This window comes from Schistocerca serialis, chromosome 8 (genome assembly GCF_023864345.2).
Source record: "Schistocerca serialis cubense isolate TAMUIC-IGC-003099 chromosome 8, iqSchSeri2.2, whole genome shotgun sequence".
Lineage (NCBI taxonomy): Eukaryota > Metazoa > Arthropoda > Insecta > Orthoptera > Acrididae > Schistocerca > Schistocerca serialis.
Window position 1 is genome coordinate 442368954 of NC_064645.1, and position 109819 is coordinate 442478772.

At 41.1% G+C, this 109819-nt stretch overlaps 2 protein-coding genes across 5 annotated transcripts; one reads left to right on the forward strand and one right to left on the reverse strand.

Moving 5' to 3' along the window:
• Positions 1-382: 382 nt before the first annotated feature.
• LOC126416793 (uncharacterized) lies at positions 383-53422 on the reverse strand. 4 transcript variants are annotated; one of them, XM_050084662.1, is made up of 9 exons: positions 53287-53422; positions 51483-51635; positions 33364-33489; positions 25527-25652; positions 23581-23772; positions 17283-17405; positions 16570-16749; positions 13467-13565; positions 383-1041 (listed from the first exon to the last, which is right to left on the reverse strand). In XM_050084662.1, the coding sequence occupies exons 2-8, from the start codon at positions 51582-51584 to the stop codon at positions 13470-13472; spliced, it is 945 nt and encodes a 314-aa protein (XP_049940619.1). In that variant the 5' UTR covers positions 51585-51635; positions 53287-53422; the 3' UTR covers positions 383-1041; positions 13467-13469. The 4 variants fall into 4 exon arrangements, with proteins under 4 accessions (XP_049940619.1, XP_049940617.1, XP_049940618.1 ...); XM_050084660.1 differs by lacking the exon at positions 53287-53422 and adding an exon at positions 52965-53154; XM_050084661.1 differs by lacking the exon at positions 53287-53422 and adding an exon at positions 52904-52962.
• Positions 53423-53554: 132 nt separating this feature from the next.
• On the forward strand, positions 53555-102390 carry LOC126416794 (endonuclease G, mitochondrial). Its single transcript, XM_050084664.1, has 6 exons — positions 53555-54557; positions 54653-54846; positions 78631-78867; positions 87235-87415; positions 87493-87642; positions 99712-102390. The coding sequence occupies exons 1-5, from the start codon at positions 54330-54332 to the stop codon at positions 87595-87597; spliced, it is 945 nt and encodes a 314-aa protein (XP_049940621.1). The 5' UTR covers positions 53555-54329; the 3' UTR covers positions 87598-87642; positions 99712-102390.
• The last annotated feature ends 7429 nt before the right edge of the window (positions 102391-109819 follow it).

Sequence of the window (109819 nt, forward strand, 5' to 3'; positions counted from 1 at the left end):
TGTACTATTGCTGCTGCTTGTTTAGTAGATTTTTTTATCGATAAAATTATATTATAGCTATAATATTAGGCACATACTTTTTCCTTAACGTCACATTTGAGTCTACTTATTCAAAAAGGAAAGCCCATTAGTTTTATCATTTTTCCTTGCCTCAATTACATTACCAATTGTACATCACTTTAGATAAATATCGCTAGATGACTGGAATGGTTAAATTAAGTAATGTGTGTTGACTATCATTTGGAATGTGATTTAGGAGAGGTTTATTAATATGAGTAATTGTATCAGGTTGCAACCCATTATGAATTAGACACGACATTAGCTCAGGAACTAGCCTTGAAGTACCAAATTCCAAATGCCAGAAATAAATTTTAAGAAAATATGAAATTGTCACCAGTTTTTATTTAGCATATATCTTAAAAAGTAATCACAAATGCTTTAAGATCATATAAAAATAATTACAGCATCCGAGACAAATTTAAATGCTTATTTAAAAATTACTGTCTGTATATTACATCTGTTACATAAATTAGCAAATGGGGAAGGTTCACTAACAATATGTAGTGTATGTGCTGTCTAGGAACAATTGTATAACACAAGTAGCAAAAATAAAGAAAAGAACAATGACAGCAAATAGTCTTTCAGTTTATTTCATTCAGTTCTTATCTTAAATGAGCCAACAACATTTCTTCAGCTACAGAAAGCAAATGAATCTCAGCAGACAATGCAACAAGTAACTGCTGCTTCTACTTTATGACTGAGGTACTTTCATGGAATAAACGAATCAATCAGTTGTCCATGGCCTTCAGCAAAACTAGTGTAATTTTCACTCGCAGAAGTATGCATGTAGCTCACATTATCGTCCCTTATACTCACCAACCTAACTTTTAGAATACAAATTTGAGACAGTCTTTATAATGCAGTTGATATGCACTATGTACTAGCTTTTCATTTTTGATGAATACTCCCAACACAACATTGACACTTCTTCTTTGTGAACTTTTCTCATGACAGGTCTTAATGTAATACTGATGCATAAGCCTGTAAGGGAGAAACAGGAATAATTTTAACTAAAATAGCAATAAACAAGCTATATAATTTACACCTAACTTACAAGGTAACAGTAACAAAATCAGAAAGGACAACTTAAATGACATTAGAATACATAAAAGCACCTGCATCTATGCTAATAATGGGCAGATGAAGCAGACATTAATATTTAAAAATCATTAGAGGACCACGAACATTTAAAGCAGAGGACTGATTGCTGCAATAATGATTCCGAATCTAATGATCTTAACACTGTAACACCTTTCTCCCTTAACAAATAGAACTTTCAGTATACTAAATCCAGAGAATTGCCTGGAAGCATTTGTAGAATACTATGCAAACCTAGAAAGAAAACAGGATGTTCATGAATGACACACACACACACACACACACACACACACACACACACACACACACACACACACACACACAGAGAGAGAGAGAGAGAGAGAGAGAGAGAGAGAGAGAGAGAGAGAGTTGTTTGCTTTTTATATTTTTATTCCTGCCAATCAGTATTGAGATACAAGCTGTTAGTGGGCCTGTAGAAGACACATAGTAATATAATCTCTATACATGAAAGACTCATCATTGCCCAGCCCAAACCACCAAGGATAGAAACTTGAAATTTGGAAATGGTGTTTATCTTATACTGTAAGCATTGTCTAAGAAGTGATTTTTTGAAATTCCACCCCTAAGTGGGTGAAATAAGAGGGCCAAACGATTTTTGGAAATATGTTGAAGCTAGAACTAAAATTGGCATTTGGTTTCTCAGTAAAAAATAAAAAATTCGAGTTACAGCATTTTTGGAAATTTGATCCCCAAGGGCTTTTAATATGAAAATTGTACTTGACTCATCAGTTCAAAACAAAAAGATATGTGTTTCAGTTTTTGGAAATTCAACCTCTAAAATGAAAGTTTTTGTGGAAATGTTTCACCACAAAAGCATTTTTGAAGCTAAATCTACAAAAATTTGTATTTGGCTTCTCAATTAGAATAATAATAATTGTCTGCTTAAGTGTTTTTCCCCCCCTCTAAGTTCACATTCTAAGGGGGTGAAATACAAGATTAAAAGTTTTATGAAAATATTTCATTACAAAAGTGGAATCACTTGTTGGCCAGAAGTATGTTTAGGAAAGACCATGTGTCTATGGCATTACTTAGAATGAAAAATTTAGAAGGTGCTATAAGTCCTGGTTGAGAATAACGAATTATTTAGGAATGAAGACGATGACTCACCTAAAGGCAGAAGCACTGCCTTGTTGACAGATACACACCCTTACAGAGCTTTACTGTGCTAACTTTCAGAATGGAATTCCCTCCTGAAGTTGTAGGAGAAACATGCGCGTGTGCGCGCCCGTACACACGCACGTGCGCGCGCCAATATCCTTACATTGTGCTCATTCAACTGTCAGCCTTTTCCTGGCCCATGGTGAGTGTACTCGGGTGAGGTGGGGTGCAGTGTGGGATGGGTGAGGGATAGAGAGAGGCAGGAGGCAGGAAGGGGATTGGACACACACACACACACACACACACACACACACACACACACACACACACCTCTCTCTCTCTATTTGGTGGGGGGGCAACAATTTACCTTAGATTTTGGCCAAGGAGGTAACCTCACTGGCCTAAACCCAAGGTCACTCACTGTCTTCCTATTTCCCACCAAATGTGTGTGTGTGTGTGTGTGTGTGTGTGTGTGTGTGTGTGTGTGTGAGAGAGAGAGAGAGAGAGAGAGAGAGAGAGAGAGAGATGAAATACGAAATAAAACCGCCAGATCCAGGATTCGGGATCCAAACATACCAAGATAAAAAGCTGGACAAAGAAGAGAGAGAGAGAGAGAGAGAAGAGAGAGAGAGAGAGAGAGAGAGAGATGAAATACGAAATAAAACCGCCAGATCCAGGATTCGGGATCCAAACATACCAAGATAAAAAGCTGGACAAAGAACTGGAAGTGAACTAATTGCTGTGGCAGTTTGGCAATGGCAAACAGTTTGGGCACAGCAATGACCACTCTGATTGGAGGAAATCAGCTAGAATGCCTGAAATGTCATCTATCCAGTGATTTTAACCTGACTACAGTATATAATATTATATGCCATGAGCTGTAAGTTATGGGATGTATTTATAATTTTGCATATTTGGTATTAAGACTGTATAGTACTTGTGTTCTGCTTTTAAGCAGTCATATAAATTTTCAACTGTTTATGGGATTGTTCTATTAATTTTATCTGTTTCCAAAATGTCCTTGTATTGGTATGAATGACACTAATATGGTGATTACCAGTGAATATTTTGTCAAAGATATTGCCTCACATGTATCGATTTCTGCAGTTTAGGTAATGCGTGCAATCAGTCCATTTATTTTGCCCAATGACATAAATTTACATAAAAGTAAAATGTATAAATATCAAACAATGGAAAATCCAGGAAAGTTGCTACTCACCATATAGCGGAGATGCTGAGTCGCAGATAGGAACAACAAAAAGACTTTCACATTTAAAGATTTTGGCCAACTGCCTTCATCAACAATAGACACGCGTGCACACACACACACACACACACACACACACACACACACACACACGCGCGCGCGCAAATAACTCGTGTGTGTGTGTGTGTGTGTGTGTGTGTGTGTAGGCCACTGGCCGAAAGCTTTAAGTGTGAAAGTCTCTTTGTTGTGCCTATCTGTGACTCGGCATCTCCACCATATGGTGGGAAGCAACTTTCATTCAAATAATATTGTTAAATGTATAAATACAATTAGTATAAAATATTATGTTTCATTGAAGAGATTCCTCCATCATCAGACAAGGATTTTTGATAAAATTTGTATTTTTAGATCAGTTTTTTCATTTAGAACACAACCCTGATCCTCTTCATGAGCAAAAATTTCTAATTCATCAATAATGTTCAGGTATTTGCCTCTATAAGCCATGTGTAGAAGTAACGTGCATCGTGCTGTCTGCCATTTCATGATTTTGCTCTCTCAAATGTGCACTGAATGCTGATTGTTTTCACTATTATTCATATGTTCTCCGAATCGCATTTTAAAATTTCTCCCCATTTGATCAACATATATATTTTCACAGTCTCACATTATAATTTATAAATACCAGATCTGTAAAATTTCGTTGACTGTTCTAGTGAATGGTATATGTATGTTCTTACTATGTCCTGATCTGAATCCGACTTTTGGATTTTTTTTTTATTTTTGCAAGGATATGGTGGACTTTGTGTCCAATGTATGTTTCTAATATGGCACAACAATTGTTCAACTTTATTTTGCCTACTTTTAAATGTGATTTCATCTTTTAATATACTTTTATTAGTTTTATTTATTTTGAAAAGAATTTTGTCAATAACGGTTGTATTATATCAATTATCTGCTAGTTTTAAGTACGTCAACTTCTGATTTAATATTATCTTGACTTAGTGGATATTTGTATACTCTGTTAATGCCAGGTGGAAAATAGGCTTCTCTGTGACCTCTATGATTGCTAGAGTTGCTGTATATCACTGTACCTGTAGTGGTAGGCTTTCTGAAAACGTTAAAGCCCCGAAAATTTATTTTGTTTTTCTCATGTTCAATTGTGAATGTGATGCTGGGGTGTAGTTTATTGAACTGTGAATGAAATGTTCTAATCAACTATACTAAACAAAAAAACAGATACAAGGGTTCCTTCAACATACATTTGGTAACATTGTATTTTATTGTTCCACCCTGTGTGCTTAATGAGGAAGTGATTTTCAGTTTTGTCAAGGAATATATTTGCTAGATTTCCAGCAAGATAGTTTTCCCCATTGCAAGGCCTTTGACTCGTCTGTAATATTGGTTATTAAAAATAAAATACTTCATTGTTTTGTGATTTTTCCATTTTTTATTTGATGTACAAGGTCTGCTGACCAACAAACACTGTCTGCCTGTGTCCATTCATGCGAATGGACAGTTTGTTGCTGGTCATTCCCACATAGAATGCATCACAGTGTAGGCAGGTCAGTTGGTAATCACGTGGGTGCTTTCACATGTGGCTCTGCCTTTGATCGTGTACACCTTCCGGGTTACAGGACTGGAGTAGGTGGTGGTGGGAGGGTGCAAGGGACAGGTTTTGCATCGGGGGCGGTTACAAGGATAGGAGCCAGAGGGTAGGGAAGGTGGTTTGGGGATTTCATAGGGATGAACTAAGAGGTTACGAAGGTTAGGTGGACGGCGGAAAGACACTCTTGATGGAGTGGGGAGGATTTCGTGAAGGATGGATCTCATTTCAGGGCAGGATTTGAGGAAGTCGTATCCCTGCTGGAGAGCCACATTCAGAGTCTGGTCCAGTCCCGGAAAGTATCCTGTCACAAGTGGGGCACTTTTGTGGTTCTTCTGTGGGGGATTCTGGGTTTGAGGGGACGAGGAAGTGGCTCTGGTTATTTGCTTCTGTACCAGGTCGGGAGGGTAGTTGCGGGATGCGAAAGCTGTTTTCAGGTTGTTGGTGTAATGATTCAGGGATTCCGGACTGGAGCAGATTTGTTTGCCACGAAGACCTAGGCTGTAGGGAAGGGACTGGTATGGTCTCCTCTCTCTTCCACCTTCTCTGCCTTTCTGCTGCCCTCTTTCAGCAACAAAGTACAAATATGTTTGCACGCCAAAATTTTTGGCGAGGAAGGTGGAATGAGGACTGAGGCAGCTGGTTCCCCACTTTTCTGCTAGAGTCTTTTAAAATGAATTCCACAGGCCAGTAAAGTTACTTTTACACACACACACACACACACACACACACACACACACACACACACACACACACACACACACTCTTTGACACAAGTAAACAAAAAGTAAGTTCATTTATTTATACATTGACACATATAAACAGAAAATATGTATGCATAATATAAAAGTTAACACAAAATCAGCTGCTTTACATTTTTTCTGGATACATGGCTCATCGATTGCCACTTGTTGAAAATCCCGGCTTATGATTTGTAAAAGAGTAAAAATGTTATTAGAAATATTTTACTGAAGTTGCAGTCTTTCTACTATACCAAAAAAATGTGGTGCTTCATTTGCAAAAACAAAGAATTTCACATGATGATTATTTTTTCCACACAAGTTAAAACTACATTTACGTTCCAGATAAAATATTACGTGTGGAAGTAAGGTAACTGTGATGATATCAAAAAAAGTTACAAGGTTCCCCTGTGACCATCACCTTAAGAACAAATTGTAAAAATTTTGATTGTTTACCACGAATAGAAATTATAAAAGTTGCCACCCCCACAACTGGTACTTTTGGTACCAAGTAATTAGTTTTTCGGGTGCATCTTGATAATGCATACAGATTTTTTGCAGGTGGGAAAAGATCATTTCTAGATGAACATCTAAAGAGTACAATTAAAAACTGAACAACTTGCTAAGGTTAGTTATTTAAATACTTATGACCCCACGGAGCTAAAAACCAGTTTCTGCTGTTTCCTTACGAACCACCCATGTTAGACCACACCTAACGCAAAAGTCAACCGATTTGCTCAACTTGCCTGAGCTGGAGGAACTTTCTCGATACTTTAGAAATACTTTGGTTTTAGCAGTTGCCAGAGAGCACCAGAAAACACATTATTACACATGCGCAGCTGCAGTGATGTAGGAAGCCCGCATTCTCGTATTATAAAGCATTAAGAGATCTTACATTAAGTAATAAAAGGAACAGGACATCATCAGGAGGATACTCCAAGAGAATCGGAATTTCGTAAAACCATACTAAAACACACAATTCGGCTTGAAGTGCACATTGATTTGTCTAGATTCACAATGAAGTAGGTCCCACCTGATATTAAGATTTTCAGTGTGGTCTTTGGGATGTAAATTTTCTTGGAGTATCAGTACTGTACTATCTCATGTTTGGTTCTTTATTATGGCATAATGCCATACATGGTAGAAGACAAAAACGTGCACCTGAAATTCAGCGAACAATTGGAACTAGCCAATACTGTGGAATGAAATACTTTGTTTCAAATAAATTGATTGGCTTAGTGGAAAAGATTAATAAAGCCAAATTTCTTTAGCAGACTGACAAAAATAACTTCGTTGTTCCGCAAGGCGATTAACGCTTGACTGCTAAAAACTTGGAAATAAAATAAACTCCAAAAACTAAAAGCAATAATATATTTTTGCCTTCTGTAATTATGTAAATGTATTTTAATTCACTTGATAGCTTCAGACTGCAGAAATCCATTCTGTTTTCATTTGACGAGGGAGCTGTAAATGATGAAGAAACAGTGAAATCAGTTAACACAAACACGGGTCACATGGAGACTAACCCCCCCCCCCAACAACAACTCAGACAACCCTGCACATGTGCGAAAAATTTTTCTCGTTAGCATATGGCTGCTACTGCCGATACAGCTAACAGTCACAATTCAAGTAGCCAAAAGCGGGAGAAGGTATTGCTCATATGCGAGTCGGCTGCGCATGTGCATTAGGCTGCTGGCAACTGCTCAAATGAACCTAACATAAACAGTTGAGATGCCGCGCTCATAGAAAGCAGTTTATTGTTAGAAGTATTACATAGTCTTCACCTTAAGGCCTTTGACATATTTTTGCTGTTTGAAGACACTTGTGCGTGCACAGTGTTCTGTTGTCATAAATGGCGCATTTCCTTTGAAACTAAAGTTTTATTTTTTTCTCTTGTTTATGTTTTATTTCTGCAGTATTATTCTCCAGTAGCAGGTTACAGTAACATTCTCTGGTAGAGCATCAATTCTTACCACTCAAAATTGCAAAAATTTAACAGAAAACTAAATCAATGAAAAATTCTTGGGTTTTTCCTGACAAATGACTTTTTTTCTCCCTTTTATTAAACTGGCAGACTTCCAGTACTTACACTGTTATTGTCATCCCTTCCTTTGTACACTTTCTTTATATTCTTGCAACAGAAATAATTAGAGTGACTGTGGCAGCCAAACTGAGGAAGACAGATCTATATGCAAAACTTTATTAATAGAAGGTATGGGTTGATAGAACACATCCAAGGCCTCAACAAATAATTCTTTGATGACTTAGGGGAACATGAGTGGTAAATGCTGTACAGGAAGCCAAAGGTTGAATATAATAAACAGGGTCAAGTGGATTTGGATATGCAGCAATGAAGAGACTTGCACAGGACAGGTTAGCACGGAGAGCTACTTCACACGAATCTTCAGACAGAAGACTGAATCAGAACTGCCTCAATAATATAGAAACTGCACTGTCAATTCATGCAGTTCGTGCTGTAAAAAGTTAAATTTTAAGCCTTTACAATCTTTATCTCTTACATCCACCAAGTGCTCTTCAATTAAATGTTAATTTGCTCTCTTTCCTGCTTCAAACAAGTGTTACTTATTTGTCCTTGGTCAATGAAAGTTTTTTTCTTTTTTTTTTGTATTTTTTATTTCATAGCAATCACAGTAAATTCTAACATCTCGACTCTCCACAAGTTTTTCTTACATACCATTTTTGGATTGCATTGCTATGTGGCTTTGACAGGTAAAAATTTTGTCCAAGAAGTTTACATTTTTTTTCCATTTTAGTGGAATAATAGGCCATTAAAAACTCTTATAAAATAGCTCGCTATTAAGGGAATTACTTTATGTTTATTGAAAGCTGTTTCTCACCAAAGCAATTTTTTAAACTTAGGAAATAGAAATAAGTCATCTGTGACTATATCTAAAGAACAACATAGAAGAGAAACCAATTCTATTATATCCCAAGATATCATTCTGAAAATCACTTAAAACCATGCTAATCACCTTTCCAGGCAACATCTTCATCTTCACAGGAAGAAAGAAGATCTAGCAATAGTGCACTCATTTACACACACACACACACACACACACACACACACACACACACAGGGCAAGACTCTTGCCATGGCCATGTGAGTGTGCATTTAGCTGTCTGTGTGACTGTACTGCAGCAAAAGAGCTAGTGATTGAAAGTTCTAGCCCACGAGATGAGTGACATATTGACAGTTCAGGTGGGCAGATGGCAATGTTGGCCGAACGTGGTACTCTGTGCCCAGTTGCTACTTACATGTGTTCTCTAGTAGCAGAAACAAAAGTGACAACAACATGCAGGTTGCATTTGTATGCGTTAATTTCTTTACAGTTGTCTCTTTATTAAATCTTGAAACATTAAAAAAGAGCTATTTAGTACCTAATATGGTGAAATATCAAAGTTATTTGTCAAACTTCTCAATAGAAATGAAAACTTTTCCACAAGTTGTTGAACATTCACAGTTTTTGTTTCCATTAATAAATATTAGCAATATTAATTACTTCTACAATGAGTGACACAATAATTCACCAGTATATTAACAGTTATAATCTGAGGATGGTATGGTACTCACAGTATAGTGATAGGTCTACAGCATTCTCCCTCCTTACATTCTTGAGTGTGTGATAATTATGCTAATGGGAAAAGACCACTCCCATTACTGTCAGAGTCCAATTTAAAATAGTCTTCTTCAGCACTGCTTGAATTATCACTGTTCCCTCTCAGATGTGTAATTAAATTCTCTATGCATTCTTCCACAATGTCTTCATTTTTGGCTGCCTCTCTGACGACACTTGCAGAGCTGTTCACAACTTTCATTTCTGTACAGGTCTCACTTCGTCCCTTAATTGACAGATGCTACAAGGCAACTTTCAGTTTCAGAGATCATGAATTTTTTACTGTTTGCAGCAATGTATTCTTTTATTTGTGCCAATACCTCTTTAATGGCATGGGAGAATCTTTCGAGTAATTTCACCTTCTCCAACTCTTCTCCGAAATCCACTTTTCATTTCAGCCACTGAATATTACAGGTTTTTTTTGGTCACAGCTGGTGTCTTATTATGAACAACGGAGTGATAAGGGGCACTCTTCATGATGATCACCACTGATGGACTTGTCCGATTCATCATAAGCGATGTGTCGAACCACTTTTGAAAAGCCACAGTTTATCTCAGCATGGTAATGATCCGTCCTTTTCTGAACGAAACATTAACAAGCAGTTTGGCACAAAACTTCCCAGTGTACCTGCATGTGAAACAATAATTCGCACTTCCTTTTCCAACAGGCACTGCCCTGCTCCCTCAGGTGTTCCATCACTACATCCCCTACGTATTGAATGGCTGGCATTACCCCAAGTTTCATCTAGCCACATTATATTGTTCAATCTCACACTTGCGAACCTGTGCAAAAATCTGCACTGCATCACAACTATATCTGTTCTTTCCATCAATAATTTGCATCCGTTAAACACTGAATGCATGAAGCCAATATCTTTCAGCAATTTACGTAATGAAAATTTTCTTTCTATAAAAAGATCATCTTTCTGAAACGACACATAATTTAGATGGAGTGGGATGTTCGAACCTCTTTATTAGCTATATACACTGAAGAGCCAAAGAAACTGGTACATCTGCCTAATATTGTGTAGGGCCCCCGGGAGCATGCAGAAGTGCCGCAACATGACATGGCATGGACTCAACTGATGTCTGCAGTAGTACTGGAGGGACACCATGAATCCTCCAGGGCTGTCCATAAATTCATAAGAGTCTGAGGGGGTGGAGATCTCTTCCAAAGAGCATGTTGCAACGCATTCCAGATATGCTCAATAATGTTCATGTCAGGGGAGTCTGGTGGCCAGTGATACTATCTGAACTCAGAAGAGTGTCCTGCTGGAATTGCTCAAGTCCGTCAAAATGCACAATGGACATGAATGGTTGCAGGTAATCAGACAGGATGCTTACATACATGTCACCTGTGAGTCATATCTAGACGTATCGGTAGTCCCATATCATCCCAATCTGCATGTACTCCACACCATTACAGAGCCTCTACCAGCTTGAACAGTTCCCTGCTTACATGCAAGGTCCATGGATTCATGAGGTTGTCTCCATACCCGTACACGTCCATCCGCTCAATACAATTTGGAATGAGACTCGTCCGTCAAGGTAACATGTTTCCAGTCATCAACGGTCCAATGTCGGTGTTGATGAGTCCAGACGAGGTGTAAAGCTTTGTGTCATGCGATATCAAGGGTACACGAGTGGGCCTTTGGCTCCGAAAGCCCATATCGTTTTTCATTGAATGGTTCGCACCATTACATTGTAATCTGCAGCAATTTGTGGAAGGGTTGCACTTCTATTATGTTGAATGATTCTCCTCAGTCGCCGTTGGCCCTATTCCTGCAGGATATTTTTCCGGCTGCAGTGATGTTGGAGATTCGATGTTTTACCAGATTCCTGATATTCATGGTACACTTGTGAAATGGCCATACAGGAAAATCCCCACTTCATCGCTATGTTGGAGATACTGTGTCCCATCACTCATGGGCCGACTATAACACCACGTTCAAACCCACTTAAATCTTGATAGCCTGTCACTGCAGCAGCAGTAACCAATCTAACAACTGTGCCAAACACTTGTCATCTTATATAGGTATTGCCAACCGCAGTGCCGTATACTGCCTGTTTGTATATCTCAGTATTTGAGTATGCATGCCTACTGTAGTGCCCCAGAATTTTACGAAAGCCTGGAGACACTTGTGTTCCAGCCATTTTGAACACGTGTTATTTTAAAGCAGGGCATAAGGATGAGCATGGGATACTGCACCCATTTATTGGTTGTGTAGGCGAAACTGGAAGGGAGATAATTCGTCAGCGCTGGCAAGTGTTCAGCGCGACCTGCCAACAATAAGCAAATACGGCCCGGAAGCTTCGTGGCCAGCTGCAAAGAGTAATGTAGCATTGTATTGCTAAAAAACAAATGGAGAGACTCGAAATAGTGACTGTTTATTAGACGTTGGTCTGCTGTTGAGAGTGGACTGGACATGGAAGCTTATGTATTAATTGTGTTCAAAAATGTGTAATTAACTGATTCTGGGTGCCCCGGTAATGTGTGGGCTTACGTCATAAAGTTTAGTTGTTTTTTGTACAAAGTGGAAATAAATATGCTCTGGTGCATTGAATGATATTCCAAGAGTAGCGTATTTTTAAATAAGAAGAGAGAGAGAGTGGGAGAGTGAAAATTTCCCCTTCCTAGCAGTGAAATCTTCGGAGAAGCGTCTGGTGCTAGCAGAAGACATCGGCGCTGCAAGAAAGCACAACCAGCATTCTTCAACAAGTAAGTTCACGAAAACACTTAAGCTGTATAGAGAGCGCTTAACATTACACTGGGCCACCGCACTATGCCAGTTTCTTTGCTGCTGCAGTGTAATATGGAAATGTCGTGTGTCTAGGGCCTCCCGTCGGGTAGACCGTTTGCTGGGTGCAAGTCTTCCAATTTGACACCACTCTGGCGACTTGTGTGTTGAGCTGCAGTGTATATGATGACAGATAGTCTTCCTCGGAATCATCCAAAGCTGTTACCTGCTTCCTTCTTGGCCACTTCTTTCCTGGTGCCTTCAGTCTTGCTGTGGCACTCTTACCACGTCTATACTGTACATCCTTTGCCTATTGTTACAACAGTGTTCTTGCTCATTTTCAATGCTGCCGCAGTCCTGTTAATCTGAGAAACAGGAAAGATGTCTCAGTTTTTTCTTTTTCAAAGTAGTCCCTCACCAAACACAATACTATATGGGCCTAGCTGTGTAGCACAAATTTCTTCCTCTGTTTCACTTTACACGTTTGGCTAGCACTAATCATTGCACTGGACACTGTTTAAAAACAAAACAGGAACAAATAAATACTAAAAACAACAAAAATGAAAAACTACAACTCCAACAACGAAACGACAGCACACGTTGCATGTCAGACACTCACTGGTAAGTTTCAGATGCGTATGTGTCAAGTTTGCAGAGCAGCAATGTGTCTCCTGCTACCTGCTTGAGTGCAGTCCATCGCTGGCTGGCTACCTGCAGTCACTAGGCAAGGAAACGCTACTGAGCTGTCAGTACCATAAACTCGTCTCCCAGGCTATAGCATGAATGCCGTTTTCTGTTAGACGTTACTGTGCTCCCAAGTATCAATGTGGTTGCCTTTCCGTACTTCACATATTGCTCCATTCTGGAGTATCCAGTTTTTTTTGTGCCATACCATGAACCTTTTCAATTATTAACTGAGTGATAATCTTGAATGGATGACTTTAGTATGCTTCAGCTTTTCTGGTTATGTGACCATCTTGCAATTCTTTAACTTTGTCAAATTCACACCTTTGTGTTGTATTCATGTTTACCAACACTAAAAATCAAATGACTTTGCACTCTTTCACAGAAATTTACTTAATTTACCAAAATTCCTTTATAGCTTGTAAAGCAACAATACCAATACTTCCGTAACAAACTTAAGAAATACGGGCCTTCTATTCCCCACAAAGACTTTTTGAACAGTAAAAATACTGGCTGATAACTTTCCAACTCAGTTCACTGGAGTGAATATTTCAGTAGGAACATACTGATGTGAAACCTTACCATTCACAGGTGAACAGCTGAGGCTGAATGAGATATGTCAGCAGCAGACTGAGATTTAGATTCCGAGGTTGCCCATCTAGCAATTAGTGAACTATTTTTCTGAAATATAAGAGATGCACGATTAAAAAAATAAAAAGAACATTTAAAATACTTACAATAAAGCAGAAAACTGTGTTTCAATAGAGCAACATATCTGTCGAAGATTCAAATTTCAATGTGTAAGTTTAAATTAATGGCCATCAATTGAATGCATGGCATATGGTATCATATTTAACCATTCTGAGAACAATTTCATCTCATAATAAGGGCTTCTATCATGAAAACATTTTTTCTTACTTTTATATTTCAGATGCTGTTAATGATAAAGATCTTTATTTCTTTAAAGCTCCCACACAAACCCTCAAAAGAACATCACCAAATCCACATTGCTCTCAAATGTACTCGAAGACTTAACAGCAAAATAAAAATACACTGATTTCAAAAGCAGTTCATATACTAATCACAGTAAGATATGAAGACAGTTAACAGCTCATATTTTTCAATTTCAGCCATAATGCAAAGGAATCAGCATCAAGCTCAGTTCAAAAGTACCTTTTCACTGCTCTTGCTCCAAATGCCCTAAAATTAACAATCTGGATACCTACCAAATTATTCATCCTACATTTACATTACAAACTGTTGTCATGAAGAAATATGACTATAAATTAACAAGTAATTTGGGACAATAAATAAAAGAACACAGTTTCATTATAACAGTACATGAAGTACCACTTAATTCAACAAGTTCAGTTACTTTCATGTTACATTTAAATTTTGTTCAAAAGATCTGATTTATTTAGAAGTAAATGTCTATTACAAATATGTTGAGTAAGAAAGCATAAATCAAATTTGAGAGAAAGGGGAGGAGGGCGGGCAAGAGGTAGGAACAAATTTTTAACCGATGTTATTCCCAGAAATCAGAGAATAGTGGACTTTGCAGACAATACATACGCAAGTTATCAAAAGATGTTCACCGAACAGCTACAACTACTTGTTCAATATGTAACCAACAAAATACTGATGTTATAGTAACCAACAGCATAAACCCACTTTTTACGAAATTTATCAGACCCTTGAAATTCTCTATATTCAGAATGTCAATTTACACCCAGTTTTGTGTTACTATAATACATGTTTCCCACCACTTACACTTTGAGAAACAATGTTAATGGAGGTAAAGTAAGTGTAATTGAGATGATAATGCTAGTAAGGCACTGTTTACAAACATTACACAATAACCCTTCTTTCTATTTTTGAATTTATATCTGCTAATATTTCATCTCCTAACACTTCCATGCCAGTCGACCAATAACTATACTTTGTAACGATGCTTGTAGTTGCATTATTAAATGAAGTTTTGCTTTGGGCTAAGGCATCAGTACTAGGCTAAATGGGGAATGTTTGGAACTATAAAAAAGATATCTGGTAGCATCTCTCCCAGTTAATTTACAAACTTCCTTTGAACTGTCACAGACGTGGCACATTTGCCAAAACCATTCAACAGCCAAGATAACACTAAATATTTTTTATTTAAGACAACAGGTTCCAACATGTCTTAAAATCTTTTGTTGTAAAACACATCCATTTTACACTGACTTCACACCCAAGATGTCAAGTGGATAAGAATAGCGCATTAAGAAAGGTTTGTCACCAGTAAAATATTTAAAAACAAAGCACCTTTTGCAATCAGCTATGCCCATACACATATTGCTCACATTGCTTGTTGCATCCTACAAACGTGGTACACAACAGCGCAACTGTTTACATATGCTGGACATGTTCTTTTCTTTTTCTCCAAGCTAAAATTTAGTTGTTCATTCTGCCTATATAATTTCCTATAGAATTATGTTTCATTATTCCACTGCATATGCAATAACTTCATTTATCTGGACTATGTGAGACCTGGTGTAATCTGCATTACTGAAAATATTCTACTAAATGCAAAAACTCTAATATGTACTACAATTTACAGATTTTTACTTTGGCTTAACAAGAAACACTTTTTTGGCACTAAAATCCTACGTTTTTGCTGTAGCCTACTTGTGTTTGATTACTGAAAAGTTGCGAAAGTTTCTTTTGGTTCAAACTTGTGTGGTATTTGATAGCAGCATGATTGCATAGACATTTCACTAACATCAGGATTAATGAGGACTGTATAAATTAAGTTCTTGTGTGCATTTAACTTCACGACGACACTTGCAGAATGTAATTATCTCACTGGGTTCATTGTCATACATAATCACTCAACATTAGCCATTGTCAACTGCTGTCCTGAAGAAGACTTTAAATGAACTATTATTCTGGATTTTTTCACCAAAAAGTATGAACTGCAATGTATCCAGGAAATGCAAAACTTATTACGTAAGAAATTATTTCCCTCTTCCTACACCTTCGGCCAATTTACACCACTTTTTCAAGTCACCTGAACAGTGTAAGAGGGAAGTTTCAGTGTATTTTCAATCTTACGAACAGAAATATCACAATGACATTGACATGCTGCTGCAATATTTTGGATGCTACAGTGGAAGAAATAACTCTGCTGCCCCTCGCCCGCTATAACATCAATGATACCTCTCTGCCTGATTACAGTCCTTGCAGTGAGGATATTTCAGATCATTTTTCGAAGCAGTTCATGAGCAGTATATCAGTCATTAAAATATACTGCATACAACTATCTGCTCATTACGCAAAGTTACATACTGCTTGAGTTTGTATGTCCTAATCATGTATTATGTAAGGTAGTAAGGAGATACAACATCTGTCTCGCCCCCCTTCTTCTGGGTTCAGGTCAGAGATATAGCACTAGTTATACTTGCAATGTGAGGCTGTATTTCTTGCTAATACAGCACTAAGATACTTCATACAATCATAGACAACACTACTGCATTAGAGTATCGAAGAAGAGTTACAATAATCAAATATCAAAGATTAGCCTCATTAGTTATGTGAGCTAGCCACTGAATAACAGTTCTGAAAAAAAGCATCTCACTTTTCTTGCAGTTATAACACGCAGAAGACTTGTATTAATTATAGGTAATTATTGTGACTGTTCTTAAATAACAACCTGTGTCACTGATTCAATTTCTAGATCCATAGTACGGAAGCGTCTCCAATGCCGCATGAGGAACCAGAAACGCTGTTTGGCACCCATGGATGTTGGTGCATACAGACGCAGCATCATGGCATGTAGAACAGGATCTCTATCGAGTGGCGGCCGTCGTGCAATTATCTCAAATTCATAGAGCTAAACGAAAAAAAGAAAATATACATTTCTTAACATAACATTTCTGAGAAATATTAACAACACTTCAAACTGTGGCCATATAGGATCTTGTTAGAATAATTAGAATTTGAGGTGGGGAGGATAGGAACAGTAAATTTACAGCCACTGAATTTTTGACAGTACTCTGCAAATGCTTTCATATACTACATGCAAAATTGGAAATACCAAACTTCATACTCTAGGTATGTGAGAGAGAACTTATTCAGCCGTCCTCATGTCAATTCTCAGCACAAATACTGATATTAGCGTATTAGCTGGAAACAAATAATACTGAAAATACATTGCTGAATATAAGTATAATACAAAAAGAATGCAGAGAATGAGAAGAGAGTATGTGAGACTGGTGGAGTGAGGGAAAGCAATAGGGATTAAGGAGAAATAATGAAGATGGGGAAAAGGAAGAAAAGCACAATGAAAGTGCTGTGACAGAAAGAACGGTTGTGACAACTGGGGATATGTGAATACTGGACAAAGAGTTATCACTGTCATTTTACCTTTTGCACTTTTGGCCTGTCTATTACAGGAAATGCACAATACTGCTCCAAGTTCAGGATACCATCATCATGAGCAACTGCCTCCGATTCAAGAAGGTAGTACCTTGTTGATTGGCCTCCTCCCTGAAAGAAGACATGAATACATTATTCACAATAATAAAAAAAAAAAAAAAAAAAAAAAAAAAAAAAAAAAAAAAAAAAAAAAAAAAAAAAAAAAACACTGGTCGAACATCAGAAGGCATGACTTAAAAAGGAGAGATTCAAATGTTCATTCATGATAGAATGATATTCATATTATAGCAGTTATGAATATGTATAACTGATTGTTAAATTATGTGTGGCGAGTGTCAGTTGTATGCCTCCAAAGAGGAAATCAAATTGCACGCAGAATTAACCGAAACTACAGCCTTATGTGTTAAGTTATCTGAAGATCTCCTGTCTCCTTGACTGTGGTAGCATCGGAGATTGAACCTACAGCAGGTGTTTCAGCCACATGTGGCTAATGAATAAGGGACTGAGCGAAGGCCACAAAAACGTGACGGGAAAGCAGAAAATCAACTGACTTTATATATACTCACCAATGAAAACACAACAACAGAACACATGGTAGTCCTTACAGAATGTGACAACAACAATCCATCACTACAGATTACCTGCCATATTGTAAGTCCTCCACAAAAATCAGAAGTTACAAGAGAAAAACTATCAAACAAGAAATAAATGTTCCTCCAGTCCCAAGAGAGTCCTAACCAGTAAAATGTGGAAAACCATCTTGAGAGCAAAATTGGAGATCTCGCTATCTAAAATTCTAATGCAAAGGACAGCAACTGTTTTCCAAGCAGCAAGGATGGGTGATGTGCAGTCAGCTCGCAGAGCAAACACATGCAAGCAATATTATGGCAATCGCAGTAGGCACATGTGTAGTTTTGTTATGTGACCAGATTCTTACCAAAGCGATTCTAGACACAACTGACTTCAAAGTAATGGAGGCCAGTACATAGTAAAGAAAGATGGCAGCAACGTAAGCACTAAATCCTTTCTAGTGATTTAACAGCCAAATGGCACTATCAAGAACCTGTATTGAATGGGCCTGGACTGCGTGTCTCTGTGGGTTTACTGCCTTGGTGGTGACAAAACTGTCTGCAATTTTCACACCCAACAACTACTGTAACTTTTTAAGCAGAATGGCAGAGGAGACTCCTTGGTGCTTAGGTTGGCCACACAATGGTGTTGCCAGACAGACACTCATCCAAGAAAAGATAAGTGTTCCTCCACAGTAGCAAGAATTTAAATTAAATGGCTTTTTTCTTTAATGATATGAGACAGACACATTGTTACTTTCTTAAATGATACGTTCTGTGGATATTAAAATTACTTTGACTTCATCATTCAATAGGCCTGTACTGATGCAATGCGTTGGTGGGTCCAGATTATCAAAGAAAAACTGATATTTTATTAGATATTTGCATACTAAGTTTTGTGGCTTTTTAAACATTCCCATGATAGTGGTCACTACATTTGTAATTTTCCCTCTTTCATGAATGTGGGACTGGAATCATTAATCTAAAAATTAGGTACACTTTCTTCATCAGGAGTGAAGAACGCAATCACTGGGGTCTCTCCACATTTGTGTGGAACATCGTGGAGAAGTCTCAGATTTACAACATTATTTCCTTATTACTTTACCTTTGTACAAATGATACACAATCATGAGCATTTCATAACCATGCAACTGACAACACCATTAAAGAGACTGGGAGAAACCCAAAACAATAAAATGCCATGATGAAAACAACACTGAAAATATAAACAACAATGACACACTATAATAATTTACAACAACTTACAAATCTTAAGAATATGCAAGTGGCAGTCAATAGTTTTTCAGCAAAACCACCTTGGCATTGGACTGCAAACATAATAAATAAAACTGCATAAATGATCAAGCCTCCCCCCATGAACCATGGACTTTAGGTGGGGAGGCTTGCGTGCCTCAACGATACAGATAGCCGTACCGTAGGTGCAACCACAACGGAGGGGTATCTGTTGAGAGGCCAGACAAACGTGTGGTTCCTGAAGAGGGGCAGCAGCCTTTTCAGTAGTTGCAGGGGCAACAGTCTGGATGATTGACTGATCTGGCCTTGTAACACTAACCAAAATGGCCTTGCTGTTCCGGTACTGCGAATGGCCGAAAGCAAGGGGAAACTACAGCCGTAATTTTTCCCGAGGGCATGCAGCTTTACTGTATGATTAAATGATGATGCCCTCCTCTTGGGTAAAATATTCCGGAGGTAAAATAGTCCCCCATTCGGATCTCCGGGCGGGGGCTACTCAAGAGGACATTGTTATCAGGAGAAAGAAAACTGGCGTTCTACGGATCGGAGCGTGGAATGTCAGATCCCTTAATCGGGCAGGTAGTTTAGAAAATTTAAAAATGGAAATGGATAGGTTAAAGTTAGATGTGGTGTCACTGCCAGACACCACACTTGCTAGGTGGTAGCCTTTAAATCGGCCGCGGTCTGTTAGTATAGGTCGGACCCGCGTGTCGCCACTGTCAGTGATTGCAGACCGAGCGCCGCCACACGGCAGGTCTAGAGAGACTTCCTAGCACTCGCCCCAGTTGTAGAGCCGACTTTGCTAGCGATGGTTCACTGACAAATTACGCTCTCATTTGCCGAGACGATAGTTAGCATAGCCTTCAGCTACGTCATTTGCTACGACCTAGCAAGGCGCCATTATCATTTGCTATTTATCTTGTGATGCATGTACCGTCAGACTGATGCTCACCAATTATGGATTAAAGTTAAGTATTCCAGCAGCTATGTACCTTTTTTGCTAGACTCAATTCCTTTAACTGTTCCAGACCTCACGCCAGCCTGTGTGAGCTTAAATGCATGCCTTTCGGCTACCTGTCACAGTGGATTGGCTGTCTTGCCAGTCCACAACATTAGATATAGTGGGAATTAGTGAAGTTCGGTGGCAGAAGAAACAAGTCTTTTGGTCAGGTGAATACAGGGTTATAAATACAAAATCAAATAGGGGTAGGTTTAATAATGAATTAAAAAATAGGATTGCGGGTAAGCTACTACAAACAGCATAGTGAACGCATTATTGTGGCCAAGATAGATACGAAGCCCCTGCCTACTACAGTAGTACAAGTTTATATGCCAACTAGCTCTGCAGATGACGAAGAAATTGATGAAATGTATGATGAGATAAAAGAAATTATTCAGATAGTGAAGGGAGACGAAAATTTAACAGTCATGGGTGACTGGAATTCAAGAGTAGGAAAAGGGAGAAAAGGAAACATAGTAGGTGAATATGGATTGGGGCTAAGAAATGAAAGAGGAAGCCGCCTGGTAGAATTTTGTGCAGAGCGTAACTTAATCATAGCTAACACTTGGTTTAAGAATCATGAAAGAAGGTTGTATATATGGAAGAACCCTGGAGATACTAAAAGGTATCAGATAGATTATATAATGGTAAGACAGAGATTTAGGAACCAGGTTAATTGTAAGACATTTCCAGGGGCAGATGTGGACTCTGACCACAATCTATTGGTTATGAACGGTAGATTAAAACCGAAGAAACTGCAAAAAGGTGGGAATTTGAGGAGATTGAACCTGGATAAACAGAAAGAACCAGAGGTTGTAGACAGCTTCAGGGAGAGCATTAGGGAACAATTGACAAGAATGGGGGAAAGAAATACAGTAGAAGAAGAATGGGTAGCTTTAAGAGATGAAATAGTGAAGGTGGCAGAGGATGAAGTAGGTAAAAAGACGAGGGCTAATAGAAACTCTCAGGTAACAGAAGAAATATTGAATTTAATTGATGAAAGGAGAAAATATAAAAATGCAGTAAATGAAGCAGGCAAAAAAGGAATACAAACGTCTCAAAAATGATATCGACAGGCAGTGCAAAATGCCTAAGCAGGGATGGCTAGAGGACAAATGTAAGGATGTAGAGGCTTATCTCATGAGGGGTAAGATAGATACTGCCTACAGGAAAATTAGAGAGACCTTTGGAGAAAGGAGAACCACTTGCATGAATATCAAGAGCTTTGATGGAAACCCAGTTCTAAGCAAAGAAGGGCAAGCAGAAAGATGGAAGGAGTATATAGAGGGTCTATACAAGGGCGATGATCTTGAGGACAATGTTACGGAAATGGAAGAGAATGTAGATGAAAATGAAGTGGGAGATATGATACTGTGTGAAGAGTTTGACAGAGCACTGAAAGACCTGAGTCGAAACAAGGCCCCGGGAGTAGATAACATCCCATTAGAACTACTGACAGCCTTGGGAGAGCCAGTCCTGACAAAACTCTACCATTTGGTGAGCAAGATGTATGAGACAGGTGAAAGACCCTCAGACTTCAAGAAGAATATAATAATTCCAATCCCAAAGAAAGCAGGTGTTGACAGATGTGAAAATTACCGAACTATCAGTTTAATAAGTCACAGCTGCAAAATACTAACGCGAATTCTTTACAGACGAATGGAAAAACGGATCGAAGCGGACCTCGGGGAAGATCAGTTTGGATTCCGTAGAAATGTTGGAATACATGAGGCAATACTGACCCTACAACTTATCTTAGAAGAAAGATTAAGGAAAGGCAAACCTACGTTTCTAGCATTTGTTGACTTGGAGAAAGCTTCTGACAATGTTGATTGGAATACTCTCTTTCAAATTCTGAAGGTGGCAGGGGTAAAATACAGGGAGCGAAAGGCTATTTACAATTTGTAGAGAAACCAGATGGCAGTTATAAGAGTTGAGGGGTATGAAAGGGAAGCAGTGGTTGGGAAGGGAGTGAGACAGGGTTGTAGCCTATCCCCGATGTTATTCAATCTGTATATTGAGCAAGCAGTGAAGGAAACAAAAGAAAAATTCGGAGTAGGTATTAAAATCCATGGAGAAGAAACAAAAATTTTGAGATTCGCCGATGACATTGTAATTCTGTCAGAGACAGAAAAGGACTTGGAAGAGCAGTTGAACGGAATGGTCAGTGTCTTGAAAGGAGGGTACAAGATGAACATCAACAAAAGCAAAACAAGGATAATGGAATGTAGTCGAATTAAATCGGGTGATGCTGAGGGAATTAGATTAGGAAATGAGACACTTAAAAAATTAAAGGAGTTTTGCTATTTGGGGGAGCAAAATAACTGATGATGGCCGAAGTACAGAGGATATAAAATGTCGACTGGCAATGACAAGGAAAGCGTTTCTGAAGAAGAGAAATTTGTTAACGTCGAGTATAGATGTAATTGTCAGGAAGTAGTTTCTGAATGTATTTGTATAGAGTGTAGCCATGTATGGAAGTGAAACATGGACAATAAATAGTTTGGACAAGAAGAGAATAGAAGCTTTCGAAATGTGGTGCTACAGAAGAATGCTGAAGATTAGATGGGCATATCACATAACTAATGAGGAGGTATTGAATAGAATTAGGGAGGAGTTTGTGGCACAACTTGACTAGAAGAAGGGATTGGTCGGTAGGACATGTTCTGAGACATCCAGGGATCACCAATTTAGTATTGGAGGGCAGCGTGGAGGGTAAAAATTGTAGAGGGAGACCAAGAGATGAATACACCAAGCAGATTCAGAAGGATGTAGGCTGCAGTAGGTACTGGGAGATGAAGAAGCTTGCACAGGATAGAATAGCATGGAGAGCTGCATCAAACCAGTCTCAGGACTGAAGACAACAACAACAACAACAACAACAACAACAACAAATGATGAAGCATGGCCTTTTCGAGCAAATTTCTCATTTTGGCCCCACCAGACGATTTGAGAATAATATACATTTATGGCCCTCTCTACAACAAACTGGAGCAGCACAAGATATCTCGAGAGAACATGTATCTGAAGCTGCCTCTACTGCAGTAAGATTTTCATTTTGGTTTGTGGCATACTTTAGTTATTGCACTTTCTCAAACAAAACATCAACTTAATTGAGACCTTGGAGTGTAGGTAAATGATTTATTTTTACTACACAGGCCACAAACACCACAAGTATTGTTATTAGAAGCCACCTAGACAACACCATATCCAGGGATTAATAGAGAGATGACACATGCAAAAGCAACTCTCAAACCACATGAGAACTATGAATAACTTTATACAACTGAAATTACGATCTTACAAAATTCTCTAGCCAAGACTTAATCCAACAACACATTAGAATGACACGTCATAAAAAGAACTGTTTAACGCAACACCTTACCATGATTTAGAGTGGAAAAGCAGTATGTTAAATACATTACTGTCCAATTAGAAACTATAGCTTATTTGTAGCCATTACCTTTGGTAGAGCAAACTCTGGAGGTGGTTCTTTACTCTTTCTCACAATGCATTTCTCTCCATGGCCATAGGTAAATGACAGTGTTTCACTTTCTGGAGAACCTGGGGTGTTATATCCATGTGACCCGTAAGAGGCTGAACCGATGGCAGCTGGATCTGGGACTCCATATGTTACTACAGCATTATTTGGAACCTGCAGAATCACAGTAACATTAGTGCAACAGATACATGTATCAATATAAATAGACTATGCTAGAACCTTCATTCAAATAGGACCATGTAGTAAGCATGCATTATTCATATCTACATCTATGTGATTACTCTGCTATTCACAATGAAGTGCCTGGCAGAGGGTTCAATGAACCACCTTCAAGCTGTCTCTCTACTGTTCCACTCTTGAAAGGTGCGTGGGAAAAATAAGCACTTAAATTTTTTTGTGCGAGCCCTGAATTCTCTTATTTTATCATGATGATCATTTCTCCGTATGTAGGTGGGTGCCAACAGTATGTTTTCGCAATTGGAGGAGAAAATGTGATTGAAATTTAATGAGAAGATCCCATCACAATGAAAAACACCTTTGTTTCAATGATTGTCACTACAATTTACGTATCATGTCTGTGGCACTATAATTTACATGATTAATGGAAAATCTCATATAAAGATGTGAAACAAATATTAACAAAGAGATAGAGGGGCTGGCCAGTACTTACCTCAGCTCAGTACAGCCGACAGATACACAAAAAACAGAACCGAAAATTTACGTTCCTAGCTTTCGGAACAAATGTTCCTTCATCAGGGAGGAGAGAGGGGAAAGAAAGGGAAGAAGGGAAAGTGGATTCAGTTACTCACAACCCAGGTTATGAAGCAACAGGGAAAGGAAAACAGGGAGGCTAGCAAGGGTGGAGGCATGGTTGTCAGAGGGAAGCCAAAGATATTCTACTGTAAGTACTGTGCCAGCTTCATACCAAAGAGGATGCATACAGAAGTAAAGAGGTGTACAGTATAAAGATAAACACAACTATGTAGGAAGAATAGATGTGTGAATGGCTAAAGAGGAAAGGGAAACAGGAGAAGACTGAAGAGTAAATGGGAGTGAGGTTGTTTAATGTAGGTTCAGTCCTGGGGGATGGCGGGACGAAAGGATGTGTTGGAGTGCAAGTTCCCATCTCCGCAGTTCAGAGGGACTGGTGTTGGGTGGGAGAAGCCAAATTTAAGATAACTACTGAGATTGTCTCCTATGTCATTAATATAGATCAGGAACAATAGAGGGCCTATAACACTTCCTTGGGAAACACCGGATATAACTTCTCTTTTACTCTATGACTTTCCGTCTATTACAACAAACTGTGATCTTTCTGACAGGAAATCATGAATCCAGTCGCACAACTGAGGCGATATTCCATAGGCCCGCAGTTTGGTCAGAAGACTGCTTTTGAGGAATGTTGTTGAAAGCCTTCTTCATCAGCTGGAATTTTAAACATATCGTAATATTATTTACATGGAAGAGCAGAATCCAGAGGAGTGAATTATAATCTTGAGACTTTCAGCTTCTTCTGTTCCTCATCTACCACTTAATGTGTACCATCACTAAGAAATTGTTATAATGATCCTGTTCTTTTTTGGCACACAGAAATAATAATAATAATAATAATAATAATAATAATAATATTAGACCATACATAAAGTCTGAGAAAGGAAAGAAATAATAATAGTAATAAGCATCACTTGCTCCTTCTCCAGACATCAAATGAATTTCAACAATATTTCTGTAACAAGAAAGGGGATACAGGACATAAGATAGGTTGCAAGACAGGTGTGATGTAAATTAATAGATATGTAAGGTAGCTAGTCATTGAAAAGAGGTATTAAGTTAATGCTTATGTGGTTTCCATGAAATCCTAAATCAGTGACAAAAACTCATTACAGGAAACACATGATTTGACTGACCTGTGAGCCCCCAATGCTGTACTCCACAGCAACAGGACCTTGTTTTGCAGCCCCAACAGCATACTCAACTGGTGTACCATTCAGATTTGCAGGATCGCCCACCACAAACTGGTAGCCAACATTAGCCTGAGAAAGCATTACTGTGTGAACAAAAACATGTTGTATGCAAAGAAAAAAATATAATAATGCAAACACCTCCCCTCCCCCCATTTGTATTTTGCAAATATTCGAATATTCCTAAGAAGCAACTCCAGGGCACAATTACTAATCTAAAGGTTTAGCATATACATGTTTCATTACTTACAGTATATAAAAATGAGGAAAAACAACTGTCTGTAGTAGATTGATGTGGCGAGCGAGAGTGTGTGTGTGTGTGTGTGTGTGTGTGTGTGTGTGTGTGTGTGTGTGTGTGTGTGTTGTTGGGGGATGGGGGGGGGGGGAGGGGGGGGGGGGTGGGCAGGCCAAGGGGGCACTATTTCAGGAGGACTTTTTTGTCTGAAAGCATAAATGTTTAGCATTCTTTTCATTGTGACTGTCTGCAACTCAGTGGAGCCTCTATGTGGTGAGTAGCAATCTACCCTTTTCACATTGTTATTCCATCCTTGACTTTCCTCTGTTCCACACAAAATCTTCATTTATCAGTAACTGTAAATCTCATTCAAAGACTGAAGTATTGGCAGACGATATTAAATTGCCGTAATTCTTTGTATGGCTCTGTGTGATTTTCAGTTATTGCCTTTCCTTGATCTTCTAGAAGGTTGCTTTTGCAAATTAAAACCTCAGTTCTTGCTCTCAACTAAGTCTTGGGGGGGGGGGGGGGGGGGGGGGGGGAGAGAGAGAGAGAGAGACACTAGACACTATGCAGTCTGCCCTTGGCAGAGCGGAACATACTGCGAGTGCAATTCATATGCTGTGTTCAGGTTAGGTCTCCACTAAAGCAATTTTATACTTTATATTTGAACTCATTGTCACTGGGAGGGGGGGGGGGGGGGGGGGAGAAGTGAACAGTCCTTAGGTTTACACCATACACTTTGTTAGGTTGACAACACTTCTGTAAACAAATTGGAAGAGAGACATCAGTTGAGCCGACAGTTACAACAGAAATCACTCAGAGTTCTCATAAGAAAATCTGCAAGTTATTGTAGGCCTAGTAGTGGTGTTCCACAACAGTTAATCTACAAAAAACAAAAACTAGAAAAAAAAATTACTGCGACATGAAAATGTATGTTTTATAAGTTGCATTACACTGACCATCAGTGTGAACAAGTAAGTAGTACAACACCAAGCTTCATCATGCAAGCTAACTACCATCACTTAACATGAAATGAGTGTTCCAATGCCTGAATAATCTCTCTCTCTACCACATTACAATTGTGCACAACAGGACAAAGTCATGTACACAACAGTTTCTTTTGAACTGTTTAAGCATACCATATCTACCAAGGCCAAGTCCTTTGGTAATCAAGCACACAGAACTGAAGTGTTGGCAATGCGTGGTTTTCAACTGAATGACATGAAAAATGCTACACTTCTATTTCAAGCAAGCGCACCTCAATCACATGACCAACTCCAGCTGCTCGGGCCAGAATGCTCTTTTTCTGACGAAGTCTGTGGTCGACATTTGTAAGTGTTAACTGTGCCTGTCTGAAACTTAATGTGTCATTTTACAATAAGTAGCAATCTATCTTTTCCCGTGTTGTTGATATTCCTGTCTGGAGTTTCCATTGTTTATTATTCTGAAATGGATAGATTGCTACTAACGAGGATTTTCTCCACATACTAATACAATGTAAACTACTGCGTCCCATAAAGACCAAACTATCCTTGCAGTCAACTAGTTCCTACAAACATCATCAGAGAACCACCTTGAAAAGGTGTTAAATGAGACTATGCAAGTGGAAAAAACTTTCCTCAGGTCTTCCCCTGATTCATTCTCTCCTGCTAGGTGCTTGTAGGCAAAATCACAACTTTTTGACAAATGACACTTTCTCCCATTGTTGTGCTCTCCAGTCGCAACACTGCTTTGCGAAATGTAATTGAGCTGTGCAATGCCTTTGACGAGTTCTGTGCCTGTAGCAGGTCTTCTGGATTGAATCCTGTCCTCTTTGATTGGTTCTCTCGTTAACACTGACCCCTCAAACTCGACAGAGTTGATTTTGTCCTTCAACAGTGGTGGTGTGACAGTTATGGAAAATTAGAATGGTCATTTCTTGCCGACAGCGCTCTTCTCAGACCTTATCCAGGTTCCTAGCCTAGCTTCCAGTTTCCGTCCAACTTCTTATGGTTCTGGAATTCGTGGAAGTAGTAGTTCTCAATATTTTTAAAATGCAATGCATGCTGCAAGCATCTGCCACCAAAACAATAGCTTTGGCAGCACTGTCAGGGCTTAATGGCATGTATACTCCAGAATGCTGATGGTAATCACAGGAAGATTTAACAAACATGTATGATTGAAAGGGGAACAACATAAAGCACAGTTAATTGTTACAAGAGCAGTAAAAAATTATTGTCTCGCATCCAGTGGTCTGGTTTTCAGGTTACGTACGAGGGGGGGGGGAGAAGAAATCAAAATTAACGCTGGTGCAATAAATAATCAACACTTCATTGTTTGCTCACAAAGTAACATAGCCCGCCTAAAAACATAGGATAAACTGCTACACTGTGATTAAATAGATAATTACAGATAATTCATTCATTACATGCAACGTCTTTCACACTGGTCACTGTAGTTGTCCAGTCATTTGACTGCAGAGAAGCCAGTCACATTTCCAAGTTTGTTCATGATCCACATGAAGCCACTCCAACCAAAATGAATGGGAAATTCATGGATACTATGAGCAAGGCCTGGATAGCATTGTAAGAAAAGACTGTAAATTGAAAGTTATTAAAGATACAATGTTCTGATTAAAAGAAGTTAACTAATGTGTAAATAATAAGAAACAGTAATCAGCGCAAAAGATGTTTCAACAAAAGTGTCATGGTTATCATTATGAATGATCCACATTGTCAATAACCACAGTGACAATAGTATTGTAACTGTCGGGATTGAGATGCTTGTCAAATGAAGAGTGACTTTTTTAGTATTTTTCCTCTTTCTGAACTATTCAATACTGACTATTCTCATACTGAAACTTCCTGGCAGATTAAAACTGTGTGCCCGACTGAGACTCGAACTCGGGACCTTTGCCTTTCGCGGGCAAGTGCTCTACCATCTGAGCTACCGAAGCACGACTCACGCCCGGTACTCACAGCTTTACTTCTGCCAGTATCTTGTCTCCTACCTTCCAAACTTTACAGAAGCTCTCTCTTACTACTGACTATTTGAGTTAAAAATTAATAATGATCAAACAGTATTTAAATCGAAACAGGAACATGGGTATCAGTCACAAATTTGCAATTCTTAAGCCCCTTTTACACGACCGACTTGTCAGTTGACTACCCAAGACAATCGAGTCTGTTGCAGCGCCTATGGCATTTTATTCCTGTACTTAGCCTCATCTGTTTGGCAGGGTCATTTCTGTTTACATGTCAGTGCAAAATTGCATGTGTTGTGAAAGCTACCTGCTTTGCAGTTTGGCATCTGAACAATGTATGCATTAACAAGAGCTAGGAACAAGCAATTATGATAGGGTTTATGAAAGACCGAATCGGAATTCATAGTGGAAGTTCTTGTCAAAAGCCAAGTAGTGAATTCTTTACACTCCTGAGAACTGAAAGACTACGAAAAGTATCATCCAAACATTTCAGAAGATATACATTTACTCACTTGAGAAATATAACTTGCAAACATATCAAACAACATCTAGAATGCAGTAAATAGCACTGTTTTGCTTTTTCTTTGTCTCTTGTTTTCTTGCTAAGTGCTAAATAACACTGAAAATTATTTTTCTTGTTGAATAAGTCAGACATTTTAACTGTTGAAATAATTTTCATTAAAACTTGTTTAGCTATTTATATACTTATTTATGCACAGTGCATAAAAAAAAATCTTTTCGCTTTCAGATATTTCATCTCCTGTAGCAAACTAGTAGGAAAATATACCACAAACTTGTGTAACTTTTCAGTCATAAAATAAAGCAAAAACCACAATAAAAAGTAAGAAGCCACAAAAGCACGAAATCTGATTCTATAATAGGAGTCACCTTGGGCAGACTGGGTTAACTTGTGATGCCAGTAGACGACACCAGTCTCCTGTTCCTGCACATCCACTGTGTGCAGTGTACTTGGGAATATAAAACCCCACACTCGGCACATCTATAGATCATTGACAACATACAGATTAGTGTTGTGGTCAGTTGCTGATTACTTCGAGTAGTCAATCTGGACCAGAAAGTTACTCGTGAAACATGGTTTAACAATACCATGTTTTCCTGTATATAAGGCATCCCATCCCCTTCAACAAAGTAAATTTCGACTGCTGAAATTAAACTTGTGCTTCATAAAATCCTGGAATTACATGATAAGACTGGTGATCAAAGCTTACAACTGCCTATGGTGTTTGTATTCTACACCAGGGTTAAATCAAAAAATCTTTTAATGATGTTCTGAAGAGGATAGTTGCTACTCCCCACACAGTGGTGGTGATGAGTTGCACATAAGCACAACGAAAGGACTGTTGGAAAGTGAGCTTTCGGCCAACATTGCATCCAATATTTGCCATTGTTCACTCTTATTTGTAAGATTCACATAATAAAAACTCCATGAGGATTCATGCTGGGCAAAAACCTTAGGCTGAGCTTTAAGTTTTTCTTTGCAAGAATCTTTTTTCCCCAAGTGTCAATTAGGAAAAATGTGCAGGAGACTTTCTGGGGATTTCAGAAGCTAGCTGCAGAGCTGGTTATGCACTGTACCTGGTAACTCGCTAGGTAGACATATTGACTTTGAAAGGCAAGATTCCGAGTTCCAACCAAGAACAAAGCACACTACAGAGTTCATCTTATTGCTGAGTAAGAGTGTCATTCTAGAGATTTATAAACTGTTCTCGTAGCACTCGGAAAACTTATTTTTGATCTCAAATTGGTCCAACTGAAACCTGTCTGGAAATTTATCGCACAGGTAGAATACACTGAAAGAAATGCAATGTCAAAATTTTAACAGCTAAGTTGTGTTGCAAGTATTTGTAAAATACTCCTTTTGATGCACAAGGAACTACTTATAACAGCCCTTCCTGTCTAGCACTCATCGGCGAATAACTGGATGTAGCAGTGATGAGAACATAGTGCCGAGCACCGCGACTTCAAAAGTGCACACACTTTAATTTTAAACACTTTAACCATGGCAAAAATGTCTTCCATCATTAATTTTTTGAATAACTTACAGTTCATATTGACAACTGACCTGTTGTTGATGTGACTGTTATACAAGTGACTAGGATAGGGAACAAAATCAAGACTGTGTATAATGTTACATTACAGAAGACATCCTTCAAATAATTCCTACAGTACAATTCTTATGATAATTTCTGAATAATCTATTTTTGCTAACATGAAAAAGTTCCTTGTTTATTCCCTGCAGTAACTATAAAAAATGAGAAGTGTCTATTGGATGACAAAAACATTTTCCTTCAAGGCACATCTGATAAAAGAAAAATAATGCAATCATGTATTCCACAGTAATTACTAGTTTTATTTACACAAAACTGAAATGAAGTGGCTGCTGTTCTGAATATTGCACTGCATACCAGGCACACTTGATCAAATTCGTAAATTGTGGTGATGCAAATTGAACTGAAGTTTAACACTACTTTTCCGTTGATAAACATGTAATAAGAAAAAGCTATCGGAAATTATGTTGTCCAACAATTGCCTGAAAAATGCTCTATATTGTTAGAACATTTTTTTATTGAGAGTGAATGATACTATTAGTACCAGGTGGAATTCGAATTATATTAACAGCCTATTCATCGTTATTCTAAAGGAAGGGTTGATGTTATGTCCACCTCACGAGTCCAGCACAAGCAATGAATCATTCTCTGCAAATGGTAAGATGTTTTGGATGTAATATTGAAAATTATTCCCTCCCATTTTTCCAGATTTTGCTAAGTTGATTACAAGACTTTTGCAGTAAATAGACCTTTTTTTAAATTTTTGGTCCTAATTTACCTGGGTTTCCTGAATGCAGAGATAAAGTTGTGGAAACAGTAAACCACTGATACTTCAACACTGGTATTGTTGTTTATGAATGTCTCATAGTATCCATGGTCTGCACAAGCGACTGTTTCTGCCTGCACCCCCACCCCACTTGAAATGATGAACTGCAGTTTGCACAAAATCTGTCTGGCTTTATATAGACAGCTTTTACGGGATAACGAGAAGCTTTGTCTTACCTATTAATGACATCTCGTCTAGACATTTGCTGGAGGTAAACTTCATAATTTAGCGACTTCCTTCTCTAAATAACTTTGTGTATCTGTTTAACCAGGTCAAAGTAAACTGAACATCACTTTCATTTCAGAGTACCCAGTCTTGTAAATCTCCCTTGGTAAGAGTGCATTGACTCTCCTGAGTCATTTTAAATCTTTCAAACTGTTTTTCTTTCACACTTTTGCGGGTTTCGTTCTGGTGGACATTGTGCATTTCTTGTAAATCTTTCTTTCATTTATACAATTAATGTTCAGATTTTACTAAACAAAAACAGCCTTGCACACTGCTCGAATTTACATGTTTCCTCTATCTCCGTTGTTTAACCAAATAATTTGCAGCCTCTTCTTTGTTAATGTATTTTAAGAAGAGATTTACCAAACAAAAGCGCTGGCAGGTCGATAGACACACAAACACAAAAATACACACAAAATTCTAGCTTTCGCAACCAACGGTTGCTTCATCAGGAAAGAGGGAAGGAGAGGGAAAGACGAAAGGATGTGGGTTTTAAGGGAGAGGGTAAGGAGTCATTCCAATCCCGGGAGTGGAAAGACTTACCTTGGGGGGAAAAAAGGACAGCGCGCGCGCGCGCGCGCACATGTATACCCGTCCTTTTTCCCCCCTAAGGTAAGTCTTCCCGCTCCCGGGATTGGAATGACTCCTTACCCTCTCCCTTAAAACCCACATCCTTTCGTCTTTCCCTCTCCTTCCCTCTTTCCTGATGAGGCAACAGTTTGTTGCGAAAACTTGAATTTTGTGTGTATGTTTGTGTGCCTTTCGACCTGCCAGCGCTTTCGTTCGGTAAGTCACATCATCTTTGTTTTTTGATATATATTTGAACTCAGAATGTACTCTATTTTGGTTACTGACTTTAATGGCACAACAATCATTGTACAAATCAAAATTCTTGGAAGTGTCAGTTATTTCCTGTTTCTTCTAATGTTTCCAAAATTTCTAATGAATTGTTAACATCATTGGAATGAATGTCTATGAAGTTAACTAATAAATAAAACATATATGGGTTTTCAGGAGAAGCAGGTGATTTTGACTGCAGACCAAGTTGTTCTTATTTTGTCTTTGCAAGGTTGAAAACATAACTGGATACCACATTACCGTGAAACTCTAGGACCAGCACAAAGACAGATGCAGTCAGCAACTATATGCCAAGAAACCACAAAGATATATATCTGGCATGTCGGATTGGAAACCTTAACTATTTACCACTAACGTGGAGAACAAAACTCACAAAATTTAATACCGCGAGAGCACAATATGTCACGTACATCATCTTTTGCATACACTTTTTGGTTCAGTATGAGAAGGTCTGTCCCGGTTCACTGAAAAAGAGAAGTTTCTATGGCTACGCACAGTCTACATTTAATGAAAAGTATGTTGAACATATATAATCCTGCTGCATTCTACTAAGATATAAGCTGTTTCACATTACAGAGTATACTGAGAACATAACTCATACGTACGGCATTCTGAGTAGCACCTGATGGGCAATAGACTGCACCTCCTGTGGCACCAACCTGAGGTGCAAGTGTGTAACTGACTGGTGCGCCATCTTGAGAGTACACAACATAGTACTGCAAACCACCATCCTGCAACAACAAATTTGATCACTTCATTCATAAGTACATTCTAATGTTACAGCAATACTACTACTACGGGAAACTGCCATCAGCCAGCATTGCACGAACAAACAGGAAGTCATAATACACAGGTGTTTAGTGCTTTGGTTTTAAAGTTTAGGTTTCCTGTTAAAAGTTGTGTGTGTCCCAATAAAATCCAAAGACTACCAGTGACCATAAGCCAGCCACTTGTTCCAACAAAGTTTTTGCCGCTAAAAAGAAGACAGTTACAGAAAGGAGAGTGTAGGGGGGGGCGGGAGAGAGAGTGTAGGGGGGGGGGGGCGGGAGAGAGTGTAGGGGGGGGGGGCCGGAGAGAGAGTGTAGGGGGGGGAGAGTGAGTGTAGGGGGGGGCGGGAGAGAGAGTGGAGGGGGGGGGCGGGAGAGAGAGTGTAGGGGGGGGGGCGGGAGAGAGAGTGGAGGGGGGGGGCGGGAGAGAGAGTGGAGGGGGGGGGGCGGGAGAGAGAGTGGAGGGGGGGGGGGCGGGAGAGAGAGTGGAGGGGGGGGGGGGCGGGAGAGAGAGTGGAGGGGGGGGGCGGGAGAGAGAGTGTAGGGGGGGCGGGGGGCGGGAGAGAGAGTGTAGGGGGGGCGGGGCGGGAGAGAGAGTGTAGGGGGGGCGGGGCAGGAGAGAGAGAGAGTGTAGGGGGGGCGGGGCAGGAGAGAGAGAGAGTGTAGGGGGGGCGGGGCAGGAGAGAGAGAGAGTGGAGGGGGGGTGGGCAGGAGAGAGAGAGAGTGGAGGGGGGGTGGGCAGGAGAGAGAGTGGAGGGGGGGTGGGCAGGAGAGAGAGAGAGTGGAGGGGGGTGGGCAGGAGAGAGAGAGAGAGTGGAGGGGGGGGTGGGCAGGAGAGAGAGAGAGAGTGGAGGGGGGGGTGGGCAGGAGAGAGAGAGAGAGTGGAGGGGGGGGTGGGCAGGAGAGAGAGAGAGAGTGGAGGGGGGGGTGGGCAGGAGAGAGAGAGAGAGTGGAGGGGGGGGTGGGCAGGAGAGAGAGAGAGTGGAGGGGGGGTGGGCAGGAGAGAGAGAGAGTGGAGGGGGGGTGGGCAGGAGAGAGAGAGAGTGGAGGGGGGGTGGGCAGGAGAGAGAGAGAGTGGAGGGGGGGTGGGCAGGAGAGAGAGAGAGTGGAGGGGGGGTGGGCAGGAGAGAGAGAGAGTGGAGGGGGGGTGGGCAGGAGAGAGAGAGAGTGGAGGGGGGGTGGGCAGGAGAGAGAGAGAGTGGAGGGGGGGTGGGCAGGAGAGAGAGAGAGTGGAGGGGGGGTGGGCAGGAGAGAGAGAGAGTGGAGGGGGGGTGGGCAGGAGAGAGAGAGAGTGGAGGGGGGGTGGGCAGGAGAGAGAGAGAGTGGAGGGGGGGTGGGCAGGAGAGAGAGAGAGTGGAGGGGGGGTGGGCAGGAGAGAGAGAGAGTGGAGGGGGGGTGGGCAGGAGAGAGAGAGAGAGTGGAGGGGGGGTGGGCAGGAGAGAGAGAGAGAGTGGAGGGGGGGTGGGCAGGAGAGAGAGAGAGAGTGGAGGGGGGGTGGGCAGGAGAGAGAGAGAGAGTGGAGGGGGGGTGGGCAGGAGAGAGAGAGAGAGTGGAGGGGGGGTGGGCAGGAGAGAGAGAGAGTGGAGGGGGGGTGGGCAGGAGAGAGAGAGAGTGGAGGGGGGGTGGGCAGGAGAGAGAGAGAGTGGAGGGGGGGTGGGCAGGAGAGAGAGAGAGTGGAGGGGGGGTGGGCAGGAGAGAGAGAGAGTGGAGGGGGGGTGGGCAGGAGAGAGAGAGAGTGGAGGGGGGGTGGGCAGGAGAGAGAGAGAGTGGAGGGGGGGTGGGCAGGAGAGAGAGAGAGTGGAGGGGGGGTGGGCAGGAGAGAGAGAGAGTGGAGGGGGGGTGGGCAGGAGAGAGAGAGAGTGGAGGGGGGGTGGGCAGGAGAGAGAGAGAGTGGAGGGGGGGTGGGCAGGAGAGAGAGAGAGTGGAGGGGGGGTGGGCAGGAGAGAGAGAGAGTGGAGGGGGGGTGGGCAGGAGAGAGAGAGAGTGGAGGGGGGGTGGGCAGGAGAGAGAGAGAGTGGAGGGGGGGTGGGCAGGAGAGAGAGAGAGTGGAGGGGGGGTGGGCAGGAGAGAGAGAGAGTGGAGGGGGGGTGGGCAGGAGAGAGAGAGAGTGGAGGGGGGGTGGGCAGGAGAGAGAGAGAGTGGAGGGGGGGTGGGCAGGAGAGAGAGAGAGTGGAGGGGGGGTGGGCAGGAGAGAGAGAGAGTGGAGGGGGGGTGGGCAGGAGAGAGAGAGAGTGGAGGGGGGGTGGGCAGGAGAGAGAGAGAGTGGAGGGGGGGTGGGCAGGAGAGAGAGAGAGTGGAGGGGGGGTGGGCAGGAGAGAGAGAGAGTGGAGGGGGGGTGGGCAGGAGAGAGAGAGAGTGGAGGGGGGGGTGGGCAGGAGAGAGAGAGAGTGGAGGGGGGGTGGGCAGGAGAGAGAGAGAGTGGAGGGGGGGTGGGCAGGAGAGAGAGAGAGTGGAGGGGGGGTGGGCAGGAGAGAGAGAGAGTGGAGGGGGGGTGGGCAGGAGAGAGAGAGAGTGGAGGGGGGGTGGGCAGGAGAGAGAGAGAGTGGAGGGGGGGTGGGCAGGAGAGAGAGAGAGTGGAGGGGGGGTGGGCAGGAGAGAGAGAGAGTGGAGGGGGGGTGGGCAGGAGAGAGAGAGAGTGGAGGGGGGGTGGGCAGGAGAGAGAGAGAGTGGAGGGGGGGGTGGGCAGGAGAGAGAGAGAGTGGAGGGGGGGTGGGCAGGAGAGAGAGAGAGTGGAGGGGGGGTGGGCAGGAGAGAGAGAGAGTGGAGGGGGGGTGGGCAGGAGAGAGAGAGAGTGGAGGGGGGGTGGGCAGGAGAGAGAGAGAGTGGAGGGGGGGTGGGCAGGAGAGAGAGAGAGTGGAGGGGGGGTGGGCAGGAGAGAGAGAGAGTGGAGGGGGGGTGGGCAGGAGAGAGAGAGAGTGGAGGGGGGGTGGGCAGGAGAGAGAGAGAGTGGAGGGGGGGGTGGGCAGGAGAGAGAGAGAGTGGAGGGGGGGTGGGCAGGAGAGAGAGAGAGTGGAGGGGGGGTGGGCAGGAGAGAGAGAGAGTGGAGGGGGGGTGGGCAGGAGAGAGAGAGAGTGGAGGGGGGGTGGGCAGGAGAGAGAGAGAGTGGAGGGGGGGTGGGCAGGAGAGAGAGAGAGTGGAGGGGGGGTGGGCAGGAGAGAGAGAGAGTGGAGGGGGGGTGGGCAGGAGAGAGAGTGGAGGGGGGGGGTGGGCAGGAGAGAGAGTGGAGGGGGGGGGGTGGGCAGGAGAGAGAGTGGAGGGGGGGGGTGGGCAGGAGAGAGAGTGGAGGGGGGGGGTGGGCAGGAGAGAGAGTGGAGGGGGGGGTGGGCAGGAAAGAGAGTGGAGGGGGGGGGGGTGGGCAGGAGAGAGAGTGGAGGGGGGGGGTGGGCAGGAGAGAGAGTGGAGGGGGGGGGTGGGCAGGAGAGAGAGTGGAGGGGGGGGGGGTGGGCAGGAGAGAGAGTGGAGGGGGGGGTGGGCAGGAGAGAGAGTGGAGGGGGGGGGGTGGGCAGGAGAGAGAGTGGAGGGGGGGGGGTGGGCAGGAGAGAGAGTGGAGGGGGGGGGTGGGCAGGAGAGAGAGTGGAGGGGGGGGGTGGGCAGGAGAGAGAGTGGAGGGGGGGGTGGGCAGGAGAGAGAGTGGAGGGGGGGGGTGGGCAGGAGAGAGAGTGGAGGGGGGGGGTGGGCAGGAGAGAGAGTGGAGGGGGGGGTGGGCAGGAGAGAGAGTGGAGGGGGGGGGGTGGGCAGGAGAGAGAGTGGAGGGGGGGGGGTGGGCAGGAGAGAGAGTGGAGGGGGGGGGTGGGCAGGAGAGAGAGTGGAGGGGGGGGTGGGCAGGAGAGAGAGTGGAGGGGGGGGTGGGCAGGAGAGAGAGTGGAGGGGGGGGTGGGCAGGAGAGAGAGTGGAGGGGGGGGTGGGCAGGAGAGAGAGTGGAGGGGGGGGTGGGCAGGAGAGAGAGTGGAGGGGGGGGTGGGCAGGAGAGAGAGTGGAGGGGGGGTGGGCAGGAGAGAGAGTGGAGGGGGGGGTGGGCAGGAGAGAGAGTGGAGGGGGGGGTGGGCAGGAGAGAGAGTGGAGGGGGGGGTGGGCAGGAGAGAGAGTGGAGGGGGGGGTGGGCAGGAGAGAGAGTGGAGGGGGGGGTGGGCAGGAGAGAGAGTGGAGGGGGGGGTGGGCAGGAGAGAGAGTGGAGGGGGGGGTGGGCAGGAGAGAGAGTGGAGGGGGGGGTGGGCAGGAGAGAGAGTGGAGGGGGGGGTGGGCAGGAGAGAGAGTGGAGGGGGGGTGGGCAGGAGAGAGAGTGGAGGGGGGGTGGGCAGGAGAGAGAGTGGAGGGGGGGTGGGCAGGAGAGAGAGTGGAGGGGGGGGGGTGGGCAGGAGAGAGAGTGGAGGGGGGGGGGGTGGGCAGGAGAGAGAGTGGAGGGGGGGGGGGTGGGCAGGAGAGAGAGTGGAGGGTGGGGGGGGGTGGGCAGGAGAGAGAGTGGAGGGGGGGGGGTGGGCAGGAGAGAGAGTGGAGGGGGGGGTGGGCAGGAGAGAGAGGGGGGGGAGCAGGAGAGAGAGAGGGGGGAGCAGGAGAGAGAGGGGGAGCAGGAGAGAGAGGGGGAGCAGGAGAGAGAGGGGGAGCAGGAGAGAGAGGGGGAGCAGGAGAGAGAGGGGGAGCAGGAGAGAGAGGGGGAGCAGGAGAGAGAGGGGGAGCAGGAGAGAGAGGGGGAGCAGGAGAGAGAGGGGGAGCAGGAGAGAGAGGGGGAGCAGGAGAGAGAGGGGGAGCAGGAGAGAGAGGGGGAGCAGGAGAGAGAGGGGGAGCAGGAGAGAGAGGGGGAGCAGGAGAGAGAGGGGGAGCAGGAGAGAGAGGGGGAGCAGGAGAGAGAGGGGGAGCAGGAGAGAGAGGGGGAGCAGGAGAGAGAGGGGGAGCAGGAGAGAGAGGGGGAGCAGGAGAGAGAGGGGGAGCAGGAGAGAGAGGGGGAGCAGGAGAGAGAGGGGGAGCAGGAGAGAGAGGGGGAGCAGGAGAGAGAGGGGGAGCAGGAGAGGGGGAGCAGGAGAGGGGGAGCAGGAGAGGGGGAGCAGGAGAGGGGGAGCAGGAGAGGGGGAGCAGGAGAGGGGGAGCAGGAGAGGGGGAGCAGGAGAGGGGGAGCAGGAGAGGGGGAGCAGGAGAGGGGGAGTATGTGGCAAGGTGGCTCATAAGTAGAAGTAAAATCCAACTGAGCACAAATTAATTTATGATTTCTACACAATGGTAACATTTTACAATGATGAATACACTGCAAGAAAGGCAATGTAAAAAAAGAAAATGCACATTGAGAGACTTGTTCATGAAGGAAAGAGGCCCATATATTGATTGTGGAAGCCACTTGCAATTACTACAATTTGTGGAAATATGGGATCATGTGTTAAAGTAAATAAGAATAACATAGCAAAACCAGAAACTCATGGGAACAATCCCACAAAAAAATAACTACATTTTTGCGCAAGAAAAAGTGTTCCACTAAGTACGGTCTTTCAATTACATATGGAATACACATGAGCTGTAGAATTAATAAGTATGAAAACTGCAAGTAGAATCAGCGTTAGATAAACAACAACAACTTACAATGTTATTGCAATGTTTGTAGCAGGAAGAAGAGAATTAACTGAAATGCAAGCTGGGACAACATAGGAAGTGAAAACAAAACTTTAACAACTTTAATGAAGGTAATTTGGAGACGTAATCAAAGCAGTGTCATACATATTTAACGAATCTTTGATACCAGAAAGCGGCCCGTGGAATAAGAAAATACGACAGTGTTGTGGAAATGCTAGACTAGTCCCCAGGCTATACTAGTAATTCAACCAATATAGTTTGGTGATATAATTCTGACAGTGGAGAAATCACTATTGGGGTACCCTATGGCTCAATCTTAGGTCTACTATCATTCCTCATATATGTAAATGATCTCCCGTCTAATACACAACAAGCAGAATTAGTTCCTTTTGCAGATGACACTAGTTTTGCAATAAATTCAAGCATACATACAGAAACAAAAGGTACGGTAGAGAAAGTTCTTAAAAGTATCACTGACTGGTTTTCTGTGAATGGTCTCGCCCTCAATTCTGAAAGGACACAACATACTCAGTTCTGCACATCTACTGGTAATACACCAGTGATAAGTGTAGCACACGGCAAGAAAATAATAAATAGGGTGGACACTTCGAAATTCTTTGGTGTCCATATTGAGGAGAATTTAAATTGGAAATAGCGTATTTTGGAACTTCTAAAAAAACTTCGTTCAGCTATATTTGGACTCAGAATCATTGGAAATCTTGGGGGGAGGGAAATCAGAAAGTTGACATATTTTGCATACTTTCATTAAATAATATCACATGGGACAATGTTCAGGGGTAACTCACTTTTAAGAAAGAAAGTCTTAATTTGCAAAGATGTACTGTAAGAAAAATATGTGGTGGTCACCCACAAACACCTTGATGTCTCAGAATGTGTCCTGTTAACCAAACCCTTCCTTAGGCAAATTATGCCACAAATTTCTTTTCGCCCTGATTCTATGATGGTTGGAACTTAAATAGTGGCAACTATTTATTCACGACCGATGCAAAAGAGTTACATGTTTGCGCCTGTTACTGTCCTTCAAAGTAGTCGCCAGCAATGCGTAGAATCCATTGCCAGCGATGTGGAAGGTACAGTACACCATTAGCAGAGCCTGTCCAGTCGATGGTGCGAATGATGGAGCAGTCTACTGCCTGTCGAATCTTTGGAACAGTTCTGAAGCAAATGCCATGAAGTGGTTCCTTCATCTTCAGAATCAAATCAAAGTCACAAGGACTTAAGTTCAGGGAGTATGGTGGATGGTATAGTACTTTCCAGTCCCATCGACCAAAGAGCAGCTTGCGCTGTATGTGCTTGTGCATTGTCATGCAAAATGATGGGTGGGTTGCGCAGAAAGTGTCGCTGCTTCTTTCGAAAAGCTGATTGCAGGTGATGCTCCAAAAACAAACAGTATTACTGTGCATCGATGGTCTGCCGTGGAGGAATGTAATGCGTTAGGGTAACACTATCACAATCGTACATGAGGATCACCAAAATTTTAGACCGCTCCATTCACACCATCAACACAAAAGGCTCTGCTAATGGTACACTATGCCTTCCACATTGCTGGCAACGGGTTCTACACAACGCTGTTGACTACTTTGAAGAACAGTAACAGGTGTACACATGTAACTCTTTTGTATCGGTTGTGAATAAATAGTTGCCACTATTAAGTTCCAACCCTCATATTAATATCTCTTCATTAGTTGCATGCTCTACCTATCTAATCTTCAGCATTCTTCACTTCCATAAATTTAAAGTCACTGTTACCAACTTTCTCTTCTTCAGAAATGCTTTTCTTGCAATAGCCTGTCTACATTTTATTTCCTTCCTACTTCAGCCATCATCAGTCATTCCAATGGCAAAATAGCAAAACTCATCTACTACTTTTAGTGTCTCGTCAACATCACCTGATTTAACCTGATTACACTTCAGACCCTCATTCTGCTTCTGTTGGTGTTCCTCTTGTATCCTCCTTTCAAGACACTGTCCACTCCATTCAACTGCTCTTACAAGTCCTTTGCTGTTTCTGACAGAACTTCAGTGTCACAAACCTCAAAATTTTTATTTTTTTCTCCCTGACCTTTAATTATTTTACCAAATATTTCTTTGGTTTCCTTTACTGCTTGCTCAATGCAGATTGATGATAGGCTCCCCCACTCACTTCCTTCTCAACCACTGCTTCTCTTTCACGCCCTCCGAGTCATATAACTGCCGTCTTGTTTCTGTGCAAGTGGTATGTACCTCTTCACACCCTGTATTTCACCCTTCCACCTTCAGAATTTCTGAACATATTCCTGTCAACATTGTCAAAAGCTTTCTCCAAATCTACAAAAGCTATAAACACAGTTATGTCTTTCCTTATCTTCTATGAGAAGTCATTGGGTCAGTATTGTCTCACATTTGTAACACTTCTCTGGAAGCCAAACTGTTCTCTCTGAGGTTGGCTTCTATCAGTTTTTCCATTCTTTTGTAAATAATTTATGTCAGTGTTTTTCAGCCTTGACTTATGAAACTGGTAGTTCGGTAATATTCACACCTGTCAGCACTTACTGTCTTTGGAATTGGAATTATTACAAGTTTGAGGGTATTTCGCCTGTCTCATATCTTGCACACCTAGTGGAATAGTTTTGTCATGACTGGCTGTCCCAAGAATATCAGTAGTTCAGATGGAATGTCATCTACTCCAGCAATATTGTTTCAACTTAGGTCTTTCATTAAACGGTTAAATTATTCTTGCAGTATCGTCTCCTATCTCATCTTCATCTACGCCCTTTACCTGTTCCTGCTTAACCCTCGTATTTTTAGACTTTTGTATTCCATTCACCTGCCTCATTTGCTGTATTTTTATATTTTCTCCTTTCATCAATCCAATACGCCCTGTGATATACAAGGACTTCTGCTAGGCATTGTGTTTTTACCTATTTGATCCTTTCCTGTCTTCACTATTTCTTCTCTCAAAGCTACTCATTGATTGTCTACTGTATTGCTTTCCCCCCATTTCAGTCTACTGTTGACTAATGCTCCTTCCGAAACTTTCTACAACCTCTGGTTCTTTCAACTTACCCTGAACCCACCTCCGTAATTTATGACCTTTTTGCAATTTATTCCATCTTGACCTACAGTTCATAACCAATAAAACTGCTCAGAAATTTAAAATCTGGTTTTGAAATCTCTATCTTACCATTATACAACCAATCTGAAATCTTCCAGTGTTTCCTGGTCTCTTCATGTAAACAACCTTTTTTCAAGATTCTTAAACCAAGTGTTAGTAGTGATTAAATTATGCCACATGTAAAGTTCAACCAGGCGACTTCCTCTTTCGTTTCTTTCCCTCAGTCCATGTTCACATACTATTATCCTTCTCTTCCTTCTACTATCAAATGCCGGACCCTCACAAAATTAAATTTTCAACCCCCTTAACTATCTAAACAATTTCTTTTCTCTCATCACTGTACACTGGAGCCATATTAAAAAAAAAGTATGGACATTGCTGACTGCTGAAAAATGTGATACACAAGTCCTTCATGGTTGTCATCTTTTTCTTTCTTTCACATTAATTGGGGGGGGGGGGTGGTGGCGGTGAGGGAGAGAGACCATTCATTGTGTTTTGATCTACACAGCAGGTTAGGGTATCATTATGTTGCGTTATCTTCGGTCCAAGCTGACATGTTGTAAACCTACTGTATACTTTGCCATATTTAAAAAACCTTGAGGTATAAAATGTTACCAATTAGAGTAGTTAATGTAGGAGTACATGAAGATTAAAGCATCATGTGAAATTTGTTATTTAGGCATTTTATTGTCATTTGTTTAAATAAACATATTTGCTAATTTGCATGGAACTGCTCTGCCCATTACCTAGACTAGATTAATATCAACTGTTTTCTGTTTACTATTTATTTTTTACTGTCACTGTGGTTATTCAAGTAAATGTGTAGTGCATGTATTGCTAATTCATTTACTAAAACAAAACTTTTACAAAGTTTTCATGTTATTTATACCAAAAATGCTCAACAAAATGTTTATGTGCCCAGGTGTAAAGTAACATTTTATATATGTTAAAAACTGTAGTTGTGCATGGAAATCCAGTCTCTTTGAAAAAATTTATAAGAATGTCATCTACTGCTCAAATACGGGTAAAATGTAACAATGCTACAACACAAAAAGAAGTTAACTTCTATGGCATTGCAGCTTAGGACATACAAGTAGTGTGAGTATGCTGAAGTTGGCAAAAGTTTAACATGACTATGTGGTCAAAGATCCCAGCGAGTTGCGCATAATGGGAAACAGTCATATCTTCCACTCAAAGCTACCAAAAGGTATTCTAAACACACCTTGGAATTAATACATCCAGATTCATGGTGGCCAATAGAAACAACGCCTATTGCTGGAAATAATTATTGTTGCTGAGAGACCCAATTCAACTTGTTGAAGAGGCTATCCCAGCAGCTACTGAGGGAACAGGGTGCAACCAACTGCAGATTGTGGTGCATATTGGAACAAATGATGCCTGTTGTCTGGGCTCCGAGGTCGTACTTGGACCATCCCAGCGACTGGCAGAGATGGTTGACAAGACCAGCCTTGCGCAAGGAGTTGGGACGAAGCTCACAATTTGCAGTATTGTCTCCAGAACTGATCGTAGCCCATTGCTTTGGAGTCGAGTGAAGGACCGAACCAGAGACTTTGAAGGTTCTGTGACAAGCTAAGCTGCAACTTCCTGGACCAGCGCCATAGGGTTGAGAGATGTACAGTCCCCCCTCGTTGGGTCAGGTGTGCAGTACTGCTACTCAGGCAGCTGACTATGTGTAGAGTGCAAGTTTTTTTAAGATTATGCAGCTCTCCATCCAATCCAGATACCAACAGCTATAGGACACCCTGATGTATCAGTGTAAGAATGAAGAAGAGGCCTCCCATATGCGAGAGTATTGAGATCATAATGGTTACCTGCTAAACCATTTGCAACAAAGTGCCACAGTTTGAACGGCTCTTGAAAAGCATTGAAGCTCACAAAATACTAGGTACAGAAAGCAGGTTGAAACCTGAAACTGACAGTTGAGAGATGTTTGGGGAAAATTTAAGTGTATATTGCAAGGTTAGGCTAATGAGAAATAGCAGTGGCGTATGTCACAGTAGACAAGAAACTCAGATCCACCAAGATAGAAATTGAAGCTCCATGTGAGATTGTTTTGGCAAGACGCAATATCAGGGGTGGGCATAAAATAATTGGCTCTTTCTATCGTCCACAATATGTAATTCTATCTCCTCATGTAACTGAAAACTATAGTGAAAACCTCAGTTCGCTTGTACATAAGTTCCCCAATCCTAAAGTAATCATTAATAGAGACTTTAATCACACAAAAATCAACTGGGAAAATTGCAGTTTTGTTGGTGGTGGGTGTGATAAGACATCCTGTGAAACATTATATTAAATGCCTTCTCTGAAAACTACCTAGAACAATTAGTTCAGAAACCCACTCACAACACAAATGTATTGGATCTAATGGCGACAAACAGACCTCAACCACGGTGTACAGTCACTGTAAAGAAACAGACTATGGCGTAATAGGTATAAAGAGTAATGTGTGATGCCTTCAATGACTACCGTAGTAGAATATTGTCAAATGATCTTTCACGAATCCCAAGGAAATTCTGGTCATATTTAAAGGCTACTAGTGGCACCTAAGTTAGTATCCTGTCCCTAGTGAATGACACAGGAACTGAAACTGAGGGTAGCAAAGCAAAAGCTGAAATGCTTAACTCTGTTTTCAAATATTTCTTTATAAAGAAAAACCCAGGAGAACTGTCCCAATTTAATCCTCATACCACTGAAAAGATGAATGAAGTGTCAGTGGTGTTGAGAAACAGCTGAAATCGTTAAATTGACAACTCTCCAGGGCACGATGAAATCTCAACCAGATCCTACACCGAATTTGTGGCTGTTAGCCCCTCTTCTACCTACATCTATCCTAGATAACTAAAACTAAAAACTGTTCCCAGTTCTTCGAAGAAAACACAGGTCACACCAGTCTATAAGAAGGGTAGTGGAAGTGATCCACTAAACTATTGTAAAATATCCTTGACATAATTTACTGTAGAATCTTGGAACATATTCTGAGCGCAAGTATAATGAGGTATCTCTAACAGAATAATGTGCTAAATGCCAACTTGCATGCGTTCCAAAAACATCAATTATGTGAAACTCAACTTACTTTTCTCACATGACATACTGAAAGTTTTGGATCAAGGCAACCAGGTAGATGCAGAGTTTCTTGATTTCTGAATAGCATTTGACCCATTGCTGCACCTATGCTTATTGTCAAAAGTATGACCATATAGGGTATCAAGTGAAATTTCAGACTGGTTGAGGACTTTTTGGTAGGGAGATGTTATCTTGGATGGAGAGTCATCATCAGATGTAGAAGCAACTTCAGGTGTGCCCCAGGGAAGTGTGTTGAGAACCTTGCTGTTCATGTTGTATATTAATGATCTTGCGTACAACATTGACACTAAATCACACATTTTGCAGAAGATGCAGTTATCTATAATGAAACACTATCACAGAGACGCTGCATAAACAATCAGATCTTGATAAGATTTAAATTTTCAGAAAAGTTAAATTGTGCACTTCACCAAATGAATAATGTAGTATCCTATGACTATAAATCAATGAGTCGCTGTTGGACTCAACCTACTTAGACAAATTCCCGGATGTAACACTTTTTAGGGAAATGAAATGGAATGGAATGATCACATATATTCAGTCATGGGTAGAGCAGGTGGTAGACTTTGGTTAACTGGCAGAATACTGGGGAAGTGCAATCAGTTTACTAAGGATCCCTTGTGCAACCCATTCCAGAATATTGCTCAAGTGTAGGGGGCCAATACCAAATAGAACCAACAAGGGATACTGAACATATACAGAGAAGGTCAGCAAGAATGGTCACAGGTTTGTTTGACCCATGGTAGTGTGGCAGAGAAATACTGAAGAAACTGAATTGTCAGCCTCTTGAAGATAGATGTAAACCATTAAGTCTACAAACTAAGTTTCAAGAAACAGTTTTAAATGATTACTCAATGAATACACAAACTCTTACATATCAATGACATAGAGATCGTGACTATAAGATTAGATTACTTACATCATGCAAAGAGGCATTCAAACAATTATTCTTCCCTTGCTGCATATGTGAATGGAATGGGGAGAAACTCTCATAACAAGATACAATGGGGCGTACTCTCTGCCATGCATTTCCTGGAGATTTGCAGAGTATAGATGTAAATGTAGATGGTTGAAAAAACCACAAACCATGAGGTTCGATGTCAACTTACCGAAGGAGTATTGGCTTACTTCATTTAAAGTCACCCAAAATAAAGAAATCTCGTTGCCATCATGTCACAGATAAAATAATTTTTTTTCAGATTTTTTTAGATCAAAACTGTAGTCAGGGGGCTATTTCGAAATGTCTAGCATTTTCTCCTTCTGGCGTCAGTACAAAAGGTAGGTTGAAAGTTTTTAACTACTATAACTCCCTTATTTATATATCAATTTTATTCAATTTGGTGTCATTTGAAAGATAAAAGGACCAACTATATCACTAAACTATAAAAATGGTGCAACTTTGCATATAAATATGTGAAAATCTGTAATTAATGTCGTTTTCCAATTTTTTTAATGAACTTCATGAATTTTTTTCATCAAAATCACAAGTGTCACCATTTTAAATTTTGTCTCAAAGAATTCCTATTGTACCACATTAAAATAAAACTGAAGGGTGTTTGTTCTGTTTAATCATTTAAAACAGAAAAAACATAAATAATAATATAGATGTTTCATTTTGTGACTCTTACCTAGGTCACAAATGATGATCAGTTCTCATAAAACACATTCATAAAATTCAAAAAAAGCATTGATTCTGTCAAACAAGTTTTCAATGGACAATATTATGTCTGATTCAAAAGTATATAAAGAGCAGTACTTGTGCTTGCACTAAGAGCAGGCGAAGTCATTAAAATGTTTTCATAAGATATCCAGCAAACATCAGTGTGAAGTGGCCATGAATAGCTTGCGGAAGGGCCACTTCGACTTATGAACTTGAGTTTTGCATCTCTGTGTTCTTCACTTATCACTAGAATTTTTCCAAGCCACCACTGGTTATCGTAGATAGCTGCGACAAATGTTTCTTCTTAAATTGCGTTAGAGGTCATTGTTTTGAGTTCCATGAGGAACTTGAATGAATTTAGTAGATGATGAAACACGCTTTATCAGCAACTTGTTTTCATTCAGTGGTTTGAAAAAATGATTCACTCCTGTCTCAGGAAAGGTAGAACCAGTCTCATATCGTTTTTGTAACACATTTGTGAACTTTATCTTCTCTGTTGTAACATAAAAGGTTTCTATTCCTGGAACATAAGTTTTGGCAAATATAAACAGATCTTTTGGACTTAAAATGTGACTGTCATATGGATGCTGAAAACTTGCTCTTGTTGCTAAACATTTAATAGTACCACCAACTCCACCACATGCATTTTTGCCAAGACTAGTGGCAAAATAATTCCGTTCTGCAGTTACTCCATGATCTTGCTTGTGATGGCACAAATTAAAAAAGTTATTAAAGTTTTTACATTGTGCAGAACTGCTATCACTGAAGTACATAACATGCTGGATGTGTGGTAATTGTTCCAATACATAAGTGAGAGCAGTTTTCTGGAAAACACAGAATGTGTTCGTATCATGCTGCAAACAGTCACTTATACAACACAATGACATTGACTTAATGCAATCATCTGTTTTAAAATACACCACAGAAGGATCAAGGGTGACTTGAATGCCCTGCCAGTAAAATCCTTGGGCAGCAACCTGAAGCAAACAGGTATAGTTCTCTGCAAAATCCACTATGATGATGCATGTAGTATCAGAGAGGGTTTCTTTGCTTGATTTGAAGTAGTTACTCAGATTTTGATACATAATGATGTTGTGTTAGGTTTTGAAGTTCTTGCATGAGATACTCAACAAATTCATCGGTTGTCTTCATTAATGTCTCCAGTGTAGGTAAATCAGTTTGCATCCATTGTTTGGATACAACATTTTCACAATCTTGTAAGGACTCCAGATCCATTAAAAAATTGCACAGTTCATATTCGCCACGACACCAAGATCAGTGATACAGCATGCCCTCCTAGTTTTACAGATTGCAAACAAGTTTCTGTAGAAGTTCAGTGTACGGTTCTTTCACATGTGCAGCATGTTTAAACAGTTTTATGTTTTGGTGATACATGCATACACATACGTTATGCATTCCAGGACTGTTTACAGTAACCCATTCTTTTGGCCTAAGTTCACAAAATTTAGTAAAACCAATTTTATCTTCAGGGTATTTTTCTCTGAAAGCTAAGTATACATCTTTCAGCTTATGTAAAATTAGTCTTTTTGTCTTATACACTCTTTTGCCATTTTCTGAAGGGACAGACAGACCGTTCTTTTTATTAGCAGAAATGCGACTTATATCATCTTCACAGTAAAAATTCTGGACACGTTTTTCTACATCCTTACATATTCTGTTTCCCAATTTATAACTCCCTTTTGACAAAATACCATCTTCTTTTAGCAATACCCTCGATTTCTTTACCATGTATTCGGTAGTGTTAAAAAACATTCGGATTTTTTTCTTTACTCCATGAAGCTGGTGTTAAGGTAAGTATTTGTAGTTTATCTTTAAAAGAACTTCTGCTGAATTTCTCTTTAAGTTTTCACATTAAAATATTACAGTCTGTACATTCAGCACTGCCAGTTTCTTCAGACACATTTTTCACTGGAACATGTAGCACTTCTGATGCTGTTTGCTGGAATTTTAAAGCTAAGCGGCGAGACTTGGATCAAATGTATTCTGGATGCCTGTCTTGTGCTCTCTTGGTAACCTTAAGCAGTTCACAACTTTCATTAAGTTTTTGAAAAGCTGTAGATGGATCTGATGTATATTCTTGATCTTTAACTTTACATTCATCCATCCCTGGAATGTTATCCCCCATAGGAGATAATGTCCTTATGGCATGTTACGCACAGCTTGGTACCTGGGATAAGTCCAAGGGTTTTATATTTCCTTGCCATGGTTAAAGAAATGGGTTTCAAAGATTTCTTAGCAGTCTTTTTACCATGCTTCTTAAAAGGGTCACAGAAAAATCTTTGTCTTCAAATGTTCCTAAATAGAGCCTTTTGTGAGAAGAACAAACACACTCAATATTTTCACAGGTGCTTCTTAGCTTCAATAATTCAATATCAGTTTGATTCAGGCTTGACATATCTATTAATCAAGCTCTTCACTGCTACCGCTTTTCTTCTGACACACATCTGCTGACATAAAACCCAAAGAACATTTGTTTTCCATTGTGATTTTTAATCAACTGTGTATGTTGCAGAAAATAACTCGATGGTTTGAAACTTTCTTGTTCTCTAATTACCACACAGAATGGCTGCTTATGTAAGAAGAACAAAATCAAGACAAAAAGTCTTTCAGATATATAAAGTGCACAGACATACAAAAACCTAACACACACAGCTTGTGAGTGTTGCTGCTCGACTGAATTTTTCCATTGTAATGTATTACAGCATTATTGAAAAAGAATGGCAGTAGGAATTATTTGAAACAAAAATTCAGATGGTGGAATTTGTGATTCTGGTGAAAAACAATTTGCAAAAAAAAGTGAGAAATTACAAATTTTCAAACATTTGTTGCTTAGACACAGCACTATTCTTTTACTTTCCAATGACACCAAATTGATAAAATTGATTCATAAATAAAAAAGTTATAGTGTTTACAAATTTACAAGGCCTTTGTGTTTCTCAACGCCAGATGGTAGAAGGGGTCCACATTTCAAAATGGTCTCCTAATTACAATTTTGGTCAAAAAATTCTAGAAAAAATATTTTAACCGTCACTCATTATGCACATTTTTACATCAAATTTTCTGAAAAATCTGTGACATAAGGGCAACGGCCACTGGGTGATTTCACATGAAATTACCCTATTAGGTTTCTGTGTCTACAGCTGCATACCTACCAAATAGTTTTCATCCACCACACTCAGAAGTAAAATGCAATATGAATTTTGGTACAGGAGAAAGCTAGCTTTGTCACGCCTAAGGATTTTTGCTTGCAGTGCTACGGGCCACATTCTGAAACGCCATCGCATTAAGTAGTAAACAAGAACTCGCAGAAATTAACATTTGTAGATTACTGCCAGGCAACCAAAGGCTATCGATTCATCAATAGGGAGGCTTACTAGATAACTGTCAGTAGCAATGTCCATCTCTTAGAGAATGACATTTTCTAAATTCAAAGGTAGACGAACCTAACACCACAAGTACTTTACATTTGAGGTGGATGTAAATATTGCTGTCACAACAGATTGAATGTGAAGTTTAGTTAAGCCTGATGTGGAAGTTACTGGCTATAGATCCTATGTTCCAGTTACGTGTGTGTGTGTGTGTGTGTGTGTGTGTGTGTGTGTGTGTGTGTCAGACTTTGGTTGGTAAGTTTTCGAGATTTTGTTTGTTTTTTATTGTAGTACATATGATGGGTCTTGTGTATCAAAAATGGCACTGATGCAGTTTTTTATGAATTTTTGGTTTGTGTTGTAAGGTACTGGAAATCGTGCTGATTTGTGACTGGTAAGCATCATGGAGTTTGTTTTATCTATATGGATGATTTTTGGTTTTCAGTATAAGTTACGTGCACTACTTTTGTTTTAGCTATTAGTGTAAATGAAGTGTTCCATACCAGAGTTATGAGGTTTTGTAGATGTCGTTTAAGCTAAATGGGTCAAGCAACATTTCTGGTACTGTGTTTTGGAGGTATACCTGGGTTCTGCTACTGTGGACTTCGTTTGAGCCATGTATATCAGGTGAAATTTCCAATGCCAGTTTTTTTGTTTCCCAGAATTAATAACAATAATGTCCCCCACTAAAAACACTACCTTCATGTGGTGTGTTGATAGTTAAAGACATACAATTTTATATCTGACAGTCTACTGAGAAGTTATGTTGCACAAGCAAATAGCTGCCTTGTTGATAATTCCCTGGGTGAAAACTGATGGTTGTACTGTTTTCTTCACTTCTTCCTATGTATTTCCTATCATACAGCAACAAATGATTTATTCTTATTGTCTTCATCTCAGCATTACTTATGGCAAAAAATAAAGAAAACAAACAGCAATTTCTATGCAGACTTAGAAAATAAGCTAATGAAACACGCGAGAAATGTATATATGGGACGTAATAAACCAACTCTCTACTATTTTTATAACAATTTTCTACTCTACATACCACAAAATGAACTAAAACTTTAGTTGCTGCAACTGGGAAACAGCCCCACACAAAATATGTGAGGAAACTAATTACACTTACCACTGCTGCAGGTGTCGCAACTTCTACTTCTTGCACATCTCTTCCTCCTTCAGCAGCTGACCGAACTTGGCCATCCGGCACTATTCTGTATGCCGGATCCATCAAGTCTCTTTATGTAATGTCACTGGCTTGTCTCCATCTGAGCTGGCGCTACTGAAAATCGTAAATGCCACGTGCTAACAACTAAGCTAGGTATCAAAACGCTTTCAAAGTATGATGTATTGTTACTAATTTCAGAGAAAAGGAAAGCTATTTCTTACATGGTTACTTCATTGGCATGTGTAATAAGCTAAGGTAAACTGAACATTTTAAAAAGTTTCCTTTGTCCCTTATCAAGCATATCACCTACTGATGTTCAATATATTAACCTCATATGGATTACTGCACTACAACTCTCACAGCAATGAGTATTATGTACAGTGGGCAACTTTCACGGGTAGGTATGTGACAAAGTGGCACAGAAAAAGATTGTTTCAGCTATATTTAACTAATGACTATACAGTTTACAGTGGTTCACTTGTAGACATCTGTTGCTATCTTCAATGTGGGAATTCTATAGTGTGTACACTTTCAGTCTCACTTTTGTACATGCTTATATTACAGATAAATTGCAGAGTTGTTACAGATAAATTACAGCGTTGTTACACTGAGGGTAAAGTTTTAGGAGTTATGCTGACAGAATAAATCAACTGACAAATTTAATTTACACAAATCTGTGCATAGCGATTGATAATAATGGCATAAAGAACAGCAGTACAGCTGCTCTTCTTTTGAATTTATGTAGTTGCCACATGGCATATAGGCATCTGGTGCATATAAATTTCTAAGAATTGTACGTCTGTCAAATCCGATGTGTGTGTTAACAAAGCTAGATAAATATATACGCGAAATTCGAATGTATAAAGTAACATATATCAAAATAAAATAAAATATCAAACTGTATCGCCCGCAAAGAGGCAGCTACATTTCAGCCACTTACGTCATGACGTGATCAGTCGCAACATTATCACAATACGTAGAAAACACTACAATGTGACATAGCAATTACTGCATCACATGAAAGGACTGAAAAGAAACGATCAATTTGGCTATTGTTCTTTACGTCGCTTGTTAAGATCCGTACTATGCCGTTCACTTCAATTCTCATTCTACATGTTAATTAAGGGCAGCGAAACATGGGAGACAACGAAGAAAGTCTGATTCAAAAGATTATCCTGTTAGTCGTTCCAACTTTCAAAACTCGTGAGACGTTTCCAAGTACACAAGACACCAAGAGTTAAGTTGCAGAACGAACAAGTCTGCTTTAATAACGTCCTAGGGGCCATTTCACAAAAGGCAGTTTGTGCAGCCATGGGAAGCACTAAAAATTTCTCCTTAAAATCTTCATAGTTTATTATGTAGTATCGCTTTATTTTCAATACCTTTCACATCACTGTTGACTAAAACACAATGGTTTAGCGTGCTGGTTAATGCTGTACTTACCAATGACATGAAAATATAAAGACTGTTCTATCCCCCTGCGAACTACAAAATACGTGCAAGCATGTTTACATTACACTAATGTAGTTGCTCTTTCCTTCTTTCTAATGTTTTTGGCCGCAGAAGTTATTTCAGTTGTCAACTAGCCTGATGTTATTAGTAAAGCTAATATGCTGCAAAGAATCTGTTCGGCAAGAATCTACGGCGACATTACGACTACGTGTTCACTTTAAATTTTTTTGTAAAGTGCTACTGAACGGAAACAGCAGGTTTCAGATGAATGTCCTAAGCAAATTACAGAAAAATATCCCATAAAGGTTCTTACGTAAATAAATGAAGAACTGCTACTACTGCAACGACGAATATATATGAAGGGAAGGAATATAAGAATTTCGTGAGACAGTTGGGTGGCTTGTCAACCAATCAGAATGCTTTTACATCCGAGAGAGGCGTGGACGGACTGTGTGCCGGGAAATATTTACATGTTGCCACATCGTGGTATAAGAATTTTATGTCCGAAAATATCTGCTCAGCTGAAGTCGAAGAACAATGTTTTTGAGACTGGTGCATGCCGTTTACACCCCTCAATCTGTAATATTCCCTGTTATTTTAAATCTTTGTGACGTCACGTGATTCATCGACATGATGTTCGAAACGTGCGCAACTTTTGTGTGTACGTAGGAGGTATGCAGCTGTATCAGGATTGTAAATAAATGTCGGACAAATCCCACACTTTGTAGGTGCATTTGAGAGAATTTAACGGCATGTTATAAAAATTGGACACTAAGAAAACCATAATGAATTGTGCTATTGCAGATCCAACTTCGCTACACATTTTCCCGTGAAATTTTGAGGTCAGTACTTTGAAAGCTCTGTGGATCAAGAGGAATGTTAGATACGACACATCAGCTTTGGCCAGTGTCGTAATGTGTGCTGTCGCGTCACCTTTAGGTGCATATATTTACCGTTTTTTATTTGGCGAAACCAACCCCCAACGAATGTTAGAGCATTAAAAATTATTTGTGGGTGACAGACTGAACTGCAGTTCAGTGCGAGGTTGGAATGTGACAGGCTGGTTGTGATTTAGCGAAGTCAGCAAACGTGATATTAAAAAAAAAAAAAAAAAAGCCTGGTTGTAGTGGCCGACTGATCTGCAGCTTAGCCCGTTTGAAAAAATCGCCAAGAGCATCACTTTTTATGGTAGTGGCCATATTGTTTACTGCGTTTGTCGCGTTTTTCTTATGTCACTGGTCACAACCAAGAAGCTGAAGTGCTTATCGATCGTGTGTCGCTTTGGAAGCAACAAGCAACAGTTGTGTATTTTCCCTGTTGACAAACGTATCAACAGTTTACCTTAAGAGTGCTAAAATGAGAAATATAGCAGTAGAGGTCATTCTGTTATCGGGCGCCGGATTAGCTGGCTGGTATGGGGGTAAATGGTCAGAACGTAAACGTTTAAGCATCGCCCATCCAGTGCTACCTGGTGTGCCTTTGTTTGGAACCGTATCTGCTGCTGCTCCCATAACTCCTAAGGAAATCACGGTAGTTGATGAAAATACGACGAACATGCCAGTACCAAAAAGTAGAGTTTCACAGGTAAATGTTTGTTTTTTCTGTCCTGTACTTATGACACGTATTTGTAATTTTTAGAAGTGTTACACACGTGAAAAAATAATTTTCTCTTATTACAGATCATGAGGTTTGGCTTTCCAGGGCTTGACAATGTGAGATCGTTTGACGATTTCATTTTGTCTTATGATCGAAGAAATCGTGTAGCCCATTGGGTGTTTGAACACTTAAAACGCGAATCAGTGAGGCATAACGATGCAATAGATCGTTCCAAGTGCGAATTCAAGGAGGATGACTCTATTCATAAATTCTTTAGGTACTGTAAGTAGATTTCACACAACTTGTAATTCATACCTGGAAACCTTTACCATCACACAACCATTAATTTTTCCTCTTTCATGTTTCCATTAAGTACTCGTAATAAATAGCAATTTTGAAGGAACAAACCACGTTTTCAGTAAGTTGTTGTTGTTGTCTTCAGTCCAGAGACTGGTTTGATCCAGCTCTCCATGCTACTCCATCCTGTGTAAGCTTCTTCATCTCCCAGTACCTACTGCAACATACATCCTTCTGAATCTGTTTAGCATATTCATCCCTTGGTCTGCCTTTACGATGTTTACCCTCCATACTGTCCTCCAATACTAAATGGGTGCTCCCTTGATACCTCAGAACATGTCCTACCAACCGATCCCTTCTTCTAGTCAAGGTGTGCCACAAATTTCTCTTTTCCCAGATTCTATTCAATACCTCCACATTAGTTATGTGATCTACCCATCTAATCCTCAGCATTCTTCTGCAGCACCACATTTCGAAAGCTTCTATTCTCTTGTCCAAACTATTTATCGTCCATATTTCACTTCCATACATGGCTACACTCCATACAAATACTTTCAGAAACTACTTCCTGACACTTAAAAGAATCTATACTTAATGTTAACAAATTTCTCCAGAAACGCTTTCCTTGCCTTTGCCAGTCTACATTTCAGTAAGTATCCGTAATAAATAGTAGTTTTCAAGAAGGAGCAATTGTGTATGCGTGTCAGTTGTACAAAATTGATCAAATAACATCACCAATTGTAAAACATGGGTTAAAATAATTAATGGAAGAAGCATCTCTATGGCCTATACTCTTTATTTATTCATCTCAACATTGGAGAGAAATTCCAACTCGTGCAAAACCCAATTTGGAAATACGGAAGCGTCCGATCCCGCCCGTCTGCTTTGACCCATGACGTCACTAATATGGCAGAAACAACCGTACACCACGATTCCAATATGGCGCATATAAGGTCGCTACGTACACATAATGAGGACGAAAATACATCGAAAAACAAACACACACACACTTTCCACAAAAAGCCTAATGACACTAACGGGACAAGTGCGGGAAATGAGGTGTTTTGGGTGGGGGGGGGGGGGGGGGCAAACTAAATACAAACAAATTTAGACACCCACCCCCATACAAAACCACGAAAAAAACCGACATCACATAACTCCCCAAATACCACTAAACACAATTATCATCTGGAATCAGACACCTCCCTTCACCTATATAGCTCAACAGCAGCACCCGATCCCATAAATTAGGAGCAAACACTTCCCTTAGCCTATATAGCTCAAAAACATCTCCCGATACCAATAGCAACACACACAGCCACACATTTGGATCGAACACTTCCCTTGACCAGCGCACTGTTAATTTTATCCGTCATATCCATTCCTGAACAAAAACTACAACCGATTAATTTTACTAAAATTACCACACGACGTACAGCGAACAACACTAAATTAACCTTCACACAAAATCGTTAACTCACTGAAACGAATTCCACTACAAACACAGCCGACACTCTAACAATTCTGGATAATGAGCAAAAGCAAACTGAGCCCATTACACCACACAAGCGAAAACCCTGAACATACCACCAGAGAGCACAACAAACCACAACATGACGACATCTACAAACACGCCACACTCACAAACCAAAGTCCGCGCCTTCATAACGTCACACACGACAACACCCTTACGTCATGGGTCGAAGCCTACGCGTGGGATTGGACACTTCTGTCAAACCCCCCAATTTTTACCATCAATACATACACTTCACGTGATAGCTTCAGTTTTTAAAAACATATTATGCTTAAAGTACACAATTCTAAAACTGTTATTTAGTGCTAGTAATGTCGTATGTAACATACTTTCTACAGCTTTCCATATTTTTCTGGTGCTGTTATCCTGTTGCCCATTGTGTTAGTGGTGTTAATGCCATTATTTTGTTCCCTGTTGTTTTTTATTTGCACATTTTATTTTAATTTAACCATGAAAATTCAAAGTATGAACAACAAATGAGCCAATGGCAGTAGCTTCGTATTCTATGTTAAATAAAATAATTTGGTCCACTTCTGGCCCAAACACTTAACTGTTTCAGTTAGTTTCCGTGAATCATTTGTGTGATTAATCGTAGCCAAAAATGTGGAATGAGCCCTTTTATTTTCACGTTACACATTCTTTATGTGTAAATATGGCTACATCTGATAATAATCTAACTTTTTTCTTTTTTTTCTGTTGCCAGTTAGTAATTCCTAACCATCATCTTTTATGCATTACAAAATTAGAAATTTTTCTATGGAATACAAGGAGTTATCAAGGAGAAACTTTTTCTGTTTGTTTCCAAATTTAACTTTGTTGTCTGCCAGACATTTTACATTATTGGGCAATAGGTTAAAATTTTGATGGTAGCATTGTGAACCGATTTTTATGCTAAAGACACCCTTAATGTGGAGTAATGGAAGTCATTTTTTTTCTTTTGGTATTTGTAATTATGTATATCATTGTTACATTTGAACTGCAGTGGACTGTTTACAAGGACCTTCATGAGAGAATAAATATAGGGTGAGGCAGAAGTCAGAATGCGAAACTCTGTTAACAGATCCCTACAAGATGATGATGGGTGAGCATCACACATTATTCTTACAGCACATTTTTTAGCAATAAACACTACATTTCTTAAAGTTGAGTTACCCCATAACATTGCAGTTCAAAATTGTTGCGCATTTGTTGAGGTGGTCCCCCAATTGTCATAGCAACGAAGTTGCAGTCTGAGTTTCTTTATGGTGGTGGTGTATAGACTGAAGTGAAAAACAAAGAAATTAGACTTCAAAAGATATTATAAAAGTGTCATAGTAGTATTCCAGAAACAAATTAGTAATTTATCCTAGGAATCTGTAACCTACACAAGAAATCAAAAATACAGGTAACAGAAGGGTTGTGCTGTTAACGAAACTAAATTTTTTGGGATTCAGATTCAAGAAAATCTGTTGTGAAGATCTCACATCATCCCCAAACTCAAAACTTGCAAAGCTGAGCTGTGTAGTAAGGAATCTCCTCAAGAACATTGGTGCTGAAACAGCTGTATACTTTCACATACATTCACGACTGTGACACTACATCATATGCTGGGAAAATGTACACCAAACCAAAACAGTCTTTTTTTGGGGGGGAGGGGGTTATAAGAATAATTATGAAACATACAAGAAACAGTACAAACCTTGCTTTAAAGTTGCCTACCCTTATAGCACAGCTCACATGGTGCTGACTATGAGAACATTCAAAGTTGCTCCGAACATATGTAACATACCCAAGTAAAGCAAAATCAGCTGTCACAGAACTCTGTCTCATATATAATCATAAAATGAATGATGATGAGATCAGTATTGTGATGCAGATGCCAAGGGTTCCTGGGACAGTATAATTAAGAAGTCTGTTGACATAAAGATGTTGGAAAATGGAATAAACCGGGATGAAAGTTTTAATTTCAACAAGTCTTGTTTATTCAGATTTCGTGTGCATCACAGTCACAAGAACTGGAAAATGCTGAGAGAATGTGCATCACGTAATGACAGTGCAGGTTTTGAAAAACAAGAATATTGAAGGAAATTGTGAGTGTCATCTAAAAATAGTGGCACAAGACCGACCAAATTTAAATTTGGGTGGACTCAGACAGTGAATACACGTAACAGCATAATATGTCATGCGTGATGGTCCTGACTGGATCGCTTGCCTAAACATTGTGCGTAACCCTCGGACACATCCAGCTGATCTTGTCCTTCCCTACATTAATATGCAGTACTAATAAACAATTGATTTGGATAATAAAGGCATTACATTGTGAGGTGTGTGGCAGGGCAAGTCCCACTGTACAAGTTATTAAAGTTTCTTTCTGTTCCATTCACGTGAGGAGCGCAGGAAGAATGACTGATGGAATGCTTCTGTGCATGCAGTAATCATTCTTACGTTATCCTCGTGATCCTTCAGTGAGCGATATGTAAGGGTTGTAGTATGTTCGTAGAGCCACCATTTAAAGCTGGTTCTTGAAACTTTTGTTAATAGTCTTTCTTGGGATGGTTTACATCCATCTTCAAGACTCATCCAGTTCAGTTCCTTCAGAATCTCTGTGACACACTCCCACGGATTAAACAGACCTGTGACCATCCGTGCTGCCCCCCATTTTTTTTTTTTTTTTTTTTTTATCGTTCAGTATCCTCTGTTCGTCCCATCTCGTATGTGTCCCACAACTGGAGCAGTATTCTAGAACCAGTTGCACAAGCAATTTGTAAGCAATCTCCTTTGTAGATTGAGTGCACATCTCCAGTATTCTACCTGTACACCAAAGTCACTTACTTCTTTATCCATGACTGAACCTGTGTGATCATTCTGTTCCATATCCTCACAAAATGTTACACCTAAGTATTTGTATGAGTTGGCCGATTTCAACAGTGACTCATCGGATTTTATAGTCATATGATACTATGGTTTTTTTAAATGAAGTACAATGTTTTACATTTTTGAATGTTTAAAGCAAGTTGCCAATATCTACACCGTGTTGGAATCTTATTGAGATCTGACTGAATATTTATGCAGCTACTTTCATACAGTACTTCATTATAGATAACTGCAAAATGTGCAAAAAGCCTGGTGTAACTATTACTATTGTGTGCAAGGTAATTAAAATACACTAGGGACAACAAGGGTCCCAATGCACATCCCTGGGGCCTACCCGAAGTTACTTCTACATCTGACGACGACTCTCCATCTAAGGTAAAATGCTGTGTCTTCTATACCACAAAGTCCTTAATCCGGTCACAAATTTTGCTTGACACCCCATATGGCCATACTTTTGACAAATAGCATAGGTGGGGTACTGAGTCAAATTATTTTCAGAAATCGAGAAATACTTCGTCCACCCAATTGCCTTGACCCGAAGCTTTCAGTTTGTTATGTGAGAAAGGTGCGAATTAGGTTTCACATGATTAATGTTTTCAAAATGCACGCTGGGTGGCATTGAGGAGATCATTCTGTTCAAGATACCTCATTACATTTGCGCTCAGAAAATGTTCTAAGATTCTGCAACAAACTGATGTCAGGGATATTTTACGATAGTTTTGTAGATGGCTTCTATTACCCTTTTCACAGGTCGGTGTGATCTCCGCCTTTTTTCCAAGAACTGGGCATGGTTTTCATTAGAGGTATTTACAATAGATTACAGTTAGAAGAAGGGCTAATGCAGCTGCAAATTCAGTATAGAATCTGACAGGGATTACATTGGGCCCTGGAGCTTTGTTCAATTTTAATGACTTCAGCTGTTGTTTCATTCGTCTTTTCAGTGGTACAAGGGTTAAATTGTGGCAATTGTTCTGGATTTTACTTTGTAAAGGAAAATTTGAAAATAGAGTTAAGCATTTCAGCTTTTGCTTTGCTACACTCAATTCCAGTTCCTGTCCCATTTGCTAGGGACTGGACACTAACTTAGGTGCCACTAACAGCCTGTACACAGGAGCAGAAATTCCTTGGGATTTGTGAAAGATCATTTGACAATATTCTGCTGCTGTAGTCACTGAAGGCATCACAAATTGCTCTCTTGACAGCCAAATGTGTTTCATTCAGCATCTCTCTGTCTATAGCCTTATGCTTTAATGCCTATTATGGAGTAATCTTCATTTCTTTAGAAGTTTCTTCACAATGACTGTATAACATGGAGGTTCCCTCCCATTATGAACTGTTCTGCTGGATACATATCCATCCAGTGAATGGTCAACTATTCTTTTAAACTTGTGCCGTAGTTCCTCTACATGCTCCTGTCCTTTGCTGAAAGTTTCATGTTCCATACTGAGTTATGACACTACAGTTTTTTTTTTATCTAGTTCACTGAACATATCTCTCTCTCTCTCTCTCTCTCTCTCTCTCTCTCTCTCTCTCTCTCTCTCTTTTTTGTTGCCACAACTGGTTCATGGTTATAGAGACCACTTTCAATGTGCACATTCTTAACGAGGTCATGTCTGTTTGTTACCATTAGATCCAGTAAGTTTCCATGATGAGGAATGTTCATATCTATCTGTTCTAGGTAGTTTTCAGAGAAGGCATTTACTACTGTTTCACAGGATGTCTTATCAATCCCACTGCCAACAAAACTATAATTTTACCAATTAATTGTCGGATGAATGTCTCCATCAATGATTACAGTATGATTTGGGAACTTACATACATGTGGAGAGAGGTGTTTTCCAAATTTTTTTGTTACTACATGAGGAGATGACTGTGGTGGGCAATAGAAGGATCCAATTATTTTATGCCTATCCCTGATATTAAGTCTTGCCCAAACAATCTCTCATGGACCTTCAATTTCGATCTTGGTGGATTTGGGTTTCCTGTCTGCTGCAACAAATACACCACCTCCATTCCCCATTTGCCTGTTCTTTCAATGTACAATTAAATTTTCTCCAGAAGTCTCACTGCTCTAACTTTCAGGTTTCAAGCAAATTTCTTTATCTAGTATTATGTGAGCTTCATTGCTTTTCATGAGCACTGCACACTGTTGGCACTTTGTTGCAAGTGCTTTGGCAGTCACCATTAGGGTTTTAATACTCCCACTGTGGGGGGCATTTCTTTTGATCTCACACTGATACCTCTGGGTCACAGCTATCATTATCTGGATTGAATGGAGAGTTGCTAATCTAAAAACCGTTGTGTGCAGCCAACACGTCGGCTACCTGAGTAGCAGTCTTTGATGTGTAGTGCACACCTGACCCATTTAGGAGGCTCCTAGAGTTCTCAACCGTATGGAGCAAGTCCAGAAAGTCACAGAAACTTCTAAGTCTCTGATTCAGTCCTTCCACTTGACTCGGAACTAAAGGGCCACGATCAGTTCTGGGGACAATACTGCAAATCGTGAGCTTCATTGAAACTTCATGCGCAAGACCTTTCTTCTCAACCTCCTCTGCAAGTGACTGGAATGACCCAAACCTTGGAGCCCAGACAACAGGCATCATTTGTTCCAACGTGCGCACAGTCTGCAGGTAGTTGCACTCTGTTTCCTCAGTGGCTGCTGGAATGGCCTCTTCAACATGTTGAATGAGGCACCCAGGTACACACGCTGGATGCACCTGGTGTTCCTTCCTGCCCCTTGTTGCCATTTCCCTAAGGGTTACCATAATTCACTGTATGTTTGAACAGCCGATGGTTAATAGACCCTTACTCTTTTGCATTTGCCTCCTCCTGGCACCATACAGAACAGTTTTCCACAAAAGAGGTGATATAGGTTGAATTGTCTCAGTTTGTTTCAGACTTGTTGGTTAGAGGGATTGGTACAACAAGCGGAGTCCTCGCTGGTCCCTGTCCACCATGTACAGGAAGCCTTCCAACAGTTCTTCTAATGCACTGATTTACACCAGGTGCCAATCATTAGACAGTAGTCAGGGAAATTTCCAGCTGCTTTCAAACATCAACCCACTCTTCCCATGTTTGAAAACAGCATTCACATTGATGCTGCATTTTGGCTGGCAGAGTGTATCACAGGGCAGTGGACAAATAACTTGAAAATAAGCCCACTGATTAATTTTTTTTTAAAAAAAAAATCTGTTGAGGAGGAATCAGGAGCAGTATCACGACCTGAAGGGCTGTCAGAGTCCAGTAGGAGAATTGCTACAGATGTTTCTGGAAAACGCTCAGGAATGATACACTGAAGGGAATAGAAAGCTCTCAGAACAAAATTAAACTGTGTGATTAATTGTGAAAGAAGTATTAGGGCAAAATGAGGATGCTGAACTACTTCAGCTTCTCTTGTGAAAGAATGAAGCTATTTACTTATCCACCAGAGCTGTGTTGAATATTTCGCAATCACTTTTTCTGAGTAGTTGGCAAGTTGGATCAACATTTTATTGGTACAGCTTAATATGTAAAAGCTTGTGTTTTGAGACAACAATATTACATGCAGCTATGTGAAAAAAAGCTAAGATGAAACTGAATCTATTATTAAATCACTAAAGAATGAAGACTCCCATGCATATGGTGACTTTTCAAGTAGGTTTAGAAAAATCACATAAATTATTTTTGTATTCAGTCACCTGTGCAGTGAACCTTGAAGGTGGTGTGAGTTTTTGGACAAATTGAAGTACTCTTTAATGAAACCAGTTTTATGAAAAGGGAGAGATTTTAGATAGTTACTGACCAATTTCTTTGCGACCAACATTTTCAAAAGTTTTGTAAGAAAGCAATGCATAGGAGAGTTGTGGACCTTCTCACAAGGGGAACTCCCTATTGCATCCCCCTCAGATTTAGGGATAAGATAGAATAGTGGATAGCCCAACCAAAATTGAACACAGATCAAGATGAAAACAGTAAGAAGATGTACTAAACTGTGGAAAAAGAAGCAAAACAGGAACTGTGAACGGTCCAAGCTCAAGATGTGCTACAGTGAATAAATTTGTATAGCTAGGGTGTCATGGTTATGTGGTCACAATATTGGACTGTGAAGGGGGAGATCCATGTTCAAATCTCCCTTGTACTCCATATTTTTTTTTTTTTTTTTTTCACAAAATTATGAACTGTCTGTCCAACCGTTGACTTGTGTTCGCTGTAGCCAAATTTGTGCCTGTGCCATGGTATAACATCAGTTTGCAACAGCAAGAGCTAACGAAAAGACCTCTGAACATACATACTTCCTATTTATTGTACACAAGTACCACATTTGACTCTTGTGTTCTGTTTTGGAAGTTTTGACTCTTGAATTCCTTTGTTGTAACATAGTTCACTACTGTTTATTTGTTGTTTTCTTTTCTGTGAGAGGTTGATGAGGTACCTGGCTTGCTTTCACTAGTCATCACATTTACTTGTGAAGATAATGTGTTCTTGTGACATGACTTATATAACCAGTAACTTGGTACGTCTGTGGCGAGATGGAAAGATAATAATTTTGTGGGAGCAAGGGCAATACAAATGGGATACAAGGGAGATTTGAACACAGATCTCCCAGTTTACAGTCTAGTACTGTGACAGCACAACCACAATGTCATAGTTCTTGGAATTCGCTCAGGGTTGCACATCTTGAGCTTGGACTGTTCAATGTTCCTATTTTGCTTCTTTTTTCATAGTTCATTACACTTTCTTCCTGTTTCGATGCTTGATGTGTGTTCAGTTTATGATGGGCTATCCACTGGGCCATTTTACCGCTAAATCTGAGTGGGGTGTTATAATTTGCTGCCAGACTCATGGTTTGCCTTCAAGAAAGGGGTATCCACTGAAAATGCAATTTATTCTTTTGCGTGTGAAACATTATCAGGCTATATGATAGGCTGAACCATGGACCTTGCCGTTGGTGGGGAGGCTTGCGTGCCTCAGCAATACAGATAGCCGTACCGTAGGTGCAACCACAACGGAGGGGTATCTGTTGAGAGGCCAGACAAACGTGTGGTTCCTGAAGAGGGGCAGCAGCCTTTTCAGTAGTTGCAGGGGCAACAGTCTGGATGATTGACTGATCTGGCCTTGTAACACTAACCAAAACGGCCTTGCTGTGCTGATACTGCGAATGGTTGAAAGCAAGGGGAAACTACAGCCGTAATTTTTCCCGAGGGCATGCAGCTCTACTGTATGGTTAATGATGATGGCGTCCTTTTGGGTAAAATATTCCAGAGGTAAAATAGTCCCCCATTCGGATCTCAGAGCGGGGACTACTCAAGAGGACGTCGTTATCAGGAGAAAGAAAACTGGCATTCTAAAGATCGGAGTGTGGAATGTCAGATCCCTTAATTGGGCAGGTAGGTTAAAAAATTTAAAAAGGGAAATGAATAGGTTAAAGTTAGATATAGTGGGAATTAGTGAAGTTCGGTGGCAGGAGGAACAAGATTTTTGGTCAGGCGAATACAGGGTTATAGATACAAAGTCAAATAGGGGTAATGCAGGAGTAGGTTTAATAATGAATAAAAAAATAGGATTGCGGGTAAGCTACTACAAACAGCATAGTGAACGCATTATTGTGGCCAAGATAGACACAAAGCCCACACCTACTACAGTAGTACAAATTTATATGCCAGCTAGCTCTGCAGATGACGAAGAAATTGAAGAAATGTATGATGAAATAAAAGTAATTATTCAGATAGTGAAGGGAGACGACAATTTAAGTCATGCGTGAGTGGAATTCGGTAGTAGGAAAAGGGAGAGAAGGAAACATAGTAGGTGAATATGGATTGGGGGTAAGAAATGAAAGAGGAAGCTGCCTGGTAGAATTTTGCACAGAGCACAACTTAATCATACCTAACACTTGGCTTAAGAATCATGAAAGAAGGTTGTATACATGGAAGAAGCCGGGAGATACTGACAGGTTTCAGATACACACACACACACACACACACACACACACACACACACAGACTACTGAATCTGGCTGCTAAGGCCACACTGAAAGCAGCAGTGCATAATGAGAGAGGCAACTGGGTGGTGGGGGTAAGGAGGAGGCTGGGGTGGGGAGGGGAAGGGATAGCAATGTAGGGGTTGGGGATGGTAAAATGCTGATTCTTGGAGCATACAGGGATGAGGTGGAGAGAGGTTAGGGCAGCTAGCTGCTGTCAGTAGGTTAGACAGAGTGCGGGGATGGTGTGGGGGGTGGAAAAGGATAGAAGTAAATAGACTGTGGGTCTGTTAGTGGAATAGAGGGCTGTGTAGTGCTGAAATGGGAACAGGGAAGGGGGTAGATGGGTTAGAATAATGACTAACAAAGGATGAGGCGAGGAGTGTTATGGGGATGTAGGATATATTACAGGGAGAGTTCCCACCTGTCCATTTCAGAATAGCTGGTGTTGGTGGGAAGGATGCTCAGCAATGAAGTTGTCCAGCTGTTACTTGGCCACAGTTTGTCAGTGGCCATTTATGCAGACACTTAGTTTGTTGGTTATCATGTGCACATGGAATACAGCACAATGTTTGCATCTTAGCTTGAAGATCACATGACTGGTTTCACAGGTGGCCTGCCTTTGATGGGACAAGTGATGCTTGTGACTGGACTGCAGTAGGTATTGGTGGGAGGATGTATGGGCCAGATCTCACATCTAGGTCTATTACAGGGATAGCAAGGGGTTGGGAGCTAGGGTTGTCTAGGGATGGACAAAAATATTGTGTAGGTTTGGCAGGCTGCAAAATACTACTGCATGTGTGGTGGGGAGGATTGAAGATAGGTCATTCCTCATTTCAGGGCATGATGAGAGATAGTCATACCCCTGGGGAAGAATGTGATTCAGTTGCTCCAGTCTGAGGCACAAGGGGAATGCTCCTCTGTGACCAGACAGTGGGACTTTGGGAGGTGGTGGGTGACTGGAGTAATAAGACAAGATCTGTTTCTGCAAAAGGCTGGAAGAATAATTACAGTCTGTGAAGGTCTCAGTGAGACTCTTGGTGTATTTTGAGAGGGACTGCTTGTTACTGCCAATGGGTGGCTAGGCTGTATGGAAGAGACTTTTTGGTGTGGAATGGGTGGCAACTGTCTAAGTGGAGGTATTGCTGGTAGTTGGTATGACTGATATGGATTGGAGGTATTAACGTAGCCATCTTTGAGGTGGAAGTCAACATTGAGGAAGGTGGCTTGTCACATTGAGTAGGACCAGGTGAAGCAATGGGGGAGAAGGTGTTGATTTACTGGGGGAACATGGATAGGGTGTACTCACCCTCAATCCAGATCACAAACATGTCATCAGTGAATCTGAACAAGATGAAGTGTTTGGGATTCTGGGTGTATAGGAAGGATTCCTCTAGATGACCTATGAACAGGACGGCATAGAATAGTGCCATGTGGGTGCCCATTGCAGTACCTTGGATTTGTTAGTAGGTAATGCCTTCCAAGGAGAAATAATTTTGGGTAAGGATATAATTGGTCATGGTGACTAGGAAGGCAGTTGTAGGTTTGGAATCTATTGAGTGTTGGGAAAGGTAGTGTTCAATAGCAGTAAGGCTGTGGACATTAGGGATATTAATGTAAAGGGAGGTGGTATCAATAGCGATGAGCAGGGCACCATATGGTGAAGGAACAGGTACTGTTGAAAGTTAGTGGAGGAAATGGTTAGTATCTTTTACAAAAGAAAGTAAGTTGCAGATAATAGATTGAAGATGTTGGTCTACAAGAGCAAAGATTTTCTCATTGGGGGCATAGTAACCAGCCACAATGGGGCATCCTGAGTGGTTGGGTTTATGGACTTTAGGAAGCATGTAGAAGGTAAGGGTGCACAGGATGGTATGGGGGAGGAGAAAGATGGACTCATGGAATAGGTTCTGGAATGGGCCTAAGAATTTGAGGAGAGACTGGACAAACTGATAGATTTCTGGAATGGGATCACTATGGCAGGATTTGTAAGTGGATGAATCCAGCAGCTGGCAGAGTCCTTCTGTCGGGTAGTCCTTACAGTTCAAAGCAACAGTGGTAGAGCCTCTGTCAGCAGGCAGAATTATAAGGTTGGGATCAGTTTTTAATGGTAGATTGCGGTTCTTTCTGTGGATGAGAGGTTAGTCTGCATGTTGAGGGATTTGAGGAATGGAGGTGGGTCAAGATTTGAGGGGGACATGGTTCTGGCTAGAGATAAGGAAACTGTTCTGTACTGATGCATATGGAAGGAGCACCATGGTGGTGGATACAAATGCATAAAAATAGGTAACTAACATAGAACCACATTCCAAAAATTTGTAAAACACACCCAAACACTTGGGAAAAATCATGAAATGGATGAAATCTGAGAGATCAGGGTGATAGTGAAAGGCAAAAAACCAACTGAAATTGGCTTGAAGGCACAATGAGATCAAATAAATAAATAAATAAAAAGATTGTAATGTGGGTTGCACGTCTATGAGTGGAAGAGTGTGAAAAAGATGGATGGCAGAAGTGACTAGATTAGGTGAAGCCACCATGTGCGAACTGGAATAGAGAAGAGAAGGAATGGGGCTGTGGAGGGGTTGGTAGGATGAGATGCAAGTTCATGTAGCATTGGAAAGTACTGGAAATAAGACACAAAAATACATGAGAGTGATGCAGGAAGAGTGATCAGTTTGAAGGTACAGGATTAATGATATTGGCAGGAGTAATGTGGGACATGAGATGCTGCACCAGCAATGTAGCTGTCTGTTGCGAGCAGCCAAGTCCGTTGATGCAGTGTGGCTCATAAATGGAGTATACACTGTGATTTGTAAGATAACAAGAGGAATCCAGGTAAGAAGAGAAAAAAAGGAGGGACACTGGGTACAAGACGCATTACTACACCATGGATCCTTGTTGCTTCCATCTGTGTCAGTACAAAAAAGTTTCCTTATCCCTAGCCAGAACCCAGCACCCCATACAGTTCCTGCATTGTTGCTTGGCTCATGGATTCCCTCCAGATGGCGTTACTATCAGATTACCCAGCTCTGGCTGTCACCCTTCCTTCCACAATGACCTCCATCTGTTGCAGATTCTGCCAATCCTTAACCCTTACCCACATAGTCCTACAAAAACGTATCAGTCATACTCAAACCTCCTTGCAATACCTCCTCTCCACTCACAAAAGTCCCTTGTTATGCAATCCCAAATTCCTGGATCCCATATCACACACTGAAACTCTTTCTCTCCAGGAACTAGAGCAACATGCACAATGCCACCCTCAAAAACTATACATCCTATTCACTTCCTACTTCTGCCTTGGGCTACAACTAACCACCAACTCTACAACAACCTTCAACCACTATTGAACTCTACCTTTCCTAACACCCAACAGATTCAAAACCTACAACCTACTTTCTAGTTGCTAATATGAACTCACCATTATTCCTCCTTGGAAGGCATTTCTACAAAGAAATCAAGGGCACCACTATGGGCACCCACAAGACAGAGATTTAGGAACCAGGTTTTAAATTGTAAGACATTTCCAGGGGCAGATGTGGACGCTGACCACAATCTATTGGCTATGAACTGTAGATTAAAACTGAAGAAACTGCAAAAAGGTGGGAATTTATAGGAGATGGGACCTGGATAAACTGACTAAGTCGGAGGTTGTACAGAGTTTCAGGGAGAGCATAAAGGAACAGTTGGCAGGAATGGTGGAAAGAAATACAGTAGAAGAAGGATGGGTAGCTTTGAGGGGTGAAGTAGTGAAGGCAGCAGAGGATAAAGTAGGTAAAAAGACGAGGGCTAGTAGAAATCCTTGAATTTAATTGATGAAAGGAGAAAATATAAAAATGCAATAAATGAAGCAGGCAAAAAGGAATACAAACGTCTCAAAAATGAGATCGACAGGAAGTGCAAAATGGCTAAGCAGGGATGGCTAGAGGACAAATGTAAGGATGTAGAGGCTTATCTCACTAGGGGTAAGATAGATACTGCCTACAGGAAAATGAAAGAGATCTTTGGAGAAAAGAGAACCACTTGTATGAATATCAAGAGCTCAGATGGAAACCCTGTTCTAAGCAAAGAAGGGAAAGCAGTAAGGTGGAAAGAGTATATAGAGGGTCTATACAAGGGTGATGTATTTGAGGACAATATTATGGAAGTGGAAGATGGGAGATGAAGATGAAATGGGAGATACGACACTGCGTGAAGAGTTTGACAGAGCGCTGGAAGACCTGAGTCGAAACAAGGCCCCGGGAGTAGATAACATCCCATTAGAACTACTGACAGCCTTGGGAGAGCAAGTCCTGACAAAACTCTACCATTTGGTGAGCAAGATGTATGAGACAGGCGAAATACCCTCAGACTTCAAGAAGAATATAATAATTCTAATCCCAAAGAAAGCAGGTGTTGACAGATGTGAAAATTACCGAACTATCAGTTTAATAAGTCACAGCTGCAAAATACTATCGCGAATTCTTTACAGACGAATGGAAAAACTAGTAGAAGCTGACATCGGGGAAGATCAGTTTGGATTCCGTAGAAATACTGGAACACGTGAGGCAATACTGACCCTACGACTTATCTTGGAAGCTACATTGAGGAAAGGCAAACCTACGTTTCTAGCATTTGTAGACTTAGAGAAAGCTTTTGACAATGTTGACTGGAATACTCTCTTTCAGATTCTGAAGGTGGCAGGGGTAAAATACAGGGAGCGAAAGGCTGTTTACAATTTGTACAGAAACCAGATGGCAGTTACGAGAGTTGAGGGGCATGAAAGGGAAGCATTGGTTGGGAAGGGAGTGAGACAGGGTTGTAGCCTCTCCCCGATGTTATTCAATCTGTATATTGAGCAAGCAGTGAAGGAAACAAAAGAAAAATTCAGAGTGGGTATTAAAATTTGTGGAGAAGAAATAGAAACCTTGAGGTTCGCCAATGACATTGTAATTTTGTCAGAGACAGCAAAGGACTTGGAAGAGCAGTTGAATGGAATGGATAGTGTCTTGAAAGGGGGATATAAGACGAACATCAACAAAAGCAAAATGAGGATAATGGGATGTAGTCAAATGAAGTCAGGAGATGCTGAGGGTATTAGATTAGGAAACAAGACACTTAAAGTAGTAAAGGAGTTGTGCTATTTGGGGAGCAAATAACTGATGATGGACGAAGTAGAGAGGATATAAAATGTAGACTGGCAATGGCAAGGAAAGCGTTTCTGAAGAAGAGAAATTTGTTAACATCGAGTATAGATTTAAGTGTCTGGAAGTCATTTCTGAAAGTATTTGTATGGAGTGCAGCCACGTATGGAAGTGAAACATGGACGATAAATAGTTTGGGCAAGAAGAGAATAGAAGCTTCGAAATGTGGTGCTACAGAAGAATGCTTAAGATTAGATGGGTAGATCACATAACTAATGAGTAGGTATTGAATAGGATTGGGGAGAAGAGAAGTTTGTGGCACAACGTGACTAGAAGAAGGGATCAATTGGTAGGACATGTTCTGAGGCATCAAGAGATCACCAATTTAGCATTGGAGGGTAGTGTGGAGGGTTAAAATCATAGAGGGAGACCAAGAGATGAATACGCCAAGCAGATTCAGAAGGATGTAGGTTACAGTAGGTACTGGGAGATGAAGAAGCTTGCACAGGATAGAGTAGTATGGAGAGCTGCTTCAAACCAGCCTCAGGACTGACGACCACAACAACAACATGATAGCCTGAGGACAGTGAAAACATTAAATTATCTACACCATGTAATACTTCATGTAAGGTTGAATGTTACGGGATTATGGAAAATATGTAGAATGTAGGAGGCTGATGTTTGGCGTTTAGTGTCAATAAACAGGAGAGATTTGAATCTAATGGCCCATGGAAAATATAGGTGCATTTCTCCATCCCTTGCTTTTTGCAGTATGTCTCTGTGTCTACTGCTAAATATGACAGATAGCTCAAATATTTTTCTTTTTGTAAATGACACAAGTTTTATTGGTGAAAGGTGTGTACTGTAATATAAATGATGTTGTCATTAGGAAAATAGGTAACACCAGCTTGTGGCTTTCAGAGAATGGATTAAAGCCCAGTTTACATGACACTGGCTTGTGGCACTTGTCCCATGCAACAAGTTGCAAACAAGTAGTTTCGCATATGTCTGTAAACACAACACCACCAGTGTACACTTCAGTTTCATCGTTTTGAGTGTGCTGTAGTTGGGTGAAATGGAAGTTTTGGCAGTCCCATCTAAGAGAGGAAAGCGGATGGATGTGTGGAGAACACGTGGCATGCGCAACAAACCCCTCCCCTTTTGAAAGAAATAATAAATAAATAAACAACCTAATAATTCTCTTTAGAACCCAGTGGCTGAAGAGGGTATACAGCATGCCTTAGAACAGCCCATTCCTCTCCCTCAGAGATGAAAATGGAATGCCGAACAGAGGGGAAAAATGTGTTGGCAGCTGTACAAGCTGTGACGTAATTTAACTTGTTTTGTGGCGTAGTTAATCTTGTTTGCATGAAGTCGCTAAACAAGACAAAAGATTTAAAAGAGAGAGGGGGGGGGGGGGATAAACGTGTTCGGGTTCACAACTGTATAAAGAAAAGACATCAGCTTGTTTGCTCACTGATTTTGGCGAAAGTTGTACTGGAAGACCCTACAAGTTACTTTAATCATCTGTACACAGTTTGTGAATGGGAAGCACTGCTTTGGCATTTTAAATCAATTAATATTGAATAAAGACTTCAATTTTCCAGATTTCTTTAGCCTTTTCTCCTGTCATCTATATTTATTAAAAAAGAATTGACCAACACGAACCATGAGATTTTAATGTTGTAGACATGGACTATTCTGCAGCTAGATGTTTTGCTTGCCAGTATTTTTCTTAATTCATTTGTGTGTATACTCCTATAATTATTCGGGAGGACGATGCTTCAATCCCGCGTTCGACCATCCTGATTTAGTTTAGGTTTTCCGTGATTTCCCTAAATCGCTCCAGGCAAATGCCGGGATGGTTCCTTTGAAAGGGCATGGCCGACTTCCTTCCCCATCCTTCCCTAAGCCGATGAGACAGATGACTTCGCTGTTTGGTCCCTTCCCCCAAACAATCCAATCCAATCCACTCCAACTCCTATTATTTTAATTGATTGGATTTTGCTCTACAGTTAAAATATTGTCTACGAATTCATGTTCAGATCGCATATTACAATCTAAAGCGCAGCAACAAGTTACTGCTTGCTTTTGTAGTCGGCACCATTAAAATCCTACAAATACCAGTGTGTTGCATTGGTACCCAAAAAGCGAACAATTTCCTCCATGCCCCACCTGATATTTCAGTTTATTTACTTTAGACAGACCTCAGTATTCATGCTAATAGTGTTGCCAAAGCTGGAACAAACCAAAAAAGTTTAGTTTCGCCAGTGAGTTGTGCAAACGCGTGTTGCACATGCACAGTTGCTGGTAGCAGAGTTGTGTGCAACCCAATGGTGTTGTGTAAACTAGGCTTAACACTTAACTGCAACAAAATGCAATGCATAAGTACGTGACATGAAACTCTGGGTTGCCAAACTCTTGGCGATGTTGACTATTTTAAATTCTTAGGACTGAGGGTAGAGGGAAGGTGTTCTTGGAAGTATCACGTTCTGGATCTTGTGCAGAGAGTGAATGTTGTTATATTTACTGTAAGAATGAATTCTACTGTCTCTGACACAGACAGTATTGACAATATTGACTTGTTCACAATGAACTGCGAATTCACTTGGTGAACTCTAGACAGAAAAATAATATCCTTGTGGATAAGAGAGAAAGGTGTGCACTATTCAGCAGCTTTAATTTTCAACAGTCTTCCATCAAAACTGAAAATTGGAGTGATGAACCTGATGTGTTGAAATCCATGTTGAAAAGTTTCCTTATGGCACACTCCTCCTATCCTAACAGGAGTTGCTTGCAGTAGTTCAGAACGTTTCTCTGTAGTGTGTTATCTACTTACATGCTCCTAAATTTTTTTCATATTTTATTCATTATTTAACTCTGGTGTTTATAAATTTTCTGATCAGCATTCTGTAAACTATGCACTGATGTGTTCCATGGCTCACAGAAGCTGATAAACAAAAATTGAAGTAGTTATATTTGTTAAAGAAGAGCGCTGAGGAAAGAGACTTTTTTACTCAGAACAATATTTTCCATTCATTCATTGTTTTCTGTAGATAGCCCTGTGAAGAAGAACCTTCAGGGAGATGAAATGAATCAAGGTGTAAACTAACAAAGACGAGTAAATCAAAGAAACTTATGCCATCTATATTTAATTGAATAAAACAGAAAGAAACCTTTTTTTTTGGGGGGGGGGGGGGGGGGTGCATGGTATTGCTGGTTACTCAGTTATGCAATACCATAGTAAAAGTTCAGTTACTTCAGTCACACATTGCAACATCAGCTGATGCGAGAAAAGATGTACATCACACAGGAACAAAACTATGTACCATGTGCCAGATTACACAGACATAATATGTTTCTGGTTTAAATGATAAAAATAAATAAATAAAAAGAAGCTGTGAGGTTTAACCTGCAGCACAACTGCTTTTACTCATTCACACAGCAATTTGTGCTGGAAAATCCGTAACACTTCCACCTAATTGTACAATAAGTTCAAGTATACGGTATCAAATTATATAACCCATTTTTACTTAAATTTGCAAATATTCATCATGTGGTATCCAGTTCATCTAAAAATTTAAATAACCTGAACTTGTGAGTTGTAAAACTAACATGCAAAAAGATTTTTGTGTGTGATTTATGTGCTGGATAGAAGATATATGCATAAAATAAATAAAGAGCTCCTCGTCTAGGTTGTGAAGGCCCAAGAGACATCTACCAAGCGTTGTCATCCTCTGCCTTGGAGTGATGTGGGTGCAGTGTGGAGTGGCATCTGGTCAGTACACAACTCTTGTGGCTGTTTTGCAGACTTTCTGGACCATGGAACCACTACTATTCAGTCAAGTAGCTCTTCAGTTGGCATCATGAGGCAGAGTTCAACCCGTAACAGTCTTCCCAACAAGGAAAATGCCTTGGTGGCACCGTTAATCAAACCTATGCCCTTCACATGGCAGCTATCTATGCTGATCACGCAGCTGTAGAGGCGGTCCAAAAAGGTGATAAAATGGACATAAATATCAATTTCCCTGCTACCAGTTAAGCCTACTCACAAAATATTATCAAGAGTCTTACACAAGTGACTTGAGACATGAACTAACCATGTCATTGATGAACATCAGGCAGAATTCAGGAAAGGCATAGCCTGTAAAGAAAAAATTCTCACCCTCAAAACCTCCTTGCAGATTCGCAAATGTAGGCGACTGGTGGTATCTCTTTATAGACAAAGAGATCCAATAGACACACACTGCCCAAGATATTAGAAGAATTCATTGTAGTTGGAAAAGCTACAGGACTTGTCAAACAAATATTAACATCACGTCAGAGCAGGTATAATGAAAAATCAGTATCCTGGAACTCAAAACAAAGATGCTATAACAATTTAATCAAATCACAGGCATTACACACACAACTGATTCATAGACCTTGATAACTGTATGAAGATCAATAATTTAAGACAGAGCCACAAGGAAAGCCCAGACTACTTTGGCGGAATTTGGCTATAAAGGAAATCACAGGTATTACGCAAGCGTCCTAAGAAAATCTGACACGTCCAGAAATGACACGACTATTGTTTTATAGTCACATTCTGAGAATGAATGTTGTTAAGCTCACTAAAAGAATTACTAACAAAGAGATAGAGGGGCTGGCCAGTACTTACCTCAGCTCAGTACAGCCGATAGATACACAAAACAGAACAGAAAATTTACGTTCCTAGCTTTCGGAACTTTGTTCCTTCATCAGGGAGGAGAGAGGGGGAAGAAAGGGAAGAAGGGAAAGTGGATTCAGTTACTCACAACCCAGGTTATGAAGCAGCAGGGAAAGGAAAACAGGGAGGGTAGCAAGGATGGAGGCATGGTTGTCAGAGGGAAACCAAAGATATTCTACTGTAAGTACTGTGCCAGCTTCAAACCAAAGATGATGCATACAGAAGTAAAGTGGTATACAGTATAAAGATAAACACAACTATTTAGGATGCAAAATGTGTGAATGGCTAAAGAGGAAAGGGAAAGAGGAGAAGAATGAAGAGTAAATGGGGGTGAGGTTGTTTAACATAGGTTCAGTCCAGGGGGATGGCGGGATGAATGGATGTGTTGGAGTGCAAGTTCCCATCTCCGCAGTTCAGAGGGACTGGTGTTGGGTGGGAGAAGCCAAATGGCACATTCGGTGTAGCAGGTTCCTAGGTCCCTAGAATTATGCTGGAGGGCATGCTCTGCTACTGTGTATTGGTCCTCTCCTAGGCGGACTGTTCGTCTGTGTCCATTCATGCGCTCAGCCTGTTTAGTTGTTGTCATACCAATGTAAAAGGCTGTGCAGTGCAGGCATGTCGGCTGATAAATGACGTGTTGTTTCACATGTGGCCCTGCCTTGAATTGTGTATGTTTTACCAGTAGCGGGGCTGGAGTAGGTGGTTGTCAGGGGATGCGTGGGGCAGGTCTTGCAGCGGGGCTGGTTACGGGGGTAGGAACCGCTGGGTAGAGAAGGTAGTCTGGGAATATTGTAGGGTTTGACAAGGATGTTACAGAGGTTAGGGGGGCGACGAAAGGCAACTCTGGGTGGTGTGGGGAGAATTTTGTCAAGGGATGATCTCATTTCAGGGGTTGACTTGAGAAAGTGATATCCCTGGCAGAGTAATTTGTTGATGTATTCGAGGCTAGGATAATATTGGGTGACAAGGGGGATGCTGCTGTGTGGTCTGGGGGGTAGGAACATTGTTGTTGGACGGGGAGGAATGTATTGCTCGGGAGATCTGTTTGTGGACAAGGTCTGCAGGATTGTTGCAGGAGAGGAAAGCACTGATCAGATTATTGGTGTAATTGGTGAGGGATTCGTCACTGGCGCAGATATTTTTGCCACGAATACCTAGGCTGTAGGGAAGGGAGCGTTTGATGTGGAATGGATGGCAGCTATCAAAGTGAAGGTACTGTTGTTTGTTTGTGGGTTTGATATGGACAGAGGTGAGGATGTGAGCTTCAACAAGATGAAGGTCAACATCCAGGAAGGTGGCTTGGGTTTTGGAGAAGGACCAGGTGAAATTCAGATTCGAAAAGGAGTTGAGGTTATGGAGGAAATTAAGGAGTGTTTCTTTGCCATGAGTCCAGACCACAAAGATGTCATCTATAAACTGATACCAGGCCAGGGGAAGCAGCTGTTGGGTCTTCAGGAAAGCCCCCTCCATGCGGCCCATGAAGAGGTTGGCATAGGACGGAGCCATCCTGGTTCCCATGGCCGTTCCCCTGATTTGTATGTAGGTCTGGCCTTCAAAAGTGAAGTAATTATGGGTGAGGATGAAGTTGGTAAGTGTGATAAGGAATGAGGTTTTTGGAAGACCTTCGGGTGGGCGTTGGGAGAGGTAGTGCTCAAGGGCAGAGAGAACATGGGTATGTGGGATGTTTGTGTAAAGGGATGTAGCCTCTATGACGACAAGAAAGGTTTCAGGTGGGAGAGGAGTGGGAATGGATTTGAGGTGTTCTAGGAAGTGGTTTGTGTCTTTGATGTAGGATGGGAGTCTGCGGGTCATAGGTTGGAGGTGTTGGTCTACCAGAGCTGAGATACGTTCTGTTGGGGCTTTGAAGCCTGCTACAATCATTAGATCACTAAAAGAATTATCTATCTTGACTACTTGAAATTGAAGATCATCTTGGCATCACAAGTGATATGGTAAAGGATAGATGTACATTTAGAATTCTTGTTGAGATTCGCCAGTTTGTAGTCAAACTGAGAACTACCAACAGAACTGTAACAGAAGATCAGAAAGGACCCTTCAGTCAGAAACTGAAGAGAGATCAGGAGGAGGAGGAGGAGGAGGAAGCAAACTCATCTGCTACTAAGTTGCACTCCTCAGTTGGGCTGTACAGTTTTAAAAATGTGTAAAACAATGGGAAGTCCAGGATTGAATGATGACAATATTATGAAAAGGATGTATTGCTACTCACCATATAGTGGAGACGTTGAGACCCAGACAGACACCAAAAAGAGACTGTCAGCAGTAAGCTTGTGGCCAGAAGGCCTTCATCTGGAGTGTACACACACAAACATGACCACTGTCTCTGGCCTCCAAGACCTGACTACACATGATGGCAGAAGCAATCTGGGTAATAGGGGGGAGGAGGAGGAGGAGGTTGGACAGTCGGAGGGCTCGCAGGGTAGGGGTGGGGAATGGTAAAGTGCTGTCTGGGGAGCATACAGGGGCATGGTGTGAAGAGGGGAGGGTGAGTAGGTGCAGTCATCAGGTTAGACTCTGGGTGGGTGGGTGGGTGGGTGGGTGGGGGTTGGGGGGGTGGAGGGGAGTGGGAAAGGAGAGAAATAAAAAGACTGTGTGTTGGTGGAATAGAAGGCTGTGTAGTGCTGGAGTGGGAACAGGGAAAGACATAGTTAGGTGATGGACAGTAACTGACGAAGGTTACTCATTGTACTTCACCCACTTATCCCCCTTCCCTTTTCCCACTCCAGCGCTATATGACCTTCTGTTCCACCAACACAATCACAGTCTCTTTTACTTCTTTCCTTTTCTACCACCCCCCACCCCCCCCCCTCTTGTCCCACACAGTGTCTAACCTGATGACTGCACCTACCTGCCCTACCTTCTCCCCACCATGTCCCGTATGCTCCCACAAGCAGCACTTTACTGTCCCCCCCACTCCTATCCTCCTATGCGTCCCCCTTCCCGCCCCAGCCTCCTCCTTACTCCCACCACCCAGATTTCTTCTCCCATAGTGCGCAGTTGCTTGCAGTCTGGTCTCGGCAGCCAGAGACAGTGGTCATGTATGTGAGAGTTATGTTGTGAATGAATGTGTGTGTATGTGGGGGGGAGTGTACTTCAGAAGAAGCCCTTTTGGCCGAAATCTTACTTGTTTAGCAGTCTTCTTGTTGTGCCTATCTGTGACTCAACAACACCTCTTCTATGAGGTCAGTAGCAATCTAGCCTACTCATAATATTGCCATTAAAAATATGATTTTTATAATTACATTACCACAGAAATATTTTACTAGGCTTAAGGTACTAAATTTGTTTCAGCTACTTGATGCCTTCAGTAAGCAAATACAAAGTCCCACGCGGCATTGCTACATAATCATGAAAAATGCGAAGTACCGTCTAATCAGTTGCAGCCCTTAATAGAGAGTCCATTATGGACAAAGTAAAATAGTTGTACTGTTTAGTAGTTAGTTAAGGGAAAGGATAAAAGTAGTAATGTGCACTACATTTCAGTGTTTTTTGTTATGTTAAAAGTCCTTAAATATTTGTTGGGTACCATTGTATTTTCATGACTTTTTCTTTGGCACTTATTTTTCCAGGTCAACCAACAAGGATTACAAGGGCAGTGGATATGACAGGGGCCATCTTGCTGCTGCAGGGAATCATCGAAGTAGTCAGACCTATGTTGATCAAACATTCTTTTTGTCAAACATTGCACCTCAAGTTGGTGTTGGTTTCAATAGAAATTCATGGAACCGTTTGGAGAAACATGTTCGCAGATTGACTAAAATATATAAAAATGTTTATGTCTGCACGGGTCCTCTCTATCTGCCCAGGTATTAACAGTTTATAGCAACATTAATTATAGTTTATTAGGCAATAAATTTTCTCCATCACATGTATTAGATGACACTGTAACTGAGTACAGGATATAATTTAATACTAGGAGGAGATGGTCTGCAGTTATTTTGCCAAATGCTTCTGGTTACTACACAACTTTCGGTCCTCACCCGAAAGTTAGCAATGTCCGACCTTTTGTAAGTGCCTATCGACAACTTAATGCCTCAACTGTAAGATGAAGTGTTACAAACACCTTCCATTATATATACTTTTGTATAACCTTCTTACAAGTAGTTGTAGAGATCTGCCAGGTTGACTAACTAAAAATTCAACATATACTAGAAAAACTGTTTTTTACAATAGTATATGCTGCCTTTTTGACATTTCTGTCCTTGTTAGTTATAGCATCAGCCGTAGAGCCTAACTGTCAAAATGTTTAACCTGCTACCCCTTAGCATGTCTGCTGGCTGTAAAATCATTACCGAACTATGGTGGCTCTTACGCCTTGCTTAATGTGTGTAAAATCACTGCCAGAATTAAAAAGTCTGATTGAATGTCTTACTGCTGTGATGTCCTGTCTCCAGTGGCCTGGAACTATGCTGCAATGTTAGTTGTTGATGCATGCGCATAAAAAATGCGACTACTGTTCAGAAAGTAAGGTGACTTATCAAATTGCGCAGGCAATGTACATTTAATTATAAATCTCTTTTTGTGCTGTTGGTGCACATGTCCCGGACATATGTTCACAGTTTCAAGCATACAGCATAGTTCATTTGTTTTTGACAGATAGAAAGGTTAGACATGTTTTAGTGTGCTTGGTGATTTTCGGTTATTATAAAAATTGGAGCAAAGATTTTGCATCAAACTTTGTGTGAAAATGGAATCAAGTGCTGTAAAACACTTGAAATGTTGACAGTGGCATATGGTGAGTCTGCTGTAAGAAATTAAAAAAAAAAAAAAAGAAGTTACGAGTGGTGCAAGCATCTTCCAAGATGGCTGAGAAGATGCCAATAATGAACCTCGCTCTGGACGCCCCAGCACATCAACAGCGGATGACAACATCGAAGCTGTGAAGAAAATTGTTTTGGAAAATCATTGAATTACCATAAGAGAACTCGCTGAGGATGTTGGCATATCAGTTGCCTCGTGTCATGCAATGTTTTTGGATGTTTTGGGCATGAGATGTGTGTCAGCAAAGTTTTTTCCAAAACTTCTCAATTATCACTTAGGAGTTCTTGAATGACATCAATGATGATCCTGATTTGCTCAAAAGGATCATAACTGGTGACAAAACACAAAACAACATGACAATCATGCCTCAGCCACCATATTCACCCGATTTGGCCCCCTGCTACTTTTTCCTGTTTCCAAAACTGAAGAGACCTATGAAAGGACAATGATTTTCAATGATTGAGGAAATAAAAACTACATCACTGGAAGTACTCAAAGCTGTACCAAAAAGTGCTTTAAGGATTGGAAGAAGCGTTGGCACAAGTGTATTGTATCTGCGGGGGATTACTTTGAAGGGGACAATATGAATATTGATGAATAAATACATATTTTTTCATAAAAATATAAAGTCACTTTACTTTCTGAACACACCTCGTACGAGGGGGGACCCAAAAATAACCGGAATTTCTTTCTAGAAAGCATATACTTTATTGTTTGGAAATACAACCTTAATCTCCTTTGAAGTACTCTCCATTAGCATTAATACAATTGTCCAAACGTTCATTCCAGTGTTCGAAGCACCTTTTAAATTTGTCCTCTTTGATACCTGCTGGCACTTTCATGACATTGCGTTTTACGTCTTCCACATCTGCAAAACGATTCCCTCTCAAGTCTCTTTTTCATCCTCGGGAATAGGAAGAAGTCCGAGGGTGCTAAATCCGGCGAATAGGGTGCGTGGGTAAAGGTAGTTGTCTTCGTTGAGGCCAAAAACTGGCGAAAGCTGAGAGACGTGTGCGCGGGAGCATTATCGTGATGCAAGAACCACACACCAGAATCCCACAAAGTCGGACGTTTTCGCAAAAAACTTGTGCGAAGCAGTTTCATAACCTCCAAATAGAATTGTTGGTTATTGTCTGGTTTTCATCTTTGAACGCATCCTTCATTTTGAGACAGGCTTGAACGCGACGATCCTTTTGATTTCCGGTAAGAAGCTTTGGCACGAATTTTGCTGCCACTCTTCGCATCCCCAAATCGATGGTCAAGATGCGCTGAATTGAGCTCCAGGACAACCCGGACAAGTTCTCGAGTTGGTCAGTTGTCCTGCGTCGATCTTCACTGATGAGATCACGGATTTGTCAATGTTGTCTTCACTTCGAGCAGTGGAAGGTCGACCAGAACGGGGCTGATCTCCAACCACCATTTCTCCCTTTTAAACCGAGAAAACCATTCGTACACTTGTGTTTTACTAAGAGCATGGTCTTTGTAGGCTGTCTGAATAACCGCAACAGTTTCTGCTGCGTTCTTGCCAAGCAAGAAACAAAACTTCACTGCCGCACATTGTTCGTAAGAACTAGCCATTTCCTCGTGTCATGTCTGCAGTGTACGCACACTCAAAGAACTGCCAAGGAAACCACACCTCTCACTGTTGGGTGACTCTGCGTGGCAGAATGACTCAGCAGAGCTCCTACTACAACCCTCTAGCGGCGCAACTGGCTACTACAAGTACACGATGTGCAGCATTACGATTCTGGTTACTTTTGTATCCCCCCTCGTATCTACTTCCTTATTATTTAAAGTTAGAATTTGGTCCCGTATTGTATGAATCAGTTGTAAACATCCAGCGACTTAGAGTATTAAGTGTTTTTGTGCTTGTTTCTCTTCATAAATCTTCTGTCAATGTTATAATCTTCCCTTGAGATACTGTCTCCAAATCTAACACATTTATTTAATCATTATGTTTCTCCATTTTCAGCATTGAGTTTATGGTCATTGTTGGTGTGTATACATTTTGTTGTGGTTTTTATTCAGTTGCAGAAATTTCAAGATCCTCTAACTGTTCTGTTCTGCAGTTACACTGCACATTCATGTCATAATGCCATTTTTGGTGATATTGTCACATCAGAAGTAAAGGTTCTTCTCATTGCACCTTTGGTATTTGTGATATATTGGAACTACCGTTGCCAGAATCTTGTTAGTTGCTACTAAGAATTGTTGTGGTTCATTCAAAAGGCTTTAGCTGCTCATAGAAACTCCTTATAGTTAACTTTCTTCACATAGTTGCTGTACAGGGATACGGATGGTGCTAATCATTATAATCCACTTCCTACACTGTTGTTCATAGTTCACTGATGGGCGTTTTTGGTGATGCTCATCCCCCATCACTAGGTCTCATTTCGTTTGTATTAACAATATACACTACCTCTTGTTATTCCTGTTTTTATAGAGGAGTGCAAAAACACTGCACTGTGAAGTACTCTAAATTTTCTGGGTATACATGAATTTGCATTCCCAGGAAATATTTGGGTTCAACATAGGAACAAATGCTGATAATGGTGGTATTGGATTAATTGTTCCACATGTTTGTAGTGGCCAAAAACTGGTTGAACAAAATGAGATGCCACAGGAAATGCGTGCTTGAACATAAATGCAGATGCTAGCCAAACCTGTAGCTTGCTACAGTGTATTTGACCACAAACACCATCTGTGCAATGCCTTCAACACGTTACAAGTATCCATCATGATCAGAACAGTGTTCTTTGTACTTGTGAGTGCATTACGCGGGAGGTAAGTGAATTCGAGCATGGCAAATTGTTGGTGCTTGTGCGGGTGGGTGCTGCCAAAATGATGGTAGCCGAAGTGTTTGGTATTTCCAATAGACACCACATTAAATATTTTTACCATATACAAGGAAAGTGGAAAAACATCATCCACTACTTCATAAGGCAGGTGAAAATGTGTATTAAGTGATTGTGACATGTGATCATTGAAGAGGATTGTGATGGAAAATAAGAGGGTGACAGCTGCAAAAGTCACTGCAGAACTGAATGTTACACTCGAGAACACTGTCAGCACCAAAACGACATGAAGGGGGCATAATAAGCTGTGCAATACATAGTGAGCTGGAACTTCAAAACCACTCATCAGTGACGCAAATGCCCGTAACAGGATAATGTGATGCCGAAGTCGTAAAACCTTGACACTGGGGTAATGGAAGAAACTAATTTGTTCGGATGAGTCTTGTTTTGCAATGTTTCCAACTTTTTGCTGATAGCGAAACATCGCAGGAATTCGGTTATGGTGCTGTCTTCCAAGATTGCAAGAGCACTGTTCACACAGCTCTCATCGTCCAGGACTGGTTTTGTCAACATAAAGATGAATTGTCGCATCTCCCATGGCTACCAGTCACCAGATCTCAATATTATTGAACATATGGGGTATACCTTGGCGAGAAGGGCGTGATCACTATCCACCTCCAACATTGTTACCAGAAGTACCCACTATTTTGCAAGGAAAATGGTATAAGATTCCCTGGAAAACTGTACATGACCTGCATTTATCCATTCGAAGTAACGGGAAGCTGTTTTGAAAGCGAATGGATTTCCTACTCCCTATTAGGCCTGGTACTGCGTTCTGTATTTTTGCCCCCCCCCCCCCCCCCCCTGTATATGGATATAGGGTGTTTTTAAGATGCAATCTCTCTTCCCCCCCCCCCCCCCCCCCCCCAATATCTCTCTCTCTCTCTCTCTCTCTCTCTCTCTCTCTCTCTCTCTCTCTCTCTCTCCCCCCCCCCCCCCCCCAATATCTCTCTCTCTCTCTCTCTCTCTCTCTCTCTCTCTCTCTCTCTCTCTCTCCCTCCCTCACTCTCTGCCCCCTCCCCCCCCTCTCTCTCTCTCTCCCTCCCCCTCCCCCTCCCCCCTCCCCCTCCCTCCCTCTCTCCACCTTTCCCTCTCCGATGTTGGATGGGAACTAATACCCCAATAAGCAGGCATCGCACAGTTCTTTGGCAGCGTTGCAGATGGGAGATCAATTGAGTAGCCTAGATGCAAAAGCCACTAACTGCATGATAAGTGAAACTGAGATAATTTTGAAAAACTTGTCTCATTCAAACTACTAAAGACTTCATTTCTTTTTGAAAAAATAATTTAAAAATAATTAATTACTTGGTATTAATGGCTGAAATCTGCGATTAGGTTTTATACATTAAAGTCATAAGTGAAATATTGACATAACGGTTTTTGCACCCAATTTATCCATTTAGCAGGCTTTGCAAACGTATCAAGCCAATTACAAAACAAACATTTTGTTGCAAAACCTGCTGTTTGGTCATATGTCAGGAATGACAGAAGGGTGGACATTAATTATTGCAAACGTAAACAAAATATATTTTATTTCAAAGCAGTCTTAAAACTCTACACAAATGGCATATAAAAATATGAAAGTGACATTATTTTACGACGACAAACTGCCTTATTTTACATCAAAAAGAGAACAAAAATGCATGTTAGTTTTTTTAACTTCTCCATTGTGCTTTCGACATCACAAGATATTGTAGAAAATAAAATATGCTCCAAATTTATTCTTATTCTTCTTTTTCCAAGATTTTAGAAACACAAAAATTGACAGAAAGTTGCATCTTAATTAAAACACAAAAAATTCTAGAAAATGAAATTGGTTGAAAATTGCTTTTAAGTGACATCAACTTCAACACTGTCCATCAACTCAAAACCATTTCCATTCATTCTGAGGGTTGGCAGTGGCAAGAGTGATAGGAATGCCTTCCTGCTTGTCAAATGCCTCAGTATGGAATTTGAGTTTGTTGTTGGTTGCCCAATCTTCACCAAAGTGGAGCAGATAATGCTTTTTGATGTCTCAAGAGTTTGCCTCCTGACAGCTCTACACCTGCTGTGATTGGTGTCAGGCTGTTTGCTTTGCTGAAATCTTTTCCCCTCTTCAGGATGCTCTTCATCGCTCCAGCTTCAAAATTGTAGGAGGACTCTCCATGAACTAGACAAATCTTCGTTTTTTTCTTTTCGTAAACACTTTTTTTTTTCTTTTTTTTTTTTTTTTTTTTTTTTTTTTTTTTTTTTTTTTTTTTTTTTTTTTTTTGCGTTTTGAGAAATGTCAGTTACCAGTAACTTTAAGTGAGCCTTCCACCTATTCTTTCCAATCTTGAGCAGGGCATTCATATCATCCTAGACGTACTACCGTTGCAAATGTCTGTGTTCTGAATGTATATAGATGGGTTTTCAATGATGCTCAACTTGCAGAGTTGCCTTTTGATGTTACCAAGAAACCTGTCAGGTGGGATGAATGAGTAACCCACTAATTGGGAACCACAGTTCTATTTCTTCTTGATTGTTGGGAGCTTTGAGAAGAAACCAGTGACTTAGCATGCTGGTCATCATCTGACCGCCACATCCGTTGGAAAACAACCGAAGTTTTTCACTTCTTTGGAGTTTAGGTGAGTTAGTCTGTGGTGTAACATTGACGCTGTTTGGTTTGATCCTTTGGCATATTTGTGTTCCAGCCAAATGTACGAAAACACCGTGTCAGTTTTCTGGGGGAGGGGGGTCCTCCGAGGAGCCTTGGCAGACTGTAAAGTTGTAAATGTACATTTGACAGGAATAACGGGCCAGCTGGTATGGTGCCATTGGTAGTACTAGATTCTTCTGACAATCATAGCTGAGATCAAACAATTGAAAATCCAACATGGTGTGCATCAATATTATGAAAAAGATAGTTGCTAAGTTTTGTGTTAAACTGGAGCAGTTGGCAAGTGTGACCTTTGAAAAGTAAAAATGGGTTTGTGGCTAACATTCCTTATCAAGAGCATGGGGTTTTCGATGGCACAAATCATTTTTGGAAAACCGAGAACACATTGAACATGAACCTCACTCAGAAAGATTTTCAATTTAAAAAACTTACGAAAATGTCGTACGCATGCATGCTCTTGTGAGATCAGTCTGACATTTAACAATAAGGATGATGGTTGACCTGTTAAACTTATACTCTTTCATCATTCATCAAATTTGGACTGAAATTTTGCACATGCGAAAGGCCTTGTGCCAAAGTGATGCCAAAAAGCTTCACAACTGAGTGGAAGGACACCTAAATGTGTGCATTGATCTGCTTGAGAGGATTGCCAACAACTATGAATGGTTCGACTGTGTGATCACCAGTGATGAGTTCTGGATTTTTGAATACGATGCTGAGACAAAGCAGCAAAGTGAAAAGTGGACACTGAAACATCTTATTGACCGAAAAAGCTTGAATGAGTAAATCAAAGATCAAAACAATGCTAACAAATCAAAGATCAAAACAATGCTGATTTGCTTTTTTGACAATAGGGGTATCAAGCATAAAGAATTTGTTGCTCCAGGACAAACTGTCAAACATGCCATTGAAATGCTCAGAATAAGGGTGAGTCCAGTGAGTCCAGACATTGCAGACAAGTGGATGCTGCATCTTGACAGAATTTTTTACCTCAAATGGCATTCTTCTTGTTCTGTACTGCCCTCCCCCCCCCCCCCCCCCCCAACCCCTCCCCCCCCCCCTCCTACCTTCTCCTAATCACCTGATCTGCTTCCTTGTGACATTTTTTTATTTTCCCAAAACTGAAAAAGTCTTAAAAGGATGTCACTGTGGGAGTCTGGAGAGCATTCAAAAGGATGTGACAGACATGTTAACGGCCCAACCAGTTGAAGTCTTTCAGCGCTGCTATCAAGACTTGGACAACAACTCAGCCAGTGTATAGCTGCCAGAAGGAACCGCTTTGGAGGGGAGAACATACAACACTCTTGCTTGAAAAATAAATAAATAAATAAAAACTTTGGTAACAAAAAAAAGCCTCATTACTTTCCTCACATGCCTCGTATGTTTGGGCAATGTTAAAAGGTAAGATATATACAAGCAGTATCTATTACTCACTGAAAAGTTTGGCTTGTGATTACAAGAATTTTAGCTTGGCCAAAATTTGAAGTGCGTTTTACAAGCTTTGTGTAGAGGGAGATCATTTTGAGCATCTATTGTGAATAAAATTAAGTTTAATTTTGGCACATTGCGTCTTAGTTTACACACAACTGAGAAAGGTGCACTGGGCCATTATATGGCAGCTGCCAAGGGGATTAGCTGTAGTACATCTCGCACAAATTGCAGCCATGCACTTGCCTCATATATCAAAATCCTCTATCTTAATCCTAGCAATTCCCTTAGATAATTATCATCTACCTATGACATTGTATTAATTTGTAATAGTGAACCTCTGTTTTTGTTTTTAAAAGACCGTAGCTGTTGATACACAAAGAAAGTACAAATCTCTCTGTAACTAATCCACTTTTTATTACTCCTATATTGTTTTTGTTTGGCTTACTAATGAAAACTTCACAGGAAACTAATTTGTTCTTTTACTGCAGGAAAGAAGATGATGGTAAAACATATGTTAAATATGAAGTAATTGGACCGAACACTGTTGCTGTTCCCACACATTTCTTTAAAGTGGTTGTTGGAGAAACAAAAGATGAACAACTGGAAATGGAGGCTTATGTTATGCCAAATCAGCAGATTGATGACAATACTCCACTCTCAGTGTTCCAGGTAAGAATTCAAAACACTGTTCTTGTGCCTATTGTTGAAGTGCAGGTAACTATAAAATTTTGTTTATGACTGTACAGGTCCCACCAGAAAGTATAGAGAGAGCTGCAGGACTACTGTTCTTTGATCAGATTTCGAGAAACAAACTCAGATTGATCAATGGTAAAAAGACATCATACGTTTAAGTAATGAGAAGTGGATTGTTACTTTTAGCAGTCATACAGGCAGAGGTACGTTGTCTTAATTATACATTTTTGAAGTATTTACATGTCTTGATTATTGACTATATTTTTGTGTGGGGGAAGTGACCTACCTTTCAGTATAATTGTGAAGGAATTACTACCTTTCCTCTTGTTAAACAATTATCTTCGGAAACCTTTATATATTTGATAATGTAGTTTATGTAGCTACTTTGTATATAAAGTTTTGTCAGCATTTGTAAAATGATGTTTCTCTTTCAGAGTTACTGTGTATGTTACGGTGCCATCTATATATTTAATTTCTTAACTGCCTGCTTGTATCATGAATTGCGTAGACTATGTCGGGGTATTTGTACAGAAAGGTTGTGATATTTATTACATTTAAATGAATTTATCAGTACATTTCTAAGACAAGGCACATGTCAAATGAGCATTGCAATAAGAACAGTTGCCACCCCACATCACAGCTGGCAAGACAAAAAGGGGCACACCTAGCCAAAGTATATAATTCTTTGTGCTTCAGTCTTAAGATACTTTGAATGTGAATATTACAACAAGTAAGAAGACATAGATTGCTACTTACCATACAGAAGGAACATTAAATTGCAGACACACACAATTAAGACACTGACGTAAGGGTCTTGGCCACAGCCTTCATCAGCAAAAGAGAAATGCACAGCATTCAATATACACAAACAAGCACATCTCACTCACACCTGACCGCCAACTCAGGCAGCTCAGGCCAGAATGCACCTATCAAAGAGGATGGAAGCAACAATCTGTAGAGGGCGGAGAGGGGGAAGGGATGTTAGTGTATGGGTGGGTTGAGAAAGGAATGCTGTCTGTCGGAGTGTGCAGGGACTAGAATGCCATCAGGTGCAGCGTCAGGAGGTTGTGGGGCAGGAAGGTGGGAGGAAAAAAAAAAGAGTGAAAAATGAGAGGAGCGGGGAAAGATGGTTGGATGCATTGGCTAAGGGGGCAAACAGAGGGTGTGAGATGAGAATGAGGAGGAGACGATAGGATGGGGGGGGGGGGGGGGGGTGGAAACTGTTGGGTGGTAGGTGTGGGCCAGTATGTTACCATAGGTTGCTGACAGTATAGTTAGGGGATTGGTATAACTACCAGTCAGGTGTCCACTAGGATTAATGGCCCCTGCTAAACTTTGGCCAAGAGCAAAGCAGACCACCCTGTGGCACAACATGCAGCTGAACATAACTTGCTTTATTTCAATGGCTGCTTCACTACCTGAGCCACTGGATCCTCCCCTCCATCACCGGCTTTTCTGAAGTGCGCAGATGGGTGTTGTCCTTGCAACTCCTGTAACTATTCCAGCCTCAACTTACATTAACATACTGCCCCCACACACTTCACCCAGCTGCATCCACCTCCTCTGTCTATCATCTTCTCCCCATTCTCATCTCACACTTGCTTTGTTTTTCACCCTCTGCCAATGCACCTGACTATCTTCCGCCTCTACATCATTCCTCTCTCCCCCCATCTATACATTACTATTCTTTCCCCTTCTCTGCCATTTCCAGATTGCTACATCCATCCCACATGATAGTTTCATTCTTCTCCAAGATGCTGGAGTTGGTACTTTTGTGTAGGTGAGATGTGCTTGCTTGTGTTTATGAAAGACATGTTTCTCTTTTGCTGATGAAGGCTGTGGCCAAAAGTTTATGTATGTCATTCAACAAGTGGTCTCCATTACTCTGAAAGTATTTATTTACCCGAAATCTGACATGGAGAACGTACATTTGCTGAAATATATTCATTCTCTTCACTTTACTTATACCACATTATTTAAAATGACTGAGATTAGCTGTTTTAAACAAACATTATTTAGCTCTTCATTAGTCTTTCTACTTTTTTATTTTCACATAATTAATTATAGATAAGGGAAATGTGAAACAGAATAAATATCAATTTGTGTTTCTGAATCTGAGCAGTTATGGAAGCCCTTTGTGACATGGCACTGACTTTTTCTGACAACTGGTAGTAGTTGACATCTTAAAATGGTTTTACTATGCTATTATAAATATTATTACTCCATAATTAATGCTATGGCTGTTCATTACCCTTCACTGTCGGAATTCCCCCCAGGGGCTTGCCACTCTTTGGCAGGTTCGTGTGTGGCTACCAGGGGGCCCCAGCATTTGCAGCGTTTTTTCCTGTCCGTACTGCATGTCTATCCTCTTGCTGTTCTTTTTCCCTCTCTTCGGGAACATGTCTAGGCTATTATTGGGAATGTTCTGCATTGTCTGTCGCTGACAAACAAACAGTCTCACCTTTGTTTTACACTTCCTTTTCCTTTCTTTGTTTCCGTGCTTGATGGTCTAACTAAGGCCGAAATCCAATCTTACCTCTCTGATCAGTGTGTCATTGCCATCCATCGTGTAATGAAAATGGTAGATTCCTCCTTAGTGCCCACCCACTCTCTTTTTTTTCACCTTTGGTAGACTGGTGCTTCCGTCCAAGATCAAAGCATGCTATGAAATTATCACAGTCCAGCTGTACATTCCGAACCCGATGCACTGCTACCAGTGTCATCATTTCAGCCACACTAGAACATCTTGTCGACACCCAGCCAAATGTGTAACCTGTGGTAGGGATGCACACAAGGGTGATTGTCCGCCTCCTTCTCCCCGCTGTATCAACTTCAATGGTGGCCATGCTGCCTCCTCTCGTGATTGTCCCATGTATCTTGATGAGCGGGCTGTCCAAGGGATTCGGGTAAAGGAAAAAGTGCCGTACCCAGTAGCTTGCAAGTTACTGGCTAGTCGCAAACCCTGTGCTCTCCCGTCTGGCACCTGTAGTTCTGTTCCTGTTACCCTCCCTCCATGAAGGACATGGCCAGACAGTCATGCGACCTCAAATTGAGCTCTGAGGTTGTGAAATCGCCCAGTGTCAAGGTAGCATCACCATCTCCCCATCCCGCTGTGCAACAAACCATCAAACTCTCGCCTCAAGGGGCAAAGCCACCAGCTACACAACCAGTAGGCAGGAAAGGACAGGAGTAGTACTCCCATGAAGACTTCCTCCATCCTGAGTCTTCCTCTAACCAGAAAGGCTTGAAAAAGTCCACCAAAGGCAAACGGTCTTTTCCTTCGCCAACTCATAGATCCTGTTTGACTGTGTCGCCATGTAGCACCTTAGCCCGGCTGGCCTCTGTCTCGTCGGTGCGCACCACCAACCATTTTTCAGTATTGAACTCCACAGGGCAACCGCACAAACAAGCCGATGCTTCTGTGGACCCCATGGAGCAGGATCCTCCTGCTTCTGTGCCCTGTAATAGTGACACTACACCAGCTGTCACTCGGTGGCCACCGAGTTGACACCCCCACATCTCTTCCTCCTCATGACTGTCCTCCAATGGAACGTTCGCGGCCTTCGGTCCCACAAAGAGGATTTACGGCTGCTTTTATCATTGCAGCATTCCCTTGTACTCTGCCTTCAGGAAACGAAATTGCGCTTTGAGCTTTCACATTACTCACCAATTCGTTTTGACCTTCCCCCTGAGTTTGGCATTCCATCTCATGGGGGCATCATGCTGCTCATACGGGATGACATTCATAGTTAACCCATCTCCCTGACTACCCATCTTCAGGCTGTTGCCGTTCGCCTTTTCGTTCCTCACCTGACTTTTTCTCTCTGTACCATTTATGTACCTCCGTCATTCGATGTCATCAGGGCAGACGTCCTTCAGCTTATTGGGCAGCTGCCTCCCCCATTTTTGCTACTCGGTGACTTTAATGCGCATCATCCCCTTTGGGGTTCTTCCAGCACCTGTCAGAGAGGCACCCTCTTGGCTGACCTTAACCAACTTAACCTCTTCTGCCTTAACACTGGAGCACCCACTTCCCTTTCAGACTCCTAGCACACCTATTCCCATTTGGACCTAACCTTCTGCATTGCCCAGCTTGCCCATCATCTTGAGTGGTCCATTCTTTCTGACACCTACTCAAGCGACCATTTCCCAAGTTCTCTCCATTTGCTGACTCCTACTCTACCCGCGTGCATGCCCAAATGGCAGCTTACTAAGGGTGACTGGGAGCTTTACTCCTCCCTGGTGTCCTTCGAAGAACAAGATTTCCCCAGTTGTGATGACCAGGTGGACTATCTTACCAACATTATCCTTACTGCTGCAGGACATTGCATTCCTTGCACTTCCTCTTTACCACAAAGTGTCCCATTGCCTTGGTGGACAGGCATGCCACAATGCAATTCATGCAAGGAGACATGTTCGCCGCGTTTTTAATTGTCATCCTACAATGGCAAAATCCATTCATTATAAACAGATGCGTGCAAAGTGTCGTCACATTCTGCGGGACAGCAATTGAGCTAGCCGGCTTTCATTCACTAATTCTTTTAACAGTTCCATCTCTTCCTCTGTCGTGTGGGTCAACCTCCCGACGGCTCTCCTGGACCAAGATCCATTCCCCCATTTCTGGCCTCACAGTAGCAGATTATGTTATCGTGGACCCTGTTGCTATCTCCAACACCTTGGGGCCACTATTTTGTGGAAGTTTCGAGCTCTTCCCACTATCACCCTGTCGTCCTCCATCAGATATGAGCGGAGTAGGCTCGGTTGATACTCTTCTCTTCTCTTCTCTGAATCGTGAGTGCTACAGTGCTGCTTTTACTATGATGGAGCTCGACCATGCTCTCAGTTCAACCCAATCCTCCGCTCCAGGGCTGGATGCCATCCACATTCAGATGTTGCAGCACCTTTCTCTTGTGGGCAAGCACTTTCTGCTTAACACACAAAACAGCACCTGGGTAGAGGGCATATTTCCCGGATGCCGGCATGAAGCCGCTGTTGTACCCATATCTTAGCCCAGTAAGGACAAAAACCTTCCTTCTAGCTACCGCCCCATCTCTCTTACCAGCTGTGTTTGCTTGGTGATGGAACATATGATTAATGTCCAGCTGGTGTGGTGGCTCGAGTCTCGCTATTTCCTGACGAATGCAAATTTTGGAATTCAAGCACGGCGTTCTGCAGTTGACCATCTTGTTACTTTGTCTACCCATGTCATGGATAGTTTTCTGCGGAAATTCCAGACTGTAGCTGTGTTTTTCAGTTTGGAGAAGGGCTACGACACCTGCTGGAGAACTGGTATCCTCCGTACTCTTTACATGTGGAGCTTCCGTGGCCGCCTGCTCTGTTTGCTTCAGGCATTTTTAAAAGATCGAGTTTTCAAGGTGCATGTGGGTTGTGGTGTGCCTCAGGGTTCTGTCCTGAGTGTCGTCCTCTTTGCTATCGCCATTAACCCTATCATGGCCTGTCTCCCACCGGGCATCTCAGGCACCCTTTTTGTTGACGATTTTGCCATCTATTGCAGTACTCCATGTACCAGTCTCACTAAGTGGTATCTTCAGCGGTGTCTTGATCATCTTTACTCCTGGAGCATCGACAATGGCTTTCGCTTTTCCACTGACAAAACTGTCTGTATGAATTTCTGACGACGCAAGTGGCTTCTCCCACCATCTTTACATCTTGGGCCTGTTACCCTTTCGTTCGTTGAAACTACGAAATTCCTGGGGCTCATACTTGATAGGAAACTCTCTTGGTCCTCCCATGTATCTTACCTGGCAGCCTGCTGTACGTGGTTCCTCAATGTCCTGTGTGTCCTCAGTGGTACCTCCTCCATTTGTACCAGTCCCTTATCTGTTCGAACCTCGACTATGGGTGCTTTGTTTATGCATTTGTACGCCTATCCCTCTTACGCCGTCGCAACAATATCCACCATTGTGGCATCCGTTTGGTTATGGGCGCCTTCTATACCAGCCCGGTTGAGAGTCTGTATCCTGAAGCTGCTGAACTACTCCTATCCTACTGCTGTGATTTTCTCCTCAGCAGGTATGCATGCTGTTTGTCTGCCATGTGTGACCACCGATCCTATGCCTCCTTCTTTGATGATTCTTTTGATCGTCTGTATGGGGCTCGTCCCTCTTTGTTTCTACCTGGAGTCCTCTTCTGGAAGTTTCTACAGCGGTGTAACTTCACACTACCTGCACCTTTGCCGGTGGGAGTGAACCCTTTACCACCTTGGCTTCATGAAGTGGCCCATGTTAACCTTGGATTTCATTTGCTTCCTAAGGACACTACTCTAGCCTTGGTCTATCGCCTTCAGTTTAACAACCCTCGCATGGAACTTCGTGGTAGTACCTTTACATACACTGATTGCTCTCAGAGTGACCATGGAGTTGGGTGTGCCTTTGTCATTGGCACCCGTGTCTTTCGATACCAGCTTCTGTCACACTCGTCAGTATTTACAGCCGAGCTCTTCGCCTTGTATCAGGCCACGGAGTACATCCGGCGACACAGCCTTTTCAATTGTGTCCTCTGCTCAGACTCACTCAGTGCCCTTCAAATTGTATGTGTGCTGTACACCGCTCATCCCATAGTGCAGTGGGTCCAGGAAAACTGTCAACTGCTCACACTTAGTGGAGCAAGTGTGATGTTTCTGTGGATTCCTTGTCATGTCGGTCTGCCAGGAATCAAGGCTGCTGACACTGCTGCCAAGGCTGCAGTCCTCTTACCTTAGACCGCGAGTACCTATATTCCCTCCGATGTTATCTATGTTGCCGTCTGTCAGGAGGTGTTGTCCTTTTGGTTGCCAATGGTCCTCCCTTGATGGGAATAAGCTCCAGATTATTAAGCCCCTCCCAGTGGCTCGGACAACCTCCTCTCGGCCCTCCCGCCAGGAGGAGGTTATTTTAACTCTGCTGCGTATTGGGCACTGCCTTTTTAGCCATTGTCATTTGCTAAGTGGCGCTACCCCACCACTTTGTCCACATTGCTCTCAAGTTTTAACTGTCTGCCACTTCCTGATGGAATGTCCATTTTTTAACCTTTTATGTTCCATTTGGGTTTGCAGTCCGACTTATTGGCCATTTTAGCTAATAACTTGCGGGCTGTCGACCGCATCTTACTTTTTAACTGCCAATGCAATAGGGCGAAGGCCATTCAGTTTTTAGGTTTGGAGCTGAGTTTCTGTAAGGTGTCTTTTTTAGCCCTTTTTCCACATGCCTGTTCTTAGCTGTCTTCTATTATGTTGCTTGGGCTGACATATAGTCGTTTTTTAACTCCTCTCTGTCTTCATGTTCTATAGTTTTGACTTGGGCACATATGACCCAAGTTGTTTTTGCACCCAAAAGCAAAACAAAACGAACTGCCAGAATTGGGTGCTCATGTTTCTGTAAATTTAAATTATGAAAAGGATAGCTGCTACTCATCATGTAGCAGAGATGCTGAAACAAGACTGTCAGAAAGTGAGCTTTCGGCCAACAAGGCCTTCGTTGAAAACAAACACACACACACACACACACACACACACACACAAATGATTGCAATTCACACACAAATGACCAGTCTCTGGCTGCTGAAGCCCTACTGTGAGCAGCAGTGCATGGTGGGGAGAGGCAACTGAGTGGGGGCGAGGAGGAGGCTGGGGTGGAGAGGGGAAGTGGGGTGGGGAGGGTAAGGGATAGCAGGGTGTTGGTGGGGGATGTTAAATTGCTGCTGCTGGTGGGGGGGGGGGGGGTTACAGGGACGAGAGAGAGAGAGAGAGAGAGAGAGAGAGAGAGAGAGAGAGAGAGAGAGAGAGGGTAGGACAGCTAGGTGCAGTCAGGAGGTTAGACAGAGGACAGGGGAGGGGGTTAGTGGAAATGGAGGGAAGTAAAAAGGCTGAGTGTTTTGGTGGAGTAGAGGCCTGTGTAGTGTTGGAATGGGAGTAGGGAAGTGGCTTGACGGGGAAGGACAATGACTAATGAAGGTTGAGGCCAGGAGGGTTAGGGAAATGTAAGATATTTTGCAGGGAGAGTTCTCACCTGTGCAATTCAGAAAAGCTGTGTCTGTGGGAAGGATCCAGATGGCACTGTCTGTGAAGCACTCATTGAAATGAAGAACGTCGTAGTGGGCGGCATGGTCAGCAACTGGGTGGTCCAGCTGTGTCTTCACCACAGTTTTTTCGTGGTGCAGACAGGCAACTTGTTGGTTGCCATAACCACTTAGAATGCTGCACAGTGGTTGCAGCTTACATAGATCATATGACTGGTTTCACAGGTAGCCCTGCCTTTGATGGTACAGGTCACACTTGTCACTGGACTGGAGGGAGTATGTACGCGACAGGTCTTGCATCTAGGTCTATTACAGGGATATGAGCCATGAGGCAAGGGGCTGGACATGGGGGTTGTGTAGGGATGGATGAGGATATTGTATAGGTTCGGTGGGTAGCAGAATACCACTGTGGGAGGGGTGGGGTAAGGATAGTGGATAGGACATTCCATGAGGCAAGGGGCTGGACATGGGGGTTGTGTAGGGATGGATGAGGATATTGTATAGGTTCGGTGGGCAGCAGAATACCACTGTGGGAGGGGTGTGGTAAGGATAGTGGATAGGACATTCCTCATTTCAGGGCATGATGAGAAGTATTGGAAACCCTGGTTGGAGAATACGATTGTTGCTCCAATTCTGGGTGTTATGAGTCACAAGGGGAGTGCTCCTCTGTGGCCGAACTGATGTTCTTGTTGTTGTTGTTGTTGTTGTTGTTGTTGTTTTTTTTGGGGGGGGGGGGGGGACCAAACAGCGAGGTCATCGGTCTCATCAGATTAGGGAATGATGGGAAAGAAATTCGGCCATTCCCTTTCAAAGGAACCATCTCATTATTTACCTGAAGCGATTTAGAGAAGTCATGGAAAATCTAAATCAGGATGGCTGGACGTAGGATTGAACAGTGGTCCTCCCGAATGCGAGTCCAGTGTGCTATGCCAACTTGCTCGGTTGTGGCTGGACTGTGTGACTTCAGGAGGTGATGGGTGACTGGAGAGATAATGCATAGGAGATCTGTTTTTGTACTAGTTTGGAAGGGTAATTATGGTCTGTGAAGGCCTCAGTAAGACCCTCAGTATATTTTGAGAGGGACTGCTCATCATTACAGATTCAACAGCCATGGGTGGCTAGGCTGTATGGAAGGGCCTTCTTGGTACAGAATGGGTTGCAGCTGTCGAAGTGCAGGTATTGCTGGTGTTTGGTAGGTTTGATGTGGACAGGCATACTGACGCAGCCATCTTTAAAGTGGTCGTGTTGGGTTTATTAGGACCAGGTGAAGTGAATGGAGGAGATGATGATGAGGTTCTGGAGGAATGTGGATAAGGTGTCCTCACCTTTGATCCATATCATGATGTCACCCCAGTTGAGGGGTTTGGGATTCTGGATGTTTAGGAAGGATTCCTCTAGATGATCAATGAATAGGTTGGCCATAGCCTTACCCTGGACTCCTTTGTTACTAATGCCTTCTAAGGAGAAGTAATGGGGTGTGAGGATGGTGAGAATATAGTTTGTCGTGGTGACAAGGAAGGAGGTTGTTGATTTGGAATCTGTAGGGCATGGGGTAAGCTGGTGTTCAGTAGCTGTAAGGCCATAGGCATTAGTGCTGTTAGTATAAAGGGGGTGGCATCAATAGTGATGAGCAGGGTACCATATGATAAAGGAACCGGAAGTGTGGAGAGTCGGTGGAGCAAATGTTTGATATCATTATGTAGGAGGATAGGTTGCAAATAATAGGCTGAAGGTGCTGACTTACGAGAGCAGAAAGTCTTTCACTAGGGGGGGGGGGGGGGGGGGGGGGGGGAACAGTAACCGGCCACAATGGGACATCCTGCATGGATGAGTTTATGGACTTTAGGAAGCATGTAGAAGGTAGGAGTGTGGGGAGTGGTAGGGCTGAAGAGAGAGATGGACTCTGGGGAGAGGTTTTGGGACTGGTCTAAGTGTTTGAGGAAAGACTAGATATCCTATGGGATTTACGGCATGGGGTGACTGTGGCAGAGTTCGTAGATGGATGAATCTGACAACTGGCAGAGTTCCGCCAGGTAAGATTCGGAAGGATGTAGGTTGCAGTAGTTACTGGGAGAAGCTTGCACAGGATAAAGTAGCATGGAGAGCTGCATCAAACCAGTCTCAGGACTGATCAGGACTGAAGCCCACAACAACAACAACGTCCTTGTGATTCAAAACAACAGTGGTGGAGCCTTTGTCAGCTGGTAGGATTGTAAGCCCATGTTGAGGGATTTGGGGCTTGATGGTGAGGCAAGGTTCGAGGTTAAGAATTTCTGGAAAGTTGACAGTAGTGATTTGGAGACAGTGGGGGTGGATCATGTTGGATGGAGGAGTGAACTGAGAGGTAGGTGGTACGGTTCAACATTGGTCTTTGGTTGAGTCTGATTTTAGGGTTGATGGTGAAAAAGCGTTTCCAATGTAGGGACTAGGAGAAGCAGAGGAGGTCTTGAACAAATTTTGCTTCAGTGAATTTTGGAGTGGGGCAAAAGTGAGCATGTGGACTGATGCTTCTGTGGGGCTAAGGCCCCCTGTCAAACCTCCTGATAGTACCTAGCTGCCCTACCCTCTCTCCATCTCGTTGCTCTATGCCCCCACAAGCAGCACTTGACTGTCCCCCAACGCTACCCTGCTCCTGCTATCCCTCCCCCTCCCTGCCCCAGCCTCCTCCTTACCCCCACCACACAGCCTCTCCCAGCATGCGCTGCTGCTCAGTCTGGCCTCAGCAGCCAGAGATTGTGGTCGTGTGTGTGTGTGCGTGTGTGTGTGTGTGTGTGTGGGGAGGGGGTCTGTTTTCGACAAAGATCGTGTTGGCTGAAAGCTCACTTTCTGACTGTTTTTGTTGTGCTTATCTGCTACTCAGCATCTCTGCTGTATGGTGAGTAACAACTATCCTTTTCATAATATTGTTACATTCCATCCTGGATTTTCCATTATTTGTGAAGTTAAATTTTTAGACATATTGACGGTGTGTGTGTGTGTGTGTGTGTGTGTGTGTGTGTGTGTGGGGGTGGGTGGGAGGGGCGTCACTTTTTATTTTCTAATTCATCGTTTTCATTCACCAATTCATCTTTTTTATTCACCAGAGCAGTAATGTCTCAAAATAATGGACTGATACTAGTAAATCAATATGGTCTACACTTTTGTTTTGGTCTTTATATTTGTTTCTAAGTGAAATATTTTAGTGTGTTGTCTAATTCCTCCCGTCCCCCATGTCTGTTCTGTTACCGTTCCCAGATGTTCATTGCAGTTTGCAGACCACAATAAAATGTATTTGAAACACTATCTTCCCTAAATTTACGTTGTTTTTACACACTTTAAATTTTTTTAATCTTTGAGCTTGTTATTTTTGCTTGAAACTTCTTGCAGAAATTTCAGATAATTGTACCTCTGTATAAACTTCCTGGAATTTTGACATACATATATAGGTAATGCACTAATTACATATTGCAAACAAGGCGTGTTCTTTCAGCTTCACAATTTCTTCATTCAATTATTATTTTTTTAAATTGCTGTCATAAGGCACAGATACAAACTGGTAACTGCCAACAATTTCACTATTGAAAGGGAACAGTGTGAAAAAGATAGCCTGCTATGCACCACACAGAAGAGGCACTAGGTGGCAAAACAACAACGAAAAAGATTGCTACATATTATTCAACTATTCATCAGACAGTACACGTGCACGCACATGCTCGCGCGCGCGCGCGCGCGCGCACACACACACACACACACACACACACACACACACACACACACACACACACACACAATATGTGCAAAACACGAAGACAACAGTTGTCTACGTCTGATGAAGGGCTTAGCCTGACGATAGAATATTATCAGTAGCCTCTTTCAGTGTGCTTGTCTGCCACTAAATGCTGCTTCTATGTGGTGAGTAGCAATCTATCCTTTTCACTTTGCTGTTATTCCATTCTGTATTTGCTATTGAATCCAACATTTAATGTTCATATAAAACAGTGTGTAACTGTATGCTCCACCAGTTGAAATGGGGACATTCTGGGGTAGCGTAATAGTTAGTTGTAAAATGGAGAAAGTCCAGGTTTGAATTTTGATCCTGGTACACATTTTCGGTTGTTCGTTCAGACACATATGTAATCAATTATTGTACCAGTAAATGTGATCATTACAATCTTTTTATTTATCTTTTATCTTGTCCAATCACAGAAAAATTGACAATATTCCAATTGATCTTTGAATGACAGCATCATGTATAATTATGTTACTCTTCATTACAGATGGATTGCAGCTGGTTGCAAGAATTTCTGTGGCAGTTGGACGGGAAGCTAGTCATGGTAGTTGTAATGGGATTAGTTGTTCAGATGCATGTGAGGTAACCTCAACATAATCAATATATACTGTGTGTGTGTGTGTGAGAGAGAGAGAGAGAGAGAGAGAGAGAGAGAGAGAGAGAGCGCATGAGCGAGCGCAGGGTTGCCACAGGTTCTGGAAATTGGGAATTTCAAACAAGTCAGGGAAATCAGTGAAATATCAGGAAAGGTTGGGGGAAAAAAACACTGGAAGAATCTTGTTTTTGTCTCAGTAGATGAAATGGTATGTTTACAGAGGTGGCATGCATCGTTACTGGCTGAGTGCAGCTGAGTACGTGCACTGCTTCCCTACTCCTTCATTACTACTGCTTCTCTCCTTCCTACCACTCCCCTCAGCTTGCAGTCAGTGTTGCAGTCTTGCTGCTAGCCTAGCTGCTGCCGACAAGAGGCAGGGAGGCATGAGGAGCGGTTTGTTTCGATCTGATTGTCAAGACTAATGCAGTGGCTGGAGATGGCGGTCATATGTACATGAGTTGTGATTGAGTGTGTGCTCTCATTTTCTGACAAAAGCTATGGCTGAAAATTTAGTTGTGGGTGTGTGGATGTATTTTCTACAAGAATGTTTGCAGCTCAGCAATCATCTTTACAGTGAGTTGCTACCTAAGTATTTGAACAAGTTATCAGTTGCATGGATTGATCACAGTGGTCTCATTTCACCAATATGTTGTCTGTGGCTAGTGAATAGCTGGCCACATGAGTGGATTTTCGTGATGGGCCAAAACCGCAGTCCGTTTCTGCGGGTATCTGTAACGGATCAGGCCTGCCGATCTGATGCCATTTGGTTCCCACTAATGTGCAGGCCCTGCCCGTCAGATCTAGTTTCACCAGCCTGCCTGCAGGCTGAGTCTGTTTGTGTGTGGCGTAATGCAGTGGATTTTTATGGTTTATCCTTGGACCCAGGACTGTAGTGCTCCTCGGCAGGCCAAAGGCCACAGGTGATGGATTTCAGGTATTGTGACTGTCTCACCGCAAGTATGTTGTAAAAGTGTGGCATTTTATAGACATTTTATTTGATCTAGAACATTTTGGCACTTCAAAAGTAGTTTATATGTTAGAAAGTATGGACGATAAGAGGAAGAAAATTGCGTCAGTCTATGGCAGTTTGTGCTCTGTGTACTCGTGTATTTCTTGAAAGAAAAATCACAAAATACCTGTAAAATAATGGATATACCACATTGGGTAATAACTAACAATAATGAACATAGTAGAACCAACATTTTATTTGCGGTCACCTACAGTGTTGGTTTACACAATTCTTCCCAGCCTTATACACTTCTTCCAAGAGGCCTACTTTTTTCTGAGGTTATTTCTGAAATCAGTGAAGGTATTTTAAGTCTATCTTGCGACTCCAAGGAAATGCATATTTTTGTCACCAAATGTGTGTGTTTGTGTGGTTTTTTTTTTTTTTAATTGAAATGAAATAACATCAGTGGTATTATTAAATACATGTACTATTTGGCTTACTTTCTCCATCTAAAAATAGTTCATTACAAAAGATGTTGATGTTAGTACTTTAGATCTTTGCTCACATCAGGAAACACCATCTGCTTGCAAGTTTTTTTTAGATATTTCCTCATTTGCATTATTGTTTCTTGTTGTTATGTAGCTGCAAAGACAAACTTGTGTCTTAACTTACCCTTGAGATCTCAAAATTTGTCAGAGAAAAATACTAAAACTTGTGTGGAAATCAGGGAAATACCAAGGAATTTCACGTGGGAAAACTTGTGGCAACACTGGTGTGTGTGTGTGTGTGTGTGTGTGTGTGTGTGTGTGTGTGTGTGTGAGAGAGAGAGAGAGAGAAGAGATTGGTAGGTAGGTTGGCTTTTGCTCTTTTACCATTGAAGAGACTTTGAGAAATAGATCTCAATGCAGAATTTACCTGCTGTTCCTAAAAATTTAATATATCTGAACTAGAAGTAGAGCTCTATGCAGAATTTATCTGCTGTTCCTAAAAATTTAATATTTCTGATCTTGAACATATGGCTAATATTGTCCAAGCATACCTATGAATATGAATAACAATGAAAGTTCCTCTAAATACAAAAGAAATTGCCTGTGCTCAGTTTGTATTTTAAAATGACATGATTTGTTACCAAAATAAAGCTATTGTCTGGTTCATATTTGTTTGGTGTCACAGTAATTAATGAGCTGGAGGTAAAAGATACTATGGCTGAAAGGTTGTGTTATGGCTGTTAGGTGCAGACACTCTATGTGTAATGAAGTGGTCAGTGCAACACACCGGAGTAACTTCTTAGTACTGATTAATTTTAACACTGGCGTTGACTTGAACTGATTTTTTGTAAGCTATACCGTGTTGTTAGTTACTTTGAGCAAAGCACATTTTTCTGATATTTTAGTTAAGAGTCAACAGTGATTTGCAACAGGCTCCACTCAGTCATATCATTACTTTGTCAGCCAGCACCAGAAAGTTCATTGAACAGTGATAAAGATTTATAAGAAGAGTTACATATTTAGTAATGTTTATTTATTACCATATTTTTATTTACTTAGCACATCAGTATTTCAAATATTTTATACTTGTTCATCTTTTAATGTAGTTTTCAATAAAGATGTTTTCAAAAGCTATAGTTATTTTTAATTATTTATTTAAAATACTTATTTTTGTATGCTTTTATTTTGAAGCATCATCATCACACTCACACAAACGTTTGCATTCAGTCCTTTTTCTCTTTCCTTGCATAAGCGTTATGGTGAAATATTGAGGTGCATCATTTTTGTGACTCGTGACTATTCATCTTTATCTGCTAAAATTGAAACTACCAAGCATCCGTGAATAAAACAAATCTCCAAATGCTAACCCTTCTGTCTTAGGTATGAAAGGAGAACAAATATCCTTTAATTGACACTTTCATTTAAGTTCTTAAAAATGGCAACTGAAACAGTCTCAACAAATTAATAACACCCTTTTCAATCGATTCTTCTTGGTTGAAACTATAGTGGGGCACCTGTATGAATGAAATAAGGTGGAACAAGTCATTTTTCCAACACATGGCAGGGATGCTTACAGCAGCCAGTAATATATAATGAAGAAACCGTTAGTCTTGGTTGCAGGGATGTATTTGTTATTTATTTACCAATGACACGTATTGCCTGATTGAGGCATCTTCAGAGTGGCTGAATAGTAGATGGTGTTAGGTACATGGGATACTGAGCATACAGAATGCCCCAGCAAATAAATGCCCTTGTCAAATATCTGGAATCTTTGCATAATGGCCTTTATGAGGCATTGGACATAGTCCAATGGATGCAATACAGGATCAGGCCTACATAATTTTGTCACCATGCAATTGTGTTGGGGGTGTAGTTGCTCATGTCTGGGCTATGCACATAGTACTATGTGTCAAGCCCAGACATAAGCAGTTACACCTCAGACATGTTTGCATGTTGACAGACCTTTGGAGACCTGATCCTGTTTTTCATTCATAGGACTACGTTGCATCCCTCAGCAAGGCAATCGCGCAATGTTTCCAGATATTTGATGAAGGCAGTTAGTTGCTGCGACATTCTGTGTGCTCGTATCCCATATACCTAACATCATATAATATTCAGGCAAAACTTACAGGTTGTCAAGTTAGCTCAAAAGCTTTTAATTTGTCCAATGTCACACCATGGAACTTGACAGGCATCACATGGTCAGTACAACCTAAAAAGGCCAGTATCAAAAATGAGAGAACAATATCAAGAAACTTTGAGTGCCCCCCCCCCCCCAATAGTGATACCTTGAGCAATAATGAGGTCATGATAGCAACCAGTGTGCATAGTCTTGTAGTAATTTCTGATCTTGTAGAAGTGTTTCAGAAGTACAGATCTATGGACAAGGAGTGATTTTAGTTTTCCATGGAAGGAAATAACAAGAAGTAAAGGAATTGAGCCTGTGTATATGTGGAAACTATTTTACACCTGAAAGTGGTCATTCATGGATGATATTTTGTAACTTGGATAGAAACCTGATTCAAATAGATTTGAAATCGGCAACTAGTGCCAACATGTTAGTGTATGAAAGTGAATGGTAGCAAAAATATTTAGATGCCTATATTCTTGCCAGTGTCAGTGTTTATCCTCCTGCAAAGCAGTGCCAGCAAACAGTACAGGAGCCAAGCAGCATGTTTAAAAGGTGGAAGTCCCATCCAGTTCTGCCTTGTAATGCTCCGTCGAAACTTCAAAAATAAATAAATAAAATATCTTTGTTTTTATGGTGGGTGAGTTGAACTAGTGTAAAGCTGTTGGGTTTGTGGCTGAGTGAGTTCATCGAAATGGTGGTACGTTTCAGTGAGTGAGTGAGTGTTACTCCTGTCATCTTCTGGTGAAGAAGCTACAATGTAGTGGGAATGACACTCATTGAAATGTAATCCTGTTTCAATGAATTCATGTCTGAAACCCTGAAAGTTTTAAATACCCTAAAAAAAAATTCAATCTCTTTCATGACGTGTGTAAATCATATTTTTTTGCTGGGATCAGCTTTCTCAGAATTCTTTTGACCACAAGAAATCTCTATGGCATGGGCACCTGTGTGATGGAAGTAAGCACAAACTGGCATTCTCATCACAGTTCAGTAAAGGAAACTGTGATGCCTGTCACGAGTAGGGCAAAGCGGCTTTTGTGTGCTGTTCAGTCTGTCAATGTGTCTTGAAGTACCAGTTTAAGCAAAAATTTGTGCACACACTGTCACTTTACATAGAAAAGATTGTCAGCATTGTACTGTTTCTCCTGCGTGGACTTGGCTTTAAAAAAAAAATGTAAACTAAATATTACGATAAATTTTATATATAATTGACAAGTACGCCAAAGAAGGAGAGAGAGAACTACAATGGACATGGTATTCCATGGACTCTTGCACTTCTGTGCATGAGCTATCTTTCCTTTGTCATTTGCTTATCTTATCTGCTTGGATTCGGACCTAAGAGGACGTTCTTGTGTAAAGCTCATCTTGCTGTACCAGCTGATAATGTAAGTTGTACTTAAAACTCAAAAAATATAATGGTTATTTTGTCAAAAGAATTGATTGTCTGATACCTAGACTGTCTTAAGTAGATATGTGCCTTAACAAAGAATTGTCGTTGTTAGATGCCATCTTAGAAAAATCTTAAACATTTTTCTTTTAGCTCATCTACGAGACGGTTAGGACAATTAACTTTATTTCAGATCCCACGAGACCGGAGGCAGCTACTAATAATTTAACACTTCTACTTACAGATTTTCTTTATATAACGAGATAACATCCCAGGCAGAAAAGGTCTGGTCGCAGGATTCCAGTTCCATTATGGGATTTCATTTGTAGATGCTACTCTTGTTATCTTATATTGGGGAATCGAGACGAAACCACGATATTAAGTTACATACTACAGTAGTGTACACTGAACAGACTTGGCAAATATTCTCTGGTGCAATAAGCACACAACTCCTCACGAGCCTAGTGTTGGATAAATTAGAAAACGACATTAATTTTCAACGATTAAATAACTACTCTGAGAACTGAGCTAGTTTACCGAGTGCTCATACACGTTGGGCTAAATTAAACAACATATTACACTGTTAATAATATTTCTACATTAGTTATTTCTCTTTTATGCTGAGCCATTGCATTAATGTGTGTTTCTTTTTTGTATAAGTCACGGCTCATATTTTATTTTATTTTATTACATTACACTAATAGTCACAAAACAAATAAAAATTTTTATTTTATTATATTACAGCAAGAGAACTTGACAGTGAAATAGTATATACCACAGCAACTTTATTTGAAAAGTCAACCATTATCACAGCCCAAAAATGCTGAAATCTTTCTAGTATTGGCTACTCATGGTCAGCAACACCAACTAATTACCTCCTACCTTCAGATTATGGCTCGTGTGTATTGCGAGGAGAATGCAACAAGTGCCCGCTGTCTTTATGGTGGCAACTGAGGGGGCAATGTTGACACACTTGTGCAACTGTCCCCATGGGATCAATTTGGTCTCTGGACCTCCATTCCAAATAACAGCACCATACCCCTGCCTACACAGCACCATTTTGTGTTAAGATGCTCTGGAATGGAAAATAGATTAATGGTGTCAGGAACTTTCCATTTACAAGTGCAGGATTTGTCTGATGTTTGATGGTTATCATGGAAGACTGTGGGGATGGCCAGGTAGCAACAAATGTTTCAGGCCCTCTGTTCCATGAGTTCAACAAGGAGATGTGTCTGTAATGTTTTGGACAGGGTCGTGTACAGATGTAGGGCATTACTCGCTGCAATTGATTGTAATTAGAAGGACATGTTGTTTAGGGACAGGATAGTCTGACCAATTCTCCAGCACTACAGTCAACATTTTACAATGAGTTTGTCTTTCAAGGTGGTGATGCACAAATACAACTTGCCCACCATATGAATTACTTCCTCTTAGGAGCAGCATGGTTTCCTCAACTAGTTTCACACCACTATTGCCACATTCCTTACACTGCAAAGCTTTATTTATTAGTTCAAATAGAGCAGAGAGTTCAACAATTAAAAAACCTGAATCAATAGTTTGGCGTCTCTCTATTATCAGCATTAATATTGTCAAGACCATTTTCCAAATATTTCAGTTTTAGCTTCGAAACACTTGGAGTAGTTGAAGCTGATTCAAGTGTTGTATCACATTGTGTTTCAGTATTAGCACAGTTAATCCATTTGGTGAACCGATTTCCATAAGATTTACATTGTTTAACACCAAACTTCTTAATTCTTCCCATTGCTTTCAAGTGGAATAAGAAGCTCACGCACGTAATAAGAAACTCGCACACACAATTACTTCACTGTAAAAAAAATATTTGCACCAAAACAACAGAAAACAATGACTAAACTCTCTGTATAAATAAAAGATAAACAACTGTAAAGCTTTCACAGGTTAGCCAACATAGTGGAATAAAAATTCATAAACAAAATAAATGAGAGCAAAACTATATCTTTAACAGAACTGAGTGTGTACCATTGGGACCATGTGGTGCAAGTAGCCATGTTGAAATTCCTCTGATTTTAGTACTTTCTGTGGTCCATTTTCCTGGAAGTAACCTTTTTCTCGTTCAGAAAACTACAGGCAATTTTTTAAAGACAAAAATTAAAAAATTGATTTTTTGACAGTTACTCACGTGCAAGTCCCCTTAAGCCACTGCATTTGACGTAGTTGACAGAGGGAAGTTAAGACAATGATTGGTGAGAATTACATCTGCACTTGCCAGTAAATTTATTGAACTTTTGAGTTACAGTTTGTGGCTATAACAGTATTTAATCCAGGAACAGAAAGCATCCCTATAGGACCCAGCAAAAGAAAGCATGCCTATGGGGAAGATTGACAGGTGTAGCAGTTAAAAGTGAGAGTTGGGATTTAACATTATAATCTTTGACCAATGGTGGCTGTACCACAAAGACAAAGTGGAAATCATCAGTACGTCTGATGGTATCACTGTACCAAAACTGAAAGAGCAGTTTATTTTTTCTTCACTTTAAATGGATCCATAACAGACATGTTAGTGATGTGGAAGTGGCTACGTCGTTAAGCTAGATTATGCATTTCTTTCCTAAAAAAATGTAATAACAATGGATATACAGGGACTCTGTTTTTCCTATTGCAGTAATGATTCTGCTCACAGACCATCCAAAAGATATGCATTTTTTGAAGAATGTAGAGTAGAGGTTTATCATCTCAAAAATGAAACAATGCATAGTACTGCTTTAGCCCCCAGAATCTCTGTGCCTGCCTTCAAAACATTTTCAAGGAGGCATACCATGAAGTCTACAATAAGCAGATTGAGAGAGCGTGAAGGTAACTGTAATGGCAACTAGGAATTTGATCCACTTTTTCAGAACTTTCAGAGTGCCTTTTCTTATACTACAAATACTTGGAATCTCAATTAGATATGTGTTTGTTTTGCACTTACCTTTCAATTTCAGTTTGTTTCGCTTTTTGACTAGAGATATTAGTTCATTTTTTATATTTTCATTTTGTAATTAAATAAAGTGTTATTTAAATAACAAAACTAAGAAATCTTTAGTAGAAAGCCAAAACATGGATGAAACTCTCAAAGATATACGATGATGGGAAGTAGGATGGTGAAGGCCAGATTTACATTTACAATAGCATGAAAATTGGAAACTTGAGTTTTGAAGAAAGGAGAATGAGAAAGATACTTCAAAATCAGAAATGGGCATTGTTAATTTAAATATTATAATAAAATACATACATCAGTCATTTAAATAATATCTTAAAGTAGAATATAATTTTACAGTCTCATTATTTTGTACTGGAATAGAAACACACGGTGTAAAGTGTATTGACAGCAGAAACTGGGTGTGTAAGAATACAGTTTCAGAGAAAAGACACATGAATTAATGATTGCTTCTGGACTCTTTGATAAACATAGTATTCATTTGATATTTTATTTTTGCACATAATTTAATTGTGTTACCCGAAAGTGCACTTTGGATATTAATGTTACAGAAGAATTGGCACAATATACCCCGATGTTCTCATTTATGCCATGGAGTAGAAACGCATCATGACAGGTATAATATAAATGCAATTACCGTCAATGTGAGTGAAATGCATGAAGTTATATCTCATTCTTACAAAGCTAAAACCGTACTAAAAATGTATTCTATTATAGTGCATAACAATTGTTCTTGAAAATGACAGATATACTTTTCTTCAGTCAAATACACTTCAAGTGAATTATCTTTAAATAAAATAATCCCCTGAACAAAAAGGGGAAAATAAAGAACTTATGCTTACCAGCCACCAAGAGTTTGGGAAAGGATCATAAACATACCTTTTGGAAACACTTTCATCAGGATAAATGGTCAGAAAAAATGGGACTGTTCAGGGATTAAGCGAAAAGTAACCCAAGGCTAGGAGTCAAGAGCAGGAGAGAGTAAAATGATGAGGAAGCAGTACACGGAGTGTGTGAAAGTGTGGGTACACATTGATAACCATAGAAACTGGACAAAAATAGCGCTGTGAAATACTAAATATTTTCAAATGTAAGTCCTTCGGTTTTCTTCATGTTACAGAAAGTTCCTATTTGAAACTAGCAAGACATGGTGTTATTGATACCAAAAATACTGAGGCATTTTAAATTGTTTTACACAACTGACAAGATATGAAAAGCAATTAAATGCAAAATAATGTAGGTATCTTAAACTGTACTGTTCCTGCAATGAATCTTAGAGCATCTATCCATTGAGTAGTGCAACACAATCTCCCACCTTCTTCCCTACACACGAAGCTAAGTGTTTTCTAAAATCAAATGAACTGCTCCAGAAAATTTGGGATATAAGTGGTCTACCTAAGCTACACCTGGAAATTTCTTTTCAAAATTATCAGTATTAAATATTTTTTAAGATCCTGTACAATGAGCAGTCTATTATCCAGGCTTATTGAAACCCTTTGAGTGTCAATTGTATAGATGATAGACGATCCTGTGATGATTAATTTAGATAAGGAACAACTAGTTCAAAATTAGTGTTTCAGCCAGAAGAAAGTCTTGAATGACAAGTGCGCGTGAGGCAGTTCTTTCTAAAATGTTTGTGTTTCATAACAAACAATTGTCTGCTGCATCAACTTGTTAGCATTACCTTGAAAAATGATACACGATCATCTGTATTGTGTTAGCATTGGAAATGACCTCTGTCTACAGTTTACAATTGTACATGATAGAATTTATCAGTGGATCTAATTGCTACAGAGATATAATGAAGAGCTCTTTTTGAGAAAGAATGGTATGCGAGGATTGTAGACATTTCCTGTTATTAAATGCTCAATTATATGAAAACTTATATCTCAAAAATTTACTAAAATTGTGTGGCACACACAAAATTCTTGAATATGTTTATTAACTATAGCTCTTTATGCAACAGTAAATTGTTTAACTCTCTAATTGAGTAAATTCTGATGATCACACTGAGAAAGTTATTAAAAATGCTTCCTCTTAGACTCTAATGTGGCTACTATTGTAATCCTGCAGAAAGTATCAGTGGGTG

Excerpts from the sequence above, each read along its gene's own strand:
- LOC126416793 (XM_050084662.1), bottom strand. The coding sequence starts at position 51,584 with ATGGATCCGGCATACAGAATAGTGCCGGATGGCCAAGTTCGGTCAGCT. Across the intron at positions 33,490-51,482 it reads TTGCGACACCTGCAGCAGTG|GATGGTGGTTTGCAGTACTA; the intron begins GTAAGTGTAATT and ends TTGTTGTTGCAG. Across the intron at positions 13,566-16,569 it reads AAATTGAATCAGTGACACAG|AAAAATAGTTCACTAATTGC; the intron begins GTTGTTATTTAA and ends CTTATATTTCAG.
- LOC126416794 (XM_050084664.1), top strand. The coding sequence starts at position 54,330 with ATGAGAAATATAGCAGTAGAGGTCATTCTGTTATCGGGCGCCGGATTA. Across the intron at positions 54,847-78,630 it reads TCTATTCATAAATTCTTTAG|GTCAACCAACAAGGATTACA; the intron begins GTACTGTAAGTA and ends TTATTTTTCCAG. Across the intron at positions 78,868-87,234 it reads GGTCCTCTCTATCTGCCCAG|GAAAGAAGATGATGGTAAAA; the intron begins GTATTAACAGTT and ends CTTTTACTGCAG.